At 38.4% G+C, this 110,340-nt stretch overlaps 3 protein-coding genes and 1 long non-coding RNA gene across 5 annotated transcripts in view; 1 reads left to right on the plus strand and 3 right to left on the minus strand.

Annotated features, from left to right (window-relative positions):
- Positions 1-704, minus strand: part of LOC311208956 (glycerol-3-phosphate acyltransferase 3-like) — a gene marked incomplete at both ends in the record, with an annotated part of 21,916 nt that extends 21,212 nt beyond the window's left edge. The window contains one exon of the mRNA XM_084286002.1: positions 555-704. Within this exon, the coding sequence (XP_084142128.1) occupies positions 555-704 (150 nt within the window). The remainder of the gene's footprint in view (positions 1-554) is intronic.
- A 14,359-nt stretch (positions 705-15,063) lies between these two features.
- Positions 15,064-69,391, plus strand: LOC311208682 (protein transport protein Sec24D-like). Of its 2 annotated transcripts, XM_084285554.1 has the most exons (23): positions 15,064-15,171; positions 18,202-18,387; positions 20,252-20,378; positions 22,395-22,543; positions 24,609-24,878; positions 27,880-28,001; positions 31,383-31,494; positions 32,819-32,946; positions 47,771-47,909; positions 49,594-49,709; positions 52,526-52,650; positions 55,729-55,920; positions 56,549-56,642; positions 58,734-58,850; positions 59,324-59,494; positions 60,299-60,395; positions 61,018-61,163; positions 62,627-62,765; positions 63,189-63,307; positions 64,581-64,760; positions 65,342-65,533; positions 66,085-66,174; positions 66,591-69,391. In XM_084285554.1, exons 2-23 carry the CDS (start codon positions 18,246-18,248, stop codon positions 66,729-66,731), a joined length of 3,108 nt encoding a protein of 1,035 aa, XP_084141680.1. In that variant the 5' UTR covers positions 15,064-15,171; positions 18,202-18,245; the 3' UTR covers positions 66,732-69,391. The 2 variants fall into 2 exon arrangements, with proteins under 2 accessions (XP_084141680.1, XP_084141681.1); XM_084285555.1 differs by lacking the exons at positions 15,064-15,171; positions 22,395-22,543 and having other exon boundaries at positions 18,372-18,387.
- LOC311208686 lies at positions 63,641-66,706 on the minus strand. The gene is made up of 3 exons (XR_014618352.1): positions 66,581-66,706; positions 65,300-65,531; positions 63,641-63,776 (listed from the first exon to the last, which is right to left on the minus strand). It is a non-coding gene; the product is annotated as an uncharacterized lncRNA (long non-coding RNA).
- Positions 69,392-71,891: 2,500 nt separating the features above from the next.
- On the minus strand, positions 71,892-95,530 carry METTL14 (methyltransferase 14, N6-adenosine-methyltransferase non-catalytic subunit). Its single transcript, XM_084285558.1, has 11 exons — positions 95,409-95,530; positions 95,096-95,184; positions 94,297-94,384; positions 87,515-87,595; positions 87,097-87,184; positions 84,742-84,832; positions 83,156-83,297; positions 80,498-80,590; positions 78,977-79,093; positions 75,953-76,163; positions 71,892-72,777 (listed from the first exon to the last, which is right to left on the minus strand). Exons 1-11 carry the CDS (start codon positions 95,472-95,474, stop codon positions 72,464-72,466), a joined length of 1,380 nt encoding a protein of 459 aa, XP_084141684.1. The 5' UTR covers positions 95,475-95,530; the 3' UTR covers positions 71,892-72,463.
- Positions 95,531-110,340: the final 14,810 nt, after the last annotated feature.

The raw sequence follows: 110,340 nt of genomic DNA on the forward strand, positions 1-110,340 counted from the left end.
TTGTACAGCAGAATTCGTGACTGCTCCATCACACGAATTTATAAATGGAAGAAAAACAAGCACAGTCTGTATTCTTACCTAGAAGAATACTTATTCATGGTATATAACTGTAACTACCAAAACAAAACCATTAAGCTTACATCTACAATACATTTTTGTGTTACTTAAAAACTCTTGTAAACTAAAGCGTCATTTTATTGATACTTTACTTTCCTGAAGTATAGCATGAGGTATTCTAACCAGACTGAATTAGAAGCAATATAACATGGAATCTCTAACATAAGAAAACCTCAAACTGATTCCAGAGTATAACACAGCATTTAACTAGATATCATTAAAGACAACATTTGTGTAACTTAAGAGCAGGAAAACAAACAAACAAACAAACAAAAAATACAAAAACAAAAACAAACACTTAAGTAAACATATCAAAGTAAATGGAAACCTCCTTCATGAGTTTTATGGCATCTGAATCAAATAAACAGATTTTTTTTATTATTATTAAATATGTCCTGTAGTAACGATGTAACTTTTTAACACAATTCTCAACTTACCTCTAATGTTTTTATTAAAATTTTCACATAGATGTGAGAAATCCCCAATGACACTCTAAACACGGAAGGCAACAGAACTAACACCACAAACAAAAACAGCCAAACTAACAAAATTTTGCCCTCCGCGAGGGCCTGTCTGTTTTCTTCCATGCTTGCTCCTTCAAAATGCCAACCTGCTGGCTTTCTGAGAATATTTGTTCATCTGCAGTGGAGAATCCAGTGAGCTTCAAAAGTCAGAGGCAAATAAAAATTACACATTCTAAAAGCCAAAGCTATCCCTAGGAGAGAGCAGCTGCCCTCTAAACCTGCCACCAGAGATGCTGTCAATGATAGCATAATTTTTAGCTTTTATTCTCCCTAACTCCACCCACTGCCATATGATTGATAAGCATTTACTCATCAGATATAATATAGGATAGAAGAAAGATAAAACAACCAAGTAATAATATATGTCAGGTAATAAGGTGCTGCCAATATGGAAACTTGACAATGTGTCAACTAGTTTCTACAAGACGTCCTGCCAATAAATTACAGAACAATTCCAAATAGGCGTGGTTTTCAAGCCTTGTCAAATGTTCTATTCTAAAAAGTAATGTACATGGAGCATTTCCACAAATTAAGTTTGATCAAATTATTAGCTTCTTTGGGCAAACTTTCTTCTTCACAGTGGAACGACTGTCTTGTTTCACTATCTCACCACAGAAACCAAACTGAAGCTTTATTGGGTTTGTCAACTACTCTTGTTGTCAACTACTCTTGTTTTTTTTTTATTTTTTATTTTTTTTTGTTTTGTTTTGTGTGTGTGTGTGTTTTTTTTTTTTGCAATACCTCTGAGATGTAAATGTAAATTGCAGCAGGCAGGAATCAACAATGGAAGGGAATAAAACCTGCTCCCTCTGTTGCTCTACAAGAAATTAGCCAAATTATATCCAAATTATATTACAGGGTTACAAAATGTACTGTGGTGAAGTAACAAGTCACCTGTCTTTGCATCTATCCAAATGCACAATTTAAATATGCTAGATAAGCAGGTTTCTCCTTCTATCCTCTGAGATGCCAATAATTTAATTCAGTATTTTGAGAAAGACCCAGTTCAGGCCCTTATCCTGACCCCTCTCCTCTCCTTTTACATGCATCAGAGAAGAAACTAAAAAGTTAATAGCTGTATCCCTAGAACCTAAGGGGAGCCCATCAGCTGCCCATTTACAACCTGATCGCAGAATAAACAAACAAAATTGTGGAATGAACACTCTGGGCATAACTTCCAAAGCAGTTATATGCTGGTCTACGCAAGACCATTCCTTTGCATGCAGTTACATTTGCATGTTTGTCTGGAGCAGGCGCTGTCTGTTCAAAATGCCTTCATCCACGGGTACCACAATCTGGTTTGTGTGGTGAAGCAGCCTCGCTGCATGCAAGCAGGGTTCTTCAGGAATGAAAGCAGACCCAAAGACACACTCTAGAAAATGAGCACAATATGCTCCAGTCATTAAGACAAGAGTCAGAGTGCACTGCATACCACTAACTCCTTCTGTTCACACCTTGCACTCAGGGACACACAAGCAGTCTCCTCACATTTTACAAGCTCATGATACCATGATATCCTTCTTGTGCCATACAATGGGGTGAAGTACCTTTTGTATCTTCAGATTTGCTGCTGAATGTCAGTCTTCTGATCTTCATAATTCCACTGCACCTTCTTCCGCAATCTAACTTTCCTTTTGCGTCTTAATTTTCTACCTGCCTTTGCTAACCTATTTTTGAGCCTTTGTGTCTTCTATAAGACATTGCTCTTTGATTTTTTTAATGTTTTCTACCTTCCTATGGCTTTCTCTCAATGTTTACCTCAAACCCTTTACTCTGCCATCAGGCTGGTGCTGCCACATGAACCATTACCCACTGTTCCTCACCCCTCTCACCAAAAGGTATAGGCTCATCTGGGCTTCTTGAGGAACAATATTTCTTTGTTAAATATAAAAAGCTTTGGTCGCTTGTTCCTCTTTAGCTACCATTCTTTACATTCTCATTTATGGCCTCTTCCCACAGCAGCTTGTCATGCGTTCCCTAAGGCAGCACAGGGTAGAGGGTGGCGGATAAAGGGATATCAATTCTCTGGCACAACACAGCTCATCTGAATAGCTTTCAGCTTCAGCACAGGGCATTGGCATGCACAGCGTCTGGATGTTAAAAATTTTGTGGGCGGGAGGGTGGAGGTAGTTTCTGGGACCTAATGTAAGGCAGGAAAGGTGGGCCAAATGAAATATTGATAGCCCATCAAGACATAACAGGAAGGTGTAGCAACAATCTTAATTGGATGCCTTGGCAATCAGCCCGGGCATGGGAAAGAGAGATCACTTCTTGAAAGGAGAGGGAGAAAGACATATTTCTCTAACCTCAAGTTTCCCTTCCTGAATGAGGGATCATAACATAGAATCACAGAATCACAGAGAGTGATAGGGATAACTGTTTTCCATCCTGTCAGAACTTACTTTCTGCACTGCCTCTCTAACCTTTACCAAGTCATATTCCCCTCAAACCACAGCAGCAGCATGACACTTGAATTCTTCCTTTCTACCTTCTAGAAAAACAGAGAGCAAGCAACCCTCCCCTGCTCACCCTTCCACCCCTCTTGAATAATGGGATTGCAACCCTTTGTCAGCTATAACTTTTCCTATAATTTTCCCTGGGAATCCATTCAGTCCAAGACCTTTGAGTCTTCCTGGGATCTGCTCTGACAGCTATCATGGGCATATCCCCAAAAAGCAGAACAGGTAGCAAAGTTATGCTTGCTGAGATGCACCACTGGGATGGGAGAGGGAAGAAATGAAACAGGGCGTTTTGGCAATCTATTGCTTTTCAGCCAACATGTCACATTTGCCACACAGCAGAACATAATTTCAAGCTTTTGGCCAACCACACAGGCAAATGAATCCTTTCTGTGGCCATGGAACATATATCTTTATACTGACTTACCAGTCTTAAAGAGGTTACTTATGACAGAAAGAAATTATTCTGAAGCTTCATCTTGCTGGCATCAGATCAGTCAAACCTGACTCTAATGCTTATTTGCTGCTCTTAATCCATACAAATGACTTTTGGCTGCCTGAGAAAAATGGGAGACATTGATATTTGTATTTCTTGAGAAAGAGATACATACATTGCCCTCATCTCCATCATTTTCTCTAAAACCAAAAGATCCAAGTGTAGGCAACAACTGATAAAAATTATGTGTGACAAAACTCAACTTTATCAAAAAACCTCAACTTTACCACTCAACTTTATCAACTCAGAAAATTACAAATGCCAACATTCATCTGTGCCAAAATACAGGCAAAGCTTTGGCTTGAATCTGATCTTCTATGATATGATTGTTATGAAAAAAAAAAAAAAAAAAAAAAAGATGATAAGATCTTTATGAAAAAATTCTAGGTCAAACCCCCAGCTGAAGGGATGCAAAACACAGACTCCTGACGGCTCTTGAACAGAAGTTTATTGCCCTTTTTAACTACTATATATACTTTCCCCATAGTCCCACGTGCTGTCCGTGCCTGAAACTGTCATACAATTGGTTAGAGACCCTCAGACAAACTTTGAGCCAGCCAGCAATTGGCCACTGCCCAAAGCTCATCTTTAACACTGTAGCCGATTTACATTATCTCAACTTTGCTCAAGTTTTTGTTTCTACCGCTTGTTTCCTATCTCTAATTCAGGGATGTGTGAAACAGCATGAAGCCACCTGCAAATTCCTTTCCCACACCCAGCTGCCCATCTGCTTTTAAGAACTGCTTGTACAAAATTCTAGCATGTTAGCACTGATAAGATTTGTTAAGCTTAAAGTAGCTAAGTAATAGTACTTAGACTTCAGTGAGGCCATATATCCTGAAACGTTGTCTCTGATATGGGGTGAAAAATGATTACTTAGGAAAAAGAATAAAAACATGGAAAATGTACACTAGTTTTCAGGTGGCCTGCAGTGACTACCACTCAAGAAATTCCTCAGCCAGATGCAGTTGCTTTGTATTTAGTAACAGTTGTAAATTTATTTTCTATGAACTGTTCCAGTCTCCTCTCAAGCCCACATAGCTTTTAGTATTCATAGCTGATTGTAGGAAGTCATCCCTGATTATATTGTGACTTTAAAAAAAATCACCTCTTCTTGTTTGAATCTGGATCCTGCAGATTTATCTGACATCCCCTGCTTCTTGTGTCAGAGACTGAACAAGCAATCCCCAGCTACACTTACCAAGTGTATTTGTAATGTTTTCCACGTATTTTATAGATATCTGTCATATCCACCTCAGTCATCTACTTTCAAGGGAAGACAAATAGGATAATTAGTCATTCTTTATACAGAAGCTGTCTCATACCTTTCATTATCCTTGCTGCCTTTCTCTATACCCTTCTTGAGGCAGGACCTGGAAAACCATACAAGTCATCTGACTGCAGAAAAAGTTGGGATTTATGCAATAACATGATGACATTATCTGTTTTGTTTTCTAATTTCTAACCCTGACATTGCTAACACCTGATCTACTTTTTCAGCTGCCAATGAGTTGATGCTTTCATGAACTATCTTTTCAAATCTTAAAATCTTGTCTGATACTAGTCAGTTCAAAACTCATTGTTTTGTATGTGAACTAATGTTTTTTTTCTCCAACATGCATCACCTTATACTTACAAGCCATGTTATAGTATGGCTGCTTAGTTTTCTTACAAGCCTTTGTTGAAGGAATTTGTTGAAAGGCTTCTGTAAATCCAAGATCAATCAGATCACCCTTATCCACATGTTTTTTGATACCCTCCAAGGATAGCCCTATGTTTGTGAGGCAGGACTTCCTTTTAGGAAAACAGTTTTAACTCTTCCCAGATAAGTCATATATATCCAGATGTTCACTGTTCTATATTATAGTTTCCACCTATTTGTTTTGTGTAAATATTGGACTGACAGGCTTGTTTTCTGAAACTCTCTTGGAACAATTTTGTTAAAAAATGCCACTCTGTAGTCTCAGGTAACAAGGCACTTTTAAGTAAGAGTAATCTGTTGCAGCTTCAAATTCCTTTAAAACTCTGTGTGATTGATCTTAGTGCCTATTTCATTTTGTTTGCCTACAATCACCTACAGACACTTGTCCATATAGATTCTTATGATAATAATCATTTATGATTCTGAGCAGTTTTACTATCAGTGGATTTACCTAAAATCTAATATATATCAACCAGCTCTGTCTTCTGGATTCAGAAGACATTCCAGCAACATAAAAAGAAATAAGACGTATGTTACGTTTCATTCCACAATAAAAGAAAAGTGGTCATTTCAGCTACAGGTTCCTACAAAAGTACCCTAGGTCTGTGGATTCTTTAAAAATGCAAACCTTTTCACCCATTCCTTAGTAATGAGAAATAGAGAGAGGGAAAGAGGATATCATGACCTCTAATTTAGAGGCAGCATTTTAGTGCTGTAAATACCTGAATGGTAAGGATTTCTCCTTTTTGACATTTCGTTATTTTCCTATCTGTTTTTTTTTTCCACATAAAATCAACATAGGCTAGTTCCCTAAAAATGTCCATTTTAACAACTTTTGAGTAGATTCTAGCTGTAACGTCTGTAAACAATTTAATAAACTACGCAATTTATTGTAGTATGTGGTTTTAGCCAAATGAGAGAATCAGCAGGGAAAAGGAAAAGGAAAAGGAAAAGGAAAAGGAAAAGGAAAAGGAAAAAAGGAGAGGGGAGGAGAGGGGAGGAGAAAAAAAGAGGAGAAGAGAAGAGAAACATTGTCAGTGCTTTTTGTTTTGTTTCTTAATTACACGGGAAAACAACAACAACAACAAACATCAAAAACAAACAAACAAACAAACAAACAGCAATACCAAGCTCTTAGTGCAGAGAAAAGAAATAAAAGATAAAACAATAACGTATTTATTAGGTAACCTTAAGGCCAGACTGGAAAGCACTGCCCATGCTCATAAGAGGCCTGAGGATTTTCTCATTGGTAAAGGTAAAGGCTTCAAATTTTAACCCCAATGTGGATTATTAGGCTAGATATTGTGTAGTGGTTGGAATTTCACAACTATTCATTTGTTGTTGTTGTTGTTTCCCCAATTTGAAGAATGGCAAATGAAGTACAGTGGAAGAAGCAGAGAAATGTCCTGAATCTGACTCTGGTGTGAAAAAACACTTTCTCACAAACATTAAGTAAATGTGATGATGATTTAAAACCTGAGATAAATCTTCTAAACTGAAGTACATGGCATTGCACTGTCACTTTCTGAAAAGCTGTAAATCTTCAATCTGCTAAGTGTACGTTACACGGCAATGCTTAACAGTTCTCAGCCATGCTTCCCTCAAAGGCGGAAAAGTAATTTGTTATTGTTCTGTGCTGGGAACAAATTAACTCAACACCAGCTCAGCTAAGGTTAATGAAGTTTTAGTTGCTGAGGTAGGGTCAAACCTTTGCCTGTTTATCTTTCCAGTACCTCTTTGTTCCCTGTCTTGTTCTTAGTGGAATGAGTAATAGTAACTCTAGCCACAAGATAGCAGGTAGTCCATGCAGAGGAGTTAGAACTCTGTTCCTCTTGGTGGTAGACTTCACCATAGTCACAATCATGCCTTTTATTATTAAATTAATGTAAAACTGTGAACTGATTGAATACACAGTTAATGCCAGACATTGTTGAGAAGTGTGTTAGATCATACTCGTAGTATTTATATATGGTTCATTAAGAAGACAATATAAGTCAACTGAGCTCAGCTGCAGATAGGAAGTTGTCCATGCAACTATCAGGAGGTTTTTCTCTAAGCAATTATTTTAACGGGAGTCATTGTTGTTTGCAATAGTATTATTATTACAGTTTTAGGAGCAATTGTGAAAAAGAAAAAGGAAAAAAGAAAAAAGAAAAAGAAAAAAGAAAAAAAAAAGAAAAAAAGAAAAAAGAAAAAAGAAAAAAAATAGAAAAAAGAAAAAAGAAAAAAGAAAAGAAGAAAAAAGAAAAAAGAAAAAAAAAAAAGCAGCTTGGTCCTCCTCAAAACTAGAAACTAAGTTAATGTCCTTGAGTATTACTGATTAATAACACAGTGAATAGAAATTCATACAGAGAAAGCTCCCTTGTAACTCTGAAATTCACCATGCCAGGATGCAGATCAGTGAAGATCTACTTTCTAAGTTTATGTGTAGGTAGCAATATGTCACAGACCCATGTATTGATAACTTGAGTTTGGAGAACATTTCTGTGATGTTTCTTTGGTCTTTGTCCTACCTGTTCCTACCACAAGCCACTTCCAGATACTCAGGAAGTATATTCCTGAACTGCTGATGGAAGAAAAGCAGACATTTCTTGTTTTTGTTTTTCCTGGCCTACTGAAGTATGTTGAGAAGGCTTTTGAGCCTCCAGGTGTGTGCCTGGGGCCTCATCATGTCCCAGTGGCATACTACAGTAGGAGCCAGAATTCCTGCCCTATTTTCTCCCACTCATTTGTATTGGCTAGGCAATTTGGAAGTACAGGTGGTCTTGAGGCACCCAAAGGGCTTTGGGAAAGGAGCTGTTTAGAAATATACAGAAAGACAAGGATTTCTGAATATACAGAAGAATCATCAAGCAAAATAGCTACAAAGGCCCCTCAAGATTTTGTTGTGAGGAAAAAGTAAAACACATTCACTGCAAGACTTGTGAACATGGACAAAATTTCTGCAACACTGGAGTAACATTTTAGATAATGTTGAAGTAAGGGTTTGGGCTAGAATTTGTGTTTCTAGGTATCATTTCACTGTTTTTAGTTATGACTATGTTTTAGTAAGGAAGAACTCTTTTTCTCCTGGGATTTGGGGATACTCTTAAGTGCCTATCTTTATTTCATTTTGACTCTCAGGAGATGGGATGACCACATTTTAGCTAAAGTAGTTGGGAAAATCCTGATAAAAGATTCTAAATTAAAAAGAAAACTATCTGTGGTTTACCAGCATTTCTTTCTCTGTCTCTGGATGGTTCTGGTTAGATTTGTACCAGAGAAACAATAACAACAAAGAGGATACAACAAGGACCCTCACACATGAAATCTTACCCCCATGCAAATAACTGCAATAGATAAAAAGCAATCCTTCATTCCTGGCTATAGGAACAAGAATTCCAGCTCTCTGCTTTGATAACTAACTCCTTGCAAATGGAGCACATTAGAAAAGTCTGTTCTCCAAAAATACCTTGATGTTTAATCCCTGCTGATCCTATCCTGTTGTGCTGCATCTTCTTGCCAGAAACCACCAGTTTGCAGACTTCTCAGCTCCTTCTGTCTTTACAAAGGCTTCTGCTTTTGGTGCTAATCTACTGCTGAACTGGTATTGGCATGGATTTGCTGACTTTCCAGACAACTGCCAACATCTGCAAATCCTGGACAACGGTTTTTTGTGTACCCACAGAGCAAATCTGGTATGCATGCTGCGAGACCTAGTGTAATGTAGAATAGTGGTCCTGTCCTTTCTTATTTTATGCCAGTTGCATCTCCTATCCCTATGGGTTTGTTGGTTTATTTTTGATGATGGGAAAAGAATCAAATAGTTGATATGAGAGGTATCTAAATGTCCCCCAAACAGTATTCTGAAAAATAAATACTCTTGTAAGAAATACGGATATTTGTTACAAATGACAGATCAATTTCCTTTACTGCTGTCTAGTACCTATATTATTTTCCAGTGCTCAGGTAGAAGTTTTTTTGCTCCCATATTAACAGTGGTGTAAAGCAGAAAGACAGTGAATGTGAGTGAGAATAAACACAAAAGCATTGGCATCTTAAGTGTTTTCCTAGTGATTTTGAAAAGCTGTCTTTCTTATATAATATATTCATTCAGCAGTTATGAACATCTGTGAGTACTAACAAATGAACTTAACACTGTTGGTGATTAGAGGTGACTGAGCAGAGAAAGGAAATTACCTAAGTTTCTGTAGGCAATCAATTATATGTAACAAATATGACTTACTAATAACAGTAGAAATATACTTGGTTTCCTTTTAATGACAGCACACTTATTAGAGTATTCTTTCTAGCAAGACTCCACTAACATCAGAAATTTTATACATGAGCAGGAAACAAAATGAAAGATACTGAAAGTAAAGCTACTTCAGGTGCTTTTGAATGTAGAAGTGAAATGTATCTAAGTTTGAGAAATTCCATACATTCATCAGGCAAGCAGGGAGAGGATCACATAACTTTCTGCTGTCCTTTCTCAGACTGTTACTGTTGGCTTAATGTTTATTCACAGTGCTTTATATATCATACATTATTAATCAGATTTTAATGAGAAGTTCTCTGTTTTTATGTTCCAGTTTGTTATGTAGCAATTACAGCAGGGTAATCAAGTCTTGAGTTCTTTTCTTTAAGATCTAGTACTGTGATCTTCCACTCTCATGCATCTTAGACAGTACTAAATTAATTAAAAATTATAACTGAAATTCCCCAACTGAAACATCACAGAAGTTTTCTCAGAACACTGTCTATCTCCTGTAAATGTTCCAGATCAAGTTGCAAGAATGCTGATTTCATTAGAAAACCAAAAGAGAAACTGCCAGGGAGAGGAAGGAGAGGAGCCTTGCAGGTTTCAGATACCAAAAAAATCAAGAGGCCTAAACTAGCCAGAAAATCCTTCTTAAAGAAGCAGCCATAGTGAGTTTTCTAAAGCACATGTACTTTTGTAATGTTTGACTTGAACAGAACTGGTAGAACTTAGAGCATTTCTGCCTTACTGAGTTTCAGAGAAAGTGGTTTTAGATCATAAAGACCAAGCTAACAAGAAATCACAAACTTGGCTTTAAGGCAAGTGTCCTATTCACAAGACCCAGAGAGAGTCTCCTAGGTAAATAACAGCATTAAATACTTGTATATCATGTTTTGCCTGTAAGCATAATTTTATGTTTTGCAAATATGCCAGTAAACTTCATCAACGCTCTTTGAGGTAGGCAAGAATTGGGTTGTCCTCTGTAATGGTTGGTTTTTGTCCTCTGCTGGGGGGAGCCAGGGACCATGAAGACAAAAGGGTCTGTCATTGGGGATTGACGGTTGCCAGTGACATTTGAAGAGGGTTGGGACTGGGAGGGAATGACACACTCCCAGTCTTTCCTCTCCTCTGCCAATGCAGAGTATAACAAAAATGCAGCAATTTCTAGGGTGGAACAATGCAGCTGCTCGAAGGCAACCAGCAACGGTACAAGCGCAACAAAATTGCACAGTTTATAGTAGGGAACAGAGAGTAATATCAAGTTTAAATGAATTTGCAGAATTCAAAAAGACAGACTATAATTTTATCAGTTGGAATTTCAGCAGGGTGCTGGGATTTACACTTTTATTCATCTAAAATATTTGGGAAACTATAATGAGTGTCAGGACCTCTTATTCTGAAAGCAGCCTGAGGCAGAACAGCCTTGACCACTGCAGAGCAGTAGGTCCATACTTAGCAGAAAGGAAAAGGGAGAATTGCTGGTACAATCCATGTGCTCAGCAATTCTTAACTGTGTCTCAGTGGCCCCTCTGATTTTGTTTTTGGGTACTCTGACCAGATGCTTCTTTAGTGTCTGATACTGCAAAAAAAAGGGGTAAGGAATTATTTCTTCCTTTACTGTGGTCCCATGAAATAGGACTAATGGACAGTGGATAGTCACTGTAGGAAGTACCTAACTAACACCAGTTATTTAGGAGAAAATTATGAAGCAATGAATGTATGCCCAGGATTTTAACATTACTGAATTATTTTCCCTATATAACAGCAGCTAGATCAGTGTAATATTCTAAAAACCCTTTGCTGTTTGTTTTTATTTTATATAGGGCAGTGTTTAGAGGGTTTACTCCTATAATATTTTCTAACTGCCACTGAGATTATTTAACAAAGAGATCAGTATTCACTTCTGTTGTATATGTTTTTACATATACATATTTTTAGAGTTCTTAGCTTTTTATATTAGAAATGCAACTGAGTCACAACATTGATCCATTTCTTCTTTCAGTAGGGTGCTGTTTCCTGAAATATTACATTTTTCCTTTTTCTCACATTTTTTTAGTCTGACCTCATCATCACATTTTCTTTATAGAAAAAAAAAAAAAGAAAAAGAAAAACATATTCGATTGTTTTTTTTTAAAGTTTTCTTTTGTTTTAAACAAAAATGCAACCTTTGTAAATATACATTTTCATTTTGCTTGTGAAGTGCTTTACAGCAAACCATAAATTGTTCTCCATAGATCTTAACTATACAGAAGACAAAATATTAGAGAAGATTATTGTGAGTATATGTAAGCAACACAGGAAAAAGAAAGGCAACTTTATATGTGAAAGACCCTTCTGATGTTATCAAAACCAAACCTGTTGTTATGTCTACAGGACATACAAATGAAATTAAGTGGAGAAAAAAACAGCATCAAAAACGACAAAAAGTCTTCTAGCATGTAAGACCTTTGGATTTTTATGAACTGTTTTATATGAACCTTGTGATGAAATAGTCTTTTCTTTAAAGAGCATACCCAATACTGTCTACATCTTCCCTTACAGAATAGTTCAGAATATATTTGATAGATAATATTTCATATAACACTGAACTGCAGATGCTTGTCTTGTCACAGCTATATGTTAACACAATCAATGTTAAAGGCTGCAAAAGTTGTAGTATAGCTATCACCAGGAGAGATAACATGTCTGTATCTCATGCATCACAGTGCTGTTCTTATTCTTCCTGGCAGCTTGTGCTAAGGGTGTATTTTAAAGATGTTCTTTAAATGAAAAGGTTAGGTAGGGATTTAGTTTTCCCTGAAACATGCATTGTCTTAATGCAGTGTGCTGTGACATAGAGATACAGAGTTCTGCACAGTTTGTCTGTGAGGGGCTTCTGTAGGCCACTGGTAGTTATTTCAGGGAACAGATCAATCCCAAATAATTCTTAATCCTAAATAATTCTCCTATGAAGAAAGGCTGAGAGAGCTGGGGCTGTTCAGTCTAAAAAAGAGAAGGCTCCAGTGTGACTTTATGGCAACTTTTCAGTACTTAGAGGGGGTTTATAAAAAAGATGGAGAGCAACTTTTTGCTCAGTCAGATAATGACAGGACAAGGGGGAATAGTTTTAAACTAAAAGAGAGAAGATTGAGATTAGATGTTAGGAGGAAATTCTTCACTCTGTAGGTGGTGAGGCACTGGAACAGATTACCCAGAGAATCTGTGGATGCCCCATCCCTGGAGGTGTTCAAGACCAGGCTGGACGAGGCCTTTGGCAACCAGATCTAGTGGGTGGTGGTCCATTTCAGAGGAGTTGGAACTAGATGGTCTTTGAGGTCCCTTCCAACCCAAGCTGTTCTATGGTTCTATGAATTAAAGTAATTAATCCACTTCCTCCTCCCCACCCCACCAAAAAAAAAAAAAAAAAAAAAAAAAAAAAGTTTCTGAAAGATTTGAGTTACTCCTCTTTGGATTCCGAGTTAGTTTGTTTGGGTTCTATAACCAGTATCTTCCAAAGTGATGGAAGTCTGTTTTCTTTTTTTTTCAGAGCTAATAAAAAAAATCTGAAAACTTTAAATTAGAGATTTTGGTGGCAGAGGATTTGCTATCTTTTTTAATTGGGATGAAGAAAAGCATGTAGATTTAGACAAGTTCCTCTACTGACTTCACCAATACTAACTCCAAATTAGGTCTTAAGTAAATCACGTTATTTCTCAGTAGCATTGTATAGGTACAACTTCAGGATGAACTGAATTTTTAACCTACAAGTTCTTCATTACTAATGATGATAGAGAAGAAATCAGTCTGATTCAAAGATTTTATGGTAAAGTTTAATTTAAACAATTTAACTAAAATGAAGTGACAACAGTTTAGTGATACTGCAATGTCATTTTTATGAAATTATTTTCCAGATCAGTAATGCACTTAAATCTCTAACGATGTTTGCACACTTCTGAAATCGAAGACCTTAAATTACTTTTAATGTTTACAGGTGGAAACTGCAGGTAAATATTACTTGTAGCTTCAAAACATCAGGACCATGACATGCTGGGTACATTTTTCTCAACATTCCACACTAATGGCAGGTGGAAGTCAAGCTGTGGCCTCCAAAAAACAGGTGTTTGATGCATTTCCAGAACTGGCCTGAAATGTGGGCTTCTCTATGCAATCTCTTGCTGATCTCCACTTTCAGCTTCGCTAGAGCTGATTTCAGGGAGGAAAAATCTGATAGTAATTATTCAGTGGCCAAGTAAGTGCAAGGCCCTTCTGTGCTGAATTATCACAGCTTCTTACTGTTAAAAGCTGCAAGCTAGACACAACAGAGCTGGCGGGACAAGTGACTTGCCTGTCTCCACAGCAAAATAGGGGATGTCCAAACTTAGCATCGTTATTTTCCTCTCAGTGGAATGGTATTTCAATACAGTTCTGTGTAACTGAAGGTAAATGTATGCATCCGTATAACCAGCAAAAGAGTGAGGGACAACGGGTGAAATGGCAGTGCGGCAATGATGAAAGGCATCATTTTGCATCTTGCTTATGAAAGAGTCACTGATGCTCCACAGCCAAAACCACATGCCATTTAACTGATTCTTTTCACCTCCTGGACTAAGATTTCCATTCTGGTTAGACAAGAGTGAGAGATTGGAAAAGTTTGAGCAGAATATCCAACAGCATTAATTCCAATAACATCTAGAAAATCAGCTTATGTTATTCAGTGGTGAGTCCAGCCCTGGAGAGCAAGTACAAAGCCTCATCGAGACGCGTTCTTGCCTCTTCGTGTTGCCTAAAGAGGCTTCTTCCAAGTCTGTCCTGTAAAGGATGCCCCTCCATTTTTGACATCTATTTCAGAGGCATTGTTATTTTTTCAAAATTATTTTGTATAGTAATGAATGTTTTTGACAATCTTGTCTGAAAATTTTGTCTTACTACTGAGATTTCACTCCACTCAAAGGATGGGGCTTTAATTGAATGACTTTTTGGTTTTCTTTTGCCTTATTTTATTTATTTATTTATTTTTTATTTTTTTTTAACCTCAGCACCACGAAGAGATTGCTTGCTTTTTGACTGGAAAGAACAGGCAAACTTATCCAGTACATCTTCCTCATCTTGTTACTCCTGTGTTTCTACGTCGTTAATTAGGAAACCACTGATTCTGTGCTGTAACCAAGGCGGTGTTTTTAATTGTGCTCGGACAGTAACTCAAACCAGGGCAGGCAAGCAGGTAAGGCACCTGGGTCGTGTTTCACTCTGGATATTCAGGAGGCGTAATTTTGCGTCTGCAAATACATGCGCTACGTATTGCCGCAGGTAGACGTTTTGAAAGCACACGCGAGGAAAAGTGCTTGCATTCTTCATGCTTGTCTGTGTTTAAAGAGGAATCGTGTCCCCCTACAGCGGGGCTAAGCCGACTTAGAGCCGCACCCCCGCCGCGGCGCGTCCCTCACAGCAACCCCGCCCGCGCTCAGCTGGTTCCTGCTGGCCGCTGCGAGCCGGGCTCTGCTGTGCTCACTGCGCAGGCGCAGTCAGCGGGGCCGGGCGCGCTCCCGGCGGCGGGGGGAGCGGTGGCGGCGGCGCGCGCGCGGGTTCAGACGTGGCACTCGGCTGAGCGGCGGCCTCGTGCGGCGGCGCGGGCGGAGGCTGCATGAGGCGCCCAGGTAACGGCACTAACGGTCCAAACGGCCCTAACGGCCGCGGCGGGGGGAGAGGGGACGAGGGCTGTGGGGAGTCCTGGCACAGGTACCGGGACCGGAGGGGAGCGGCTGCGGCGGCGGCGGGCAGGTGCCGGGCGGGTCCCGAGCGGGGCTCGGGGAGCTTAAGGCGGTGTTTCCCGAGCTGCCTCCAGATGAGTGCTGTAGAAATAAGGAGCGGGGGGTGCAGCCGTGTGCTGGCCTGAGCCTGTGCGGAGGTACCCGTGGCAAAGGCTGTCTGCTAAGCGGAGGTTGCAGCGTGCTCTGGGGAGGGATAGCACTGCTCTCTAGGCGTACACCGCCACGGCGCCTCTGCAGAAACGCAGAGCTCATAGCTCTCTGTCGGGTGGCAGAGAGCATGGCCTTTCATTTTTAACTCTGTTGTCCTGCCTCTGTGTTCACACGAGGGGATTTTACGGTTTCACAGAGGTAGCGGGGCGGTGGGGTGCAGTGTAGGTGCAGCCGCCCTCTGAGGGGTGCTGCCAGCCGGTGCTGGGGTAGCAGTAAGTCGTGGAGAGGCGCTTGTGTCAGCGGTGTTCTTCAGGCCATGGGGCGTAAGGTCACCTGGTGCTAAATGGGGGAGTCAAAATCTTATTTTGTCCTTTCATTTAATTACATTGTAGTAAACAAACCCGGGGAAAGCCCTCAGCTTAGCTGACCCTGTGATCTTTTTCATGCCATTTCCAGAACGAATCCGGATGTCTCTCATCAGAATCTGATCACTAAAATCCTAAGGGATCTGTGTCTGTCGGTACCTTGGATGTTGTCTCCAAACCAGTTTCATTGCATGTTTCTATATGTATGTGTCTGAGAAGGGATTAAATATTATCAGTGTTGAACAGAATCTGGAATTATGTTGGATAAGCTTGCGTTGCCCTCCCTGTGTGTGGCTGAGAGTTCCTGTCTCTCTCCAGCACAACCTCTGCATGTTTGTAGCGCCTGTGGGAAGTTTGACGTGGCAAGATTTTGTGTGACTGTGTGTGAGGAAGTTGTGGGGGAAGTAGCTTCCCATGGACACTGTCACAGTTAAAGGTTGAGGCAGCTGCAGCAGCCTCAAAGTGCAAATTTCTTCCTTTTTATATATTTAAAGTGTTTATACGTTTATACCAGTGTGTAGGTAATTTGGTGTTGACTTACTGTTTTGGAGTAAAAAAACTCACATGGTCATGTCCCTTCTGATAGGGGTAGGGGGGAAGAAAGTATGGCTGGCAGCAAGAAGCCCCTCTGTGTAAGTATTTTTCCCCTTTTTCTGTGCTTACCTTCTTAACTAAGAAATAGGAGAGAACCCCCTAAGCTTGCCCACCCAAAGCAGTTTAATGCTTCAGTCAAGAAATCCTACGCCTCTATGAGGAGTGTGGCTTTGTGCCACAAGCAGTGTGTGAAGAGAGCAGGGCCCTGCACCCAGTTCCAAGTGGCTTCTTGTCTGACATGATAGATCAGTAAAACTCTTTTTTTCAGAAATGTGTGTTTAATAAGAGAAGCCAAGAGGTGGGTTTTGTGATGAGTGTAGCTTTTCTCTACTGATGTGTCAGTGCAGTATGAATTTGTCTATTTCATGGTTTTGTGGGTGTCTGATTTAGGTGATGCCTTCATGCGTGCTTATGGATCGCAATTCCTGATCCAGACTGCATACTCAAAGATCACCTCATGCTACAGTCCAAAGAATGCGAAATATAGGTGGCTGGTAAAGCTATTTTAAAGGAACATTTAGCATATGAAATGCTGGTTTAGGTAATGGATCTCTAGTTCTTTGGGGATGCCCTAGTTGGGGCTTCACAGAAACACTAAATGCTCATTCAGATCCTCATCATTTCTCAAAACACTCTTAATTTGGGTTTAAAGAAAGTTAGTGGTGTTCTATTTTTGTTAAATTCAACATGAAATCAAAAGTGAAGAATCTTACAAAAGTGAAAGTTGGCAATCAAGGCTGCAGTGTACATCTGTAACTTTTCAGATCCCTTGGTGGAAAGTGCTCTATATTTGCGAACTGGCCATGTAAAATACAGTCATCTGGTTTAGTAGCGTAGTTAGTTTGGTTTAGTAGCATTCATCAGATTTTTCTGGTTCATTAAAGTTTCCTAGAAGTATGTTGCAGGAAAAATCACTGCAGGAAAGAGATAAAATGTCTTGTGAATGTCTCATCATCAGAAAACTTATTTTGATTGCTTTTAATCAAATTCTGCTGTTTTATTTATTTTTCTTTCTTTCTCTGAAAACAACAGAATCAAGATGTGAAAGCTCAGGTAAAAGATGCCTTGGTAACAGTTTGGACAGTGTATGGTACTGTTGAGGCCATACTGCCCTCAGAGAACAGGCTCTCACTTGTGGAATGCCTTGTGCTCCATTTCATCACACTACAGAGTCCCTTAGTAAAAAAGCCTGCTCAGGTCTGGGCCAGTAATGTGGAAGACAGCTGGAAGTTGGATCTCTGTCCATCCTGTAATTTATTCACAGTTTCACCAGCATTGAAAGCAAGCCATTACTTACTTGCTGGGATTAGGGATGATGTAGAAGGTTTGATGAAGAGCTACTACTCTGTTCCATACCCCATCTAAAACAAATCTGCCAGCACTGGAGAAGGATTTGCTGGTTCTGTTCTCTAGTCACCCTGCTTTTCCTGATTTTTTTCCAAGTACGTGGTATCTGGCGTGTGGGCCTCACTGTCTGTTTTGCAGGTGTAGCAGAAGTCTAGTTTTTCCCTGTGAAGAGAACAATTTGAGATGTTTTCTTCCACCTATACATTCTTCAGTTACAGTTTTTCTCTTGCCTGGGAGAGATGAATCCTGTTCAGATAAATTCAGTGAATTGTTTGAATTCACACAGTGGTAAGGAAAGCAACAACCAGTTGCAGTCAAACAAAAGCATTGTTTTCCCCTGACCTCCAAATCCATTTTTGCTTCCATGTATGTCTTAGGTCTTTTTGGAAGTGTAATTCTCAGCCTTTTAAAATGTCCAAAGAGTGAAGAGTAGTAGCAGGTATCATGTTCTCTTTTGCAGATCGTTAAGGAGGACCCCATACTTGGAGTAAGAATATTGCCATCATGAGTCAACAAAGTTATGTTGCAGCTCCTCCGTATTCCCAATCCCAGCCAAGAACGGGAGGCTTTTCTACAAGTTTTGGACCACCTAATTCTTCACTTCATTATGGTGATCCCAACTCCTCATATGCAGCACCTCAACAAGGTATAAAATTGACTTAAAATATATTTTCAGTCTGCCTGTTTTGTTTTGTATCTCTTTTGGTGTTTTGCATCTCTTCATGGTACTTGAGTCAACATACAGTGCTCAGCTTTACACTGCTGGCTGATGCAATGGGATCCTGCCCTGGCTTTGCTTGCATTACTGTTTATGCTCAGATGTTGATGTAGGATGCCTGGTAGTGGGATTCTGACCTCTGTGTGTGAATACCATTGTCAGGGAAGCAGTAGGCACCAGTGCTCAATGCTGTGCTGTGATTAACCTAATACAGGTGTTAATACAACAACAAAATTCTGGGAATAAAGAAATGTTTCTCAACTCCTATGTGTTAATGGCAAGGAGGATTTCAGAAATGGGTTGTATTCTTTGCAATGGGACCTGTGTCCAACCAGGTTCCTGAGCACAAATGTGCCTATAAATACAGGTTGATGTTTTTACTACTTAAGCTTGCTTGCTGGGTGATGTGTTTGGATAATGCTCGGTAATTGGAGCCCATCTGCTTTCTGAATGCTTAGGAGACAGTTACTTTCCATGAGGAAAGGGAAATTGGGTAGCTTTTACATGCAGATGGCTTGTTTGCTGTTTACAAATGAAATCATGCTACAGATAATGTAATTTGACATCCAAAAGATAAACCTGACTGTTACCGTCTCTCCTTTCCATTTCATTCATTTTAACTTGGTATGCGGCTTCAGATTTTTCAAGAAGTTTAATAAGTGAGAATATAGTGGCTGAGGTCTTAAAAACAAAACATCAACAAAAGAAATTTGAGAGCACAGAACTTAAGCCCATTTTGCTGTAAGTCATAGTGGTCTGATTTCAGCTAACGCTAGGCATACTAAACGTGTGAATTGGGACTGTGGGGAATATCCCAAAAGTAAGAATCCCCCTTCCTTCATTAAGTCTATTAACACACCTAGGCAAAGTAGGGAGGAAAGAGAGGGATCATCTCAATATGATTTCACAGAGGAAAATGACAGTTAAAATAATAAAGATGACTGAATTATTTTTTTACCAGTCAGATTATGGTAATTTACATTAAACTCAGTATTTGTCATTGGGTAGGGTAATAACAGAACCAAATATTCAACTGTTTGCTTGTTTTATATAAAAAATATTCTTTGTAAAAACATCAGGAGTTGTGTTACTTTAACCCAATGCTAAATGTAGTCAGAGTTACTTCTGGTAATTGGCATATTACAGTGCTAGGAAAAAATACCAGTTTAGGTGCCAAACAAATTTTTGAGGTTAGAGTAATTTAAATTAATATAATTCAAGAAATAAAGATTGAAAAAACTGTTTATTCAACAGTGGTTCTTACATAAATTATAATCCCTTTATAGTTGATGTTCTAGATCTGAATTAACCCTTCTTAGCATAGATTTACTGGGCCTACATATGGAAGCAGCATTGGTGGGGGTTTTTGTGGCTTTTTTTTTTTTTTTTTTTAAGATTGTTCCAAATTTTCTTTCTGACAAGGTCTCTGAAAGCAAAGGGATCTCATGCTTCTCACTACAAAAGTAGCCAGATGATAGGGAACTTCCAGTATCCCAAATTGGATTGGAGGGTCTGTTTCTCCATTCTTGATTGTTTCTTTATGTCCCTCTTGGGTTCTTTTGCTGGAAGGTTAACAACTACTGGTTGGTTCCTTTTTTGCTGTCTTTTTCATATATGCTTCTATAGCTGACCAAGAATCTTTCCTTTCTTACAGAAAGGCTGAGGTTAGAAGAGACCTTTGGGGGTCATCATAAAGCAGGGCTGAAACCTTGTAATTTTTTATGATCTTGTGCTTTTTTTTTTTTTTTTTTTTTTTAAGGATTCTTACATAAAAGTACTTCCTGTTTGGCAGGTATGTCAAAATCAACTTTGCCTCTTGGATCTTCAGCTCCTGTTGGGCCTCCACCACCTGGTACACATCAGTTGAGCCAGACCAACTTCCAGAATGGGCCCAGTGCAGCAGGACAGCCAATGCACAGGTGACTTTCAAGAATTAATACATGAGATCTAAGTTATTTGACCTCTCTTTCATCTCTTTGGCTGTTTCACTGGCAATAAGTATGGCTTCCCTTTTATTTTCAGCAGTTCTGACTTACTCCAGTTCTGAACAAGATCTTCTAGTTAATTTCTCTGTGATGTTAAGCTGCTAGATCATACAGTATATTTCTGTTTGAACCAGATAATTATAGTATTATTTCTGCTTGAACCTTAGACTCATTGCTTAAAAGCAGCAGTAAGGTGTTTTATATATGCTCTCTTCAGAGAGCACTTATAAGTTGCTTTTTTTTAAAAGTTACTTTCTGATGTCTTAATTCTACTTTGTTGTGAGGTACCAAGAAGTTATTTAAAAATTAATAGTTGCTGGTGAGTTTTGACTAGAAGCTGGTATGTGTCTATATAGCTGTAGTTTTTTTCCCCCCCTCTTGTCTTTGCTTCGTTGCTGTGGGATCACAGCCAAGGATCTGTAGGGTACTTTAAAGACATTTTTATAATATAGTTTTGATATAATTTTTCAGATGGATGGCTGCTGCTCTTTTGCTCAGTCAGTTAGCTGAGAGTAATTGTAAAGAATTTAAGTGGTATTTTCCTGCCTCCAGAACTTACAGGAAGAAGTGAAGGAGATGGGAGTGGGGAAGGGAGAAAACTAGGGACAGGTTGAAGCTGTAAAAATGAATCTTGGAAAAATTATGGTATGAGGGGATGAAAGGATATGGTGGACGAGCTTGATGACAGAGTGGTTGTATTGCAGGCTGGGTTGTAAGTGGGTAAATGCACTTAACTCTTAATTCTGTCAATTATTAATTATTTTGCTGACCTCCCATGAGTGACAGAATCAGAGTTTGTGTACCTATAGCTATTTTAGCTTTAGCGAACTTAATTTCATGTAACAACATTCTTGTTTCAGTTGATTGAAGCCTTACTCTGCTTCTGTAATTGTTTGGTTGTGGTGAAATTATTTGTGTTCAAGTAAAGCCATGCGTATGTTTTATGAGGCATCAGAATAGGAAAGCCTGTTGCCTGTGTGTTACAACTATGTAAAGAGGACCCACACCCTGGTCGTCTGTTGAGGGGGAAAAAAAAAAAGGTGTACAAATGGATGGGGAGAAGTAGTGGTTGTCCTGAAGACCTGAAAACAAGGAAAATGAAAGTCAAAGTGATGTGACCAGCCCAGCAAAATACTGATTCTTTTCCCTAAGTTTTGGTCACTGTCCTGACAGCTACACACCTATTGTTTTTACCTGATCTTGTTTTATTCCCAAACTGCTGAGAGCTGCTGTTGCAGGAAAGGAAATCTCCATATCAAAATTTCAAGGAAAGTGAATTCTTCTCTTGATATACCTAGGACTGTCCCCAGTTTTAAAAATGGTTGTAGATAAAACAATGTAGATAGCAGGGAGAGATGTAGATAGCCTGAGATCTCATTTGATCAGAATGAAATAGTGCCGCGTGTTACCTCTTCCTTTACTTCAGTTCTTTCTCTTGCCTTTATGCTTTCCTGTGTCTGGTAACCATGCAGCAGTTTTTCCCCACCTTCATCCTCCTCTTCCCTCTATAACTGAGAACTCCTTAACAGTTTCTCTGTCCATTGCCCTCTCTTTGCAGATATTCTCTGAATACTTTTCATTCATCCCTGATAGGGGAGCTTCCTTCATTAGCATGTAAAGGGGGTGGAGGGATTTGCTAAATTCAGAAGCTTCACTTTCTTAATCTTTGAGCTTTCATATAGTTATTCTGTCTCTTCTCCATGGAATACTCAAGCTTCTTTGTTTCTAGTAAGTATACAAACAAACACGTTTGAAAAACTGCAATCTCTCTTTGTGCTTCATGACTATTTTAACAAAAATATACTTCTGAGCAGAACATGAGAATTCTCTGGAAAGTTTGATCAACCTACTTAATTGTTTCAGCACCACCCTTGAGAAGGTATTGGACCTTCTGGGATTATGACTAGTTGATGTAGTTCCTTGCATAACCGCACTCATTTTTCCCTTCAGGTTTCAAGGCCCTCCACCTCCAAACAATACAGGACCTTCCTATCCTCCCTACAGTCATCAGTCACAGCCAGCCTACCCAAATACTGCATCCACTTCATCTACAACACAACTTGCTAACCAGCTCAACAGCATGCAAATAAATAGCTATGGTAATCATTTTTATCTGGTTTGTCTGTTTGACTTTTTCCTGAGTTAAAGCTATTGAGACTATAGTAATTAGAAAGAACTTGTATATAAGCAGATAAATTCTTGCATGCTATCATTTGCTCAAGTTCTTACATTTTTATTCTCATTCAGTCTTTTACATCAGTGTTCTAGAGCTAGTTCTGAATCAAAATTTGCTGAGCCTTCCATACATGTTGCTTATCTTATCTGTCATTTCTCATTGTTCATGCTGCCAGTGACAGCCAAGACATGATCAGTAATATACAGACATTGTCTTGTTTTTCTTAGCTTTTTTATAGTTTCTCTCTTATCTTATTCTTTTTTTGCCCAGAACTTATAGTTTAGTTTTTCATCTAAATTTTATTTGCATTTAATTTGGGATTAAAACTGAAACATGAGGCAAAGATGTGATCACGTGATTCTTCCACACAAATTGCTTCCCATGAGTAATTTTCTGTCTGGCTATATCTGCTATTTCTGAGTATTTCCTGGTCAAATTTACCATTTGACTGGAAAGCAGTAGAATTTAGTTAGCACCTTGTTTCTCTGTGGCAGGGCATTTATGAGGACAAGTTTGCTAAACTAAGATCACTTTAGTGGCTGATATCATCATAAGATATGTGAAAAGATGAACATTTCAGTTCAGGCTGCACTGATGTTATATCATTGTTCCTTCTCTGACTTGACAAGTTACTAACTTGAGTTTAATGAAAGTTGTGTAACTGCCAGGGGTCTGACCTTCCATTTGCACAACGGCTTGTGAAACTTGCTTCTTCACCTTAGAAAAAATAATTTTGACTTCAGCCTTGGTGTACTGAACTGCAAGTACACAATTAAGTCAGATAGTTCTTTACAGGATGAACTGTGGCCCAGCACCTCTATGGCAGCACTTCATATTCAGCAATTTCAGCACTTCATATGCAGCAACTCATATTATTTAGAGCAAAAAGTATTGCTTTTCTTCCTGCCTTCATTATATTGCCTCCAGCAACAATTATATAATGTTCTTGCTTATCTTGTTACATGCGGGAATGTTGAGATACCATGTCTTCAGTGGTCTGAAGGGTGTCTTTACAGTTATGCCCCTGTGTTGGGTTTTATTCTTCTGATTTTTGCTTAGAGGTAAGGCAAAGTTGGTGTAACTTGACTGAGCACTCAAATTCATGGCTTATTATTCTGCTGGAATAATGTTAGTGTGTACCAGTAGAGAACCTGAGCATGATTTGCATGTAACACTTCTTTTAGTTCACAAGTCTGACAGAAGATACATTTTAGTATTTGTTTATTAGCATTAGTCCTTTTGCTCCAAACCCAATTTGCTATTTTTTTTTAGCATTCTTGAAAATTAATTTTCCGTAGGTCTGTTGGGGGATGATTGACTAAAAATTCAGGTTTTGTAAAGTAAAGAGCATTTACAGATTTTAAGTCTCAAAAAGAAAACCACTTGCAGGGTCCTTTGAATTTTAATTAGAATCTGGATTTTACACGTAACAAACTATCCCTCACCAGTGTGTGCTAAATAACTCCACATTTCATCTTTCAACATCATCTGTTTTACAACCATCTTCTGGTTTTGAAGTGAGTGGGTTTAACTTCCGTTTAGTTTGTCATAGTAAAATGGGAAGATCTAACTAACAAAAAAAAAAAAAGCTACATAAGAGAAATTGATTATTAAGCCAAAAGGAATGTTGTTTCACACTAAAAATTTAAATATTATAAATCACTATTGGCTTTTGATATGTGTACTCTAATCAAGAATTGCTGAAAGCTGGCCTCCTTCTCCCTTTCCCCACCCACCCCAGCTGTAGGGTTTTATTGAAAATAGAGCTGAAAGAAATAAAATTGAACATCTGAACCAGTTCATACTTAAACTGTGAGGTCTGATTTGTTTTATGAACAGACATTTAGAATCTGCTTTATGAAGCATGTCATTATGTAACTCAATATTCCCTGTATGTTACAAGTATATGGAGTAAAAATAGAATGTCTTTCATACAGAGTTAGTAGGTTGTCATTTTTGACTAATTTGATAAATAACTTCTTGCTCAGGTCCTGGCACTACTCCGAGCTCTCACACATCTTCTGGGCATCCAGCATCTTTTCAGGTTCCACAGCCAACACCTCCGATACAGCAGCAAACGGCTTTGCCACCTGGATCACGGGTTCCTCCACCAGCAAATAATTTCAGTGGCCTTTGTGCTCAACCTTCGTTGCCTACTATGGCCAGGCAAGACGGGATCCCTGGATGTGGCCCTCTGAATCCTAACTTGCAACAGCTTCCAGGACAGCCTCCAGGGCCTGGATATCATCCTCAGCAAGGTATAGAGTGATGTTTGGTATCTAATTGAAAAACAAATATATTGAGAATCACTGGTGGAACTGTGACCACTCACGGGCGATGTTCTGTTGCCTTGGAAAAATGAAAATTCAATTGCCTTTTTGTAGAATGGAAGTTGTTATTGCCTGTCAGTACATTCAAGGCAGGATATCGTTTTGCTCAAAAGTTCATTGCTCTGTTGAGAACTTAACAAGAAAAAGGAGATTAATTTATGTCAGAAACAATGTTTGTTTAGTATTGGATAAAGGCATAACATTATAGAAAGGAGTGGTACTCCTTTTTAGATACTCCTCTTTACTATAGCAATAAAGATTTGTAATTGAATACAAAGAATGTGCTTTCTTACCTGTTACAAGTAAGTAAAACAGTTAGCTGGCTTTTTAATTGTCAAACTAACTAGGCTGGTTTGCAGCGACTTGTTAGTAAGGAGGTTCTCACTGATGCAGCTGGAACACTGGAATCAAGAGCTATAAGTTCTACCGAAGAGACAGGCAGGGAAGGAGGGGCAGGGATGTTGAGAAATGGATAGATTGCACAGAGCTAGCTCTAAGAAACAGCCACAGACAGGCTGAAAGCATGTGGGTAAAGGTGAAGGACCAGATCCATAAAGGACACCTTGTGGTTGGGGTCTCCCACAGGCTGCCGATCAAGGAGAGCCTGTTGATGAGGCCTTCCTGCTTCAGCTGCAAGAAGCATCATGCACACAGGCACCTGTCCTGATGGGTGGCTGCTTCAACCACCCAGAATTCTGCTGGAAAAGCCACACAGCAGGCTGCAAGTGATCCAGGAGACTGAGGATAACTTCCTTGCCCAGGTATTAGGCAACCCAACCTGAGAAGTGTTACTGGGCCTGGTGCTCACCACTGCAGATGAACCTATTAAAGATGTTAAAGGAATTATTAATAAATTAACGTCAATATTAAGGGATTCTGAAGGTACACTGGCCAGAAAAGAAAGGCCAAGAAGAGCGTAACACCCTGATAAATGAGAAGGGAGAACTGATAACAAGGGACATGGAGAAGGCTGAGGTGTTCAACAAAAATTTTGCTTCAGTTTTCACTGCTAGTCAGGTTTCCCACACGCATCTCTCGAATTCCTGAACCTCTAGGCAGAGGCTGGGGGAACAGAGTCCCTTCCACTGTAAGCAAAGAGCAGGTTCAAGACCACCTGATGGAACTGAACAGGTAAAAGTCTATGGGGCCCGGTGCTGTGCATCCCAGGGTCCTGAGGGAACTGGCTGATGTCATTGCCAAGCCATGTGTGAAAAGTCCTGGCAGTCAGGTGAAGTTCCTGGTGACTGGAAAAAGGGAACCATCACTCCTTTTTAAAAAAGGACAGAAAGGAGGACCCAGGGAATTACATGCCTCACCTATGGAGCCTCGACTCTGTATTTGGGACAAAGTTCATGGAACAGATCCTCCTGGAAGCAGTGTCGAGGCACAAGGAACTGTCTGAGACAGCCAGCACAGCTTCACCAAGGGCAAATCCTGCCTGACCAATCTGATGGCCTTCTGTGATGGTGTGATTTCATGAGTTGACAAGGGAAGACTGACCAGTGTCATTTAACTGGACTTCTGTAAGGCCTTTGACACAGTCTCACATGACATCCTGATCTCTGAATTGGAGAGAGATGCATTTGAAGGGTGAACCATTCAGTGGATAAGGAGTTGGCTTGAAAGTCACACCCAGCGAGTGGCAGTCAGTGGCTACATGGTCCAGATGGAGATTGGTGACAAGTGGCGTCCCTCAGGGGTCCATCTTGGGACCGGTGCTTTTTATTGTCTTTATCAGTGACATAATGGGATTCAGTTTGCAGATGACACCAACCTGAGTGGTGCAGTTGATACACCAGAAGGAAGGGATGCAATCCAAAAGGACCTAGACAAACTTGAGAAGTAGGCCCACGTGAACCTAATGAGGTTCAACAAGTCTAAGTGCAAGGTGCTGCACCTGGGTTGGGGCAATCTCAGACATGAGCACAGACTGGGGTAAGAACTCACTGAGAGCAGCCCTGTGGAGGGCTTGGGGTTTCTGGTGGATGAAAAGCTCAACATGAACCTTCAGTACGCACTTGCAGCCCAGAATGGCAACTGCATCCTGGGCCACATCAACAGAGGTGAGGCCAGCAGATCAAGGGAAGGAATTGTCCCCCTCTGCTCTGCCCTCATGCAGCTTGGGTGCTGCATCCAGGTCTGGGCCCCCAGCATGAGTGGATTAATGTGGATCTGTTACAGCTGGTCCAGAGGAGGGCCATGAGGATGATCAGAGGGCTGGAGCAGCACCTCTGCTGAGAAGAAAGGCTGAGAGAGTTGGGGCTGGAGCCTGGAGAAGGCTCCAGGGAGACCATGTTGTGGCCTTTCAGTACTTAAAGGGGGCTTACAAAAAGACGGGGAGCAACTTCTTATAAAGGAAGATAGTGATAGGACAAAGAGGAATGATTTTGAACTAGAAGAACTAAGATGTAGATTAAAAGGAAATTCTTCACTCTGTAGGTGGTGAGGCACTGGAACAGATTACCCAGAGAATCTGTGGATGCTCCATCCCTGGAGGTGTCTAAGACTAGGTTGGACGAGGACCTGGGCACCCTGATCTAGTGGGTGGAGTCCCTGCCTATGGCAGAGGGGTTGGAACTGGATGGACTTTAAGGTCCATTCCAACAAGAGCCATCCTGTGAAAGGCCTGGTTTGAGTAGCTGTAATAACCTTTACCAGCAATCCTACTATGCTATATAATAGCAAAAACTTTAATTATGCTCAAAAAATATAATGGAAAAGTTTTGGAACTAGAGTTGTCACGCCTAGTTTTAAGCTTACCTTTAAAATACAGACTGCATGAGCTAAAATAACCCATTTCTTGTACTTGCTGAAAACAGGAAGGAGAAGTTGCATTTAGCAGAAGAATGATTTGTATGGCAAAAACTGATGTTAAAATTGATAACAGAGCTTAAATACTTTATATCAATGGTCATTTGTAACTGTACAGCAAACTATGGACCTCAGATGGCAGGATCTCAGCTGTCTTATCCCGGTGCCTTTCCTGGAGGTCCAGCACAGTTCTCTGGTCTACAACAGAAGAAACTTGATCCTGACTCTATTCCAAGTCCAGTAAGTAACATGGCACTAATGTTTTATGAAAGTAAATTTCTGCTCTATTTAATGCCATTGCGTTTACATGGCTTGGTTTACAGGTTATGTTGCAATTTTTTTATGGTCTTTTAACTACATGGGCTTTTTACTTTGTGTTGTCAGTTTGGAATAACTGAGTACAGTACTGGATTTAGAACTGAAGAGGCTTTATAATGTTAGCTGACATGGGACATATGCACAACTCAGAGTACATTAATAGGAATTCTCAACACGGTTCTCATTACGACAGTAAGGAGTACTGAGGGATTACTTGCATTCTGTGCAGCTGGTCACCTTTCCTTTCCACTCCAGAAAGATCCAAGACTTAAACTTAGTAACATGTAGACTGTTAAAAAAGTAGGACTGGTGCAGAGCATAGGTATGTGAACTCTAAAATTGCAAACATGGAAAAGCTGAGAAGACCCATGCTCAAAAGCCATGTCACTGTTTGCAGGAGTTCATCAGGCAACCAGAACTACTTGCTTGAGCATTTTTCTACACTTGTAAGGATTTCAGTAGCTCAGGGTATATGTAATGCTTAAGCTTCCTACAGGTTCGGAAGGCTCAGTTAAAGCCTGCCTGAATGTGCACTGGTGGGAAAAAGCCTATTCTTTTTAGAATTGTGTTAGAGGAAAAATAAAACAAGATATGGATTGTCAATCTTTCTTGAATGAAGTAGTCTAATTATTACCCAAAGGAATTCCTTGTGAGATGCAGGCACTATTTAACTTGTGGTTTTTTTTTTTTAATTGGAAACAGCTGATCAATGTGGGGGGGGAAATGTGCTCGTGGGGAAAGCACACTGATGCAGGTTTTGGCGATCAGCTGAACGCATGAAAAGGTCTTTGCAGAGTCAGGATTCTTGAAGCAGGCTATGTTGTAGCTTTGACACAGGACTCTCTACTTACATGCATTAACTACCACACTGTAAGCTTGTCTGGGGGAAGGAATCTCCCATTCCTCTGCTGAAGCAGTACTACTGTGCAGGAAAGTGTGTTTTACTGGGAGGGAGGAAAATCACGTGTGTAAAATCCTGATCCTGTTCAGTAGGGTGTAGCTTTACTTCCTTATATTGGGATTTTCCTTTGTTTTATTCAGTGATGTTTTTACTGAAAAACTGAAAATATATTGGAAAAATGCTGTTTTGGTAACCATTTAGAAGTTAATGTAACAACTGCAATTGCCACCATTGTGGTTTTAAAAAAAAAACCACGACACACACAAAAAACACCTGAAGTGAATTTCTGTATAATTAGCAAATGTAGGTAATAGTGCCCTGAATAGCCTGACCATTCTTAGTGTCTCAGGATGGTGCTTTTTATGTAGGAAGTACAAAATCATCTTGTATAATACACATAGGGGAAGAAAAAGGCATCAGGGGAGCGGGAGGTCTGGCACAAAAGCATGGACTGATGTCTTGTTTAAATTACATACGTAGAATGAACAGCCTTGACTATGACAGTGATGTTAAAATAAGTTAAAAGGTTTGTTTTAGCAGTACAGGGAGGATCAAAACAACATGTTTAAAAGAAACATGATCTGAGTCAATGTCTGCAGAGGGCAAAAAGCTAACTCAGAATGAGGAGTAAGTATGATCATGTGTATTTCTCTTGTTATATTTACACTATACAATTACAGTAGTGTTGCCAGATAAGAAGTAAATTTATGTGTAGCCATTGTTGATTTATATTTTCTTACATATGTTAGAGGTTGATAGTTCTCTGACAACATCTATAAAAAGTAGCATCTGGGCTTTGTCAACAATTATTTCCAAGAACAATGATATATTTAGGTCAGTTAACTGTGGAATACCATGGTGTATTGATCCTTTGCAGAGCTAAGTCTTGAAAGTGGTTTGCTTCCTTCAGCCAGCAGACCTTTGTAGAACAAAGCCTTTTTCCCTTCTAATCCAAGAGTTAGTGATAAGTATACAAGCCAAGCAGGCAGGTAAAAGTAATCAAGCAGAAGGTATAACAAACTCTGAGGAATGTATTCTGTTTTTAAATTGCAATAAAAAAAAACTTTAAGGAGAATGAAAATGTTACAGGCCATAGATTAATTCCAGTGTGTTAGGAAATACGTCTTGGACAATGATCAATAGACTCCATGCTGACTAATTTTGGTTTTCTTTTGTTTGCTTTCCAGCAGAGGCTTCTGAAGTTCCACAGCTATTATTAGAAATTCACGTGCAGTGTAAAGATACAGTTGCATGGGATACCAGCAGCAGTGGCAAAGGCAGTTTCAAAAAATCCCTGCCTCCTTCCTCTTTCTCACAGCTGTTAGAATACACACTAAAATGGGTTACTGAAAATATAGCTCCTTTGAGGATGAGAAGGAATAGTGGTATCGTCTCAGTGATCCAGTTTATGCTGTGGACCAATATACCCTTTTATATAACTTCAGTTGTACCCTGAAAAGTATCAAACTTGAGCATGAGGGACTGTAGAAGTGACAGTATAGACAGTGTACACAAAGGTAATTTATTAAGTAGTAAAGCCAGCTTCATGAGCATTTCATGAAAATAATTCACTAATCTTCAACCAGAATAAACCTGCACATGATTAGAGCTGCTTCACCAGAAGTTTTCTGTGATTGTTCTCCTTCGCTTTTTTTTCCTAGGAGGAAGCTCACAACATGGTAGTATGACTCAGGGAATTAAAACACTGAGTTCCAGGGTTGGCATACTACCTCATGGCCAGACAGGCTTTTCTTGAGGATTGAAATTGCTACCTTCTAAATTGCAGTGCTGAAATGTAGCTCAGCTAGGAAGGTGGTACTCTCCGTAGGTTGTCATTCACTTTTTAACCATCCTGTGCACAGAGCCTAGTGAGGGGGAATTGAGGGCCAACCCTTCCCACTATTGCAATCAGATAAATTACCCACACATTCACTTATGAAGAACAGCATCTGGCACAATTATGGCCATACAAAAGATAACCTGGTATATGTGACATCAGAGTAAAGTGATGCAACCTGTTTGCGCTTAAGTTTGATCTCGGAGCTTGGAAGGCCAGATTCAGTAACAAGGCTTATTCAGTTCACTCTATTCAGTTTGCTGGCTAGACTCTCCTGAAAATGTCTGACTCCAGCAGTCAACATGCTTTGAAGAACTCCCTTGTTCACTGTACATAGGTCTGGTCAACCCCTATGTGTAGTGTTACCTCTGTAGAGATCCAACAGGCAACTGTAGCTGTGAGTTACACTGCTCAGCTGTGTCTGAATAGTTTTAAAGTTCTTAACTATCCTAGAAGTTTGTATGTGATGGGTTTATGGCACCTCTATATAAGGTATAACTCTTTGTGGATGTAACTGAATGCATGGCCAATCTTTCTTACACTGTTCTTGCTTCTTATTCATCAGATTCAAGTAATTGAAAATGACAAAGCTTCTAGGGGAGGACAGATATATGCTACAAACACAAGAGGACAGGTTCCTCCTCTCGTCACTACAGACTGCATAATCCAAGATCAAGGTAACTGTCCTTGTTACTGCTTTGGGGGAAATGAAATAATATGTATGTATGACTAAATTCTCACATTTATCACCTAAAAATGGTGTTTTTTACTCTAAATTGGACATAAAATGGGAAAATTGCTTCCAGGTATGTGTGGGAGGGGGAGCATTGGGGGGAGAACTGAATTCTTAAACTTTTGGTTAATTCCAATGAAAGTCGTGAGATCACTTTGCCCTTATCTTTCCTATCCTTGCTGAAATTTAAAGTAATATGCATAATTGACAGAACTTCTCTTAACGTAATTTTTTGCAACTAAAAGGCCCTCTTCAGATTCTTTTGAATTTTTAAAAGATGGACACTATAAAAAGCACTGACTCTATCATTGTTGTGTTTTAAGATAAGAATTTTGGAAAATGCTATTCAAACCATAGGGACATAGTATGGGCCTGTCTAGTTGGCTTAGTGTTTTCATTTGACTAGTGGACCTCCAGTTGCTTCAGCCTAGACCCTGTAAGTACCATATTCCGTGCTCTTGACAGCAGACTTGATACTTTAATATAGATAAAACTGATGGTATCATTTAGTCCAGCATTAATTGATCAGTGCTTGGATAAGCTATACAAAACATGCAAACACATCAAGATTTTTGGACGTTATCTGAGAATGGGATTATGCAGTTCTAATGAACAAAGAAATTCCTCTCAAGAAACTGAGTTTGTTTGCTTAAAAAAAAAAAAAAAAGAACAGAAGAAGGCAGTTTCTGAACTGCCTTGGACTTCCAGTGCACTTGTCTGCCTTGCAGAACGCAGTTCCTCATTGAGGGAACTGAGCTAAGTGTGCTACAAGAAATGGGGTAGTGATTGTAGCACACTGTATCTTGCAGGATATATGAGCCTGGTCATTTACCACTGGTATCCTACCTTCTGAATTAGGGATAGCTCATTAGCATGGTCTTGGCAGTAAGTATCAGTTTGCTGCATTTTGTTATGTACAATGTTGACATTCTCACTGGGGATTTCATCCATATTATTTCCTTTTAACACTTCAGATATGGATATTTTCAAATAAATCTCTATTGAGATTCTCATTGCAAATAATTGTGCTTTTTTTTTCTTTATACTTTTAAACCTCTGCATTAAACTTGAACAGCAAGAAAAGGTTTGCCTATAGGGGGAGACAGTGGGTTGATAAGAGATGGGCAGAAGCTTCCATGGGAGAACAAAAAGCATGCATTTAACTTAGCATATGCTCTTGTTGTTTTGTTGTTGTTCTCGTTTGTGTTTAGGACAGGCGGATTCCTTTTATCAGTCTTTAACTGTGCATGCTTTTTTGGGTGTTCTAGGCCATGCCAGCCCTCGTTATATCCGATGTACTACCTACTGCTTCCCATCATCTTCAGATATGGCCAAACAGACTCACATCCCACTGGCAGCTGTCATCCAGCCTTTTGCTATTGTTCCACAAAATGAGGTGAGGACTAACAGAATATTAGTCCCATGTGGTTTTGTCTCCTAAATGTTAATGACTTCTTCTCTGGTTGGGTGGGGTGGGAGGGTGTCTTATCTATGATTATGAAAGAGCTAGAGTAGAGAGGTAGCTGCAGAAGGCTATGAGTTGCACTTGGGTCATGATGCAACTTCAAGGGATAAAAATCTTTGAAAAGGTACAAGAGTGGTAACTATGTAATTTGAGCCAGCAGGTTCCTGGTGTTGCCCCAACTATCTCTGCTTTATGCCATGACTGGCAGCTGCCAGAATTACATAGCTATAGGCAAAGACATTAAAAGAGGATAGCCCTGAACAGTATCAACAGAGACCAAATTCATTTTACTACATGAATAGTTACATTCAAAAAATCTTTTTCTATTCTTTACAAAATAAATAAGAAGATTAGGGTATTTTCTACTGGGATGAACTGAGTCATAGAAAGCAGACAAATGTAACTATCCATTTTTGGCAGTTATTTGGAGACACTAACCTAATCATTTTTTTTCCTCACATTACCATCTATGACAGCCCCTCCTATTCCAAGCATAGCTCTAATTCATGTGCAAAATAATTCTGCAGATTGGCAGTGTCCTATGATCTCAGGGTAGTTGTTACACGGGTACACAGTTTCCTGGCATCCCCAGTGGGTTGCATCAGTAGTAGGGATAAAACCAGTTTGCAAGTGCAGCTTGTAACTGCATCATCTGTAGGGCTGTCCTTTCTTGTCCGTAACTTCCTGCCATCTTCATTGTGCAGCTTCTAAATTCTGCAACAAGGGGCTGTAGGCAGCATTTCCTTTTCACATGCAATGCTAATTTACTTTCAGAGCATTGTTTACTGCAAAAAAAGAGTGGGGATCTCTTGCAAGTTATTGTCCTGGTTGTGATTGTGTATTCAGAAACTCCATCATAAAACATGCACAGAAAAGCCTAATTAAAATTGCACAGATTTTCAGTGTTTTTTTTTTTTTGCAGTCTTTGATTTTCTTTAACTTTGTTTTATTGCTTGTAAATTCTTTTTTTCTTTTTTTTAAATAAGTTGGAAAAAAGCAGATGTTGTTTATCTGGATGGATAACTTCTGATCCAACAGACTTTTGTAGTTTGAACTAAGATTTTTATTTTAGCAGGGAAGATAACTACATGGCTGTGAAATGCCTGCAAATGCTTTGTGCAGCTGGTAATATGATTAGGAACAGCTGAGAAACAGACACATCTCAAGTGAACTGTAAGGACTTTAGCAAACCCACACACTATACAAAATCTATTATGATGCATGTCTTTCTGCACTAGTAAAGCTGTATTTGAAAAGCCATGGGCTTCCATGATCATTCAAGTGACTGATAGAATTATATTTATGGAATACTCATAAGACTTACTTGACTGGCATTTTGCTCTCATCACTGCTTATAGCTGAGTATGAATTTGAAATAGTTCATAGGTATATTTGCATGTTCAGTGGTTTGTTGCCATAGAATGTATGTGACTCTCTTTCTATGCCATTACTGTACTAGGTCAGTTAGAAACAATAGGAAAAACTTACCGTGCTTCCAGATAATTTGAGTATACAGCATGGTCTTCAGGTGTCTTGTTCTTCCTTTCTCCGTTCTTGAGTGTGGGTTTTGATTTACTGAGGGCTGTTGTTTGCTCATTTACTTATTTTCTTTCTAAAATTAACACATTCACCATTTTGGTGGATGAATTGTAAGCAGTGGTGTTACATGTTGGTACACGTTGGTGGGTTGTGCACTTGGCTTAGAGTCTCCTGCTGGCTTTACATTTTAACCAACAGAGCAATTTGTTGAACTGTTCTTGCCTGTGCAGGCAGTAGGAGGGAATGCCTGAGAGATTCTTCATCTATAGTAAATGAACATGAGGGTGTAGGAAAAGGTAACTGGGGTCCTAGAGGTGCATGTGTAGTCAAGTCATCACTTTGAGTCAAGTGGAATTTGATCTTTGAGGATTTGTTTCCTTTGACACAAGCGGTGGAGGTAAAAGATCCAGGGATCTTTTTATTAAACTTTTTATTTGGAAGTTCAGTAGTATTTCTCAGAAATATTCCTTCCAGTCTGGAGGCCCAGCCTGGACAAGAATAATTCAGTGTTTGAGCATATCTGAAAGGTAGATTTAATTTTTTTCAGTCACCATGGGTTCTTTTGATGAAAGTGGAGTGTCTACACATACAGACTGGTGTTCTGTCTCCAAAAGTCATTTGGGAATGCTAGCACACATGTACAATGGGAATAAGGGAATAAGATTTTGGGAAGGAAAAAAAATAGGGTCTGAGGAAAGAAATAGGAGACAAGAAATACATAAACTTGAACAGGGGCATTTTTGGAAGATGTGTGCAAAAAATATCCGTATGTCCAGTAAAAAATGGGATACAAGCTATCGCTATGGGAGAAAATAAGAACACAAAGTAAAATCAACACAGTGCTAGGTAAGGGTGTTAAGTGAAAACAACCCATGCATGCCTTTGAATCAGTGCAGTGTTTCAGGAAAAAAAATAATACAGGATTTCTTCCTTAAAAGAGAAGGAACCTTGAAAAATTACAGAAATGTAATGCAATGAGAAGGCAAATGTGGCTTTATATACTGCTAAAAAAGCCCCATGCAATTGAGGCTCTGTGGAGTGGTGGTGTGTCTGAGAAGTTCCATAATACCTAGAAATTCGGAAATTCTGAGTAGAGAGGACACAAGATCAACATAAGAAAGGCATAAAAATATACCAGTAGGCTGCAATATCAGTCCTCAGATCAAGGGAGGAAAGCTGAATTCCTCAACAATTGACTGTTGAGAGTAAGGAAATATCCAGTACAGCTAAGATGCCAGATTGCAGGTGCTCACCTGTAACCTGGTGCAACTGCACCATGAGAACGTTCTCATTTATGGCAGCCATTTATGGAAAACTTAATAGATGTCATACTGATCTTGCTGAAGAAAAGCTCAAGAAGGTGGGTTTGTGTCAGTGGTGGTAAATCACAAGTGAGAGCTAATTTAAGACACAAGTAGAGACTGTTCAGTAGAGATCACTGACTGCTTGTGTTTGATGTCCTAAGAACAGCCAGGTTAGTAACACTTAGTACATGGACACTGAGCTTCAGAAGAGCAGAGAAAGTGAAAATGAGGTTATTCAGAAACTCACCAGAGCTGAAAGAGAGGCAGCCCCTATGGAGGGCACACAGTCTCATGATTACAAATGACAAAAAGCCTTCCACAGCCAATCTAGAAAACTGTGGACTAGTGAACCTTACATGTATGCTATATATCATTAGAAGCTAAGGTCGTTTAAACATTTGTACCTCCTCACCCCTGTCCAGTGTCTTAACAGCTCTAGGTGTTTCTGAATCTTTATCTATACTAAGTCTTCATTTTTTATTTTTCAAAAGTAACAGTTCATTTTCACTCCCCTGATTTGGATGATCCATGAAAAGTATTTGTTTGTTAAAGGTTTTGACAATACAGTATCATTGTTTGACAGAACTTATTTTTAGTCTACCAGTGCTTTAGCAACGGTCTATAAAAATAAACCAGCTCTCACAGTTATCACATGGACAAAGGTCTATGTAAATTTGTTTTGGAGATGCACCAGTGTTTCCAGAGCCTGAATAAACCATGTGATCTTGGTTTAACATTTAATACTGCCTTCTTAAAAAGTTAGTTGAAAAAGTATTTCAAGTTTTATCATCAAATATAAACAACTCCAAAAAAATATAGTTTTAAATATTAAAATATCTAGAGTAACTTTCTTTTTTGTTCCGTAGTAGTTTTGAGTTGTCACTTTCTACAATGTTATTACTTATTTCTTTGTTATTTCTTCATAGAAATAGTCAGTGGTGGGAAATTATTACTTCATGTTTCTACTCAGTAGATTAACAAGTTAAAAAGATAAAACTGGAATGGAATTGCTTCTCAGGAATTCTGGTGTTCATGAGCTGAAAGCCATTTAACCTTTTCAGAAGAATACCGAGATATGATGGTACCCAGTGCAGCTGAGCTGCTTGGAAAGCCATGTTTTTTTACAGGAATGACAGTGCATTTCCTAGGTAGAGCTGTGTAAGTACTGTAAGGTTAGCAAAAACTACAAACTGAGTGAGGTGAGTAACTAGCAGGTGATGCAATGTTACAAAATCTCTCTTCTGTTTCAAGAACAAAGTAACAGTGTGAATTTTCATTTAGATCCCAAGATTGTTCAGTGGGTTTGAAACAAGTCATTCAAATGTTGAATAAATTTGAAGAGTTCAGGGAAATCCCTATACTCTTGTGATCAACTCTGGGATTGGTGGGGACTCAGATTCAGTGGCCAGTAAGAATGGCAAGCAGGCCATACCTGTAGTTTGAAACACATATTTATATAGGCACATGTATTTATTAATAGTTCTGTGCTTGTGCAGAGCTTTGGTTTGAGGGGACTGAGGAACACGTAGATTGTAGGCAGTGCAAAATGACTTAATGGAAATACCTTCCCGATTCATCCTTTCCGTTAGGGATGTGTTAAAAAGCACAGATTGCAGAACAGAAGTGCTCACTGATAGCATCTACCCACCATAAAAAGCTATCACTTTTTTACTTTACCCTTTGATTTGTAGTTAGTTACTTGCAGGAGGATGTTCCCCAATACTGTGTGAAAGACTAACTAATTTTAGGGACTTCTGCTGAGTGATTCTATCAAAAGACTTTTAAAAAGCAAAGTACACTATATCAACTAGGTCATGCTTGTCTGCATACTAGCTGACTCTTGACAGAACTCAATAGATTGTGTCATGACATCCCTCTGCAAGAGCCACATGAACTCTCCCTCTCTTTGTCCTGTTTATTGGCATGTCTTTTTATGTTCTCCTCCGTTGTAATATCTACCAATTTGCTTTCTGTGGAAGTAAGACTTGCTGGTCTTTAGCTCTAGGATTGCCCAGAAGTTCTTTGTAAAATTTCTTTTTATATTGGTGTCATCTTTACTTTTGGGCGCTGAAGCTCATGTAAGCAGTTGGTTTTATGCAGTTCAGCAACTTTGCACTGTCAGTCTTTTTAGATAGGAGTTCCATGATTAGGCAGTAAAATTGTCCTTACTACTAGAAAGATTTTTTAAATAGCAAAAGATGATAGTAAAAAAAACAAAACAAAACAAAAAACAAAACAAAAAAAAAAAACACACCTTTTTGAATGAAAGGCTCTGAAAGAGCTGGACATCTGTTTTGCTCTGCTGTTTGTTTTGAAATATCTAATTGTTTTCAGTGTTGGCTTGTAAATTTGTAATCCTTATATGGGACTTGACATAACTGAGATTCCACTTCGTATTCACCACTAGTGGAAACAAAATGTAAGGGCTTATTGAACGTTTCATGACCTTTTTCCTTTGTGTAAACTACATATGACTCTTTATATTGAAATTATTCAAAATTGTTGTGTTTGTAGACAATACTGAACTTCTCCTTTCCATTGTGGGCAACAAAGCCTTCCTCCTCTCAAATGAGTACTCCACAGCAGAAAGAGCAGCTGTTGACCAGTGACAAGATAATGTTTTGCATCTCCAAATAGTAACTAGGGTATATTGCATTGCGTGCTGTGCAGTTCTCTGGATTGTCAAAGATCCAGCAGTGTCTGAGTTCTGTTGATGTGTTTTGGGTATACTTTCAAAGTAATCTGTGCCTGTTGTCATGTTCTTGTAAAACATGATGAGTGTGAGATCGAACTTAATAGTTAGGATGCATTCTGACTGTGTTGAAAGACTTCTTCACTCTCCAGGAATGGGGAGCTATTGAGCAGTCCGTACAGCAGAGTTTATTGCCTCTGTTTAAACTTCCAGAGACGGAAGTCAGTGGACCAGAAAGAAAGCACATGCACCAGTACTGCCTTGTACATTACAGCTAGGCCAGTTAGCTCAGAGATAGGGCCATGCTACAGGACATTCCGCCATGTTCTTAGGACTGCCTTGGTATTTTTACAACTAATCTGTTGTTGAGCTATTTGGAACAGTCAATCCATGTAGAAACTGTCCAGGTAGCACAAGCTTGTATTCTCAACTCTTCACTGTCTCTCTGCTCTGTTAAATGTGAGCCTAAACGTTACTATTTTCTTCATTTTTCAGATGTTAAAACGTGTTCCAAAGAATCCCTTTAACACCTTCATTTGAGAGGGAACTGTGAAACTCTGGTCTTGTGGTCCTGAGTCTGCTTGGAATCTGGAAAAGAGTTGTTGAACCTTGTTGCTCTTTCAGTACTTTTTTTTTTCTTCCCCTCCTACTGACTAGCTCCGGGTTAATGATTTTTTTTGGATAGTGCTCTGGGGTGCCTGACTATCCCATGCATGGTATAGAGAGTCCAGAACTTACGTACATCTCCAGGTGCCTTACCCTGAAAGCTTTATATCACTTGAGAGGCCTGTGAGCTAGATTTTGCAGTGCCTAATTTAGAGATGCATAAATCCTGCATTAGATAAGGCTTGCTTTATGGAGTACGTCTGGCACTAGTCTGCATTTGGTAGTAAAGCATTTGGAATTGGATTGCTTCCCAAGGCTTCATCTTCTAGGAGAAAGTTTTTGATAGCGTATTGGGCTGTAACTACACAGTGTAACAAGAAAGAATGTAGAGCTAAAGTTAGCAAAGATTTTGGCAGCATAGCATTTCCTAATTCGAGTAAATTTCCTTATTTTTTCCGATTTTTGTTTCTAGTGTAACCTTTTAAAATACTCTTCATACTTCTTTATTGTGTTGTTCCATGCATCATTGTTGTTACAGTAAGGACTTACTGTCCCCATCTCTTTCAGAATTGACTTGGAAAATTGACATTCATATATACCTTATTCATATTCTAATCAGAATTCCTGATTAATTTGTGCAGTCTTGAAAGGTTAGACTGGGAAAAGTGCATTTCTAAAGATTTAGGTTACGGCGATGTAATTAGTTTCTGATAAGTTGGAAACTGTCTGTTCTTCAGAATGGTCATGGCAGAAGAAAAGCCTGACTAAGCACCAGTAAATATCGAGGGGAAAGAGGGAATTAAAAAATAATAACAGCCACTTAATAGTTTCACCAACAAAAATTATACTCATGTAAAAAAAAAAATAATAATAATAATTGGCTGTTGCTAGATACATCTGTAACTCAAAATAACTCCTCGAATGCCACTTGACATTCTGTGGGTGCATTTTCCTCTGTTTTCCTCTTAGGCTGCATGTTGCTCTTCTGAAATTGCGTTTGTCTCCTCTTACTCACTGGCCAAAGTTGACCATAGCAACAGCAGTAAATCCAACATTGTAAGACTTTGGGAGCTCTAACATTGAGTCTGCAGGGATGTTACTCAGTTACCTTGGAAAACTTCACAGAGTGGGCACTCCCTGGTATTTAGTTAGTTCAGGATGAAAAGCTTTATTTTGCTTTTTAAACCGAAGCTATTCTTACATGTTCAGTTTATACATATTTTTATTTATTTGTTCAGTAGTGCAGAATCATACTCTGAATGGAACAATGTATGTAATTTGAAAGGGGAAAGATATTTGTATTAAATTGAGTAGAAAGCTGATGTTGTTTGATTGTATTTATTTTTATTATTTTAATGTTTAGATTTATTCTTGATATCAAACAGTTATTTGGATGTATGGACATGCTGCATCTCAAGTGAAGTTCAGGAGCATGAGGCTATATCTGGGGCCTAATCATAATAGCAGGCTCTAATGCTGTCCTGTAGGAAAATAGGGGAGACTAAGCCTTCTATGTATGTCCCTTTATTCTGTGAGAAGGGATCCTTCTCTGCTTGTAGGACAGGAAATATATGTGTAGGAGGGGCTGCTTTTTTAGTGTGTGTGTGTTTAACAGAAGGAGGTAATCCGTGCTTGTTAAATAGATACAAAGATGATCTCCTCAGCCCTAGAGTACAGGAGCAATAGTACAGGTTTTTGTACTTCTGAGGACCGCTTAGCTCATAGCTCTTTGCACAGCCCTTACTTGTGATGTTCAGCATTAGCTTAATCTTTAAAAGAGAGGAGTGTAGCTGCATACACTCTTACTGTTGGGAGATCCTGGAGACTGTCTGAAGCATCCAGCTATCATAGCAGTGAAAGTATCCATGGAAGGGAGACTCAGAATATAAGTACTCCTACCTGATCTGGTATTTTTAAAATAACAGCTAGTTTTGCTACTGACCTTCAAATCTAAGCTTCTGTATCATGGAAAGGACTTAAAAAGGATACTAAACTCACCCCAAATATCTTCGCTTCAGAGGTTAAGATATCCTGGGTTGTTTTTTTTTTTTTCACATAATAACAATTCTCCTTATTCTAAGTATTGCTCTAATAGAGGCAAGTGACCAGCTAGAGTTGGCTTGATTATAGCATGACACTTCAGGTATTCTCACTTCTTTCTGATTTCGGTGGAAGTAAATTAACTAGCCCTAGAGGCATGTTTACTATGTAACCTGCTGGCCTTCTTGAACAATGTTATGCAGAACTATTTTACACACCTTGAATTAAAACACTTGTAAGCTTGGCTTAAAAAGTCACAGCAATACCTTTTAACAAAAAAAAAAAAAAAAAAAAAAAACCAGCTCCATGTTTTTGAGAAGGAAAGAAACCCTCCATTCAACAGACCTTTCATTCTGTAAATCTTAAATCAGTAAGATACTTTTCTCTCAAATGCTGACAAAAATTATATGTACACATTGTATACCTGCCTCCGTGTGTGTGTCTGTCTGTACAAAATAACAGAAGAACCCCATCTGTTTTGCCACTGAAGTTGACAGTAAGCCACAATGATCCTGAAATCCATTTAGGTTTTGGTTTTGTTCTTTCTGCAAAGGTCTGAATACCACTGGCAATGCTGTCCTGTGGCAGAACTTCATCCAGAATTGTTGCTTAAGAGATTACAACACTATACTGAGATTTATTTACAAACTTAAATATTTGTTCCCTAAACCTAGAGCTGCATGTTCCCTGAGCACTGTTTGGTGTTGCCTGATTGGCTATCCTGAGGATATTCCAGAGCATGTTAGAAACAGTCACAGCTGTGTTTGTGAAAAGTGGTCATTGGCCACTCTAAAACAGAATTGATCTGCCAGTTTATCCATTATGCTTGCAGGTAGTAGGTTGTGCCTGTGTTTTAAACTGTGGTGTTATATTTATCTTGTACTTAGCAATCCTGAAAACTTCTGCGTGTGTAAACTAACACTGATGTGACCATACAAAACATATAGAGACCAGACCTCTCAAGAAGTCAGTAGTAATAGTATTTGGAGCCCAAATTCTGCTGTTTTGAACATACTTTAGGGCTTTCCTGCAGAGATCTGGAAAAAAACAAACAAACAAACAAAATGCTTTGCTAATTTCATTTGCTTCTCTAAAATATGTCACTATCTTTTATTTCATTTTGTGCTGAATGAATGTCAAGCCAGACATCTTAAATAAGAATGCCTTCTCATGGAAAATCAAACTCCTGATTTTATTGTGAAACTTCTGTGATCAATAAAGCTAGATTAACTCTTCTTGTAACTATTAACATTTCTGTAGAAAAGGTACCTTAAACTTTTCTTATTTTTTCTATGGTTTTACAACTAATGTGACAACAACAAAATAAAATCTCAGACAAGGACTGCAGTGCTGGACCATCTGTGATATTGATGCGTTGGAAATGGAGCTGTGGATTAGTCCAGGCATGAACCAGTATCATTTCATCTGATCTAACGTGTGTGTCACCCTCAGCAGCCCTAAGAGGGGGCTAAGCTGCCCTAGGGTAGCTTTGTATTCTACTCCTTCCATTCTCACTTTGTGTGCATGCCTCCGCACCAGCTTGCACTTTTGCTGATGAGTATGGGTATATCTCTCTAGATTGAGAGATCTCCTGCTTGAGATCTGATTCTATGAAATGTTAACATTTTTAAAGTCTGTTGTTCAGCACAGTTTCTTGATTATCCAATTTCACACTTCTGCTTATATCATCAGTTAATCCTGGCTGCTGACCTTCACTTGAGATGCAGCATGTCCGTACATCCAAATAACAGTCACTATTTCAAAGCTGAGAAGTGCTGGAGAGAGCTGACTTGTTAACAGTTGGTATTCCCAACCTGGCATCATGACCAGAAAAAATTGTGTTTCTATTAAGCCTGGATATTAAACTTTTTTTTCCCCTTCTTCTGCCACCTCTATGATATGGAAGTTCTAAAGAAGTAAGCTACCTACTCCTGGGGTTTCTTCGTGTCAAAATTTTATCAGTATTTCTTGTTTTCCCCATCCTCAAACTTCTTTAAATCCTCCTAATTTTGATGAGAGCAGCCTGCATTTGTACTCTTCATGTTGCTAGCTCTATTCAGTAAGTTGCAACATTCCCCTTAAAAAGGGAATGCTGACTGAATAATTTTTTTGTGGATAGTCTGACTTATGATTCACTGTTATCAATGACTGGCTTTCTGTTGATTTTGCAGTTGAACAGGCAATTTGTCGTGTATAGTGTGCAGTGTTACACTGCATAGAGCAGCTCTCCGTATAAGCTGGTAAAGTTATCCAAAAGTATAGGGAGAAACTGGTGGCAAATTACTCATCTTGCAGGGAAGAGGGGGAAGGGATTGTGATGGAGATACTGATGTAATGGAAAATTGCACTCCTGGTACGAGTTTTCGTGTTCCTCTTGGATGTAGCCAGATTTGCAAGTTGTATGGGTCTCATTTCAATACACATTCCTGTCATTTTAGTGCTGGGGTGTTAAATGCATTCAAATGATGATGGAGTCAAACTCTGGGCAAAAATATTGCTTCTGATGCAGATTCATCAGGTGCTAATAGGGTGTATGTTGTGGGGGGCTAGGAGTCCACATTGACTGTGAGGCAAAGGCGTTTTGCCTTACATTGCATGTGGAAATTCAACTTGCAGCACAGCTACAAAAGGTTTTCTTGTAGCCCTGTCTACGTATATGAGTCTGGCAATGAAAACAGATGATGTACATTTTTCAGTTTGTTGTGTGATAAATAGCTAGTTCTCTTCACTATTTGCATATGCTTCTTTTTCATTCTCCAGACTCTCTTCTGATTTTCTCTTCAGAATGCTTTTCCAGAGATGTGCTGTGATGAACTTGAGCTTCACTGCAGTCCTTGTTCCTACATTTATAATTTCCAGCAGTGGCCCTGATCCTGCAATATGAATACAGTGATACTCTGCAGGCATCACAGGGAACCCTCAGGAGTGGGTCAGGTCTCCATTTTTATAGCAAGCAATAGTAATTCAGCTCTCTGAGACTTTAAAGCACAAGTTATAGTCCGTCTGGAAATTTTTACGGACATATTTCATCTTGGAGTGGTGCCACCAATGCCTATTTATCTCTCTGGAGTCAGAACTGTATTACAGAGCAATATTCTGGCTGAAATATTTCCAAAATACCTCTTGCTATCCCAACTATATTTGGACTAATAGTGAGATAAGTTATAGTTTATCAGATTAGCTTTTAGGGCTTGCGTTGTAGCGGGGCCCTGAGGCTTCAGAGAAGGGAAAGTTTATGCAGGTCTTCCACAGCATTTCCTATCTCTTCTGCCCAATTCCCTTTAACATAAAGCCCTCCCAGTGCAGCTGATTCTTTCTGCCTCTCTAGTCCTTCAGCTTACATAAAAGGAATCTATTTTACGAGGTCAGATTTATGCTACTGAGTAGTAGTTTTAGTCATTGGTTTTGATAAATATTTACAACTTGGTAGTGCTGGAAAACTGACAATCAATGCCTACATGTCCAGTTTTGTGAGGACTGTCTCTGTTCTCAGTCAAGTGATCCAAATGGGTAAACTGGGGAAAGGATTTTGAGGAGTAGGAGAGGTGCAAGAACAAAATGCACAAATACAGCAAATGTTCAAATAGTTACTGTAGATACCTAAATTGATTCATTTATTATTTGTAGAAAATTACAGGAGAAGAGAAGGAAAATGCTGACAGTTTATAGTTGGAGAAGCAAAAGAAAAAGGAGTACTGCATTGATTTCAAAAAAAAAAAAAATCTGAGATTTTTTTTTTTTTATTTTAATCCCCTCCTTCCCTGAAAGTTTGCCACTGAATTCCATGGGACTGTAAACAGATCTCTTTATCTTCTGTTGTACAGTGACATCTACAGAGAGTGAAGTACAGGCTGTGGAGCATAGAAAGCAGGGCTTTCCCATTTGGCACCATTTCTTTTGGACTGTGGATGGCAACAGTTTTTGTTTTATGTATTACTAAATAGACTTTTAAAGTAGACTTTTTACTCTTTTAAAATGCTTTTTAAATGCTTGTATATTATTTATCTTTGTAAATTCTTGTAAGATCTAGGTATTAAAAAGAAAAAAAGTTTTTTGGACTCCAATGGAAATTATTTTGACAGTTGGAAATGTAATAGCAGTTTTCACAGCCAAACAGAAATGAGTTTGTTGTAACAACTGTGTTGTGAAGAAGTGGGTTTGGATTATTTCAGTCTGAGTCTTTATTCAGAAATTACCATATAAATTACCATATAAATTGCTTTATTATTAGATATATTCATTACTGTTGTAATGGATTAAATTATTTTAAGAAAATACTGAATGGTAAATTAACATTTCATGTTAAGAAATCAAAAAACAGGCCCTTTTTTCAAGATTTTTCTGTTACACAAAATTTTTTAGTCTATTGCATGCATTTCTTGGTTAGGCTTAACTTTATTGATTTGTTTTTTTTTGTTTTGTTTTAAAGTTTTTGCAAGTTTATTAGAAACTAAAAATAGCCTGCCTCTGCAGTATGATTTCATTGTTATTTTATGTTTTATTTCTCTACATAAGATTGGAATAACATTTTTGTAAAACATGACAGCGTATTTTAACTTCATGCACTACCCATAGTCTCAGCAACTTCAAGAAGACCATTTGATGCAGAAAGTTACATAAGATACATGCAGATCTTAGTAACCCTTAAACTACTAGGTCTTTAAAACCACATTACAAAATGACTTTATAATAAGTAAATTTTTTAATGAAGCTAGAGGGAGATGAAAGATAAACATTTCCACTCCAGAAATGGAAAGACAAGGAAAAAAATACTATTTTTATTTCTGCTGTCATTAAAAAGGTAATTTATTAAGTATAAGAATGTTGATACCTAGGCTCTGAACTTTATGGCATTTATTTTTATGATTTTTCTTATTTATGCTTTATAGGTAAAGATCTTAATTTTAATAAGGTATTTCAAAATATGATCATTTGAGAGTAATTTTTCTTTGCTCTTGAATAACATTAAATGTATTAGAATAGGGTTTAAAATCACTAAGAATGTATATAAATGCACTGGGTGTTGTGTAAGGTGTCTTTTTTTCCCTACCTGTTCAGATACTATATTATTAATGGCAAGCCAGATCCAGGCCTCATTAAATTAATACAGCAGAATGATAATCAGAAAATTGCCAAGTAATGAACAAAACCCAGAAGTTCTAAAACTTTAAGTTATTATGGGTAGTGATTGGGTTTTATAGCCAAGGCTCTTGTGTCTGAAAAATGACCCTGATCATTTTCCAGCTGACATTGTGTTAATTTGTGTTAAACTCAATTTTTGTAGAAGAAAGAACACAAATCAATGTGTTATCTCAGTGAAGCGGGACAGATCACTTAAAACCTATGTAGTAAAATCTACTTGTTTCTGTAAAGATTTTGGCAAAAAGCATCAAATCCTTTGGAGAAATAAATAAGTAAAATAATTGTCTTTGTGAAATATAAACAAACAATAAAATACATGTAAGCAGTGAATGCTAGAAAGACATGTATGATTCTCTAGGTATACAAAGACTCTTATTCTCCAATAAAAGATAAAAATGTATAATAGATTAAATGCGTCCATTCTATAAGAGACAGTAATTTTAAATAAGTGAATATGCTAGTGGAAAAGTTTTAGCATTCAAGAGTTGTCAACATTCTTCCTCTTGTGGAGATCTATCATGGGACCCAACTCTGGATTTATTTTCTTTTACAGTCAGAGATTTTTAGTTAGGGTTGAAGGGAGTAAGAAAAAAAAAAAAGAAAAACCACGTTTGTTTATGCTCTATAGAGTTTCACAAATAATTGAACAAACTTCCATTTGTGCAGTGGTTTCAAGTATGACTTTTCTAACATAAATTACAATTACAGGAATCTTTCAATTGCTGCACAGTTACTACTGCAAGAGGCATCTGGAAAATGTCTTCCATGAGCTGTGTTTTTTGGCAGAGGCTATAAGCAAGCATGGTCAGTGTAATTAAGCTGACAAGTGTTTGTTATACTGTATTTGTTTACTGTATATTCTTTCCTTCAGTAAGTATTAGTATTTCTTCTAAATCTTCTACTCTAGCTGGTGACCCTGGCAGCATTAAACCTTACTATAGCATGTAACACAGCAGCATTAGGGGGAAGGGCATTTAACTGAAAATATTAGAAGCTTTCTTAGTAACTACCTGTTTGGGATAGCTGCATGCAGTCGATGAGTATCAAATTTCTTTGAGAAAAGCTCAATCTGATAGAGAAGGCGAAATACCTGACCCCAGCAGATTTCTCCCTTGTGAGCTATAAAAATCCTTTGCTGGAGAAAGTCAGCCTAGAGCCCTTTCCGATGCTTTCAAAGTGTTGTAGGCTCTTTGTGTGGATCCTTTATTTCTTTCTGATAAATACCAAAATAGGGAGCTTGTGAGCTTGAAAATTAAGTTTTTTAGGGGACCTAAAGCCAGCTGTACTGGAGAATTTAGGTAAATGCTGAACAATAATTTCTTGGTCAGGTAAAATCTAACAAATGTTAAGGCTGAGTAGCAGCTTTCTAGCTCACTTTATTTGGTTTCAAATTTGCAGTGCTTTTTATAACTTCATGTACCTCTTCATTTAGACACCTCTTTATGTTGTAAACCATGGTGAGACTGGACCAATCCGATGTAACAGGTGCAAAGCTTACATGTGTCCCTTCATGCAGTTTATTGAAGGTGGAAGAAGGTATCAGTGTGGATTTTGCAATTGTATAAATGATGGTAAGTGATATTTCTCTGATCAGTGATTCATACAAATTCCATAAAACTAAAAAGGAATTGTATCCCTGAAATGATTTTCTTGACTAGCTGACTTGAAAATAGTTTAGTGAGATGAAGTAGCAAGGGCTATTTCACAAATTAAAACAACAACAAAAAATACTACCTACTAAAAATACTTAAAACACTTCTTCAGTCCGGTATTTAAAAATAAATGTAAGAAAAAATAATGCTAAACCATGAAGTCCAAGTCCAGTCTGTTATGATCAAAAGTTTATTTTAAAATATTATGTCAACATAGGATAAAAAGCTGCTTGTATTGCTAACCAAGAGCAACTTTTGTGTAGAGAAATTAATTTCTTAAAGAAATTTAAATGTTCAGCAAAGAATTATTTAGATCCATGCTAGACTAGTCTTAGCCATGGCTGTGGATGCAGTGGTTAAATAGCCTATTAATCTTCCTGTGACAAGTGTTGGTTTTCACAGAAGATACCATGCCATATTTGTTCAAGTGTGCTGCATGTGACTTATAACTGTTCTTGTGCTCTTGGATATATCCCAAATCTTTGCCAGAAGTAGCCTTTATAGACATTTGTATCAAGTTGGATTTCCTCAGCTGGATCACAGTGGTATAGTGCTTTCCCTAATACAGTAATCTTTTCATCTCTGAAATGTGAACCTTGACAAGCTCATTCCAACTTCTTTTCTGCCTGAGGCTCAGATGTTTGTGCAAGCACAGCAGATAGCAAATTTCCTAGTTTGTTAGCAATTTAAACTCTCATAAAGAGAAATTTGAATGCATTATGAACATTTTAATAAAGACATTTCAGTTGCAGTATAATTTTCAATCATGCTTTGTATTGGTAGTGTCTTTTATCCAAACTGGAAATCATTTAAAAACATTAACGAGACCTAGAAATGCCCCAAAAACTAGGTAGATATTCTGCATCTCCTGTTTTTAACAGGCAAAAATGTAAAAAATAATATTCTAAATGTGGATTGATTGAGGAAAAAAGAGCTAAAATCCAGACGTGACTCTTCCCAGTGTGGCTAGCCATTAGACTAGCTGCCTTTAAATTGGTGGTGGCAAAACAACATGGTTTCTTAATGCTTGCTTTGGAGTTCTACATCCTTTATGTGAAGCCACAGAATGTTCACAATTTGATGGACTGAAGGCAGTTTGCTGTACAGTAGGCCAGGTTTGTGAATGTTGCAGAGTTATTTCCAGTGCATGGAAATGTTGCATAAAGCACCACAGGCTTTAGGAAAAGTGCTGTTTTTAACTCCGGTGATGTGAATTGAGCTTTGAGTAGATGGTATCTTTCTAACAAAATAGCCATCATTTAGTCTGTAGCCTGAGGATAGCAGACCTGTGGAAATAACCTGGGTCAGTTTTACCTACTCAAGCTTGACAGGGTAGAGATAAGAGAAAATTGACATTCATGGGGGAATATGCTGTATTCTCCTAATACAAGAGAAGCTCACATTACCAGGATGTTGTGAGGTTTGTTTGTTTTCTTAAATCAGTTTGAAGAAAAAAACATAACCTGGCTAAAAGTTTACACACCTCCTTGATCAATAACAGAGGAGCCTATGTTACCACATGATAACTATTGAAAAGAGTTGTTGGGTTGTTCCTCTCCACACTGTAAACGTTTTTTTTTCCTGCTCTTGTATTGGTTTTTAGTCCCGCCGTTCTTCTTTCAACATCTGGACCACATTGGCCGACGGGTAGACCATTATGAAAGACCTGAGCTATCTCTGGGATCATATGAATATGTTGCTACTTTGGATTATTGCCGAGTGAGTATTTCCAATACGCGAAATTATTTATGATTTGATGTCAACACAAACAAAATCCTTTAAGTACCTATGTTGGAGTAAATGCACTTATAAGCTGAATATCAGAGTCCAAGAACATTTTAGAAAATGTACAGATGTGGAGGATTTAAGCTTACAATAATGTTTTGCTCTTTTGTGCTGGATGGAGACTAGCAACTAACAGTAATAAATCGTGTCTCAAAGTCATGGGTCACAAGTGTTCAACTGAGATGCTGGTTTGGTCCTTGGAAGCATTTAGAGGATGTTCAGAGGCTATAGTTCAAATTCTGATGCAGTGTTGCTTTTTAGCTGCACGACTTACTAATTTTGCAGACCAACATGCACCTGAATTGCCTTCTCAGCTTTTCAAACCTTACCATGGGAATTTGAATCTTGTCTTGGCATGAGTAGTTTTAGTGTTCTGACCAATAAGTGGAATGGGTTCTCTCTCCTAATAATAAATTAATTAAGAACTTGGTCCAAAGTCTACTCAAGCCACTGGAAGTATTTGTAGTTGATTTTATTAGATAGCCATATTTTGTACTTCCCAAAGCATAAATTATTTAATCTTTTCAAACTTTCTTACAAAATTTTTCAAAATTCCTAGTGTGACCTCATCTTCCCACAGCAGCATGGACATACTTTTTGGTGCTTTCTGAAATTGGGTAGAATTTTCTTTCCATCGGTGGAATGCGGATATGATAAAATTAGGAAAGGCGGTTCAATCCAACAAAGCCTTGAAGTAGGTACAAGTAACTTCCTCAGACCATCAGATTATTTCTGGTACAAAGAAATGAACAAGTTTTAATTCTGGTCTCTCACAGGGGTACTGCTTCCAAGTCCACTGAAATCCCTGAGACTGCCTTTAGAGATTCCATTGACATCTGCATTAAACCCCAGGGCGGGAGAGAACTCTGGCTGTAATGGGGCATTATAGAAATAGCGTGGGATCCTTGGTGTACATCCATCAAATTTGGTTCAGCTTTGCTGCTTTCTGCAGCTAAGCTTTTGAAAATGTGTATACTGAATAGCTCCATGCAATTTTCAGTTTTCTCTATTGAGTAACCTATGTTCATCATCACAGTCTTGCTTTCAGTGCAGTGAATTTGCCATATAGTTTAAATGAGGGAGCTTCTGTGATAAGCCATCTAGCATGGTTTGTCTTCTTGTTCCATAGACTCAGCAGAATGTTACAAAAAATAAATCTGATAAAATCAGCACTCACACTGGCAATGTTAAGTCATTAAATTTTAGAGAAGTTAACGTTATTTTATAATTATTTTCTCATTTTGCTCCAAGTTAGAAAAGTTTAGTTCTTTTATAAATCAGTTTAAGACCAGAACTGAAAAGCCATTTCCTTTTGTGCTTATCAAATGACAAGGATGAATGGCTAAAAAAAGTTAATAACAGCTGTTTTGCATTATTGTGCTCCTGCTCAGTGGATGTGGCAAGAGCACAAGTTCTCATTTCTGCCATATATTTGTCAGAAATTATGGAGGAATTCTTTATAAATAGCGATGTGCTACGAGAGTTCAGAAAGTAGCGTTTGATATGTTTTTTGAAACTAGAATCCAAATGCAAAAAACAGAACAGGTTTTAAAATTACTGTCTGGTTTTAGTTGACAAGAGTTAATCTTGATTTACGTGATTCAAATGAAGTGAGATCAAGGGTATAATGTTCAATTTTATGTGTTCTGAGGATATGAGTATGGATAAGTCATATTTCAAGGATTAGATGATTTTTTTCTTATATGGAGTTTTCTGCAGATTATTTGTAATGAGTATAATTTGGTAAGTGGTCAGAAGTCTTTATATGAAGGCAGTGAAATAGCATATGTAACTATAATGGAAAAGTTGTCCTGAACTTGACACCAGGTAATGACCACTACTCATCTTAATGAGAATTAGAAAAACTGAATTTAGGCATACGGCTAGGCCCATGATGATTACTGTTGCTATGTGCACTCTATATGATCTTCCTGGGCACATCAGTAAGCATTACATTGCTTTGTTTATAAACAAAAATAAAACAATCATCATCATCTTGTTAGTTACAGAAGCTTGGTCAGTAGTGTATATGACAATATGTATGCTACTTAAATGTCTCTTATGTACGACTGTGGCCAAGAAGCTGTGCCAAAAGGAATCCATACCAGTCTGAGTCACTGCTCTGTATGTAGCAGTTGCATACATTGAGCATTACACTCCAGTGCTTTAATTATCTTACAGAAAATCAGCTTATTCCTGAAAGTACAGTTTTCTTATCTGTCCAGAGTGTACTGGGGCATAAGAAAGCAAGACAGAGAGGATGCACATGAACACTTAGTGGTGCTAGAGATTGCAGTATTTTAATTCTGGTTCAGTACCTAAGTCACATTTTCTGTTTCCAGATTGGTTAGAAATTGCTTAACAGTTTTTAGAGGCAAATGTTAACAAAAACTGAATTTAAGCATTTCTGTAAACAAAATGGTATTGCGTAAGCATATATGGAATACAGAAACAAATTTGTTTAAACACTTGAATTCCAATAGAAAATGCTAGTGTTTCGTCTTATCTAATAAACTTTTATCCTTTACATATTTTATTCTATTAGGATCTATTTTCCAGTAGTACAGTTTATTCCAAGGATGGTGCTTACCCAGGACATGCCATCTTTCTGTAATAATTACTCTTTCTAATTCATAGCATTTTTCAAATGACTAAACACAGTATTTAGATTGCCCTATGGTACCTTTTTGTAAATCTTTTTGACATAACAGGACACTGTCTAATTTTCCTTGTGAATATTTTTTCCATAGAATAACAAGCCTCCAAATCCACCAGCTTATATCTTCATGATTGATGTATCATACCGAAATATAAACAGTGGTCTAGTTAAACTCATATGCGAGGAACTGAAGACACTGCTAGATAAGCTTCCAAGGTAAAGAAACATACATGTGTTTTGCTTAATGTACCATACCACAGTTTTCAAGAAGCTATGCATGTTGAGAGGTAAAACCAAGAAAGTACAAAAAATGACAGAACTTACAATACAGGTATTTTTGAGGTGGTAGTGACTAAATGGTAATTTAAAAATTGCTGGCAGTTTTTGAAAAATTTAGATTGATATCTGGGTTTACGATATGAATGGAAGGAATGTGTTGTACTGACTGAACATGTAGCACTTTCTTTTCTTTTCCTGTACTGAACTCTAGTGGTATTATCAGCTAAGTCCCAGCTTGTAGTTTTGACTTTATGTGCTGTGGTTCTGTTTACTGCAGTGCTGCTGTTCTCGTTAGATTAAGCAGAGAAATACCACTAACCAGAATCTCGAGAAAGTAAAGTCTCTCTAAAACCAGTGTTGGTAGGTTGTATCTTTAGCTCTTTTTTTTTTTTTTTTTTTTTTTTAAATCAGCAGAACTTTGTTTTGTTGTGAGATTTTTCTGCCATGGTATGTATCTGAGAGGTGAGCAAATCTTGTAGGCAACTGACATTCTGTTAAGTATGGCATGTTTGCTATGTCAGCATTAAACGTGTAGTAGTATTATTACTACTGATCTGTATTAATCACAGTATATTACTTTAGTATAGTTTCATTTAGTTTTCAGTATATGTTTAGTGCCGTTTTCATTAATGAATAATGCTGACAGTTAAATGAAAGCAGTGGCAGTCAGACTGAAAAAATTAAGTAGACGTGTTTCTTAGTTGAGGCATACAAAAGGATTGAAGAGCATACAGAAAGAAAATGCATTCCGAATAACAGTATTTATAGAGGGAGAACATGCTTAAGAAACAGAGGGAGCAAAGTGAGGAAGAGTGGGAGACAAGACCCTTGAGATTATCAGGAATATGTTAATCTTTTTATCATATGTGCTTGTCACGTTTCACATATGTGATCTCTGTGCATGAAAGAAATTCCAGTTCAGGGTGGGGAGTTTGTCAGATGCCCATGTAAGACCATCCCTTGAGCACTTTGTCATTGAAGATTACACTGGAGACACGAGTGTTTGATATTGTCCTGCACATACATGTATCTCAGAGCTTTCTATCAGGATTGGTCATGACTCTGAAGATAATAAAAGGCCATGGGTGTAGTAGCAAAAAACAAGTGGCAGTTTAGGAACACCTGGTGCTGAAGAAAGACACCTGCAAAAATATTCTGCTGTTATCACATGAGGTGAAAACATCATTCTGGGAATTCACCCTGTGCTCAGATTTCCGGGAGCCCAAATTCTTTAAGAGGAAAGACTTCTGGTTAACAGAGCAATGTATGTAACAAAAAGGCCACTGGTGTAGCGGCTTGTGGCAGGTAAGCCTGTGAGAATGGCTGAGAAATTAAAGCTAGCAAATAATGGATTAAGTTAGGTGTCTAGCTACTTTGTGTTAAAAGGGCTTTATGCTTCTGCAGATTTGCAGCACAGCAGCAAACATATTATTTGCTTGCTAGAAGTTTTACGGCAGGCACTTTCAAATTTAGATGTTCTAAACCAGAATACTAATTCTCTGTTTAGATAAATAGAGAAATGTGTTTACAGAAATTCTGCTCTTGACCTCAGAAAATCAGGCTATTTGTACCAGTATGATTTTTTAGACATATAACTTAAAAACATTTGAGTGCATTTGATTCAGACATCTCATTCTGAGACACTAAAAAGAACTAAGTGTGTTAGCCATACAGGCAATCAGCTGCTGTGTTTGACAAGTGACCTTTGAAACAATGATAGAAGAAATCACATTGTATAGTGTACGCTGCCACACTGTAAGGAGCAGTGTCTGATGAAATTGTCCCACATACCTGCTGTGTAACAGCATTGGAACCAGTAGGATGATGCGGCTATTGCTCCTTGAAGTAGGAAAGTGCTGTATGTGCCTGAAGTTAGGAATAACTTGTCCTGAATGCTCCCTGTTAATCACGTTACTTAGAAAATAGTAGTGTCTGATTGCTAGGAGTGATTAGACTTGCATTCAGAAAGGATGCATCTATGTGAGTTAGAGGATCTCAGAGAGATTATTTAAAATGCTTCTTTACGGAATGTGTTCATATAGAATATTGGTTTGTTTTAAATCAAAAGTAGCTCCTTTCTCATCCAGCGGTTTCCACAAAACAGGAATGGTGGCTTAGCATTCTTTATTGACATGCGTGTTAAAGATCGTAGACGTGAAAAATCGTTTCCCTCCCAAGCTCAAGGTTTTAAGTGAAGCTTGTAAAACCAAGAGAATGTGCTATTTTAGAAGTAATTAAGACTGATTTTTGGAATTTGACTTAATAAACTTAGGGCTGCAAACCCGGTCTCACTAGTTTTATTAATGATGCTGCTACTAATGACACACTAGCTAGTGCTTAGGGGAGTTACCTCCTGCAAAAGAGCTCCTGAGCTCACTGCTCACAGTGTTCTTGCAGGTGAGGTGTAGCTCGCAGCAGCAGTTTGTGAGCTTTAGCTGGCCTGGGAACACAGCAGGAATAACAAAAAATTTCTACAGTACACTGCCTGTATGATGCACAGTTATGAGGGATCCAAGACCTTTTGCTGCTTAAAAGCAGTCCTGCCAAAGCAGAAGATTGGTGACTTTCAGGCTTCAGTGCCTCAGACATTATTGAAGCCTAGTAACGGCTCTCTCCAGGCACTGATCATTAGTGTCACTGAATTACAGTGTATTCTAAATAAAGCTGATTTTCTGATTGTAAAGGATTGTCCTGTTACCTCTTTTCCATGTTTTGAAGATATAGTCTATTCTTTATCTTACATGCTCTAGCCTGCTTGAATGGGATGCACAGTTGATAGGGTTGACTTTAAGATATATATTAAAAAATAAAATAAAATTACAACAGTTGATTTAATCAGGTTGTTTTAGTTTGACTGGAGGCAAAGACTGGGACAATTACATCTGGTTGGTTGTTTGCTTTGTTGCTCCCAGTACAGATAATGATCTGAAAGCAGCCCCGCATTTCAAAGTAATGCTCTTATTGCAAGGCCAGAGTTTCAGAATTTTAACCGCTTTTTTTTTGTTTTTCTCACAGAGAAGAGCAAGAAGAATCCTCAGCAATTCGAGTTGGTTTTGTCACTTATAACAAGGTCCTCCACTTCTTTAATGTAAAAAGCAACTTAGCTCAGCCTCAGATGATGGTGGTCTCGGATGTTGGAGAAGTTTTTGTTCCTTTGCTGGATGGTTTCCTTGTTGACTTTCAGGAATCACGATCTGTTGTTAACAAGTAAAGTACAACAATTCCATATCTGAATAAGAGCTGAATGCTTAGAATAGACATTTTCCCCTTTAGTCAGGTGTGTTACAGGGTTTTGGAGGATGCGTGGATTTGCTGAAATGCTTTACAAGTCAGCAGATGCACCAAGTCCTGCATTTCCACATTTGAGGAGAAACAAAAGTGGTAGCAGCAACTTGCAGTGCTGAATTTGAAAGCCTGTTTAGACGAGCTGTGAGCCAGGCATCTTCAGCTCTGCTTTGTCTGAAGTGGGAGGGCAAGTTGTGGCTTTGTGCCATGTTGAATGTTTTTCCTGGTTTTCCTTCTATATATGTGATGCATGCCTAGGTATGATCTAAAGACTATTAAGTCTTTATCCATACCTGAACTCCTTTATTTTTAGCTATTTTTGATTTAATGCATGTTCCTTTATGTTACCAGCTTTGAAATAATGCATTTCAATAGAATTCTAAAATTCATGTTTAATTTTATTCCGGCTGGAATCCTAAGAAATCAAAATTTTTAAGTATAAACTTGCATGGAAAAGAAATTCCTCTATGAAGACTTGGTATGTCACATTTTTGGGGATTATCCCAAATATGCTAACCAGTTGAGACACTGAACCTTTCTTCTTTCATAGTTTGTTGGACCAGATTCCAGAGATGTTTGCAGACACTAATGAGAGTGAGACCATCTTTGCTCCTGTTATCCAGGCTGGCATGGAGGCACTAAAGGTTACAATGTTCCTCTCTGTCAAAGTAGTTCTTTAATTAGAACAAGGCATGATAACCTATAGCTTGCTAAAGACCAGTGCCAAATCCTTCTACAAATCATAATGGGAAATTAGAAAAAAAAAAAATAATAATAATAATCACTGATTGTTTCCAGCACTGATGTCCCATTATTGTAACAGCACCTTTGAATTCCTTTTGTTTAGAAAGAACTGACAAGTGTAACATCTATTTCCAGATTCTCCTTATTGAGGGAAACCAGTCATAGAATCACTTAAGTTGGAAAAGACCAGTTTGGTTTCTTATTCAGCATTTAAGAGAGAAGGTGTTTAGTCACTACAGTATAATATAACTAATAGATAACTCGGGATGTTTGTACAGACTTCTAGATGCATCTAAGTAACTTGCTGTATGTCAGGGATATCCCTTGAAATGCTGGCATTTCTGTGGAGCGTTGCCAATTAAAAGAATGACACAGATTGATTTATCTGTGAGCTCAAACTCTGAGTAGATATATTGAGCCAAAATTGTACAGCATCTCTCAAATCCCATTTCTTAAATATGTAACTGATACTTGTTTTCTTCTTACTCGTAGTAGAATGTATGTGTGCAAAATATTTATACATTTGGTTACCACTTCTATCAAAATGTTCTTTCCCAGTATTTGACTTCTACAAAACAAACTTAACACCCATAAATGTAAATTTCCTTTTGATGTTGTTCCTATAAAAACACTTCTCAAATAAACTTCTTATTTAACTAGTATTTTAAAGTTATAAGTTGCAAGGATGCTCCCTGGGAATCATTAATACGCGTATACATGTGTTCAAGAAAATAACTAATCTGAGAAGAATAAAATATATTCTTCTTTGAGATTCATAAATCTTTAGAAATCGTATATGCATCTTGGACACATTGTCAAAAGCAGTGTTAGTAATTCTTGATGTGTATGGTGGTAACTCAATCTTGCGTTCTTTAGAGACTACTTTTAAGAGTAACTGAAATTGGCATTCATGATTAAAGGTAACTGTGCTATTACAGGTGAGATTCAGCTCTGTTAAAAGTAAGATACTGTCTTTGATTGCATTTCTGCCATAGTTAGCAAATTCCTAGTTTTCCCAGAAGAATGCCATGGCTTATTTTGAAATGTGGAGTATCTTGTGGATATATTAAGATCTGGAGGGGAAAGAGTACCAAAGCCCATTTGTGTCAGTACTCTCAGGTATTACATTTTTAAACTAGATGTGTGGTTAAGCCTGGAGCAGGAAAAGGGTAAATGCCTCCTTCCTTCCTTTCACCTTCACCCAACTTCTTCAGTGCTTAAGGATTTAGAATTCTGAAGACTAACCAGTTTTCATTCCTATTAACTGTCTCAATATCAAGTGAAAAACTGGATTTTGTAAATTTTGGTGGAAGAGCTTGTTAGCAGTACAAAGATGCTTGTGGTATGGCTACCATTGCTATTCCCTTCTTTGGAATTGAAGGGTTTTTGTCAGCAGTTTGCCGTCCCAGTTTGCAAATCCTATGGCCTCATTAGAGTTCTAGATAACAATTGAAAACTTGAGTAAAAGCAGCTTTTACTTTATTTCTTAGTGACAAGAGTTAATGTTAATCACAAGTTTTGATGCTCTACATTTTAGTGTAGTTTAAATGTGGAATCTAGTCCAGGAATGTAATTGTTGTTCTTCTCTAAAAATACAGTGGATAACAGTGCACCCAAACTGAAGAAGCAGTATTTTTTTTAACCTTTTATCCTTGTTGCTTGCTGCATAATGCTTGTATCTAACTAAAATGTCTCTAGGAGAGGTACTTCTAGTTTTGCCCACCAAGATTTTAGTGTCCCATGTAGGAATTACTGTACCGGTGCATCGTCCAAAGGATCTGTGTTAGACTGAGTTATTTACTGACACAAAATTCCCAGTTTGTTTTGGGATTTCACTTCCATCAAGTGTAAAGACTAAATGAATGGTTTGGCTCTGAAGAACTTTTGCAGAAAGTTTGCACTGTTCTTAGAGATACCACAGCATATGAATGAAAATTAGGCTTGTATATCTGAGTAATAGAATAAATGTCAATATGGTGTCTTTGCAACAGGCTGCAGAATGTGCTGGAAAATTGTTTATCTTCCATTCTTCATTGCCAACTGCGGAAGCACCAGGGAAGCTGAGAAACAGAGATGACAAAAAACTACTCAATACAGATAAAGAAAAGGTATTTTCTACTTGGAGTTCACAGGAGACTGCTATTACACTAAATTCCTCTAGTAGAGCCTTGGTCTTTTTCACTTCTTTTCTTTTACAAAGAATTGTTGTTTAAATATATAATACTCCCATGTTACACTGTGCCCTGATGATTTAGGTATAAACATATAGGGATCGGCCCTACGAGAACTATGAGGCTAAAGTATGGGCCAGGCAGCAACACCCATCAGTAAAGGAAATCAACCAGCTGCAAATAATTCCACCTTCCAAGAGCCTTTGCTACCTGCAAGGTGTGATTTAGTTCTACAAGAACAGACTGAGTTTTCAATGCATATATGTGGTGATAGAATGTATGAGCAGGGGCAACATCATTACAATCAAATCCATGTCTCGTTTTTATTTTTCGTTCTGGTATTTGGATTGTGATTGTCTACCAACAGTATCTAATGTTATCACATTTGTATTTTTTTTAATTCTGTGCAGACACTCTTCCAGCCTCAAGTAAATTATTATGAGACTTTAGCCAGAGATTGTGTGGCTAACGGCTGCTGCGTGAATTTGTTCCTCTTCCCAAATCAGTACGTGGACATAGCCTCCCTGGGTCTTGTCACAATGTACACTGGAGGAACATTGTACAAGTACAACAATTTCCAGGTAAGTGATGCAAGTTTCCTACCAATCAGATAGTAACACCTGGGGACTGGTTGCTTTTATTTCAAAGCATGCTTTGACAGCGTAAATGTAGAGCAACTCTAGAAAAATTATTTATAGACCCCAGAGGATAAAATTCAAAATGTAGAAACAGCAGATCAGGCGCAAATAAATATATTGAGACTGTAATTTTACTTCTGCATAAGTTGGTTGGTATCTTAAAATTAAACCTGCTTACCTACATATGGTGACATCTGAGCAGGGTAGTTAATTACTCCTGCATTTACAGTTCAAAATGCTTATGATAAAGACGCTACTCCCCCCCCCCCCCCCCCCCCCCAAAAAAAAAAAAAAAAGCCAAAGAAATTGTATACAACACTTGTTTAAAATTTCATGTGAATTTTCATGTGGAATAGGGGATTCTCTCCGTGTCATCAGCTGATCTGCAAAACCAGTTTTTGCTAAGTGAACAAAACTAATTATTAAAGCTGTACCACAAAATCCCAGCTAGCCTGTCAAGGGTAGGTGCAAGGATGGATGTTACTGGAAACAGGTTTGATTGAAAGGAATCCTGCTTGACCAAGCTTAGAGATGAATTAACGGTGGATACTTGCACATCTTTGTTTCTGTTAATAAAACAGCAACTGGCATTTCTTGCCATTTTTAAGAGAAGAGATGTTACTTGTGAAAAGATTTGATGGGGGGTGAGGGCAGGGGCAGAGTTCACAGCAGGCTGAGGGAGTGCTGGATTTCTGCTGGTTTGCTGCCACCCCTTGGTGAACTGCAACTTGTGCTTTACACTTTCAGCTCAGTTCTGATAGCCCCCAGTTCCTCACCGACCTCAGGAAGGACGTAGAAAAAAAGACCGGCTTTGATGCAATAATGAGGGTTCGGACAAGTACAGGTAACAGTACCGTTGGGAATGAAAATAAATATGAATGCATGTGAGAATATATAACTGTAAATAACACAGTGCTGAAGTGCTCTACAGATCACTTGTAACATCAAGCTTCCTGTTTTAACTTCATTATGTACCTTTTGAACAGTATAGACTGGTAAAATGAGTGTGCCCTTACTGTATATACCTACTTAAATCTGCAAATACGATTAAGGTTTCTGATCACTATGCATGCATCCTGAAATGCAAATAAGTTGTACAAAAGAGGGTGTTGTTGCTGGACACTTGCATATTCTTTCGTTATTTCAAATTAAATTAATGTTCTTACTTCTCAACCAATCATTCTTGCCTCAAATGCAAGTATTTGAGAAATACAGACACACAAAACAGCCAGGTGAACAGTGCAAAAGGTTCTGGGTGTCTCTGAGCCATAGCTCTTCTTCATGGCCCATCAGAACAGTGAACAGCTTGTCCTCACAGAAGGTGTTGACTGAGGTTGCACATGCATGAGGGGAAATGGTTCACATTTTAGTAAGCAAAATTGAATGACCAAAAAAGAAGTCACAAAATAATGTCACTTGTGATTTTTAAATAAAATAATATATTTTTTGTTTTAATCTGGCTACAGGCTTCAGGGCTACTGACTTCTTTGGTGCCATTTACATGAACAACACCACAGATGTAGAAATGGCAGCAGTTGACTGTGACAAGGCAGTGACAGTAGAGTTCAAACACGATGACAAACTGAATGAAGACAGTGGCGCTTTAATTCAGGTAAAAAAAAAAAACAACTTAATGACATACCATGTCTTGAAATTGAGAGTAAGAACTACTGCAGCCATAATAATAAAAAAAACGTTATGCTGAGGCACTGAGGGGAGGAAGGTACAGCTTGCACAGACTCTGATGTCATAGTACCACTAATAAGGTAAGCCAAAGATTGCGAACTTGCAATGCCATAACTTGCTGTTCCGAAACTCAAGAGGTCTGTGCTTCCCTTCTTATTCTGCAATAGGGCATGCCTCAGTAATAGTTCCTGGAAATGCAGATTAGGCAATAATTAAAACTGGCATTTCTCTGCTTACTTGCCAACACTTGTGATATGCCTGTGCCTAAGAAAAGATGTGCCCCAACCGTCAGCAGATAATGCAACATTGCCATTTACTGTTCTAGGTATTTTGTCATGACATTTTTCTTTTATTAACAGCAGAAAATGTTACAGCTTGCAAGGTTTTGAACTTACTTAAGCTATGGAATTATTCATTTCTGCTCTGCTTAGCTTTTATCTTGCCCCTATAAGTACCCTTCATAGGCTAGCAGTTAATCCTTGCACAAAAACAGTACTGTGGAACATCCATTTTGGCATGTCTGCCATCACTTCATGAAGCAGTGCTGCAGCATTGACAGGAAAAGTGCGTGCCATGTAGATGTTGTGTTTACCTGGCTTCCCTGTGACAGAGACATGCAGCAGATCCAGTGCATGCCTGACTGCAGTCAACTGCAGTTGGTGTTTGCCTTGCAGACTTCAGTTTGTAGCTGTAGATGATGATGAGATTCTTTTTTGATTGCGGTGCTAGGAAATGAGCGTGTGCCAGCAAAATGTTAGTAGTCAGGAAAGCCTGAGCTCAGTTCCTTTACTTTTCATACTTGGAAAAGGGTTTCCCGAAATGCTAACGATACATTAAAGCAGAATTGGCATCATAAGCAAATTCTTAAATAATCCCTCCAATTTTAATATATAAGTCAGTGGAAGGGATGAGATACAGGGGTGGGGTTAGAAGGACTTCATGTCACTTCATAAGCAATTTATTCATGTAAGAAGACCCCCTTCACTTTTCAAGATCACTAAGTTTTTGTGTTGCTGTTGCTGATAATGTGCTTTACAAATTTTCAATCAGTGGTCTCTTGTTTTCAGATGATACCATCAGTATGTAGCAAATGAGAGAGTAATAATCCTTTCAATCAGTCATGTATTTGTATACTTTTATGACACACATACTTTTAAGGCTAATAATTTTTATAATGCATTTACATGTCTAATCTACTTCCACAAAATGTACAGGTATGGTGTTTTTCTAGTTAATTAATGCTGAAGCGGCACTACTAGGCTGGGCTGTCCTTGGGAGTAATTACATGCCTTTGATGCACAAAGTGGTGGCTCTTACACAATGGACACTTTGAGGACTGACTTTCTGTTTTAAACTTAAAATGAATGGTAATTGGCTTATCTGTTGCAGTGTGCTGTCCTTTACACATCAATAAGTGGACAAAGAAGACTGCGCATACACAATATTGGTTTAAACTGTAGCTCCCAGTTAGCTGATGTCTACAAGACTTGCGAGACTGACGCACTTATCAACTTCTTTGCTAAGTCAGGTAAAGTTATAGCAGATTGGTTTTGTTTCGTTTTTGCTTTCTCTAGGGGTGGAAGAAGAGGAAGGTAGGAGAGATGAAGTGATTGCCTAGTGGGAAATTGTGTTTTGTAACTTGCTGTTCCAAGCCTCAGCAACTTGCAACTCTGTTACAAAGTAGAAAAGAGAACTAGATTATGTATTCAGATATACATGCCATAAAAATAATTCTGGGGAAGGTAGCTAGAAACAGGTAATGCACGAAAGTGTATAGGCCTTTCTTTGTGAAGATTAATAGGCATCCTCTAAAATGATACAGGAAAGACTGAAAAGGGACTCACAAAGGTAAGTTTTACTATATTAAAAACTAATTAAAAACTAGCAAAATGTGGATACTCTAAAAGCGTGTCTGTTATTAACATACTCTTTTGTTCTTCTGTATTTGTAGCTTTTAAAGCTATTCTAAGCCAACCCCTGAAGACAGTCAGAGAGATCCTGGTCAATCAGACAGCTCACATGCTGGCGTGTTACCGCAAGAACTGTGCCAGCCCATCAGCAGTAAGCCAGGTGAGGATGCCCCTGCCTAAGTTAGGCTATTGCAGCAGAGGAACAACCACCCCTGCAATGTCAGCAGTGCCAGAAAGGGAAACTTCAGGACATACTTCTCCTTTTTTCATCTTCTTTCAAGTCTAATTAATGGCAGGTTTGATTCAATGGTAGCAATTGCAGCATATGGAGGCTGTTCTGGGACAAATGGCAGTGCCAGTGAGGAAGCTGATTACCATGCTCATACCAGACAGATGAGACAGCTGGTTTTCTTCCTGCTGAAATCATATGCTAGTTCACAACAAAAGTTTTTATTTTTCTTCTTACACTGTTAAAAAAAAAAAAAAAAGGCATTTTGATTTTTGACAATTAAGACTGTTGTCAACGTTGAAAATAGCATTGTAACTCAGTAAACAATCTGAATTTATGTGTAGCGCTCTCAAAGACTGCTGGAGGGATAAATACCCGATGTCCAGATGGGACCATACTCCTAGGGAAAAAAATCCACAGTGATTAAAATACAATTCAACAACTCCCCCCCCCCCTTTTTTTTTTTTTTTTTTTAACTGTTACCAAACAGTAGTAAGAAGCTCTGTAAACATGGTTACTTTTATTCCATGCTAGTTGAAAATTCTTTCAAATGTAGTAATCATCAGTTCCCTCTTTATATATATAGAGACAGAGAGTACTGGGGAGGAAGTTTACTGAATAAGGTGCTTTCAAATTATTTCAGCAACTGTTTTTGGAAAAAAAAGTACTTTCCCAGTTCAAAAAAAGATCCAAAGTTGGATGGACTAAACTCCAATCCTATAAACCTTTAAACCTGAATTTTTCTTACAACTCCCAAGATATCGCCACATATTTTCCAGCTTTTGAGGCACTTCAAAAGATTGCTGGAAGAGGTGGCATTTTTCCTACTTTTCTGAATAACGATTGGCTATTTTCTATATAAATGCTGAAGTTAATAGCGAGGCAGCAGCACTCCCACCAATCTTGGAGGCATTCCATTTAGAGGTTATTATTTTCCTTTGGTCTTCTCTAAGCTGTATTTTCCAATTAGGCTTTTACATACCATGTAATGTGCTTCTAAGAATCCCAAGTCTGGGCAATAAATCACTTAGTCTCAGTGAAGACCAAATGTTAGAAACAATACCTGTGAGATATCTAGACCTATATTTCCCCTCCTATTTTTTTAAATCAAAGAAAAGAATTAAGCAGTTGTATGTTTGAAAGCCCAGCTGTTGTTCCCCAGCACATGAGATACACTAAACAACACATCTTCCCTGCCCCTCAGCTCATCCTTCCAGACGCGATGAAGGTGCTGCCAGTGTACATGAACTGCCTGCTCAAGAGCTGCGTGCTTGTTAGCAGACCAGAAATTCCAACTGATGAGAGAGCTTACCATCAGCAGCTGGTCATGGCCATGGGAGTGGCTGACACCCAGCTCTTCTTCTACCCCCAGCTTCTGCCAATTGTAAGTGTGCTGCCTGCACATCTGTTCATTTTCAGTGAGATGGCTTTCAGTGTGCTGTGATGTTTTACATTGTACAGATGCAGATTTTCTTTGTGCTAGGCAAGTGTTATATGACCAAGCTGGACTGTATTTGTACAGTGATGTAGTTGCTAGCTGATAAAAATAGCTGAACTAATTTAAGGAGGGAGGGCAGAAACTCTAGTTTAAAGTAAATGGGTAAGCAGCTTGACAGCAGCATCTTACTTTTAGTAAGATGTCTTACTAAGATGTCTTAATGCTGTCTTACTTTTAGTAAGATGCTGTACTTTTAACAAGATTTTTACCCAGGCTTAAGGAAAGGTGCCTGCTTTATTAAAGCTCAGCACTGGTATGCAAGCATCTTTATACTGTGGGGAAGTCTTCCTTAGCATGCAATGTGTAAACTGACAAAAGTGTGACTGCTCTCTCTCTATATTCCTCTCATCTGGAAAGGAACCACTAAGGCGTGATAAACTTTTTATCTTTACTTTTTCTTAGTGTCTAGTTGGAGCATCAGTTACCTTAAAATCACCAGGTTTGCAACTCTGACTTTTGTCCCACAGCACAGCCTAGATCTGAAGAGTGACGCTTTCCCAGCTGCTGTCCGCTGCTCTGAGGAACGTCTCTCAGAAGGAGGTGCCTTCATTCTGGCCAATGGTCTGAGCATGTTCCTGTGGCTGGGGGTCAGCACACCCCCAGAGCTCATCCAGGGGCTTTTCAATGTGCCATCCTTTGCACACATCAGCACAGAAGCTGTGAGTATATGAAGAGTGGTTTAGTCAAATTTTTGACTAAACCAAAAGACTGGTTTAGTCAAGTTTTTCAGACTTTATGATTTATGCTACTCAGAGACCAGTGACAGGGATTTTCAGCATTCATCATTCAGCTAAAAGCAGAAACAGGTGACCAGCAGAAGGTATTAAGACACCAAAAGCAATACAAAAAACTGTAGTAAGCTTTTACCCTTTGAGTAATTACAAAAGAGAAGCTTTCAAAGTATCTTAAACTTTCACTATGACAGATACTAAAATTCTATTGAATATGTATTGCTCAGACAGGAACAAAGCACTTGGTAATAGCCAAAGTGTCTCCTGATAATGAATTTTAACACTGCGATTACTTCAAACTGAAAAATGCGTTATAGACAGATGAATTACTCTACAAGGTTTTGTGGAAGAGGTGGCACTTCCCAGTTTAGAACAAAATGCACAGTAAGTCACATCATAAATATCAGCAACTGGTCTTGTATGAATTTGTAAGAGATGCAACTGGAATATAACAACCTGCACTGCTTCACTTCTAACAGACATTACTGCCTGACCTGGACAATCCATACTCTAAGAAGGTTAAGTCAATAATGGAGCACATCCAGAGCCAAAAGCCCTACACCATGAAGGTAAGACTTGTCTGCCTCAACTGGTTCCTCACAGCTGCTGAACAGAACAGGACAAGCTTTGACGAAACTTCTCTGTAGCTGTACAAGGCTTTACATACCAGGAATGGCCCTGTACGCCAGGGAGTTCCAGCATGCCTTCTAGGGCCAAGTACCTCAAATGTACCTAGTTCTCCATCCAAGGCAATTTTCAGAGATAGGCAGTCTGAAGGTCACCGTTTTCACTGTGCAAACCTTACTTTGCACTAGCTGTTGGCTGCATGCAAGTCTCGCTTCTGTGTTCTTAAACACAGCTACTGAAATGTGGGGATTTATTAATGTGTTCCCCCCCCGCCTTGGTAGGGCATAATAGATACAGAAAAGTGGTACTAGCATTTAGCATGACTGTATCCTAAATATATTTATTTACCTCTTTTCAGCTGATGATAGTGAAACAGCGGGAACAGCCAGAGATCCTTTTCCGACAGTTCCTGGTAGAAGACAAGAGTATTTATGGAGGAGCTTCTTATGTGGATTTCTTATGCTGCATTCACAAAGAGATCTGCCAGCTGCTCAATTAAGGAAACCTTGAGTACATAATTTGTCAGTTGCTTTTTGATTTTGCAAGAGGGACAGTAATTGGTGCCTGAAGGGTGGCCCACAACCTCACTGTACCCAGGCATTCTGCTGTGCTTTACTGAACCTTTTCTGTGCTCTTTTTGTACAGTTTCATTTCACACAACTCTCACTGAATATTTAGTTTACTTACTCAGCTGTAGAATAGGAAGTTCTGCACTCAGGTATTAATCTTTCAGAAGTCTCAACTTTTTCTCTAAGTTGAATTGCCAGATTTCAAACTGTCAATGCTTAAAAGCATATGATATGCATTTTCAAGTATCAAAATGCAATTTAGAAAACTAATTATTCCTTTTGCTAGTCATGAAGTGTTCTAAGAGCCAGGAAAGATGCTAAAAAATTTTACATAGAAGAGGAAGAAGTTATAAGACACTGCTTTTTCTAAGGCATACAGGTGAATAAGTTTTATGGCAATCCTGTAGTTTGATTTGAGTATTTCAGTGTCCTGCATGTAAATTTTCTAAACAATAACTTGTCCTTTCCAGGAAAAGGGGGGTTATTAAATTCTACAGAAAGAGTTCTGGGTAACCTTCTACACCCATGGTTACTCACAACACAAAAATGCCTCGGTTTGTATAAAATTGGACTTGAGTAAGTTTAACAATGGACCACAGGACAATGGTATTCGAACAATGCTTATTCTGAGTTGCGCAGTCAATGCCACACTGTTATAGTACAATTTCCCAGTCTTAAGGGCAGCAGTTATTTTAAAATGCTATTTATGCTCAATTTTGAAAATTGAGCTTTATGTTAACTGGAATACTCCTAATACTAAACATCTGCTTCCCTCAAAATTACAGTGGCAGGTCAACCATAAGACAGTTGACACATTAACCAAAGGTTAGTTCTGGTGCTATAAAAAGTAATACCAGTCCTATTACAGTGACCTCCTCTCAAGCAACTGATTTATTCATCAGTCAGTGCTTTGAAAAATAAACTTCTGCAAATATCAATATTTAAGGTAGAATTTAGAAAGCCAAAATCCTTGTGCAAGGATGAGCTGTTTACCTCAGACATTTCTTCAGGCTGGTTGTAGCTGTAGGACCAATGCCTCCGCAGGTGAAGTCTGAACTTCTGCAAGCTTGAAAAGCTGTTGTTACAAATACCAGTGTTTCACAGACAGACAGAAAACTGCCTCAAAAGAAAGAATCAGACTTGGGTCTCAATTAAAAAAGAAGTGCCTTTGACCATGCTAGTGTCACTAAGTAGTATTAATGATTTTCATGTATAAGATAAGCAGGTCAATGCATATTTTTGGTTTGACAGCTTATCAGAACAGTTGTGTCCTTGTGCATTGAGTAAGAACTCTTACAACAAAGGGATGTATTACAAAAGGATACTCAGACTGAATTTAACTGTCAAACCGAGCACTTTGTGGCCAAAGATGTTACCTTGTAAAAAGTATTTGTTGCCTTTCCCCCATCAGTGTACTTTGTAAAAATGACACCAGCAACTCTAAGTGTAAAGACATAAGCAGTTATTAAATGTAACTACTATGTACATTTATTCTGTCATAGACTAAGGTCTTTTTTTTTTTAATGCTCTTAGCCTTTGTCAAAAGCTACACGGTACCTCTTAAACATCAGCATCTAGAACTAGTACCCTGGGACACTGTACAGGGCTGTTTTAAAGAACTAGCAATGGAAACTGGCCTCAGGGTTCACACAACAACTCCCACACAGCAAAACAACATAAAAGGATCATAAAGAAACGTCAGAGGCAAGGAAAAATGGCAAAGTTAAATTAGCAACAAGAATTAATTCCTATACAGCACAAATATTTTTGATACATGTCCAAAAGCAAAGAGTTCCTATTTTTATAGACTTGATTGTTGGCTAAGCCAATTGTTTTACAGCTATAATAATGAGATGTGATACATAATTTGACAAATTACTAAAAAGTATTTAATAGACTCTTTTCATTTAATAAGCTCGAATAGGCACTAAAAACTAGTGGCCTGGCAAGTCAGTATTACGTATTAAAGCTAATTTTTACACTGTCCTTCACACACACAAAAAAAAAATCTCAGACATCTTCCATGAATTTGGAAGAAGCAACAACTGAGCCATTTGTTTTGCTAACTGGTGGAATCACAACAGCATCTATTATACTACCCCCTGCTTTTTTGGTTTCAGGCACGAGGAAAGAAAAGCAGCTGTCAAAATTATACTTGAAAGAACAAAAATAACAGCAGTTAATACTTATTCAGATACTTCCATCCTCATTTCTTGTATCTTTTTTTTCCTTAGATCAGTGTAACAGAGCATAAAAAAAATCTTCCCCTCCTTCATTGTTTGTTTCCAATTGTCCTCTCATAGCGGTGGGTGTTCAGGTTTATGTCCTTGCACAATAGGAAAACATCTACAGCCTTCAAACATCTACGGCCTACTCAAAGAAGATTTGAGTAGAAACCAAAAGACGAGATCCATCACAAGCAGTGTGACATTTTACTCCTTCCGTCTGACACACACAAATTTAGTAAGAATGTAATGAGACTGCAGAACCATTACGTACACCCACGTACCTTTTCTGTACCACCCGTTACTTATCCTTTGACTTTCTGCCATTAAACTCCCATTTTCAGATCAAAATTGTTTGCAGCCCAAACTCCACTGAACAAAGTGTTCAGTGACTGAACATAAACACTGAGCCCATGTTCACGATACTGCATTGGAGAAAAACCTCAGAAATCCCCAAGAGCACTGCATCTCCCACATTTCAACCAACTTACCACAGCTGGCTGTATCCGAGGCAGAAACAATTCTTAGGCTGATGGCTGGATTTACACACAATGATTTACAGTTGACTGATGTTTTGAAATCCCTTTGACACAAAATGCTAAAACATCCCGAGTATCTTGTCAGTGCAATTGTCAAAGCCTGCACCTAATTCACAGAGGGCGTATAAGATATTCAAAGTATTACAAGCCTCTTCTAGAATGGAGAGGCATGACAAGATCCAGACAGGCGTCCCAAATCAGACTGGTGGCATTATGCATTTATTGAAACTGGAAACGAAACTTGTTAGACTTTTTAATCTTCAAGAATAACATGCTCAAATTAAGTTGCTTACAGTAAGTGAAATATTCATCACTTCACCAATTATGATCGTTATCCTACTTCTGTTAAAGTGTTAAAACTGAGAAGTTAAATGACAACTGGTAATAAAATTCAAAGCTTTTCATCTCTAGTCATCACTTTATATGTAGCTCAAATCATCAGTGATTAAACAGTAAAAACATTTTTTTTTTAAGTGGAGTAAAAAACAGTGCAGTATTTTCTAAGTATCATTCCACAACCACAAGTATGTTACATCCATGCATTACTGTCTTACCTTTAGAGGCACACCACCACTGTTGAAACAGCACCTTCAGAATATGACCAGAAGGCGTCTTTCCTTCACAGGTGACAAGCAGGAAGCTTTATTTTCTTGCCAGTTAACCTCTATTAGAAAAGTAAGGCAAGTTGCTTGTTACCAATGTAAACATTACAATTCCTTGGTGTAGTTGGCCCATCCAAATGGGATCTAACACCCTCTGGAACAGTAGACTTTACTTTTTTCCCCTCTTACACTACTTCAGCTATTTCAGCTTTGAAGGAAAACCACGGAAACTCAACTTCACATATTCAAGAGGGATTTCCTAGAATTGTTTACAAGACCATGTGTAATTAATTTCTTGTCACAAGTCTCAAGCAACATCCCTGCTTCTGCAAATCCGATACAGACACAGGGCTCATTTGGTTCTTTTTTAGGTCTCATCTTCAGTGCGGCCCACTTTTCTATGTTAAGAGCAGTCTAAGAACCAAACTACCAGCTAAGGACATAGGATTAAAAGAAGGAAATGAAAATTAATATTTTCTACTAACCAAGGAAAAAAAAAAAAAAAAGCCACAGGCTACCTTCTTAAGATTAAGTGTCCTCAGTATTTACTTTTTGAGCAAGAACATGATTAGTGCAAAAATCAAGAAGAAAATGTTTTCTTACTGTGGCATAACACAACTACTAAGTGCTGTTCTCAGTAGTGTTCAGCAGACTTTGCTGACAGCCAAGTGAACACAGTGCTTAACCAGCCCCCTTCCTCCCTTCCCCTTCCAGTCCTTCTTCAGCTTTCTGGATCTAACAGGAAGAAACAAAATGTAAGCTACAGGTGAGTTTCATTTACCCTTTAACAGCCCCTTAATACATACAACACCAAGGCAGTGACACTGACCAGATCCTCCCTGCTAAGATTTCATGCCCTGAAAGAACACTTCAGTAACTGACCCCCCCCCCCCCCCCCCCTTTTCTTTTTTGAACAGCAGACAACCACAATGGTAGGAAACCACAATAAAACTTACTTATTCCAAAACCTTAAGAAGAAAGTAAATCCACAAAGTATTTACAAAATTATTTCAACACTGGCTTTGATAAACAAGTTTAATAATTTGCTGCTTTACAGGACAGTTACTTAAAAGCTTGGCTTCAACAGATAAACACTGGAACTTAAGAGCCAATTTTCCAAAATCCATACCTAAGAATTTGAGATGCCAACAGTCAGGTTCATTCACTCTACCAAGTACTGTCCAGGAAGCTCAGAGTTGCAGCTCTGCTGAAAACAAGTAGTGTACGTACCACAGTGAAGCACTTTCTTGTCATGCTGCTCTCCAGTGCTAATCACCAACAGTCCACTCCCAATGCAGGTGGGGTCCACAAGCAAAGCAAAGTGCTCAGTCTGATGACTGCACCTTCTTTGTTCAGCTGCTTATGCTCAGGAAGCACTCACTCACCTCACATCACCTCAATTTCCAGTATGGCCTCTAACAAGGTCTTTCTACTACAAACATTGCAATTGGTCTGCAGTGGGACTGGTTTTCCCTACCAAAGAACAAGGCTATTACTGCCAGAGGCTGAGTGAAAATCCCTACTCAAGAAACGATCCAGACCTGTACAAGTTCTGGACTGGATATAAACGCACAACTTCTTGCTTTCACAAAGTACAACATGTGACTGCACAGAATCACCACTCTCCCCACAACTGACATCAAAAGCAAGTGCATGTACTTCACAAAGGAAAAATTAAAACTTGTTCCCTATTCCCAGGAATAATTTGGGAAAATTAGACCAAATAAGAAAAAATAGAATTCTATTTATTCAGTTTGCTCCTTGGTTTAAAAGAAGTTAAAACAGTATAGACACAGTACTTTTTCTTCCATGAATAAGAGAATAAGTCTGCTATTGCCATGCAATTCAGAACTGCATTTTATGCCCATTCCATCCTATTAATGCACATCAGCCCCAACCTGGACCTACAAGGAAGGAAAAGGAATCCATGTTTTGGAGAAAGTGACAGTTAAAAAAAACAAACAACACAGCTTGCAAGTTTCATAAGGGAACAGCAAGTATCTTCGCTTCAGTGCTGTGCATGGCTTGAAGAGATGGTGCTCCCTGCTTTGACAACAGAAGCCACTGGGAGGCTGAGCTTAGTGCCATCAGGTGCAGGATCCTGCCTGCAAAGTGAGGTGATGTGCCAGGCCAGTCACTAAAAGGCAGAGTATTCGGAACTGCTTGCACCAAAAACAATTTAAAAAGTCATCTAGCTTGAGTCCTCAAAATAATTCACTTTAGCAAAAACAAGACTAAGAAAAAGGTTTGGAGATGAGGCAAAGGACTGCGGGAAGAAGTGATTTCCTAGCAGGCGTCAGCGTGTGGGGAAGCCTCCCCTGTGGGTACCTCCACGACCCCCTCTGAAGCCTCCCCTCTCACCCCGGAAGTTAGTTCTGTTCCTCTCTCTGCCCCTCTCTCCTCGGCCTGCTGAGGTGCCGCCTCTCCCTCCTCCCCTTGGAGCGCCACCACCCCGGTCGGACTTGGACTTGGGTGGTGGTGACTTGGGCCGAAGTCTCTCGATCTCTTCAGTGCAGCCGGTCAGGTGGGAATTTGGAGTAGTGAAGTATGAAGAATATGTTTCTGCGTTGAAATTGCTGTTTGTGAGGGTGGGTCCGACAGTCAGCCAGCCTAAGGAATAGAAGCAGAGTCAACCAAAGCACTAACTTCGTGCTTCAAGGCCACCACAAGTGATGGGGACAGACTGTTATCTACATGTCATCTGTACTGGACAGGATGAAGAGGTCACCTCTTGAAAAACCACAGTTGTTGAAAAGTTAAGATTTTACTTTGACATTTGTACAGGCTTTTTGGATTGGGTTTGTTGCTTTTTTTTTTTTTTTTCCCTCTGGTTCCCATATCAATAAGTAACATTCAGGCTGTGGTTTTACAATACCACTTTCCCGGTTCTTTTCACTTGTTCTTACATTACATTTTCCAGCCCCTCTGGGACTGCACTGTAAACCAGACCAGTAAATTCGTCTAGTTTAAAGATAATCTCTTCTTCTTCTTTCCCCCCTTTGTAAAAGGTGCTTAACTTTGTCTCCAAGAACCAACTGTGACATTGCAGCCAGGAGCACAGCATTCAGTAAGCACACATTTGAAAACACAGCAAAATATCAATGCTGCTGAATCCCATGAGATGAAAACAGAGTATAAAGAGTTAAGCCAACCTGTTTATGTACAAACATAACGTTCAGTGAGCACTTCAGCTTCACCAAGTGAACCAAGGAGGAAGGAACATACTTGATTTAAATGCCTATCTCCTCAGAATATAAACTAAAATTGGGTTTGGACCTAAAATAAGGCTTGACCACTTGAAAATGTCACAGGAAATTTAAGTTTCATTTGCATCATTTTAATGAAGAAGAATGTGGCTCAGCAGTCTCACAACGTGCTAATATGGAAAACAAGAATAAAAGAAAAAAGGTCTATTTGCTTAGGTTTTCATACTTCACAGATCACTATGGAGATTCACAAATTCAAAATTGAGTAGTCCTATACTCAAAGCGTTAATCAATAAAAAAACACCATGCTCTGCCAACTTCCCAAAGAATAAAGGGATTTAAAGTACACAACCTAATAGCAGGATAACCACTAAATTTAAAAATACAAATGTTGAACCAGACAGACAGACATTGTGACACTAACTTATGAGAATTCACCTACAACAGCATTGAAGTAATGTCTAAACAATGTATTTCTACCAAACAAAAACAAAACAAAAAAACGCACAAACCACATTGAGACATCACCATGAAAATTCAAAGCAAAGGCAAGCCAAAGAATAGGAAAGGCCAATAACCACTACTCTCACTGATCTACAGTCGTGTGAGCAAAACCAAAACAGTACTGTGATATGTACTTAAGCAATATTGCCTACAGTTCCTCTACTGATATAACACTTTTTCCAATCACAGTAAAAGAAAAAGCAGTATTTTTTCTATCATAGGTATTAACATTCACGTTTTGTAAAACAGACCATGGCTGGACTCGTATCCATTTTCCTTCTGCTATCCAAACCATTCATCTCTACTTGGTAGAAAACAGTGTTATACAGAACTGCTAGAAGAATCTAAATCAAGTGAAACCACAGCATTTTTACCTCTCCATCCTCCAATCTCCTTTATTTTTGAAATGGGCATGCTGTTATTATTCATTGTTCAGAGACCAACGCTCACAGCACCTGTCAGCGTGTAAAGCACAACTACACTACCATGACATCAGGTACAAAGTCACCTCAAGCACCCACAGAATCACAGAATATCCAGAGCTGGAAGGGACCCTCAGGGATCATCAAGTCCAACTCCTGGCTTCACACAGTACCACCCAAAAATCAATCCCTGTGTCTGAATTCCAGCAGCCTTGGTGCCGTGTGCACTGTCCCGGGGACCCTATTCCAGTACCACTGATAACTGAAAGAACCGGGTCCATTGTGTTGTACTTCACGTTGGACTAGTGGCACTGACAACTGATATAAAAGCCAAAAACTGTGTCCAGATATATCTTATTATTGTAGCCTGTACTCTCCTGCAGCAAAATTACTTCATCATACATGACAAATTGGAAAGCCTGACCATCTAAACAAATAAAATGCAGTACAATTCAATCCAATCCATGTATTTCCACGTTATCTGTCATACTAAATGAAGGACCCAGTGTAAGACACTAGCTCTTGAGATACCGACAACAGGTCTAGCACCAAGCTCAGAGGGATTTAAAAATCAGTTTAGAAAAAGAAATCACACTCCTGAGGTGTAAATACATGCCACGTGGGGAAAAAGAAATCTCAGATGAATTTTGTTATACTCACTGATGAATTAAACACATGAACAGGTAAAAAAACATTGCTTAAAAAATAAGCTATTTCTGAAAAAATTATAGTTGTCACAGTTTCCAAACAACACAGATTCATGACTGACAGATCTTCACATAAATTAAACACAGACCTCCTTGAAATCTATTCTCTGACCTATGACATACCTCTGGAAACCTCTGTAGGACACTGGTATGATTTTTACAAGCAGAGAGTTCTGTTGCTGTGTCTTGCACATGATAAAGACATCTCAATTTTTACAGCTGCTGTGATATTTACTTCACTATTAAGTCCAAAAAATTGAAGTTTAGTAGGAACGACATATACAGAATCTGACTTTGAAAGACAAAAAACCCACATTTCAGTATTCCAGTAGAATACTGCACAATTTCAACATTTACCTTCAATTAGGATATGGAGAGCACAAAAGCCTGAAGATCGTTTTTATTGTTTGAGTAAGTATTTAGTTCTAAAAACGAGTATTTATAAAACAAAACAGAAAATAGTGGTACCCGAATCTGTGACTTGGACTTGTTCCTAAACATAATAGTAAGAGCAGAAATTATAACCGTAATATCACTTGGTACAATTCCATACAATGCTACTGCCACTAATGGAGAAGTCCCTTTGATACTGTCACAGTGACACCTCAGTCCTTCTGTGTTGAAGAACATCAGGCTGGTTAGTTGTCTGGGAACAGAAGGGTAGGGAAACCTGGGAATTTCTCCATCTAGCAGGCTTCTCACTTCCTAATGATTGTACCTACAGAAAAGTCACCAGGATGGACAAACACTTTAGCTCATGCCACAACTTGTTCAAAAGGTTTACTGAAATCTACACTGCACTGTCTGAAGTTGCAGCTAGTGCAGAAGGACTAAATATTACTGTCTCAGCTTCCACCAGAACCTATCAAGTGGTCTTAGGTAACAGAAGAGGGCTACTGAAGTAAACTAAAATTTAACTAGTTGACAAAATAAACATCACAGGTACCTGGTCGAATTGTACTGTCCCTTCCAAAAAGATGAAGACGTCGTCGTCCGAGGCAGAAATGCTCAATAATGTGGAAAATCTCTACAGGCTTTTCTATGTTGCCAATTTCAGGCTCTTCTGTGATGATCAGGTCAATGTCTACATTAGCATGGATGAAGTCACCATCTGTGCTGCGACGCACGGTTCCTTTAATGCCCATGAGGCAGTGCTCCTACACACAGACAACACAGAAGAGCACCCGTCACATGCTGCCACAGCACAGGCACCCATGGGTTAAGGGAAGTAAATTCTAGGCAGAGTACATCTCACTGCCATACAGAAAGAGTCCGAAGCATGAACTAGAAAAACAGAATGAGCACAAGCTACTAAAAAGGCTGTTTGAAAACAAAGCTGAGAGAGCACCAGTTACCTGGCTTGGTGAAATACATGCTATGAAGTGCTAGAACTCAGAGGATGAGGTAAGATATTTGAACTTCTTCAATTACAGCAAAGTTAGAACCGCTTTAAGCTGGAAAAGCTGAGAAATCACCATAAGAAAAGAAAGCGCAAGGTAAAGGTAAGAGCAAGAGAACAGTTTATTGTATCAGCATTCTGATCCTACCTTTTTTTCATACAAACAATTCCCAAAGTTCTCAGTCACAAAACTGTGAAAGCCAGATCTATTTTTTTTTAATATCATATCTGTTATGAAAATAGCTTTTATCCTTAGATTCCTTTCCAAAAGATATCGCTGCATCAAAAAGTAAAACCACTATGAAGCTATCAGTACAATCTCAGTCAATTCTGTGAGCATTAAAAATGTACTTTAAGTGTAACAAGCATTGCTTTCCTTTCCTCTAGAACATTATAGATCTCTGGAACTCACTAGTACGTAGTACTAGTACTATTCCTATGAATAGGAAATCACCCTAACAGGATGAAATGCAGGCTCTACATATTAATTTCAGAGTTCTGTTTCTGGGAATACTAAACCTCAAATGAGCTATTTTCCCTGATACCATAAAACCCTGACTTACTAACCGTCACCAGATAGCTCTAAAGAAGATGTAGACAAAAGTATGTAATCATTTACAGACTTTTGGCAAGGGTTTTAAGAGTTAGTGAATAAATACGAAAGGTAGAATAGGTGACCTATCAAATGTATGCAGTTGATCAACTGCATGGAAGCTATATGGTTTTTGGACATTATATTTATCTAAATAAAAAGCTAGAACACTGCTAAATAAATTACCCATCAAGCAAAACTTCATGATTCTAGTCTTTAGAAGAACTATCCAAAACACCTTATTTTCATAATAAATGGAACGTCACTCATTAGCACTGCAGATTCTACAACAGGTAGCACAGCACAAAGCCTACATCTGGAGAGATGCCTGAACTAAACACAGATGGACAGTATTTGCTACTGTAATCACTGGTAAATACATTTTGCACAACAGAGCTATTTAGTCAAAATAATCTAGCTGAATTTTCCATGTTTAGTACATAAGTAGTTACCTCAGCCCAACCGTTGTTCAATAAACAGAGAAATTCCCTAATACAAGAAATTATTCTCCTCCACTAAGACATGGAAGTGCCCCCCAAATCCGCCTCTCCCTCATGAGCAAGCTGCACATATTTGCAATATTGTATACAATAAACATACAGTATTTATACTTACAAATATTTATAGCTAATACAACACACTTTCAAACAAATTTCAGATTAATGTAAATGCAAGTCAAAGAAAGATTTTAAAGGGAAGTTTATACTTCTTAAAGCTTGCAAATCTGAGACAGGGCAGAGGATGCTTGACACTAATGAATGATTAATGAATGTAGAATGAGTCCAGAGCTTAAAGACACTTTAAACTATCAGCCAACTTTCTGCATTCAGTAAAACTGCCACAGTTATATTACAGCATACACAAAATAATTCATTAATCCTATTAACTTTTTTCTAAGGTCTTGAATAATATACATTTGAGTCTCTTAAATCAGAATATTTTTTTTTGTCCTCTGCATCTCACAGAATCACAGAATCACAGAATTTCTAGGTTGGAAGAGACCTCAAGATCATCGAGTCCAACCTCTGACCTAACGCTAACAGTCCCCACTAAACCATATCCCTAAGCTCTACATCTAAACGTCTTTTGAAGACTTCCAGGGATGGTGACTCCACCACTTCCCTGGGCAGCCTGTTCCAATGATCTCTTGCAATACACATCATCTACAACACATGCCTATGAAACTCCTTAATTTAAACCAAGCTAACTGATTCTGTCACTTGTGCATGACAGTCATCTTCAGGAAGATGCTGACTAAACTATGGTCCCTGACAGTCTTCCATCTGGTTCAAGTTCAGGGCACATACCTGAATATATGTGTTTAGAACCATTAGCCAATCTTCCAGAGTGATTTTTCATCATTATAAATTGACTACATCAATTTATAATCTACAGTTTTAAAGATTCAGACATCAAATTCAGCCAAGATCTTCTGCCAGCTTTAATTCCAGCCAAAAGATGTTCTTCTCCCCTCTTGTATGGAAAGAAGCTTGTGTGTTATACAAGGTTTTACTAATAGTGCTCATTTACTATTCACCCATGACTGAAATGACCCAGAAGACAAAAACACTACAATGTACAGTAGAATTTTCTATACATTTTTCCATTCTCACTCTCAGGATTTCATTTCTGTTCCCTCAATCTACAAACTGTCTTCAGCCATCTGCATTTCAATGAGGATCAAAATTATCACATTTAGAATACTCTAACAGAAATCCACAATGCATTATTAAACGTAGTTGAAACTTCTATACTTCATGCTGAGTGAAGTCAAGAAGGGGACAGAAGTTCATCATGCATTCTGTGAATATGTTGTATGTGAATATTTTCACATAATGCACTTTGTAGAAAAGAACTCTTGCCAAGAAGCCTTGGTATCCACTTCCCTGAAAACAGGTCACCAACTGCTGTGGAGCACCAGGTGTTCGATGAGCATGAAGGGACAGAATGGGAACAGAGGAATGTAGCCAAACCTTTACCTTGGTTCTTTGGAAAACAGCCTTAGGGTCTAGTGTCTTCGTCTTTCCAGGATTGTTCTTATTTGTTTTAATCCAACAGATGTCCTCACATCTTCTGTAACCCCATTTGCGTAGACACTACATGTTACGGACACAAAACAGTTCATAGTACACCAAAAACTAAAGTAACCTAAACTGAAAACTAATACGGATACTTGACTTTTCTTAAAAGTTATCTGGAAGAGAAATATGTCACAGATGAATGAACCACTTCACTGGCATGACTGTACTATGCTTTGTCAAGCTGTCAAAACAAAACAAAAAATTTATACACACACAGATTTGTCTACATACCACCTTTTTTTTTTTTTTTTTTTTTTTTTTTTTTTTTTTAATATCTAACCATAGATATTGACAGCACAGCACAGACTCCCTACTGAACTGGGCACACATATTTTATTTTTTTGTTAAACTCGTGACGCTTAAAAATTTAATCAGAACTAGTCAAAACAACAGCTGCCTTGGCCCTGTCTCCACTAATACCTGCAATCAGGTAGTGTTTTACATCCAAATAAAATTCTATAAAGATTCTTTACTATCACTTTGTGTCCTTTTTTTCTATATTTAAAAACAAACAAAGAAATCATAAGCCTATTTATAATTAGCATTATAATAATTTATAATTATAAATTATGAATATAATTATAAATCATTATTATCTTATACCTATTTATAACCAGCATTAGAGACCTAAGCTCCTTCAGATATGGCTGTGGTCAAGAACTGCCCAGCTACTATAAGCAAGTCCATGACCAAAATCATACATATGTGTAAAAGCTACTTTAACCAACCTCAGAATGAAAAACAGGTGATAAAGCCAACAGATTACTAACCACACACTGTCTTTTAACAAACATTGTATTGTTTTTTAATAAAACACTGCTCAAACTAAGAAAAGAATGTTTCAACATAAGAGCATACTGGAAATTCTTAGTCCACCAGCCCCAACAAGAAGCAGTGCTACCCTGGCATACACAAAGATTACTCTTTAGAGTAATCCAAGATCTTCCAGGGTAATAAAACCTCACAGCTTACTACAGAAGAGAAGATCTGCTTAACAGTGCCACACACACAATTCTGTCCCACTTGATGAAACAGCAGCACATTTCTACTAGAAAGAACATTTCTATAAGAAAATTTAAGACTTGTTAAAAACCATTGATTTAAATGCATTAAACATGGCAACCTGTTCCTGTGGCAACATGCATGCACCAAAAAACAAGACAGCAGTACAGCTTTCTAGTCATGAAAGAATTGTGCTTCTGCACAGTCACAGCAACTCATCTGGAAAATTTTAGTATCAAAACAATTAATGCCAGATCCACTTAAATGTATTTAATCCACTTAAAATTACATATCCTCTACCAGAGTAAGAAAATATCTCTGAGCCTTTGCAGCTGAGAATTCTATACAGAGAAAGTCAAAGATAAAAATAAACTTTTAAGCATGTCCCTGATAAATTGAATTAAAACATTGTCTTACCACTCGGCCAAGATCCAGACCCTCTCCTGATCCACACCATAGAAACACAAATGACCTTGGGGCAGCAATTTCTTCAATTTCCAATTTCATGATCTAATAATAAAATGTTTTTGAATTAAATATTTACTTTTTTTTTTGTATATAATCCCTAATTATATCAGGATAAATAGCTAACAAGTGTTGAAGCATTATCACAGAAACCATCAGAAAGCACTTTTAATTAAAGATGTTAGTTCAGATAGCATTATCTTTATGGCCATCTTCTTAAAATAGTTTTCCAGAAAGCATGGTGTGCAAGTTAACTTATCAGTACGTGTATATTTTCAGTGTAGTTGATGATCAGCTTGATCGTTATTTTTAGCATAAATTTTATCTGCACATAAAATTCCATTCTTAAAAGACTAGTACAATCCATGTGACTTTCTTCCTAAACCACTGCTTAATTGCATCATTCTTTGGTAGTAAAAAGATTTAGTAACAGAACAGGGGTACTCTGATTCTTTTGAGCCCTGAAGTCACTTGTATGAAGCTTATGAAAACATGTTTAAAATAAAAAATAATAAAAAAAATACACACAGCCTTATTCCTATTATCATATAGAAAAGACATTCTCTCCATTTTCACTTTCAGAAAAAGAAAAAGTAAGAATTTATCAGGACAGTGGTTCACCAATAACAAATGAGAAACATGCAGGATGAAATAACTTCAGATGCAAAGCAGCTGTTTCTCAGTACAAATTGAAGAGATTCATCTGTAACTTGCCAACACATCAAATCAAGCTTCATAGCTTCATTAAGCATCACTGTTAAGAAAAATAATGCAGTAGAAGGCAGTCTAAGATGATACAACTCATGACTAAGAGGATGACTCCTTACTCAAAAAAAAAAAAAGAAAGAAAGAAAACTTCTAGATTTTCTGTAAGGACAAAATATTTTTTCCGTCAGACAACACTGCCAGGCATCATTTTTTTCCTGACAAAACGGGATGGCTAACACAGAAGCTACCTGTTCCTTAATATGTCCTTAACATTCCTTAACACCTAACCTATTATTACAGATATGAATACCTTTGTTTTCAACTTCATTCCTTTAAGGTGGACTGTGTTTTATTTTGTTCACTTGATTGATTAGTTTGACTGATTCACTTGTGAAGTTACATACTCACAGGTTTTGGCTTTAGGAGACAAACTCAATCTAATCTACAAGGAAGCTGTCCCCCACATAACCCTCCCTCCAAACTACATAGAAGACAGATGAGAAAAATCTCCACTACAGCTGCTTCACTCCAATGATTCACTTGTATTGTGACAAATCAGCTGCTAACACAGACACAGTCTGCATACGTCTCAAACAGGGTCTCTGAATGATATGTATTTATTAACTGTATATTCCAACCAACATGCCTGAATCTAAGGATTCCTGACATGGTTACTCGAACAGTTTTTAATCAGCTATTCTGCTCTACTACTAGAAATGCTCTGTTTTCTTGTGGTTTCTTTGTTTATAAATGGGTAAAATGTATATACATGTATATAGACTAGGACCACTTTACTGGTATTCAACATTAGCATTACAAGATTTTTTGTTCTATGCCCAAGTGAAGGAATACTTAAGCTTGTCAGCATGCTTTGTGTCATCAAATTGCTGTGCTTAATGAGATTCAGTACCTCAAGGCCTCTAGGCCTCACCCTACATTTCTAGAGCTGACTTTATAGAAAAGGTACAGATATAAAACAGTTATGTATCACTAAGTCTTGACTGTTTTCTTCTTTACATCCACATGCGTTACTACTGGAACAATTTTTAGATCTTTTCTGCAACTCAGTTCTCTGAAGTTCAATAAAACAAAAATACCTACACTGATCTTGAGAAAGATCACATCTTACACGCTGAGATTTCTCCTTATTCAAAAAGCCTTTGAGGTGACTAAGTAGTAAAGGAATATGTAAATACAAGACAAAAATCATAATCGATTGATCTATTTTGTCAGGCTTCTCAAGATTACAATTGGATTGTTAAAATTTCATACCTAACCAATACTTCAGAGAAAGAAGGTATGTCAGTGACATATACTCATCTACTCTTTTGATGAAAGATTAATGTGTTAAAAAGCATACTTTAGAAACCTCTTCAAGAATTTAAAGAAACAAGGGATTATTTACAGTGGAGATATTGTGAATTTCAACAGCAAAAATCAAAGAGAAAAGGAAACTCTGAATTTGGGAGTAGACAGAAAATCCACTTAGCACATTTAAGTTTTCCGTCAGGCTCAGGGAAAATAAAATGGTATTTCTAATTCCTTAAACTCCTCGGGGAAAGAAATGTCTTTTAACACAAACACTGTAGGCATACGTATGATATAAAAATTATTTTTTATAAGAATCTAGACTTTTGGTTTCGAAACACATCCCATTTTTCTTTAAACACATCTCTAAAACATTCTGCTACCAACTTAAGTCCTCAAACTAATCCTTAAATCACAGAATCACAGAATTTTCTAGGTTGGAAGAGACCTCAAGGTCATCGAGTCCAACCTCCAACCTAACGCTAACAGCCCTCCACTAAACCATATCCCTAAGCTCTACATCTAAACGTCTTTTGAAGACTTCCAGGGATAATACATGTATGAAATCCTTTCCATAGCAAGAAAAACACTTACATCATCCCAGGTCCAGCACTTTTCATTGGCAGTAATGCCAGTCTCTCTGTAGTATTCTTCCAGTGGTGGTTCCAAGAGAATCACATCAAATTTGGACTTCAGTTCCCTAATATCAAAAGCTTCCAAGTCTGCTTGTAAGTACCTATTTAAACAAAAGATGATCAATTGCTTGGAGAAGTTACAACAGTGCTTTGAAACTCAGACTCCACACAGCACTTCTGCATAGCAAGTTAAGAGCAGAGACTCCCATTTAGTTCACGAAAGCTTAAACACACTAAACACAAGGAAGATGCATAAAGCATTCTTGCTTAACCTAGACTGGATGCTGTTCCATGGACGACAGAGGAGAAAACATCAACATTTGAGTTAAACATCAACTCACTAACAGGCTAACAGACTTCTGGTTTGCTTCACTTCAGAAAAGTGGCATATTTTTAGGATTGGCATTTGTTTTATATTACGTTGAAAAGATTCTGAATACTGGAAATGTGGTTACTTTTCACATAATATAAATTTATTTCTCTATCCATGTAGTAAAAGCATAATTCCCTAACAAGTTCGTTTACTTAAATAAGCTCAAACTCACCCTTATGCCTGGCATCTACACCGGCCCACTAGGTACTGTTGTATCACTATCCAAAACAATGATACCCTGTTCCCCCAATACCTTTAGTTTCAAAACGCCTGATTAGCAGACTACCACCACCCTTCCTCCCAAAAATACATCTGGAAGAGATGATTATTCTGTGAATGTATTCACTGCTATCAGAATGTAGCATTTGATTACAAATTTTCCCTTTTTTTGTTTTCAGGCTAAGCATGCAAAAATGCATCTAATTTCAAAATACCAAGTTGGGTTACACAGTTTGTGTCTCAATTGTTTAGACAACCCCTTCAAGTTTTTTCATATAATTTATGAAATAATGCTGTTTTTCTGAGTACAGATTAGGATTGCATTTTAAAAGCATAAGGTTCACATTCAGATAGGTTCAAACTCCTGGGAGTAACATGCTGCATGCTTATACTGCATCTAGCTCTCAGCAAAAAACTGAGAGGTAATTTGAAGTTAATAGGACAAATTATTTCCAGCCAACCTAAACTTTTTTGGTCTTAAACTGCAGAGTAACATCTGATTAATAGACAATAAGAATGAATAGACACTAAGCAGAATATTATATAAAAACACTTTTAAAAGAACAACTAAGGTTACACTGAGGCCAATTTTTAGGTTTTCTTGTTAGCATAAACTACACAATACAAAGAGATTAACGATCATACGGTACATTCCTTTCAGTTCCCAAATAAAAACCTGCAGCTCAATCACTTGGCAGCTCAGTCTTAAAAAAATAAAGCTTCACATGCTGTAAATAATCACACGTTGGAAGGAAATTTATATACTGCATTAAACACATAGATTAATGAAAACAAACTGATTTTATTCTTCTGAAGTTTCAATTAATCTGTATGCACAAACAGAAATAGAAAATGTAAATTCTGAGCAGGTGTTAAAGATAGAAATTTACATAGCAGACAGCTAACTTCAAACCAGTCTGGAGAAGAAAGATATTTTCCACAAGAACACTTACATGGGAGGAGTGTTAGATTTAGATATCAGCTCGTCCTTCAATCTGATGAGCTCTCTAAGTTTTGGATATTCTTCAAACCTATCTGCTAAGCCTAAGAAGAAGAAAACATGAAGTCAACATGTTAATACTTAGCCTTATTTTATTTTTTGTTAAAACAAACCACACCATTCAAAGAAGATTTTTGTTCAGTACTTAAAAGCTTTCTGCCTTTACCCAGTTAGTTATGGTTAATGCAGCTGGATATTAATGAATTCAGTGTCCATGTTCTAATCTTCTCTAAAGCACCACACTGATCAAGAGTTCACAACTCCTTTTATAAGAAGGAATATCTTTCATTTAAACGAATAGTGGAAGAATGATGAAAGAAAGTTATTTTGTTGTTCCCCCACCCATAAATTCATATTAAGATATAATTAACACTAATTTCCACCATTGTTTTAGTTGATCTTTGAGGACTATCTCTACAGAAACAATTGGGTTGTAGCTGATTCCCTTCAGCCCCTTATACAGAGATCTAGTACTTAGCTAAGTTGTGGAGACTTGAACATGGGTATATTTATTTATTGGATTTCAAGACTTAGCTTTATGATTGCTAATTTTCAAACTTTTTACATGTATTGAACTCACAAGGGAGAAGCCTAATTAGGTTTTCTGCAGTAAACGTTTCTAAAAAAAATAAAAATAAATCAGTATACTACAGCTCCCCTCCAAAAAAAGTGGCCAGAAAGAGTATATTTCTGTTATTTTTAACAATAGTATCAGCAGAAGCTGAAAAGGTAACCATCCCAGTCCCCAAGCAGCTTTAGAGTTATTTACAAAGTCTCATGATCATTCACATTTACTACTTCAGTGGAGTGAGAAAAACAAAAACAGACTCCTCTCCTTTAATTCAAACTTCTGAACTCCAAACTCTAGGCATTACAGTGGTAAAAGAATTTGTTAGTATGCATCCCTGCTGTCTCCACAGTTACTTATGTATAAGAAATCACAAATTATTTTCATCTCTTCCCTCAAATCCCTAACATCTTAAGAACACCACCATGTTGTTCTGATATCCACTACTATGTTCCTTCCAGTGGAAGTCAAATACTCCTGACCAGTGGAAATGGAAGCTGGTTACCAGCAGCTAGGCAACAGATAAAAAAGAATTTTCAATCAAGATAACTTTAATTGTTTAAAACAAAACAACACAAAACAAAAGCATTCTCTAGGATGCTAAGTGTCTCTCCCTGGTATTATGGGACCACTACCTCCCCTAGAGTTTTTTACGGCATAGCATCCAATTTTGAACTAGCACCCAAGCAGTCTCAGCATTCACGCAGAAGACTTACGCTAACCAATATGCCATTCTTTATGCAGCAGAGAAATTAGAGTAAATAACATGGGCTGGTATCCACTCTTTACATACTCAGTTCCAATAATAATGTACAACTACCTCAAGTGTGTAACTGTGAGGCCCAGGTATTTTTTAAATTAAGATATTTTTTAAATAACTGAGTCAAAACAGTTTTAATACTAAACAACCTGATGTGCTTTACAGAAGCATTCACAAAATAGAGAGAAGAAAAACTAATACCAACTGCGTCGATAGGCAAACAACCCTTTTTTAGGCTGGCACCTATACACAACATTCTTTCCCTGACAATTGTAATCACGATAAAATATGGGCTGAATAAAATGTTGCAGACAGCTGTAAACAGGGAAGTGTCCTGCCTTGTTTTAAAGCACGTAACCACTACGCACCCATTCTGGGAAACAGGACCAAACAGGACCCTTGATTTTGGAACTATTAAATTTGGGCTTAATAAATTAAGAATTCAAGAACAAGCCCTTAAATGATCCGATAAACATGAACTTAAAAAATTACATCCTCTAAATGCAGTAATGTATTGGGACTTCTAATGAGTTGTCAGAAGTTACAAACCTTAGCTGGTAAATATTATCCATATTGCTTACTACATTGAATACTTCAGTATTATCTGTACTCTACATGCATTCTTGGAGACAATACATCCCAGGAACAGCTGAACTACAAGTCAGTCAGTTACACTTCCAAAGGCTTCAAAATCTGCTCATTAAACTCATCTACCTCATCAAGCTTAGTTTTAAAAATATTTTCTTGGTTAAATACTTTCAAATAAAATCCCAAGATAGACTGGTTAATATTCTCCTAAACGATTAAAAAAAATCATTCACATGAATTTATACATTGATATGTATGCACAGAGGGACAAAACAATGAAGTACATACATGCATATCTACATTTTCCAGTAACTGTGAGAAATCAAGAAAGGAAAAAAAACAAAGTGCTAGTGAAGAAAATGAGGTAATATCAATCAGTTAGTATGACATACCAACATCTCTAATGAAGTTCTGGGGTCTGTGTCCTGTATCCACAAAATGCTGGCAGTAATCATTGTGGGGATTTAAGCTCTGAGTACCCTAGAGAACAAAAGGATTTCAGTGAGAACTACAGTGATATAACTAAACACACACACTGCATGCATTAGTCTGATAAAAGAGAAAGTAACTGTTTTTTTTTTCAACATGCCTTTGTAAGCCAAACTATTAGAGACTGTCGCATTCTTCCTCCCAAATCAGACTCCCCATTACTACTGCTCACTGTCACTCTTACATCTTTCAGGAGAACCTGTGAATTTCAGTTTATTACTTCAACCTTTAAGGCTGTGTTTCAAATGTAATAAATTGCTGAAACAGTTTAACACAGCTACACCGTTTCTGACTAGAGTTCTAACTGCGCAAACTGCTCACCTTCAGAAAGGTACTGGAATCTTTGTAAATCTCTTCTTCATAGGGCAGGTTCTCTTCATCTTGCTGCAGCTCTACTTCATCCTGGGAAACAAGGCAGATTTTAGAGGTGCATAAGATCATGCTGTATTTCTCCTTGTTATGATTCTGCTTCTTAATGAATTGAGCGAGCTGTTTACAAACATAAGTCTCTTGTAACAGTGCATCATGAATGGTTCAAGAACAGTTTTGTATCGGGGGTGAAGGAGGAAATAACCTGTAGCCAAAAAGCTCTGCCTCTCACCACTGATGACAGGGTTACTGAAAAGGGGTCAGGTGACTAAAATAAGAAACCATTCATTTCTAGACACCAATAGTGTAGATTGTGCTTTACAAGGTGTAGAACTTCAATTTTTGTCCCAACATTTTTTCACTCATTGAACTAAAGTGAGGTATAGATTTTTTTTTGAAGTTCTTCATTAGTACAATCTTTTTCACCTTAGCAGCTGAAACCATCTCCCTATACGTGTATAGATCTGTTATAGTCCACACCATGAAGAAACACTACATGGTACAAAATCACGTTTCATTTGGACTTTTTTGAAAAGTAACTTTCAACTTCCTACTTGTCAGTCTCACAATGAGCAGGAAGGAGGAATTTTATCACAATTTCTTCCCTAGTTAATGTCACCAATTGTCCATTCAACAGATTTCTTGAGTTCGGAGATCTGTCATACTGACACACTCTGAACTTCCAATGCAGTATTCAGAGAGAACAGAAACAAAAGAGACTCTTCATGTCACTTTGTTTTTTCTGTTCATTCTGAAAGAGTCCATTATATGTAAATAAAATTGGAGAACCAGTGAATAACATCATCTATCATATTTGAGTAGGATTCACATACTCTTTCATACACTGCTGATTACAACAGAAAACTTAATCAGTTAATATACTGCTTTGTATGAGAAAAGCTGTGTCAAGGCTGAAATACAAAGAAAAGACATTTTAAGATAGACATTTAATTTCTTAAGAAAGACGGATTTCTCTTAGAAAACAACTCCCCCCCCCACCACACGTTAATTCAAAAGATGCATAGAAGAGGCTCTTACTGTCTTTGCATTTACCCTATAGTAAATAAGCTGTTTGTCAAAAAAACAGAACAAGTTGTTCTCCCTGTTTTGATCCCTCCAGCTGTTAAAATTGTGAAACACATGTAAGCTCTGTGTTCTTTCCAACCTGGAGCTTAGAACCAACTTCTGAAACGCCTCACAAAATTAACAGGTCAGACACTTCCCTCTCTTCCCCATCTCCCCAGTTACTTTGTTAGATAAAAAGAGTAACTTAGGGCAACAGACTTTTTTTTTTTTTGTCTTCCTTAACCAGACCCCTTCCCCCAAAAAATATTATTATCAGAAATAGCAGTAGTATGTACAAGTAAAATGAAGGAACAGCAGACAAACACCAGCAAGTGCTATTCAGGGGAAAAACAAAAAAAGCAGAAAGCTCAAGTTTTACTAAATTCTGCTTGTGTGATCGTAAGATAACACCTGTTTTCCCTCTCCCATTTTCCTCTAAATTTTAGCCTTCTGGTGGTAAGCACTTGTTAGATACCTACTTCTGAGTCATGCCAGTCCTCTTTATGCCTTTATAATAAATAAAAACATAATCTTGCAGCTGCAAAGAAAAAGGCATGAACTTTCCAATGGCAAAGCACAATATAAACAGATACAGAATGAAATTAACAACAGTCCAAGATAGGACATTCTTGTACTGGATTTACAAATTTGTTTTATTGTTGCTAAGTTGGGGAAACAAAAGCTAACCACAATTTTTAAATGCACAGTGTTTTCAGATGACTGAAGATACATTATGCAATTAGGAAGATTCAACAGAGTAAGATTATTTCGGCATCCCGAACAATGACAAGGAGGCATTCCAAGCTCACAGACCACTGCTTGCAGAAACCAAGTGAAAAAAAGTATCAAATCAGGCTTGCAGACAGCAAATTCGAAGGATGTGTAATATTGTACTTAGCAAAAAGGTAAAACTCTGGGCCTCTTTGCCACAGGACACTGTTGACAGCAGACATTTATACAGGTACAAGCAAAACTGATGAAGTTTACATCTGGGGAAGGGGAGAGATGGAGCATCACAGCTCCCAGAAGCCTGCAGCCACGCTGGGAGGGGCAGCAGATAGCCTAGTCTTAGTACCCACCACTTTCAGTTACAGGCTAGGGAGCTCAAACTAATCCTGGCACAACTGTTACGGTTTGACAAAAACACAAGTACCGTACAAGTTCTTCAGAACCACAGCTGAACCCTCTGACCTTAAAATCTCCACTATTCATTTTTGATAGCGAAGCATTTGTCCCACATCCCCCGTCTCTGTGGTGTGCAGTGCAGAGCCCAGCTTCCAGGCAGAAGTCAATCTGCCAGCAGGCAGCTGGACAAGCAGACTGCTCCATGACATGCAACTAAGACAGTGAGGAGCTTCACATGCAGCTGGATGCTACTGTGGCAGCCTGAAAGACCTACAAAGGTTTAATAGAAAATAGTCTTTTACTTTGATTTCGTCTCCACTAAACTTTTATTCTTTTTGCATACTCTTTATTTCTCTATCCTACTTTGCTTCTGGTACTTGTAAAGACAGCCTTGTGGATCAGACAGAAGGATCTGTTTTCTTTTAGGCTCTACAATAGATTTCTTCTATTTTCGTGAAGAATACCCCCTTCTGCCTTCCCTTTCTTCTTTATGAAAAGAATACTGTATTTTACACTGTCAGACAGCTAGCACTGCTAAAAATATACGAGTGTCAAATTGAGGACGCGATAAAACTGAGATGCAAAGGACTTGTCTAACACCACAGACTACCAATCAATGAAGATCCTGCCTCATTTAACTGCTCCATCTCCTTCCAGTTCACAACATTCTTGTGACATAAAAAGTTGATTATAAATTTGGGATTTTAACAGATTTCAAAAAGAACTTTTCATGCAGACTAACATTTAATCGGGAGACATTAAATTAAACAAACATAACACTTCAGATGCAACGATTTACAAAATACTGATATAAGAGCAAAAACTCCTTACATTTGAGTTTTGTTTTTTCCAAATAATCAAAAGAATCAAGAATGGAAATGTCTCAGACCTATGGACAGGACTCAACACAGCCTTGTCTCTGGGTCCGTGGTCGTTTTCTTTTTCTTTTTTTCCCCTCTACTTGTAGGAGCCAAGTTTTTGACTCTTTCAACCATAAAAAGAAATCCTGGCATTTTACCAAGAAAAACATCCCATCTTCTTTTTCACTATATAGCCGTTTATTTTCATATGAGACAAAAGCTTATTAAAAACCACCACTATAACTTAACATTTATTCTACAAACAAAAACCCATTTCTTTGCATCAGAAGTTCCTAACTGGCTGAGATTAACACACTTCAACAAACAAATTTTCTTCAACAAACAAATTTCACAACAAATCCTGCTCTTAGACTTCCACCCAATAATGAAAAAGCCTACAAAGGACTGACTGACTGCTTCATGCAGAACCCAACAATTCAGCAAGTCAGGGTTGTACAGATGTACCAGTCACTTTCCATCAAAAATATTTACCTCTAATTTTACTAACAAAATGGACACATTTGTAAAATTTGTCTGGAATGCTGGTAGCTAAGGCTACTATTGCTTCTTCTAACATGCATTAAGTTCAATCCAATCAGGCTTGATAACCTAAGTATTTAGATTTTTAGACCAGTTCATATTACAAGACTAGATTTAAACTTGCTCAAAGTACTAACAAAAAGGTTATATAAACACACAGGATTTTACCATGTTCTTATCTCCTTGCCAAAATGGAATTAACAGTGTCTGCAGAAAGCAGTTGATGGCTCCATTATAGATTTTCAACTTGTGCATTTCATGTTCCATAAATCTATTCATCGGCCAGATTGAAGTTGATCTGAGATAGCATTACTATTTTTCCAATTCCAACAACATAGCAAGAGCTTGACCCCTCCGTAAGTGGTTACAGCCCACCTCAGGGTAAGTTTCTCCATGTTAAGATTCATATGCTAAACACAACTGAAGTGACTTAGCCACATATATCACACCTACACACAAAAAATTGTTTAACCACATACTTGGTGAAAAATGGATAAGGTATAAAGAAATATGAACTGATCACACGTGACCATGTGCTCATGAGCACTTCACAAATATTGCGTGCACTCTGAAAATCCTTTCGAGACAGTGATTTAATTGGTTTGCTAAACAAGATCTACAGACTACCACTTAGCACATTAAAAAAGAAATGTCTTTCTACTTACAGATAGACCTCAACACTTAGCCATCAAAAATGTCCTGTCATATATCCACTTCTGGTTTTAATAAGACAGTACTATTGAAAGCTTAATAGAACTGAAGACAAATGTAACCTCACTTTAAAAAAATAAATGTATCTATTTTTAGGTGTCCAGGGGAACAGCAGACATTATATATCTCGTAAATAAACTGAGCTTGATTCTACATAATCACAGAAGCAAGATTATGAGGACAAGAAAAAAAAAAAGGAGAGGGAAGACACTTGCTGCAATAAGATACAAAGCAAATTAGAAAGACAGCTGTATCATAATTGTTCTTTTGTTTAACCTCTTTCCTCTACTATGTTAGCCAAAGTACTACATTAGATATGAAACAAGACAGCTATCAAACAGCACTTGGAAGATTATTTGAAAAATGAAGGGCATGAGAGTTTGACAACCACTCATTTTTCAGTGACCATGGAGGCTTTTTTTTCCACCCCAACTGAACTTTTCCTGGTTATTTTTGACACTTAAAGTATACCCTGAACCAAGCCTCATACTAGCCCTCCCTTAAGATCCCTTCATTCGTCCTTTCATACAACACAGCATTATTTTGCACTTGGCAGGGAGGCTGGAAGACACCCTCAGCTTCCCCATACCTCATCTAATGACCCGTGCAGGCTTTTCTTCTGACACAAATTTTGCTCAAGATTTTTTTGTGTAGCCATGCACATTTTACCACTCCTTCCCACACAAGCCAACCAGCAGCGGCACTCTGTCATTCCCTGTGGGCACTACCACCTGAACCCACCTTCTCCAAGGAGCAGTGCTAAATGAACTTCCAAACACCAGGTTCTGGTGAGCATCCAATGCAACGTACCTAAAGCACATCTGGAGAGAACCATGCTGGCTAAGGTCTTTGCAGTGGAAAATACCAAGGAAGATGTTACTGAAGGACGTATCACAGAAGTCATACAATGGATTCGGTTGGAAGGGACCTTGAAGATCATCTAGTCTAATGCTATGCCATGGACAGGGACACCTGCTAGACCAGGTTGCTCACAGCCTCACCCAACCTGACTTTGAACACTTCCAAGGATAGGGCATTGCCAGCTTCTCTGTGGAACCTGTTCCAGTGCCTCACTATCTTCATCACGAAAAAAATTCTTCCTCACAACTAACCTACGTCTACCCTCTTTCAGTTTAGAACTGCTGCCCCTTGTCCCATCACCACATACTCTGCTAGAAAGTTTTTCTCCCACCTTCTTAAAAGCCACTTTTATATATCGAAAGGCTGCTATAAGGTCTCCCCAGAGGCCTTGTCCATGCTGAACGACTCCCATTCTCTCAACCCTTCTTAAGAGAGGTGCTCCAACCCTCTGATCACTTTTGTGGCATTCCTCTGGTCCCACTTTAGCACATCCATGTTCTTCTTGTACTGTGGATGCATCTTGAACTGGATGCATTGTTCCAGGTAGGGTTTTACAAGAACAGCGCAGAGGATAGGAATTGTCTCCCTCACCCTGCTGGCCATGCTGTTTTTTGTGTAGCCCCTGGTATGGTTGGCTTTTGGGGCTGCAAGCGCACAGTGCTGGCTCATATCTAACTTTTCATCCACCAGTAACCCAAGTCCTTCTCTGCAGGGCTGCTCTCAATCTCTACACTGACATCGGGAATTGCCCTAGCCCGGGTGCAGGACCTTACACTTGGCCACGGTGAACTTCGGGAAGTCCACGAGGTCCCTCTGGATGGCATCCCTTCCCTCTCACGTATCAGCTGCGCCACTCAGCTTGCTGTGACCCACAAACCTGCTGAAGGCACACTCAATCCTACCAGCTACATCACTGATAAAAGTATTCAGTAGCGCTGGCCCCAGCACAGACCCTTGGGGGGCACCACTCTAATTAGTGGCTTCCTGTTGGACATTGAGCTGCTGACTATAATTCTCCGGACACGGCCATGCAGACCATCATATACTCTTTAGCAGCCCATCTATCAAACCCACATCACCCCAATTTAGTTGCAACAATACTGTGGAAAACTGTATCAAAAGCTTTACAGAAATGCAGGTAGATGACATCAGTACCTCTTCCCTTGTCCATTGATGCAGTCACTCCACTGCAAAAGGCTGCTAGATTGGTCACCTCCCTGTCTTCCACATGTTTTGTTGTAACGTCCAGGAGGATCTGTTCCATGATCTCACCAGGCACGGAGGTGATGCTGACTGCTCAGTAGTTCCCAAGTTCTCCTTATAACCCTTCTTAAAAATTGGTGTAATATTCCCTTTTCTCCAGTTGCTGGGGTCTTCACCCTACCACCACGACTTTTCTAATATGATGGAGAATGGCTTAGCAACTACTTCAGCCCTCATGAGTATTTAAAGAACCTATACACATCCCATTTATTTGTATTTATACGTGTACACATACACACACTTTCTTGCACCTCTCAGGGAAGCACGAGCACCAGAGAAAAAAAAGTCACTTTTTCCTTTTTGTCTTACCTTATACTCTTCAATCTCTTCTTCGTCAGCTTCTCCCTCATCTGGATATTTGCGTTTTGCGTTTGGAGCAGAGGTATCATAAGAAGCCCTAAAAACATGCATAAAAATCCTCACATAAAACAGCTTCTGACACTACAGAGAGAACATTTCTGATATCGCTGAAGATCTGTCTTAGCTGCCTGCTTCCATTAGTTTGAAGTGCTTCTGAAACTTCACATAGGGGAAGTTGTTCCCCTCTCAGAATACTTGACACGAGTACAACTTCCTAATGATAGGACTCCTGACAACAGCTACCTTGTCTCCTTGTTCTCCTGTTCTAACAGGTACAGCTTATGCTGAGGCAGTACCTATCGCAAATTGGGCCTGCTCACACCCAAAGTCTGCATTACTTACATGTGAGAACCAATAAGCACCAGCTACTCCATCCTGGTTTTTAACTGAACCCGTCTCTCAAACCGTAAGAACTTTTAAACTAAACTGCACTGTAACTGCTCTTAGTGAGAGCTGTGGGACAGCATAGCCTAAAATAACACCTCAGTTCAGCTTCACAGTAACTTTCTAACACAAGAAGAGTCTTGATTTGTGAACTGATGTTAGAGGTTTTGACCAAACTGTACACATCCCATTAAGAGTTCGGATGCGAGTGACTAACGCACTGCCTTTCACCCCGACTTCCATGTTTATCCGTAAGTGGCATGCCCTCACTTTGCTGCCTGCAGAGCGATCCCCCCTACCCGTTTGCCAGCATTACAAAGCACAGCGGGCTGCCTGCTGCCGGCGGGGGCAGGCCGATACTGACCGGCACGTCTCTCTGGTCTCGGCGATCTCCCGCTGGTCATCCTTACTGTTCAGCACGGCGCCGATGCTGTCCGCGCTTTCGGCTCCCAGCTGGAGGAGAGGTGGCACAAGCTGACGCCCGGGTCACCGCCCCGAGTCCCTGCCGGACACCTCCGCCCCGGACACGGCTCCCAACGGCCGCCGCCGACCGTTGACGGCAGGGCCGCACCTGGCGCTGCGCGCGCCCGCTGCGCGTGGGGAGGGTGCGGGGCCCTCGCGCGTGGCGCGGCAGGGGAGGGGCGGGGCGGGGCGGGGCGGGCAGTGCCCGTCGGTACCTGCTGGGCCAGGAGCTGCCGGCGCAGCTTCTGCCGCTCGCGGATCTCCTGCAGGCGGCTGTTCATCCCCGCCGGGCCGCGCCGCGCCGCGCCGCGCCGTGCCGCGCCGCCGGGATCCCGACCGCGCGTCACTTCCGCCCCCTCTGCCAATGGGGGAGCGCCGTGGCGGAGGAGCGGCCGCGGCCATGTTGGTTGAGGGCAGCGGGGCCTGGAAGCGGAGAGTCAGAGTAAGGCGGGCTGGAGAAGCCGCCTCCTGCCACCAGCGCCACCCGCTGAGCCCTGTCCCCAAGCACCACGTCCAGCCTCTCCTTGAACACCCCCAGGGGCGGTGACTCCACCACCTCCCTGGGCAATCTGCCCCAAGGCCTGGCTGCTCCTTCTGAGCAGAAGTGGCTCCTCGTTGCCAGCCAGACCCTCCCCTGGCACAACTCGAGGCCGTTCCCTCTGGTCCTATCGCAGCTACCTGTGAGCAGAGGCCGACCCCAGCTCCCCACCCCTTCCTTTCAGGCAGTTGCAGAGCATGAGGTCTCCCCTGAGCCTCCTCTCCTCCAGCCCGAACACCCCCAGCTCCCTCAGCTGCTCCTCACAGGCCTTGTGCTCCAGGCCCCTCACCAGCTTCGTAGCCCTGCTCTGGACCCGCCCCAGGGCCTCGATGATATGGACCATTTTTACCTGGAATTGTTGGACCAAAAGATGTGGGCACCATGGCTGCACAGTGACCTTCAGCTCTCTGTTACACAGCACGTGGTGTTCCTCTCCAGGTACCTTGGTGCCAGGAGCCATCCCAGTTCCATGATACAAGCCAGTCACTCTCCTTCCTGGATAGTATCCACACCAATGACATTATGCAGATCGCACGTGAAACAGAGAAAGATACATGAGGAAGAGGAAATTAGAACACTGCAGACTAATGCAGAAGCAACACTTCCAACATCCACGTTTCCCAGTGATTGTGTATCATAGGAAAATGATGGAGATTTTAACTGTTAAAAAAATCCTAAGAGGTGATTTATTATCTCCTTAGAGAATATGTTACTAGCTACACTCTCCTATCTATGGAAATGTTATGGAAAAGGAAATGCCATCCCATACTATTGCACGCTTATTTGATACAGTTGGCTGTAATGAATACAGTGGAAGTGCCTGCACAGTAACAAAATCACTTCCTCCTGGATGTGATATGATGAAGGTAGTGTGAGCTTGCATTCCATTTTTAGAACTGGTTGCTAAGGCAAGCTAATCTTTACAAATACTAATGGCTATAGAAAATGTTGTGCTGTATACATACACTGCTTCCAAATTAAAAGCCTGTATTTTTGCAGGATGTTCCTTGCCTTTATTTTCTGTGCACACCACACTTTTGGGCCTCTGAGCTTAGTCTGCAATCTGTGGTCTTTTTTTCTTTTTTTTTCTTTCTTTTCTTTTTTTTTTTTTTTTTTTTTTTCCTTTTAAAATAATGATCAGGCCAAATTTTGCTTATCTGAAGTGAAGAAGAGCTACACACATGCATATACCATGCCATACTCCAATCTACAGGTATGAGCTTGATTACTGATACTGGTGTTTTTTCACTACATCATGATTTTCTATGGCCTTGAACCTTACCATGGAATCATCAAAAAGAACTAATCAAATTGTCTAACTTATCCTCATCCTGATGCCATCCCTAACATTGTGTCAAACCTACAAACATGCAGTGCTAGAGATGCATCAACATACCTGGGCAATCCATGCCAGACTTCATGGTACTTAGAGTTAGATTTTTTTTTGCCTAGTCTGCAGTCTGAATATTTGTTGCTGGAATTTATAACTGCTACTTTTTATACAGACTACAAGAGAAATATACTTCATACTGCTCACCACGAGCATTCAGAATTTGTTTCTCTTCTCCAACAGTCTATGCTGTCTGGGAAGACTGCTGCTGTATTTCTTGTCACTCTACTGTTTTGTGGACAGAGAATTCTGATCTCTTTCCCTCCTGCAGTCTCATCTGATCGAGTCAACTCTTTCTCAAATGGCTATTTACAAAATGAGGCATTCAGCTGCAATGCTGTAGGAAATACAGACCTGGTGTAGTATGCACTGTAGGCTCCAGACCTGTTCAGGAATATCAGTGCAGGTTTCCTCATTTTTTCAACAAATGATTTTGTTAAAGTTCATTCAGCTCTGATCCATTATCCAGATTTGCTCCTTCAGATTTAAGAAACCAACTGGTTTCTCATCCTCTTTTTGTTTAACTGGTTATTCCTGATTATCTTACCCTTCACTTCTCTCTACTGAACTGTATCCTATGTTTTTAATTATTTCTATTGTTGATACAATTCTAATCCTGTCTTCCATCACACTGGCATCTACTTCCAGCTTCTAGCAGACTTTCTATGCTACTTTGTTTAACCATTTATAGCACAATAAATTATTTATAGAACACTACCAAATAATGGTAGAATTTCAAATCAATTTGGGATTTGTGTTTTATTGACATCTATTCAAGCCTAATCTATTCAATTTAGCAAAAAAAAAAAAAAAAATCTTGTTTATTTTGCACCAGTACAAATGGTTATAAAAATTGAAGAGAAGTAGGCCCAAGTTGCTTATTTTATCACTATTCTCACCTTAATAATTCTTCACATTTCAAACCTCAAAATAATGCCCAACTAAATGCTCTATAAATTACTTAATTAAAAGCAGTTAATGGTCCAAATAAATTAAATAAAAGAGAATGTTCCATCTTAGATCAGACAAACAGGAAATTGTTAGCATGGAATAATCATAGGCTCTTCCTATCGCATGCCCCTTTTCCCATGTTTCTAGTCAAGTACCTAGATCTATCTCCTTAAAAACATCTTTGAAAGTTGGTATCTTCAATTTTGGTGTCCATTTTGAATAAGCAAGTATATCCATAACAGCTGTGACTGTGGCTGTGCCTTAAGCTGTGTCTCTACAAAATGGCAAACCTGACCTTAAGAGCATATTGCAAAAGCACTACAGCCATGCACCTAGACAAACTCCCTATGGTAGTTCACATTTTGTTTAAAAATCTCTTAGCCCAACAGAGGTTTTTATTAGGCCCAGTACTACTTGCCCTCAGTAAGGCAACACACAGCCTAAATAGAGCCTTCATAAACACTATACCATGCTGTTTGGATATTTTGACAGACATGTACTGTGATTTCACACTTCATCTAGATCAAATTTCATTGCCATTCGATCCAGCATTGTATACGTCCTTTGTAATCAACATGAAGCCTTGGTGTTGCATGTTGCGCACTGCATGAGAGCAGGCACCACTGGACCAGCTCATCCCAGCCTTCTTACAAAGCTGGAAGAGGATACAGGAAGGAAGTTTGAAAGAGGTAATTTCATTTCTTTGCTTTTGCATGGTGTCATATTTCATCCTACTTTGTCAGCAAGAATAAGTAGCTTATAGAGAAATATTTTAAAAATACACAGAATAAACTCATTTAGTTTTTTTAAAGTTCAGATCAAAACATTGTTCTCTTTTCTTCAAGCTGTGTTCAGCATTGCCAGGAGGGCTGCAGCATTGGAGTAGAGTTGGAGAAGATTTGTGATCTGAATTTTCTTTTGCTGAAAAATGTGGATGGGTCAAGAGAACATTTTAAGAACTTGCACTGAATTTGCTAAATTGTTGGGAATTAAAATGATCCTCACTTTTTAAAGTTTCTTCAATCAACATTTTTTCCCTAAAATCCTCAAATTAAGAAAAACATAGAATATATTTTTAATTCAAGATGTCCTATTTAGAAATTCATTTCAGATTATTAGTATAGCTTTTTATTTACTTGCTTGTACTTTGAAGATTAAATTGTTTCACTTAAAATTACTAATTTTATTTTTTAGTTAAAAGCAAAAGCCTCCCTGTTTCATCTTTAGTGCTACAATTAAAATGAAAAATCAGCTACTCTGAAAGCAGCTCAGTGGAACAAATATTGTTCCTTCTCTGCAGAGGAGTACAGCGAATTTCCATCTAACAACTTGAAGGAAATTCCTCACTGTGAGGGTGGTGAGGCACTGGCACAGGTTGCCCAGAGAAGCTGTGGATGCCCCATCCCTGGAGGTGTTCAAGGCCAGGCTGGACAAGGCTCTGGGCAACCTGATCTAGTGGGTGGTGTCCCTGCCCATGGCGGGGGGGGGGTGGAACTGGATGGGCTTTAAGACCTGAGCCCCTTCCAACCTGAGCTGTTCTGTGATACCTTCTATCATATGAACTTCCACTGACTGAATTTTTAATGTTAACTATATGTAATCTTACCACTGTATCACCAAAGCTGTATATGCTAACATCTGTAAAATACTTCTGCTCATGCAATAGCTTTTTTTTTTTTTTTTTTTTTTGTAAGCTTCTAGTGTAACGGAAATAAACTCCTTCATTCTTTCTTTCCTTTGTGTTCATTTCTACACCAAAAGGTAAGATTTAGTTGGGGGGGGGGGGGGGAGGGAGAGGGTGGAGGCTGGGAAGTGATAAAGCTGAGAAAGCAAGCTGTTTTACATTTTTTCTCTTTTGCTAACTTCATTTTTTTGGTTACCTACTGCAGAAACTAAGTACCCACTTGTCCATATGCTTTAAGGTAAACCACATACAGCCATGGACCTCAGAACTGTGAATTTGCTCCGTAATTCCCATGTAACCTGGGCATTTGGGACATTTCAGCACTCATGAGGCCACAAAACAGTTGTACTGCACCATCGCAGCTCACACAATCCCTTCTGCCATTAAGAGTTCCACTGAAGTTTCACTGAGTTTCACCCAGTTTCACTGGGACTTCAGTGAGAATAGACCATACAGTGAGAATAGACCATACAGTATTATTAAATGTGAATAAGGTTGGCACAATATGACCCAAACTCATCTTCCTCACTGTAGCATGTTGTTGTGTGTGTGTGTGTGTGTGTGTGTTTTTGTTTGTTTGCTTTTCCTTATGGAGCTATAATGATGTGTGCCTTGGTACCTCTCACTGTAAGGATTTAGGTGCTAAGCATATGCAATTTCAAAGATGCTACCTTGCACACTATACAGTTACATCCATGTTTTTAATCAAATAGATTAACACGGTCTCTACATAGATTCAATAAAACATGAAACTAATCACAATCCTCCTTTGAAATTAGAAAGAATTTTAGCCAAATCAGTCCCCTGAGCCCCCAAGACCAAATTTGCTTGGAGAGGTCATGCATTACTGGCTTCCCAACACCTTCAGAGAGTGTGTTAAGATACAACTGGCTTTTTAACTAAAATGTCTGTGTATATGCCTCAAAAAATTGAATGTGAAGAGCGCAGGGAATGCAGGTTTATGTTGCAAACACATGGATGTTGTATTACACTTAGATATGTATTTCCTCCTTCTCATTTTAAAACTGCCCCAAAATTAGCCCTCAGTGAGTGCAGCAGGACTCCAGTGCTGCAAAATCTCTGGTAAATGCCAGAACTGCAATGTTACACGTTCTAACACTGAGCAGAATTTGATCCACTCCCCTCAAGGGCAGTATAAATCTAATTACATGACATCTGCTGTCTTTATTATTATAATTTGAAGTGTTAAAGAAGTGTGAAGAAGTGTTATGCTTTGAATGACAAAGAAACTTCTTTCTATACATGTCAATATGAAATTACAGACTTAAATCTATCAGCGCTGAGATGAGAAAATATTATGTATCATTTTTCTTCTTTCCCTTTGTTTCTCACACAAGACATTAAAATTATACTACCAGTTTTATCTTACAAACAGAAATGTGTCCTGTAATACTTACAAAACAATCCTACACATGTTTATGTTTAAATAAAGTACTGGTGCATATTTTATTTGATTATACTACCCTTACTTTGTCTCAGAGATGTTTTGATGTTCCTAAATTAAAATAAAGGTGAGCAGATGATGCTACTTACAGAACATTACAGTATAAGCTTTGCATACTGAAAATCTCATGTCTGAAGTCTTTGTATTCCATTCTTATCTGTTACATACACTCAGTACTTTTCCATTTTAGATTTGTTTTTAGTATTATTTAATGCCTTCCTGCATATCTCCATAGCTAATTAGGCTGGAGTAGTTTGCATCAGCATAATATAGTTAAAAAATACAGGTTATATGCAAACATATTCCTGAACTTATTGTTTATCTTTTTTTTCTAGTCTCTCATTTCCTTATGTGTTTTCCAGAGCATTTACAGCATCATCAATTAATTGCTTCTATGAATCCTGCATTTTTCATTATCTACATGTTAATACTTTCTTATTTAAGTTTACAGCACCCTAACAGCCCCTTATTTCCACATTCATGACAGCTCTCTACCCGTTCTGGTTTTTGTGTGGCTGTGCAGTGCACCAGATCAGGAAACAGATCTGGATAAAAAATATGTTTGTTTGACTTAGCTTTTGTTGTTGTTGTTGTTAGTGGTGCCTTTTTTTTTTTTTTTCCCCAGCAAATGTGCAACCACATGTACAGACAGAGGGCAGTAAAGAAATCTGAACAATGACACTGTTACTCCAGAAGATGGCTTGTAGTTAAATCTTACAGTTATTAAGTTATTCTGCTGCTTTTTACTTTTCCTGGGTTCTAGGAAATTTGGAAGGAACCTTCGGGAAGAAAAATCTACGTGTACAGAAAAAAGAAGGTGCAAACATGAACTACTCATGATCTGAGCTGCAACTCCATCTCCTACAGCTCCGAACAGGAGTTACTTGTTTGATATCTAATGGCCAAATAAAGATTCTGTTGAAACTAATAGCAAAACTCAGACCTGTTTCCAAAACAGGACAATAATAATAATAAAAACAAGAGGTTTGGGGAACTTACAGTTAAAAAACTTAGTATTTCTATTTAATAAAACCTGTGTATTTAGTCTAGCAGGATTTAGTTACACTCCAGGATGCATTTGACAAAATAAAAAAAAAAAAAAAGGAAGTCTAATATCCAAAAAGTAATGTGTACACAGTGTTTATTTTATTTACAAAAAAAAAAAAAGTGTGCTAAGCAGATCAACATGAAAACCTAAGAAGTCACTACATATCTTTTGTATAACTATATCCATAGCAAAAATCCTTGGGTTTTCATAATTCAGTGGGTTTAATTTTCATTTTTTACCTAATGAAAAATCATTATCCCAATCAAGATGACTAAACATGAAATTATTAAATTGTAATGTGTAATTCCACATTGCCAATATATTATCAAAAATAGCAATGAGGAAATCATGATGGGACAAGAGGGATCAGGAGAGATAGGAAGGGACACCGGTCAGAACTCAGGAAAAATAAGGGATGATAAAGTCAACAATGCGGACTATAAAACAGCAGTTTGTTTTGCCAACAGCAAAACATCAGCAGTGGATTGTGGCTTCTCCTTCCACTTCCTTCATCACCTTCCTTCCATGCCCTTCCCAAAGTTCCTGACATTTTCCACATTCTGCAGCAATGAAGACAATCTAAGTGTAAATGCACACAACAGATCTGCACAATGCCAGCTTTGTTCCAACTCCAAAAGTCATAGTTCAGTAGTGCAAAGTCAGTCCCACTTTATACATGATCTCCTTCCACTTGGTAGACAGTATCCTCATTTTATGTATTTTAAAACTTAGGTAGTTGTATTTGAAAATTTCAACTAAAATGTTGAAAGGAGGCACCAATAGCAAATACACCTTTGGGTATCACTTTAAAATACTGTTCAATGTGCAATGGTTGCTTAAGCAAAATATGTGTATATTTGTGAAAGCAAGCTAGGAGCTATGGAGATTTATATTTTAAAACATTGTAAAGAATGTGGGCAACCTAATGATTGTCTTCGTAACATACAAAAACTATTCACAACCATGAGAAGATTCACTGATTTTGAAGAAATTCTTAACTAATATGGCAAACTGGGCATGGTTCATAAACACTTATAAAATACACTCTACTTCTTAACTGTGAAACTTGGCAACTAATTGAAATCGCAAGTGAAAGAAAAAAATATTTTAAAATTAGCCCTACCATTTCCAACACAAACCCAAATGAGAATATGTAACAAATGTATTATGAACATGTGCTGGTTATTTCCAAGTGCTTTCAGTACCCTTGTGAGGGAAGAATTAAAATTTCTAGAATTTCTTCTTGGTAGCGCAAGATTAATTTTTTAATTACAAATCGCAACCTCCCTGAATCAAGTAAGTACAAATGGTTTACTTAGCTTTTCCTTCATTAGATAAGGGAAACAGGAACATATGTTGTGAACTGCTACTAAGGATAGGAGAATGCAGCTGTCAGGATTTTCCTCAACAACAACAACCAAGAAATGGAATTTTAATTGCATTATCCAGAAAAATCAAGTTGTTACTTTAAAAAACAAACAAATAAAACCACTAAAAATAGGAAGGACTAGAGTTGAGCGGTATTGACCAAACACCTGTTTCAGTGGGGAGTCAAGAATATGCAACACTTAGCAGAAGAGACACCAATGCCTCCATGATAGGTCAGGTGTCTTTATAATCTTGATAGAAAAAATAATTGTGTATGAAAATAAGGACTGGCAAAATCCTGCTTTCTTTTTGTTTCAACTTTGTGAGGCTAATTGTTTTCAAGTTAATATACAATGAACTTCTCAAATTATATACAGTAGTGAAATCTTTTAAAAAGTCTTTCAGTGCTCTGATCAAAAATTACAGATGAAAACCACACTTTTGGACAAATGTGAAATTTCTCACATTTTCAACTATATTTCAGCACATGGAGCTGGACAGGAGAGCAAACCTAGGGAATTATGTTTGATACTTCTGTGTCCCTTCGGGAAAATGTGTACTGAAACATGTTAACACCTCTTTTTTTTTTGAAAAATATAGCAATATTTTTATGTTAACAGGACATTTTACAGAGTCTTAAAAGTCAAATCTGTTGAGTTAAGATCACATTGAAGAAGTGTATATAAAAATTACGGATGTATAAACCAGATTTTTATTTTAAAAATGGGTACCTCCCAAAATATTTTTCTGTTAAATAAATAAACCATATGGATCAGATTATAGCTGCATACATACAGAGGAGGGGAATGATGCAAAAAGGAACATCTTGCTTTGTACTTCAATTTGTAGACCAAATGCCCTTATGGTAAGGCTTATGCTAATCTGAAGTGCTGGCAGCTTTTCAAGATCAAAAACATTTGGAAATTCAAGCTCTATAATAGGCTAAATATGGCTTCATGGACAAAACTATTCCTGCTTCAGTAAGTATTTATCTTTTCCACCCCTTTTTATACTTGTTTCATATGTTTTAATAAGCTAGTTATATTTTATTTGTGTATTAGTGATAATGTATTAAAGATCCATACTTGCATTATGGATGCATTATGCTTGCATTACGTACGTTTATGCATAACTGTAAAAATAAGGCTCTGACTCACTCTATCCTCTCTCATTCCCAGTAACAGAATCCTAAGTTAATTAAGATAAATAATACTTGACAGGTCACTTCATATATCTAACTCTAGCTCAGCACATAAGTTATTCTTGCGTCCCTTTGAAATTATGGAAAAAAAGATTTGTTTATGCATTATACACACATTGCTGTAAGATTTTATGCAGAACAGAGAAATCCTTGCAGGAAAAATGAGAAATGCCTCGTTCCATTGCTGCTAGTGGGAAGCTGACACTAGGGTTAGGTTAGAGATGAAAGCACAATCCAGCCCTGGCTGACTTCTCTTTCTGTACTATGTGGCTTTCATTTCATAGGCACTTTCATTGCACAACAATGAAGTGCAATATTCTGAGATATATTACTAGGAAATGTTTTCATTCCAAACAAAGAGAAGGTACCTGCTACCATTCCAGACATAAATAACTGTGATAGGACTACCTGGATTACAAATGAGAGAAGAACTTATTTAAGAAACTGCATTTATAAATGATTGTTTACACCAGGCTACCTTCTACAGCACGAATGTCAGAGGAAATTGTAGAAGGTCATATATCTCAGCTCTGTGAAACAGTTGTCTTCACTGACAGGGGGTGTTTTGCATACATAAGGCTTCACCCAGTTCCATGGTAGGCTGACCTAATGTTGACTAACATACAGGCCACTTTCTACATGAAAAAAGAATCTGAAATGTATGTTGTATGATGATGAAAGCATGAAAACAAACAAACAAAAACCTCTTTTTTTTTTTTTTTCTCAACTTATCTCTCTTAGATCTAAGCCAAAATCTTAAACATTTCAACAACAAATTTTAAATATTTTAACAAAGGTGCAGCCTGCCTACTGATCCTTTTTTCTTTTGAAGTGGGTTGTTTCTCCAGCATGAGCACAGAATGTATCACACAGCTTCCTTAAAGGACAGACTGACTGAATCAAGTGCCCCAAATCATATGTATCCAAGGTAGTCACATTAGAAACTAAAGTTCCATCTAAAGTTCTGTTTTTTAGCAAATCCTTAAGACTGTTAACAAATGCCATTTTCCATTCCAAATACTCTTTTAGCATATCCTTTCCTCTTTACATGTGCTTATTTATAGAACGGCCTCACAAACTCACCTTTCGCCTAGTTAACAGCCTGCAGCATGCGATGTAATATTGACCTCCTCCTCTAAACACCAGGAAATAAAGCACCACCTCTGCAGCATTTATACAGCTGTGCTGGTGTACACCGAATCTTGCACTTGAGTCTCGCTCCCCACTCAGCTGCAGTGTCTCCATGGCACAGCACACCTGGGATCTGCCAAACAGCCCAGCGGGGAGAGGAACACAAAGGTGTGCCTGGGGCTTGCTCCTGCTGCAAACACCATCACACTGGACTGCCCAAACAAGACTGTATGTTGGACCTCTTGTATACTCCTCTGTGTGACTGAAATAGGAGCAACAGCATGGAGGAATTATTTCTTCAGCCACCCAAAGTTTTACACATCGTACTCGTGTAGCCTACTTTGCACATGGACACATTACAGTATGCAGATGTTAATTTACTAAGAATGAGGTTACTTATTTGTAGAATTAGAGCCTCTATTCTACTGACCGCAGTATTTTTATTTTTAATTTAAACAAATATCTCTATATTTTTATTGCTACCCAAATAACCATTTTTTTCCTGTGGAAAACTATGATACTTTTAAAATTACATCCAGTTACGTTGGATGTATCAAAATTATCTCAGTTATCTCAGCATTTTTTTCACTCACTGTATTAAACAAAAAGTGTTCATCCTTTTGCAAGATTCAATTTACTTTTCAGTTTTAAATGCACTTCATGGATGTCTGAATAACCCAGTTTCAGGCATGTATATATATACCTATGTATTGAATTGTTCCAGGAAACTGAAGTACTTATTATGTTATAATATGAATTTATCCTGTTGTACAAGAAAATACTTAACACTTTAAAAAAAAGGTTTTGCTGTGACCTCATTCCTGTGTGCACTGTGTTATGTGGTAATGGAAACCTCATCAATTACAGGCTGTTCAGTTACATCCTCTCTAATGCGGGGTCACCCTATGGACCTTATATACAATTACAGACAAAAGGCCTATTCTCTTCCACATAAGCATGAACCCAAATTACTTTTGACTCACACTTGGCAGGACTTCAAATTTCTGCTGCCTGTGTTTGTTAAAAAGAATGAGATTACTGAATAAAAATATTCTATACGAGCGCTGATTTATACCCTAAAAATGTTGACTCATTACAGCACCCATTCTGTGGCCCACTTTCAACATGGAAATCTTTATGTGAAGCCTCTCCTAATCCTGACTTCAGAGCCTGTCTGCTGCTGTTTGATCTCACTCAGTGCATCATTTTTTCCATTGATTCCAGCAGTTGATCTATTGGCCCCAGCACTCTTGAAAGTGAGAAGAAACAATAGCAAGAAATTACTAGGTTGATATTCTGAAAATCATTTCAGTTCTGTGTTATGCCTGGCTGTTTGGCTACATTCTGTGCTTTGTACTTGTAATTATTTCCTGGGAGAACTTCTCCTATATAGGGACTGAATTTTCCTCTGCACTGCCTTAGGTCAGCCCTTGCTCTGATCTTTCACATCTACATTGCTCTTCGACTCTAATCTGCTTAAGAGGGACTACAGGAGGGAATACCATGGCTTAGGGGAATCCATGGCAGTAAAATAGGTCTGACTCAGGACTTCATTCGTCAGTAGTATTTTAACTGAATTCCACCAACAGCCGGAAATGCCCAGCTTTTCTAAAATCTATGCTGAAAGCACACTGTATGAGCCACTCTAAGATAAAGGTAAATAGCTTTACTGCACACAGGAAGAGGCTAATCAGTGAATTTTACTATTTATTTGTATGGGAGCAGAATTAGGCTGATTCTCCAGCTGAGTTTTAAATGCTCAGTATGAAATGCTTTCCAAATGCAGGACTATGGTATTTTTGGTATATTTGATGCCACACATCAGGTATCTTCACCTGTTCACAAGAACAATTTATTGAAAATTAGTCTCTATTAGGGAAAAGGAAGCTTTTCTGTAAGTTTCCGTTTAAGCTTTGCAGATGTGAATAACCCATGCTGCTCCTGTATTATGGGAGTATTTCTGTTATTTGCATTTCTCAGGTATCTGATGAATATGACGAACCTATGCATGGAAATACAGCAGGTGTTTGGGGCTTTTTTTTTTAAGTAGTCAGATTATACAGTTCATACCTATGAATATACCAAGGAATAATATTTATTATTCCTTGTTTTATCAACAGTTTGGTATTTGGACTGTCAAAAAGCAGCCAACCCTGTGGCGTTGCACACAAATTAAGACCTATTCTAGTAGATGATTTCCTACAATTGCTCTCATGGAAGTTTTTAGGTATGTAGCACAGATTTGTTAACTTTGGTCATAATCATTGTTTGATGGGCTTCCATGGGACTGCTATCAATAAGTACTACCTCCATACATAGGAGCTGCAATCCAAATACTAAGCTTAAATGCTGGAAATGTTTTGTAAAGGGCAGAATTGCTATGGGTTTCAGGTGGAGCCAGTTCATCCAGCGTAATGTCATTTTAATGGATTATTTTCTCTACCAGTGTAAAATGACCAAAGCAAGCCTTTCCATATAAAAATGTGGGTATTGTCAAATACAGTTTACTAACTTTAAATCTCACAATGTTGCTGAGGGCATAGAACTAGCACAATTTCAAAAAAATGTATTATTTTCTCAACATTTCATCTCTGTCATTTTTTTTCTGAAAAGTTTGATACTGTAGTTTCGGGATCAAAATTGTTTTGAATACCCAGATCCATTTGAGGTTTACTTGCTTATTTTTCTAATTGAGCAAACGTAACTTTTCGTTTCTAATTCAGTTTGTGAATGAGTTTTTATCAGTTTTGTAAAGAAAAACTAAAGGCAACCAAAAGCATCAAGAACATCTCATATCAGCATCTTTTAAAAAAAATCCTAGCTTTATCAGAATAATAAGCCATTATTACTTCTTTATAAATATATGAATGTAAAGTCTACCCTTAAAATATAATACAATTTCTTTTTAAGCACACTTGTAATTTTTACTGTTATTTTCAGTGTGATGTCCAAAAGAATCAAGGCTCTGCAAATCACACTGTCTGTCCATGTAACCGCTGCTTTCACTTTTCCCACTAACTTTTGACTGATTGTGAGAAATGTGACATAGGCAGAAGTCACAGAGATAATGAGCTTCTTGCAAGTGTAATAACAGTAGGCAGTCGAGCAGATGAGAGTGATATTATATATGGCACCTGTAAGTTGCAGAAAGGACTGCAACGTGCACATGTGCACAGTTTCAGAGAAACCAAATGGGGGAGACCATCATCAATGGTCTAGCCAAGACAGAAGCTGCAAAGCACAGACCATACAACCCGAGAAAACCAGACTCCATTAGTTCTGGGACTTTTAGAAAAAGGCCTTGCCTACTTAGTGTCTTAAATGGAAACCAGACTAAGACCCTACTATGTAAATTCTAACAGAAGTAGTATTTCCTGTAGCATTAGCAACCTCCCATCATGCTGAAAGCTAATTCACAGTTATTAAAACAAATTAATGCTCATTCCCCATATATGATTACATCAAAAACAAAACTCATGATAAAAATCAAAATCTTCAAGTCTGAACCTGTGCACGTGGATTATCCGATTAAACCTCAACTGCATCATCATAGTGATAGGTACTCTTTCCTTCAAGATGTTGCTTCCTAACCTTCTCACCTGTGCAACCTCTTCCCATCTCTCCATGCCCCTCACTTAAGTACCATTTTGTAACCTAAAATACAAACTCCACTACCCTACACAGGCAAAGAAAGTTCCATGCATGTGAGATTCCTGCAGGCCCACACACCTAGAGGAGACAAATGAAATACATGAATAAGTACCAGACTCACAGCTTTGCCTGAAGGGTTTTACAAGATTTATCACACTCATCTGCTCTCTTGCTCCCATGCTGATCTGCAGAGCCCTGCCTCTTCCAGACTAGAGGGGGGGGGGAAAAAAAAGAGCTTAGGTCAGGGGAAATTAAATTTTGCTTTTATTTTAATGCCAAAAAGTGTTTACTAGGTAGTGAAGGTAGCCTTAACTAGCTAGGCTGAACATGCTTTTTACCCATCCTTCCAAAGATGAAAGCAACCAACTTGCCATGACAGCAACGAATTCACAGACAATGAAAGAATGGCCATAATGAGTTGCTTTCAGGCTAATATCTTGTACATACTCAATTTTTTCAAGACCAAACTACACTCTTGCCAGTCCTGATGGTTTCTAAACTAATGCATACACGTGTCTAAGAAGAAAACTGAGAAAGCAAGGCCAACCTGTGTGCTTAAACCCATCCAGAAATGCAATGGACAGATGCAACAGCATAGTTATCACATTGCTGTAGAAACCCTAGCAGGGTGCTCTTTAACTTCGTGAGGGATTCAAGTACCAACTGTATTGTCACAAGAATACTTTAATCACAGATCAGCACAACTCAAAAGAATACAGG

This window comes from Netta rufina (genome assembly GCF_964035555.1).
Source record: "Netta rufina genome assembly, chromosome: 4".
In the NCBI taxonomy this organism is placed as follows: Eukaryota; Metazoa; Chordata; class Aves; order Anseriformes; family Anatidae; genus Netta; species Netta rufina.

Bases quoted from the DNA above. Each gene is read 5' to 3' on its own strand.
- LOC311208682 (XM_084285554.1), top strand. From the start codon at position 18,246: ATGAGTCAACAAAGTTATGTTGCAGCTCCTCCGTATTCCCAATCCCAG. The intron at 24,879-27,879 runs GTATAGAGTGAT...GTAACTGTACAG, and splicing joins TGGATATCATCCTCAGCAAG to CAAACTATGGACCTCAGATG. The intron at 47,910-49,593 runs GTAAGTGATATT...ATTGGTTTTTAG, and splicing joins TTGCAATTGTATAAATGATG to TCCCGCCGTTCTTCTTTCAA.
- METTL14 (XM_084285558.1), bottom strand. From the start codon at position 95,474: ATGAACAGCCGCCTGCAGGAGATCCGCGAGCGGCAGAAGCTGCGCCGG. The intron at 80,591-83,155 runs GTAAGTGTTTTT...TTTTATTATTAG, and splicing joins AGTGCTGGACCTGGGATGAT to ATCATGAAATTGGAAATTGA. The intron at 72,778-75,952 runs GTACCTGTGATG...TCTATTCCTTAG, and splicing joins GGACAGTACAATTCGACCAG to GCTGGCTGACTGTCGGACCC.